Raw genomic sequence first — 135,520 nt, 5'->3', positions numbered from 1 at the left:
TGGCCTGCCTTGCTAGATTGGGGAAGTTCTCCTGGATAATATCTTGCAGAGTGTTTTCCAACTTGGTTCCATTCTCCCCATCATTTTCAGGTACACCAATCAGACGTAGGTTTGGTCTTTTCACATAGTCCCAAATTTCTTGGAGGCTTTGTTCATTTCTTTTTATTCTTTTTTCTCTAAACTTCCCTTCTCACTTCATTTCATTCATTTCATCTTCCATCAGCGATACCCTTTCTTCCAGTTGATCGCATCTGCTACTGAGGCTTCTGCAATCTTCGCGTAGTTCTCGAAACTTGGCTTTCAGCTCCATCAGCTCCTTTAAGCCCTTCTCTCCATTGGTTATTCTAGTTATCCATTCTTCTAATTTTTTTTGAAAGTTTTTAACTTCTTTGCTATTGTTTTGAATTTCCTCCCGTAGCTCAGAGTAGTTTGATCGTCTGAAGCCTTCTTCTCTCAACTCGTCAAAGTCATCCTCCATCCAGCTTTGTTCCGTTGCTGGTGAGGAACTGCGCTCCTTTGGAGGAGGAGAGGTGCTCTGCTTTTTAGAGTTTCCAGTCTTTCTGCTCTGTTTTTTCCCCATCCTTGTGGTTTTATCTACTTTTGGTCTTTGATGATGGTGATGTACAGATGGGTTTTTGGTGTGGATGTCCTTTCTGTTTGTTAGTTTTCCTTCTACCAGACAGGACCCTCAGCTGCAGGTCTGTTGGAGTTTACTAGAGGTCCACTCCAGACCCTGTTTGGCTGGGTGTCAGCAGCGGTGGCTGCAGAACAGCGGATTTTCGTGAGACCACAAATTCAGCTGTCTGATAGTTCCTCTGGAAGTTTTGTTTCAGAGGAGTACCTGGCCGAGTGAGGTGTCAGTCTGTCCCTACTGGGGGGGGGTGCCTCCCAGTTAGGCTGCTCAGGGGTAAGGGACCCACTTTAGGAGGCAGTCTGTCCGTTCTCAGATCTCCAGCTGTGTGCTGGGAGAACCACTACTCTCTTCAAAGCTGTCAGTCAGACAGGGACATTTAAGTCTGTGGAGGTTCCTGCTGAGTTTTTGTTTGTCTGTGCCCTGCCCCCAGAGGTGGAGCCTACAGAGGCAGGCAGGCCTCCTTGAGCTGTGGTGGGCTCCACCCAGTTGGAGCTTCCTGGCTGCTTTGTTTACCTAAGCAAGCCTGGGCAATGGCGGGCGCCCCTCCCCCAGCCTCGCTGCCGCCTAGCAGCTTGATCTCAGACTGCTGTGCTAGCAATCAGCGAGACTCCGTGGGCATAGGACCCTCCGAGCCAGGTGCGGGACACAATCTCCTAGTGTGCCGTTTTCCAGGCCCGCCGGAAAAGCGCAGTATTAGGGCGGGACTGACCCAATATTCCAGGTGCCGTCTGTTACCCCTTTCTCTGACCAGGAAAGGGAACTCCCTGACCCCTTGCGCTTCCCGAGTGAGGCAATGCCTCGCCCTGCTTCAGCTCGCGCACAGTGCGCCGCACCAACTGTGCTGCACCCACTGTTTGGCACTCCCTAGTGAGATGAAACCGGTACCTCAAGCAGAAATGCAGAAATCCCCCGTCTTCTGTGTCGCTCGGGCTGGGAGCTGGAGACCGGAGCTGTTCCTATTCGGCCATCTTGGCTCCACCCCCGGAGCTTGGTTCTTTCTGCAGCAGCCGCGGCCTGGGATGTCTTTCAAAATGTAGCTCACTTTGCTCTGATGAAGCTAGGTTGCTTCAAACCTAAGCCTCTCTTACATCTAATTTTTCCTAAATTTCCAAGAACAATCAGATTGAGCCTGACATATAGAATTTGGCAAAGGAGGTAATTCATGAACCAACTCAATCACTACTCAGCTTAAAACCTAAGGACCCGTTTTCCAGTATAATGTTTCTAGCAATCATTTAATGCTGCTGTCTAGAGGATAGACTCACATTGCTGTTATTATGGGCCAGAATACAGATTTAGTGTTATCTAGGGGAAGATTGTAGAAAAATAAAGTGAGGACTGGGGTGAGTAGGAAATCAGAAGTAATTATCTTTTATTATTACTAGGATATCATTTAATTCATGTCTGTTGTGGAGAGTTCAATGGGTACAATCAAAAAGCTCCCTTGGAAGACATAGCTGACAAAAGTTTGTGACACTAAGATTCCTATGTCCTGGGGGTGGGGAGATCTGCTCCTCTGTAGAGGCATCCCAACCAGCCCAATGGAAATGTATAGCAGGGCTGGCACAGTGGCTCACACCTATAATCCCCGCATTTGGGGAGGCCAAGTTGGGAGGATCACTTGAGCCCAGGAGTTCGAGACCAGCCTGGACAACATAGTGAGACCCCATCTCTACAAACAAAATTTAAAAAAATTAGCTGGGTATGGTGGTGCACGCTGGTGGTCCCAGCTACTTGGAAGGCTGAGGTAGGAGAATCGCTTGAGCCTTGGAGGTCAAGGCTGCAGTGAACTGTGATCATGTTACTGTACTCCAGCCTGGGCAACTGAGTGAGACCCTGTCAAAAAAAAATAAGTATACTGGTAATGCCTCCATTCATGAAGGCCACTTCTTTCCTTTATGCCCATCTGATTTATTTAAAATCTCCAGTATCATTTTCATTTCCCCTTTAACCTTGATTTTTCTGAATTGATTGTTAGACTCCACCTGGAAACATAATTCGCATTCGCCTATGAGCCATGCACACAGCCCCTCATAACAATCATCCCTCACAATTCCATTTCCTGTGCTTTTTCTGTTTCTCTATTTCTTCAGAAAGAGCAGAACACAAGGTCTTGCTGCAGCTGTTGGTACGTGACAAGCCTGTCTCTCAGGAAGTCAGAAACACAACATAACCTTGGCCATGTGCTTAACTCCAAAACCCTGCACTTCCTCAACTTTTATTCTTCTGACTTTTAAGAACATTGAACCATTAAAAAGTATCCTCTCATACAACAAATATTTATGGTACTTCTATTTTGTTCCAGACATTGTGCTTATCTCCAGGGATCCAGTGGTAAGCAAAATAGACATTGTCCTTATCCCTGGGAAGTTATTGAGGGAAAGAGTGGTGAACCATTACTAAAAAATAAAACCACATACTTAAATAGGCACTGTTTTAAGTACTTAACATGCATTAATATTTTATTTCCCCAACAATCCTAAATGTTATTATTTATATACCCATTTTATTGATGAGGAAAATGAAGCTCAGAGGGGTCAAATAACTTGCCCAAGATTATCTATCTAAATATTAATGGAGCTAGTACTCAAACCCAGACTGTCAGGGTCCAAATTTTGTGCTATCTGTCTTTTTTGGTTTCAATAATTTTGTTTGTTTGTTTGTTTGTTTGTTGAGACAAGGTCTTGCTCTGTTGCCCAGGCTGAAGTGTGTGGCATGATTATAGCTCACTGTAACCTCAAATTCCTGGGCTCAAGGGATCCTCCCACCTCAGCCTCTTGAGCAGCTGGGGCTGCAGGTGTGCACCATCATGCCTGGCTAATTTTTTCTTTTTTCTAAAGATGGGGTCTTGCTATGTTGCCCAGGCTGGTCTCAAACTCCTGGCCTCCAGTGATCCTCCCACCTTGGCCTTCCAAAATGCTGGGATTACAGGTGTGAGCCACTGTATCTGACCTTATCAGTCTTTTCCATGTATTATCTCTTTGTGACACCATGAACATATGTATTCCCTTTGTGATGCATCTCTCTTTTGCAGAAACATCTATTTTACCTAGAGTGACAGACCAGAAAGAAGATTGCTGAAAACAGGTTGAGAAACAGGGCAAAGAAAAAAATAATCCATCAAACATCTGGCACTAAGCCAAGAAGCCCAGTCTAGTTTGAGGGGAGCCTGTTGCAGTTCTAGAAATGAGCAGCAGCACTGGATCCCACTAACTAGAGGCAGCCATCAGAACCTCTACCATTTGCAATGGCCTCGCCAAAGAACGTGAGACTGCCCTGCCAGTTACAGTCCTAGATAAGCCTACTATGGCCCCAGAATGGATCTCTGGCTTCATAAAAACCAGATTCTAGATTCTACCTAGTGCAAGAGAGCTCTGATCTCTACCTAAGCCTTCACCTGCAAGGAAACACACCTTCACTGACAGTCTGAGATCAGTAAGAAATATGCCTTCACCCAGAAACTGCTTCCTCTCCTCTCAAAACTCAAATATGACCAGCTCCGTAGTGGGCACTGCCCAACAGCTTCCAGCTGTAGGCATGCTTTGAAGTGTCCCTGAAAGGTCTCTTCCAATGCAGGAGCCCCACTCTTTGTGTAGGGCTTTCCCTGATGATATACCCAGGTCACTCTGCAGAATACACCAGATGTAAGTTAAGCAACTAAGAAAGAAAGAAATAGAAAAAAGTGAATGAGACCCCTAAACTCTTTAGCACCTGCCTGCTAAGGCTTAAGCAGGCCTTAGAGCCCCAACCATGTTCCTATAAGAGAAATGAACAGAGACAATAAAGTCAGAGCAGTATCACCAAGTATCACCTTGCCTTCAACCTTCTCTGCAGAATCCTGGATGGGTAAACTGAATTGTATTTCAGAAGGTCGTGCTTTGGCCGGTCTAATTTGACTTGAGTAACTTAATCAAAAGCCATTTCAGTGACCTCCTATTTCCACTGCCCCTAGGCTCATACTCTCTCTTAGCTCCTTGCGATCTCACCAGTGGTGAGAAGAGAAAAGGAAAGATAAACCTGTGGGGAAACGTAATAAAGAAAAGGGGAATCTTTCTCCCTAAGGTCTTCAGTGTCAGCCTAAAGTTACCTCCCCTGAAGTCTTCCAAGAGCCATGAGGAAGAGGAAGGCTCCCAGGGGACAGAAGGCTCCCAACCCATCTCACTGCATTGAGGAAGGGAAGCATTCCAAAGGGGCCAGCTCCAGCAAGAACACACACGGAGGATTCTAAAAGATATTTGGATTACAATATTCTTCGCAGCATATTCCCAACAGCCAAGAGGTGGAAACAACCCAGTGCCTATAAACAAATGAGTGGATAATGAAAACGTGGTGTATACATACAAGGGAATATTATTCTTCCATAAAAACAAATGACAGTTTAATATATACTGCAAAATGGATGGACCTTTAAAACACATTTAGTGAACTAAGCCAAACACAGGAGAACAAATATTGTATGATTCCACTTATATGAGTTACCTAGAATAGGCACATTTATAGAAACAGAAAGTAAAATAGAGGTTACCAGGAGCTAGGGAGAGGGTTATTGTTTAATGGCTACAGAATTTTTGTTGGAGGTGATGAAAAAGTTTTGAGTATAGATAATGGTGTTGATTACATAACATTGTGAATATATTTAATGCCAATGAATTGTACAATTATGAATGATTAAAATGATAAACATTATGTTTTGTATATTTTGCTATAATTTTTTGAGACAGAGTCTCACTCTGTCACCCAGGTGGGAGTGCAGTGGCACAGTCTCAGCTCACTGCAGCCTCCACCTCCCAGTTTCAGGTGATCCTCCCACCTCAGCCTCCCGAGTAGCTGGAACTACAGGTGCATGCCACCACAGTCAGCTAATTTTGTGTATTTTTTGTAGAGACAGGATTTTGCCATGTTGCCCAGGCTGATCTCGAACTCCTGGGCTCAGTCTCCCAAACTGCTGGGATTACAGGTGTGAGCCACCACACCTGGCCTATAATTTTTTAAAAGGCCGAAAAAGAACACTCACAGAGAATACCAAGATTCAGCCTCATAAGGAAGATTCGGGAAGGAAAAGAGCCCCCAAAGCCTTGAAAAATGAACAGGAGTGATGATTTTCTTCTTATTTTCTCTTTTATTCAATTTTTGTGAAAATAGCCATAAAGTTAGGAATAAAAAACTAAAAAAGAAAAATTTTCACCATGAATTGAGTAACATGCTTGTTATTCAAAGAGTTATTGGATGAATGCATGGTCTCCTCTCACCACTCAATAAAATTTTCAGAATTCCAGAACGAGTTTAGGATTCTACAATAACTAACTACCCACTACAGCCAAAGGGCTTGAGCATTTAGCTTCAAGCTCCCTAAGTCTGTCTTGATCTAGACATCCCACTTGAAAGTCTACTCTGTGTCTATCTGCTCCTTCTTACTAACAGGACAGGAGTGACCAAACTGTTGCTCAGATTCAATAGGGAAACCCCATCATTATGTCCCACCATGTCTACAAGAGACGTCATGGAACAAACCCTATAGACGTCACTCACAAACTCAGAGAGCCCAGAAAGTGCTGCAGAACTTTGCTTTATTCTTTGGAATAGCTAACCCTTATTGAGTTCTTATAGTGTTCAGGTGCTGTTCATATATGTTAATTCATTTAGTCCTCCTTGAGTCTACAAGGTCAGATTAAATGGGGGGAAATGTCTTCTTAAATCGTAAGTGCAGTGATTTAAACAGGGTATCAGTGGCTTTACGCATCCATGGCTTTACTAGAAAATTTTGTTTTAGAGAGCCGTATCCAGTTCCTTTTGCTACATTTTAAGAAGTCTCTGCCTTTACTGAGAAAGGCATATCAGTAAAGATGAGCCCACCTCCTAGCTGAAAGAACAGACAGGCTAAACACCTGCTTCATTTGATCCTATTATGCCCACTTCCACATCCTCTGTCTCTGTGAGGGAAGAGTTCAAAGGAATTCAAGGCAAAACATCCACCCTGATTTATTTATGAAAGATGGTCTATCTCTACACAGCCTACATTGGAGGGAGAATTATTATTTTTTCCTTTTCCTGAGGGACATCATTAGCATGGGGATAATTAATGAAAGGCAGCAGCTGGAGTTGGGTAAATTACTAATGGTTTCAATCATCCAGAGAGCAGACAGCCCTGGGTGCAGTTGTCCTTGGTGACAGCGTAGAAGTGCTCTGGGGAAACAGGGATGGTGGGCAGGGAAGAAAGGCCATGTGTATGTTGCTCTGCCTTCTGGAGTCTGCACACATAGGTTTGGCTGGTCTCATCCAAATGGGCTGGGTTTTCATGCAGAAGTGTTCGTGGATTAACACTGGGGGTGAGTCCCTCTTGTAGATGGTGGATACGATCAGATTCTCCCTACAGAATGGCCATGTGGGAATTAGGACTGGTTCCAGAGACCTGCTGGAAAGTTAAGGGTAGGGGGTGGTCTCTTACAGCAACCACAGAAATTAGAAACCAGGGGGCAAAATTGAGAACTGCACTAGATCAATGAGGAAGAGTAGCTGGAAGATGTATCCAAAATGGGTTATCAGAACCAAAGGGATGGAAACCAATATCAGGAGCTAAGATACACAAACAAAAGGGATCCAGACAACCTGGGGAAATGAAAGTGAGGAGTATTGTGTGGGAACAGGCGAGAGAAGAGAGGACCAGGACAAATTCCCGGGGAAGAGGAATTCAATGCCACAGTAGGAATCTTTCTCCCTCCATAGATTCACCTTTATGAGTCCCTCCTAAACAGAGCCTTCTTGTTACATAACACCATAAGCTCCTTGAAGGTGGCAGTCTTTACTGTTTTCTTCTCTGCTGTATCCCTGGAGCCTACCACAGTGCCTGACACAGAAAAGGTGCCTTAAAATGCCTGTTGAATAACAAATAAAGGGGTGAATGAATGAATGAGTGAATGAATGAATGAATATATCTATCTTGCTATACTGGATACTGGTCAAAGGAAATAAATTTGACAAGCCACTTTTTACTTATTTATTTATTTTGGATACAGAGTACAACTCTGTCACCCAGGCTAGAATGCAGTGGCACAACCTCAACTCACTCCAGTCTCAAGCTCCTCAGGCTCAGGTGATCCTCTCATTCAGCCTCCTGGGTAGCTGGGACTACAGGCACATGACACCATGCCTCACTAATTTTTGTATTTTTTGTAGAGGTGAGGTTTCACCATGCTGCCCGGGCTGGTCTCAAACTCCTGGGCTCAAGCGATCTGCCCACCTGGGCATCCCAAAGTGTTGGGATTACAGGCACGAGCCACTGCATCTGGCCTAGCAATTTTTTCAGTAAAACCACATTAATTGTTACTTGAAGTAACAAATAATTTACTGAAAAACTCGTTGGAGAACAGGAAGAGAGGTTTCCAATATACATCACACAGCAAATCACTTAATAAATGCTCATTAGATATTTATGTTTTTCCCCAAATTCCTTCTCCAGATGTCTTCTCTTCTTCAACCGTTCCCCAGTGCAGAACACAGGATTTTATTACTGCTTATGTAAAAAAATCCACTGCTCTTATAATCACAACGTGATTTAAATAGCAAGAGGTACCATTCCCACCTCCCATCTCAGAGCTCGTGGTACCCTCTCTCTCTTTGAGAGCATATGCTAGCCTTTGAGATCTCCAGCCAGGGACAGGTATTAACAAAATGTGATAAATCTGGTCCCAGTATCTCCCTACAGAGCCCTGATAGCTCAGCTTCTCTGCAGTCACCGAAAAAGAGGCTGTGGAGAACCCACCCCCCGGAAGTCTGAGTAAGTGAGTGGTCTGCGCCTTTCAGGAGTATTTCCTTTTTACACCAGAACTATGAGAAAAGGGAGTCTGGGAAAATGATTGTAGAGACTTATCCAATAGACTGTAGATTATTTACTGAGTAAAAACAAATCTATTAATTATAGAACAGTCTCAAGATTTTTTCCCCCAGGACTCAGAGGACAAACACCAAGATGAAAAGGAGAAAAGAAAAGATGCAATTCACATAAACATGGATATGAGAGAGCCTACACTTATGTAAAAGGAATCCCAGAAAGAAACTGAGCACACAGCAGAGAAACAGTCAGCAAAGAAATGAGAGAAATCCCTTTCACTTACCCAAAGCAAATCTTGAATATTTCCATTGAAAGGGCTCAACAAGATTCAGACAAGATACAGAGACAGACCTATACCAAGATACCCCGAGTGACATATATGAAGCTCAAATATAGGAAAAAACACTTACTCGGAGACTGAAAGAAATAAGATACCTGGGGAAAAAAGGCAACTACAGTGAAAGATTTCCCTTACCACAATACCAGAAAACAATGGACTAATCGCATGGGAAGGAGTTTCGATACCTCTGTTATTTAAACAAACAACAAAAAAAAGTTTCTTGCAAGAGCAAAGTAAACCCAATCTCAAGAATGCAAAGATTCAGAAACATAGTACCCAAGTACCCATCCTCAAAAGGTTACTTAAAGAAAGACTGCAATTAATTAAAATTAAGAATTCAAGAATCGAGATGATTTTATAAAAGAATCAATGATGAACAATAAAACTTAGAATTAGGGAAAGAAAATTGTTGCTACGTGGTTGCAAAGCTTAAGGCAAATGTTAACAAATCACTCCTAAAGTGAAGTATATAAAAATTTAAATATTAAAAATCTAGATATGAAATATCAGATTATTTTAAAAGAGGCTAGAAAGCAGAAGGAAGTCTCAACTCAAAGAAAGACTCCTACTACACATCCAAATAAAGATGCCATGAGGCCGGGCGCAGGGGCTCATACCTGTAATTCCAGCACTTTGGGAGGCCAAGGTGGGTAAGGTGGATGGATCACAAGGTCAGGAGATCGAGACCATCCTGGCCAACAGGATGAAACCCCGTATCCACTAAAATACAAAAAAATTAGCCAGGCGTGGTGGCGTGTGCCTGTAGTCCCAGCTACTCAGGAGGCTGAGGCAGGGTAATTGCTTGAACCCAGGAGGCGGAGGTTGCAGTGAGCCCAGGTTGCGCCACTGCACTCCAGCCTGGGCAACACAATGAGACTCCGTCTCAAAAAAGATAAAATAAAATTATATAAATATGCATCCCAAAATGAGAAATCTAGACCCCCACAGTCGTTGTTGGAGGAGATTCACATAAGGAAGCCCCACAACCCAGTGTCAGAATCTGATTTGGGTCTGGTATTGGAGTAATAGGTTACAATGGCTAGTATCACTTATCCTAATACACATCAGAAGCGATACTTCAGGGCCAGGTGTAGTGTCTCACACCACTAATCCCAGCACTTTGGGAGGCCAAGGGAGGAGGATTTCTTGAGGCCAGGAGTTCAAAACCAGCCTGGGCAACATAGCGAGACCAAATCTCTACCAAAAAATGAAAACAAAAATTAGCCAGGTATGGTGATGTGCACCTGTAGTTCTAGCTAATCTGGAGGCTAAGGCAGGAGGATCACTTGAGTCCAGGAGTTCGAGATTGCAGTAAGCTATAATAACCCCACTACACTAAAGAATTGCTACTTCAAAGCAAATTTGTAACTTTAAAAATATGTATTAACACTCCAAACTATTGGGAATAAATTAATTTTCAAGAAACTAGAAAGTAAAGCCTAAGAAAATAGAAAGAAACAAAGATAATACCAGAAATCAGTAAGTTAGAAAACAAAGCAACTGTAGAGGATTAATAACACAAAAAAAGACCAATAAATATACAAATCCCCCCCCAAAAAGAGAAAGAGTATTTAAGCAATGTTAGAAATGAAAGTGGGACAAAATTATACTTACAGAATAGATTTGAATCCAATGCCAATGAATTTCATAACTTAAATGAAAAAGACAATTTTCCAGAAAAATACAGAACCTTTAAGATGGACTCAAGAGAACAGAATAAACCAATAGCTATCTATGTGAGTGGTTTGGTTTGTTGGTTTTGTATCTCTGAGAGTAGTTTTTATGCACAGCAAAGATTAATCAAGTGCTATCTTGAGTTTTAAAGTTATCCTTCAATTTATAAATTCAAAAACTTAGCTCTTCCTTATTCTATTCTTAGACCTTTTTTTAACATCCTTCCTAACTAGATTTAAATTAAGTCCAATTGAAGTGTGCAAATCTCTCATGTCTCATCTATCCCCAGTCATAGTTCTAAGGTCATTTAAAAAATCATTAAAGAAATTGACTCAGTAATCAAAGTCTTCCGCCCACAAAAGAATTTAACCAAACAGTCGCAGATAATCTCTCTTTACAAACTGTTTCAAAAGACAAGGAAAGGGAAGGGGAAAACAAAGTTCCTAATTCATTTTTTGAAGCTATTACAGTCTAACACTGAAACTAAGCAATGACAGTATAAGAAAAGAAAATTACAAATCAATTTTTCTTAGGAGCATAGATTTAAAAGTTCTAGTATATATACCAACAAATAGACGCCAATAATGTGTTATAAAATTCGTCGTAACTAAGTGGAGTTTATCCCATGCATGGAAAAACGTCATTATAAAATCTATCAGTAAAAAGTACCACTATCAAGCAGACAATGTGAATGACCAGGCAGCACATATAGCCTGTCTACAACATCATTTAAGGGGGCGGGGAAACTCATGATGGGGACAAGAGCAAGAGCAAGTGTGTGACTTTCCACTGCCTCTTGCATGCTGAGCAATGCCCAGGATATAGGATTAGATGTTAACCTCTGAGAAAGGAACCTGGCCCTTGGGTTAAGGGATGTATGAGCCACTCACCCCATGGGATCAGCAGCTATGACTGTAAGACAGGGCAGAACCTTGGACTCCAGCTCTGATCTTCTACCCCAACACTCACCAAGATTGATCACTCCAGTATTGACAAAATGGAAAGGCAAAGTTACTTTTAACAAGCCATTGAAAATTAAGTGCTGCTATCATTAGTGCAGAACATGTTAGCACCATTAACTGAAAATCTGGACCCCCAGACAAAATTTTTGGAAAAAAAAAGCCTCTTCATACAGAGTCCACAGATTCCGCATTACCAATTTCCTATAGCCACTTGTCCACATCCCTTAGTCTTATCAAACAAGAAAGGAGGCATGACAAAGTAAAGGTAGGGGTGACGGGAACAAGCTAAAAAGGTTTAGAGTCAAGTTTATATTCTTTTCTTTGAACTCCAGATTCCTCCAGCATCTCTTGCTTTTGGGGAAACACACCAGGCTAAAAGGCAAAGCAGTTCTGGCCAGATGTGGTGGCTCACACCTATAATCTCAGTGCTTTGGAAGGCAGAGGCAGGAGGATCGCCTGAGCCCAGGAGGTCAAGACCTAGCCTGGGCAATAAAGCAGGACCCCATCTCTCCAAAAATTAATTTTAAAAAATCAGCCAGGTGTGGTGGCATGCACCTATAGTCCTAGCTACTTGGGAGGCTGAGGTGGGAGGTTTCTTAAGCCCAGGAATTTGAGTCTGCGGTGAGCCAGGATAGCACCACTGCACTCCAGCCTAGGCAACAGAGTGAGACCTTGTCTCTAAAAAAAATAATAATAATAATGAGAAAAGGCAGTTGTGTGTGTTAGCCCTGACGGTCCTGCCTGTTCACTAAAGCAATTGCCTGATCTGATTTATTTAGGAATGATACAGATAGGAATAGTTAAGGGGCTCAAGAATATTCTAACTGAAATGATTTCTGGAAAAGTAGCAGACTGTGAAACTATTAAATAACTACTTGCACTTATTAAAGATTAAAACATATACCATTCTGCCTGGGTGATGTGGGTTGTGCCTGTAATCTCAGCACTTTGGGAGGCCAAGGTGGGCAGATTGCTTGAGCCCAGGAGTTTGAGACCAGCCTGGACAATATGGCGAAGCTCCATCTCTACTAAAAATACAAAAGTTAGCCAAGCATGGTGGTGCATGCTTGTGGTCCCCGCTACTTAGAAGCCTGAGGTGGGAGGATCACTTGAGCCTCGGAGATCGAAGCTGCAGTGAGCCGTAATTGTGCCACTGCACTTCAGCCTGGGTGACAGAGTGAGACCCTGTCTCAAAAAAAAACAAAAGAAACAAACAAAAATACCACATTCTAATCACATATAGGCTTGTGTAGGGGAATTCAAATGGAAGCGCAGCCCCAAAAAATACACCTTGGCCCCCAGTGAGCAATCTTTATTAAAGAAAGATGTGCTTTCTGGGAAATTCAAAGCCCAGTCTGTTGATTGCCTAAGTGACATGGAGAAAAAGGACAAATCTTTGGATTCAAAGGGATTGAAGCTAAAATTATTATTTAGGATTGTATGATGTAAGCAAATTCCATAATTCTCTTGCCCTCTGTTTTCTACTCTGAAAAATAGTAATAATATCTATCTTGCATGATTAGGCATGCTAATAATAATAATCACACTGCAAATGGTAACTGGGTAGCATTTTCTATCAGAAAACTCCCTGTGAATCCGTGGAGGGGCTTTATTTTTCAATTCTGCTATTATGCAAGTGCCTCTTGAGTTTGGATTAGGAAGCTGTTAACATTTGTTTCTCTCCTGATGCTGCTACTTAGATGTTACTTAGTCTAGTTTAAACCCTTGGAAATGTGACCTCAAATAAGCACTCAGAAATATTTAAAGGCTACTTAACTTTACATTTAATATGTTTTAATTTCTTGAGATGAATTCTCACCTCCTCCAATTTTTATTTGTTCCCCTCAAAACTATTTTCTGAAATGACTCTTTCTCCTGGAATAGAGAATTTTTCCAAGAGCGTGAATTTACTTGTGGGAATGAATGGGTCTCATAACCTTACAGCCTTTAGACAAATAACAACCCTAAACAGCCCATATCTTTAAATCAATGTATATTTTCTAATAAGGGAGTTGTCAAAACAAAATTTCTAATTTTTCAAATTGCTTTTAATGTGACTAAAACATGAAACAGTTTATATTTTATCGGTCTCACTGTTTAAAGTAAAGGGTCTGGCTAAAGGTTTTAATAAACAAAATCATATCACCTCAACTCCAACCATCTCAATCTCATTCATCTCTCTCTCTTTCTCTCTCTCTCTCTCACACACACACACACACACAAACACACACACATACACACCCCACATCGCTGCAATCAAAGAAAAATAGAGTATACTAAAACTGGCTTGGCAAACTCCTAATTAACGATCAAAACTCCTTGGAGCTAAGGTGCCATTCTCCCAATAGGCTGCTATTTTTAAAATATTTCTCTTTGAAAACAACAGCATGATTAATCTCACCATTTCCACTTAAATTACTTATATGAAAACAACAGTGCACTATGCGCAATTATTAAAAACACTTTATTATGTATAATTTGTACATGCTTCAATTTGTGTCACTTAGGGTGATTTATTTTCCAGGTTGTAATGACATCTACCAAGATTAGCTAGATCTAATTTTCATTCTGCCATGCCACATACAAAAATACAATTTTCAAACAAAGCTTCCCTTCTTTACACAAAGGTACACAAGAGTTTGTCAGACAAATAAAATAAGAATACTTCACACACATATCAACACCATACAAGGCATTATTCTTCACACAGTAACATCCAATATGTTCTTTTATTTTTGAAACAGCCGGAAAAGAGCCCTTTCCCTTCAGAGGAAAATAAAAACTTTATCTGTTGCTTAAGCCAAACTCCAGGGATGAAGGTGTGGTCCTCTGGGGAAAGTAGAGGGATGGGGATGTATGGAGGAGCATGGACGCCCCTTCATAAGCACTTCAGGAGGAAGGAATTGCAGGAGGTTCCTCGGGGACAGTCACACAGCTTCCCGATCCTTGCCCCTTTCCTCACTGCACACTGCTCACCGGCATCACACTGCAAACAACAAAATGTGTGGTCATCGAGTATGAACAAACCCAGGCTCCCAACAGGCAAGTCTCACAGTCAAAGCAATTTCTGTCTCTTGAAAGGGGCAATTGGACCCCATCACCATCACAGGAGGTCTACGTACAGTCAGGTCTGAAACAGGGAGCCTTGTGCTTATGACTTCAGTGAGAGTACATTTTTAAAAGAAACTTACATTATTAGTTCTATCCTAGTTTCTTCCACCTCTAGGTGGCGAGGGTTGGGGGGCGTGGGAAGGGGAGCATCACATTTCCTAGCTCCTTTTCTTGCCCAGTCAGAAGGGAAAAAAATCAGACCTTTTTCCTGAGCAACAAACAATAGACTTACACTTTCTTAAAACCCCTGTTCCTGCTTTCCCATTTCCTCACCCGGGAAGGAAGAAGGAGCCCACAGTATCCTGCAAGCCCATTACCTAAGTTATTTAGCCACATCCTACGGAGAAGATTGTGTGTACAATTCAAGGCGGTATACTTTCTCTTGGAAAAACACGGGAAGGGAGTGACCACAAATCTTACCATGGGGACTTGGCCATACTTCTTCTCATAGATGGGAATACGTTTACTCTTGAGCTTCTTCAAGACTTCCTGCAGCGCTTCGATCTGCAACACACGGCTCCGGAGCCTGAAGTTGCCGCCTTGGCTGCGAGCCCAGCCCAGATGCGCACTTCCAGCCCTAGTTATAAGGAGCCCCGCACCCACACGCACTCTGCGGTGAGACTCCGCGGACACGGGGAATGGTCGAGGGGTGGAACCTTAGCGGGCGCTGTCCCAGGTACTGACAGCGGGTCTCTGAGCCGCTGGGGCTCCTGTTGCTCGGAGGGGCCGGGATGAGGGATTCGCTCAACAGACTGCCAGAAGCCCGTGGGCTCGAGACGCTCTTCGGTTGGCAGTGGGTGCCTGGGAGTTGCGCTCAGCTCCCCGAGCCCTGACTCTGGGAATAGGAGTGGGGGTGGGGGGAGGAGGGAGGCGTGCAAGGGAAGGGACAGCGCGACAGCTCAAGGGGGTCGGGAGCGAGGGGAATACCGACCAGCTCCTTCTCGTGGGAGGCATCATCCACGGCAGAGTAGATGTCCAGGGCTCGGGGCTGGAGCTCGGCGTCCTCCTGGGCACGGGTACCCAACAGAGGTAGCATCAGCAGCAGGGCGGCGCCCAGGAGGGGCAGCAGCCTCATGCGGGAGCTCTCCATGGTGCTGAAACTCGTCGTTGCTGGGGCACCCCGCGCTCCCACCTTTTATAGTGAGCCCGAGCCCCCGTGCAGGAAAGAGGGAGGAGGCGAAGAAGGAAGGGGGTGTGGAGGAGGGCCCGGGTCAACCGTCTGTAGGCAGCGCTCCGCCGGCGCTTGACGTCAATGCCCGCCGGGCTCCAGGAGCCTGGGAACGAGGCTCTGCGCACAGATGGGCTAGAGCGCAGAGAACAGGACCCTGCGCCCCCAAATGCTGTCAGTCTCACGGCAAGGGATGCTCCCCGAGGGGCCTGAGCTGAAGCCGAGGGGCTAGAGGTGAGGGACGGGAAGCGGGAGGGGCCTAGGAAATGGAAAATGCCTTCGAGTCAATGCACAGGCAGGAGAGTCGTTTCCTATCACCTAGCAGCGGTGGCAGCCGCACCATCCACCTCGCCAGCCCTGCCTTGCCTCGCACCCCAACTCCAAGTGTGGCGGTGAGAAGGGGGTGTTGCCTCCAGACAGCCACGCTTGCTGAGCACCTTACTCTGTGGGGTAGGGGAAACACAGTATACAAAAGAAAGAGAAATAGTGGCCCTCCCCGTGATGGGTTCTATGATGGAATCTGTGTGACAATAGTTAAAAGAAGAGAGGGAAAACAGACAAACCCGGATTCAGTAGTGGTGCGGGAAGCGCAGACAGCCAGGCTCTGGTTCCCATCCTGGCTACACCACGTACAAGTTGTATGACTTTGAGCAAAATGAAGAACCTCCCGAAGCCTCAGCTTTCTCTTTTGTAGATCTAGGATTAAAAAGACGCACCTCACAAAGTCATCAGTAGGATGAAATGAGAGATTAAGTATGTCAAACTCCTGGTTCTTAGCTAAGCTTCCCTGTCCCTCCTTTTTGAACTTGGAGGCTGCCCAGGCAAATTTAACCATCCCCAGAACCTCCCGCCACCCACCACCGACCCCTGGTATCCAAGAAGCCTGTCTAGAAAGAGAGTAAAAGAGTGAAAAGAAAGGCAGCTCCATGATTATGAAAATATCTCCAGAGATCAGAAGTCAAAGGTGAACCAGCTCCCCAACAACTTGTGAGAACATTGTGGCTTTTTTAAAAGTTGAGGTCCTTACAGCCTGAATGCACATGGAAATTCCTGTAGGAAAAGCAATGCTTTCCCACGTAGACCTGCTTGCTCACCTGGCTTCCTTCACCACACCATCTTTCCCTCAACTGTTCCTAAATTCATCCACTCTTCTCCATCCCCATTACTATAACCCAGTCCTAGACAGCTGCCCCAGTCAACTTAATGTCTACCACTTAATCCCCACACTATCTTCTCTTGCCTTCCTCTACTCCATAGTTCACCACCAACCAGAGTATTTTTCCCCTTAAAATACACTAATGACTCCTAATCTTACTAAGCACTGAATCTAAATTCCTCATCCTGACTTACAAAGCATTATATGATCTTCATTCCTCTCCACCTCATGTTGTACCACTCTGCCCCAGAATCCTCCACTCCAGCCTCACATTGGCCTTCTTTCTGGTCCTCTAGCAGGCCAGTCACATTTATACTTTGATGTCTTTACACTTACCCCACCTTGAAAGTTCTTCTTGTATTTCCAAATGGCTCACTACTTCTGTCATTTAAATCTCAGTGTAAATGTCTATGACTACTCAATCCAAACCATCTGTCAATTCTTTTCTCCCACAGATAAATTGCTTAGCAGATTATGTGGGTCATTAAGATAGTTAATACACAATATATGCCTGGTTACTTCAACTATCAAGTATTTAATTGGTACTCAAATACACACTGGGAAGCAATTCAAGAAGTGATATCTCTTCTAATGAATAGCACACATATTAACAGCATCAAAATATTCTGCTGTGGGGTAAACCCAACTTGAAAATGTATCTAACACCTCCCTCAGCTCTGCTTTCCACATATACCTTTAGATTCTGCACAAGAAAACTTCAGTGGCAGCACGTTTTACTGTTAAAACCTTACAGAGACATATTGACACTCACTGCAAAAACCATCTCCAGTGATGTTTAAACTATTCTAAGCTTCAGAAGAAAAATAATCTCAAATAAGATTTTAGCCTATTCTTCCTGAAGGATGTAGATATTGTCAATGCAATACTTTCTCTCCAATTTTGTTCTACCCAAACACAAGTAATCACTTTCCCTTTGTGCTACTTCTATTGGAAAAAAAAAAAATCCAAAGTTTAAATCTTGCTGAACTTGAGTTGGTGCTATCATTTTCTTATAAGGAGGGCACATTTAGTTAAGGGGTTAGGGAAAGGACTCTTGGAAAATCCTGTGAAACAAGCCAGGGACATCTTTGTCACTTACATACCACACGCCTTTTTCATCTTGAACAGAATGACTTTATAAACTGTCTTTAGCTAGCATGGTATAGTAAAGTCTAGGCTATCTTCTTCCCAAAGACAACTTACGTAAGTTAAAACTCAAAAAGAAACAAAAGCATGAGACATTCCACAGTCTTCATTTTATGCCCTGTTAGGAGAATTCTTATATTCTTACTACTTTGTAATGACCCCATTAGGGGAAAAAGCCTATCTTTGATGCCCCAAGCAATTAAAATCATAATGGAATTTAACTACTACTTCTCACCCCAGATATAGAAAAGGGAGGCAGGTCACCTCATGAAAGAGAAGCAATAGCCAGGATGTGTCTTTGGAGATTTAATGTGGACAAATCTCTCTTAACCATCTTTTCTGAGATAGAGTAGGCCTCCAGTCCTGCTCTTTGAAATAGCTCAAGTAAAGAAATCTCATAAGCAGACAGCCAAGAAACTAGTGCCAGCAAGATCTACTTACAACATACTGCTATCTGAGAACATTTTAAAAACCTCTTCTTACTTATGCCTAACTCTTGGAGTCCTGAACTTTTCACTATAAAAACAACCCATCAATTGATTTGTGACTTGGCAAGAAAACGATGTCTGTATTGTTCTTGGAAAAAAGAAAATACACACACACACACACACACACACACACACACCCCTTAAAACATATGTGTTCAATATTACTAAATTAGAACTCTAGAGCCCTAAGATGTTAGGTAATGAGAAGGTCATGGCAGAATTTGACACCACAATGATGCTTTTTCCCAAGCTTTAGTATTTCTCTCTCCCTTCCTTTCTCCTTCAGTTGTGAATAATTTCTGTTCCTATGTAATTCAGAATAACACTGGCCCCTTAGGTTGTCATATTTCTCAAATATCAGACTACTTTGTTATCCATTAACGCTCATCTCCCATCCCTCACCCCAACCAAGTCTTGTTCAACAGTAAAACATCCTCAATTTCAGCGAGGTGCAGTGGCTTATACCTGTAATCCTAACACTTTGGAAGGCCGAGGCAAGAAGATTATTTGAGCTCAAAAGTTCAAGACCAGTCTGGTCTGGCTGGGCACAATGGCTCATGCCTGTAATCCCAGCACTTTGGGAGGCCAAGGCAGGTGGATCACCTGAGGTCAGGAGTTTGAGATCAGCCTGGCCAACATGGCAAAACCCCATCTGTACTAAAAATACACAAATTAGCCAGGCATGGTGGCATGCACCTGTAATCCCACCTACTTGGGAGGCTGAGGCAGGAGAATTACTTGAACCGAGCGGGTCAGAGGTTGCAGTGAGCTGAGATCACACCGCTACACTCCAGCCTAGGTGACAAAGCAAGGCTCTGTCTCAAAAAAAAAAAAAAAAAAAGTGTGGTCAACATGGTGAAACCACATCTCTACGAAAGAAAAAAAAGAAAAGAAAAAAAAAACTTAGTCAGAAGTGGTGGCACATGCCTGTAGTCCCAGCTACTCATGAGGCTGAGGTAGGAGGATTAATTGGGCTCAAGAAGCTGAGGTTGCAATGAGCCATGATCACACCACCACTGCACTCCAGCTTGGGTGACACAGTGAGCCCTCGTGAAAAAATAAAATAAAAATTTAAAATTTAAATTTAAATTTTTGTAAGTCCTCAGTTTTATTGACTTCCTAAACATTTGTATTTAAGACTGTTTCTCCTTATCTGTGTTAGTTGCACTTTCCTCCAAGTTAAACATCACTCTGTTCTCTTTGGTACACATATGCAATCTCTTGGGTGACATTTTTTTCATTTCTACATTGTTTACTCTCTGCTCTTCCTCCCTTCAGAAAAGAGATTAATTCCCATTGACATTTATGTTCTGTTTACTTCCAAGCCAGAGCCTTCCAAAGGAACTGCTATTCACTGTGTTCTAACTAAACATCTTTATCACTATCTGAAAGAAAATAATCTGTAAGTAAAGGACACTTGGAGTCGGTACTAAATTGGGAGGTGGTGGAGATGTAGTAGCAGAGAACATGTGCTTTACAGACTGCTTCTGAAGCAGCAAAGCAGGGGAAATTAAACAAAGCTTTTCAGTCAATTTTTTAAGCTTCCAGTTGAAAAGCTTTCCATTTCAAGACTTAATTTTAAAATCTGGGTGCCCCATATTCTCACAGCTCTGCTAAGTATTTTGAGGACAGCTGAGATAATCCAGACAGCTCTTGCCTTGAGGATCTTTGGGTCTGGTCATTTGTGCCCACATCCACAAACTCCTAAAATACAATGACTTAGTGAGATGAGGGTCCTACTAGAGAAAGAGGAGCCCAGAGAAGTCAGATATTCATTGCCACAAGAGGGAATCTTCATGAAAAAGTGGCGTCCTTTGAATGAGCTTCTCAGTCCTAGGGGATGGGTAGAATTCCAACAATAACAAACATCCCACTCTGGGACCTTGGGGGCGGGCAGGCAGCAAAGTCAAGTCATCAAGGCAGGAGATCTGGGGATCACTGAGTGCTCTGGGTTGCTGGAGAGCAGGGTGCATGGGAATGTGAGAGACGGGGAAGCATTAACAGGGAACAAGCCTGAAAAGGAACTTTGGAGCATGAAAAGAAAATCCAGAGTGGCAATAGATAGTTCCAAATTTGGATCCAATAAACAGGTGGTAGAAGCACAGGTGAACCCAAAAGATTTCATTTTTCAAAAACTAATACTAAAAACAAGCTTTTAACCTAAAAGCCTAGCCTGAGAAAAGTGGTCCTTTTCAGATATAGGGAGATAGCACTGACCAAGAGATAGATTGTTTCCTAGGACAAGGAAACATTTATCTGGATCCGAGCACAGCACACCTTGTTGGAGTGTGGCAGGGGTGGCATGCCTAACCCACACTTTGCATGCCACCGCTAACCCCATCTTCTCCTCTAACTTTTCCAGATCCAGATCTCCTAAGCTTACAGAAAGTGTAAAACTAGCACTAAAGCAGCTGATTAGAATACCCAAGAAATTAACTATATGACTTAATAGGGAGAAATTTTGAATCATTCAGTGATTGTTCATTGTCTATAGGTTCAAGTCAACTTCTCAGCATGGTGTTGAAGCTTCTTTTAATATGGTTCTGGCCATATTTCTAATCTCATTTTTCTCTACTCCCAACCAGTTCCATCAGATATATTTTACTTTGTAGGTACATTATCCTTATTTCTTAATTTTGCACTGAATTTACTAGGTTATGCTGCTATAACAAACAACTCCCAAATCTTGGTGACTTAAAAAATATACAGTTATATTTCTCACTCGTGTCCCATGTGCATCAAGAATTGATGGAGTGTTCTATTCATCGTCACTCAGGGATCCAGACTGACAGACCATCCACCATCTCTAAAGTGGCTAATTTTGTTCCAAATGGAAAAAAGAGTTTGTTCTATTCATTGTCACTCAGGGACCCAGACTGACAGATCATCCACCATCTCTAAAGTGGCTAATTTTGTTCCAAATGGAAAAAAGAGTTCTGGATAGTCTTTCATGAACAACTAAAAGCTTTGGCTCATAAGTGATACTTCACTTTTCCTTCCAACTCATTAGCCTGAAGTAATCATACAGCTCCACCAAAGTCAAAAGGACTAAGAATTACAGTGTTACCAAGTACCCAGAATGCAAACATTATGGAACAGCACTAATGACTACACATGCGTCTGCCTTTGTTCATGCCCTTTCCTGGTCCTCGAATGTCTTTACCACACCTTGAACGTCCAAAAAACTCATGCTTCCTATCGGCAGAATTTATTTCCTTGTGGATCTATGATTAAAGGCCCCCACCTCTTGAGAACTGTTGGCTGCAGGCCACCCTCAGGTTTTTAAGAGGCAACTCACAGTTTTTAGAGGCCACCCTTTGTTCTTTACCACGTGAGTTCCCTTAACATGGCCACTTCATTAAGGACAAAAGGTGAGTCTTTAAAGTGCAGTCTGCTAAGATGGAGCTTTATGTAAATTAGTTCAACCATTATGGAAGACAGTGTGGCAATTCCTCAAGGATCTAGAACCATAAATGCCATTTGACCCAGCAATTCCATTACTGGGTATATACCCAAAGTATTATTCTACTATAAAGACACATGCACATGTGTGTTTATTGCAGCAGTATTCACAATAGCAAAGACTTGGAACCAACCCAAATGCCCATCAATGATAGACTGGATAAAGAAAATGTGGCATATATACACCATGGAATACTACACAGCCATAAAAAAGGATGAGTTCGGGCCAGGCGCAGTGGCTCACACCTGTAATCCCAGCACTTTGGGAGGCTGAGGTGGGCAGATCACCTGAGGTCAGGAGTTCGAGACCAGCCTGGCCAATATGGTGAAACCCTGTCTCTACTAAAATACCAAAATTAGCTGGGCATAGTAGTGGGTGCCTGCAATCCCAGCTACTCAGAAGACTGAAACAGGAGAATCACTTGAACCCAGGAGGCGGAAGTTGCGGTGAGCCGAGATCGCGCCATCGCACTCCAGCCTGAGCAACAAGAGCAAAACTCCATCACAAAAAAAAAAAAGGGGGATGAGTTTATGTCCTTTGCGGGGACATGGATGAAGCTGGAAACCATCATTCTCAGCAAACTAACACAGGAATAGAAAACCAAATACCGCATGTTCTCACTCATAAGTGGGAGTTGAAAAATGAGAACACATGGACACAGGGAGGGGAACATCACATCAGGGCCTGTTGGGGGATGGGCAACTAGGGGAAGGATAGCATTAGGAGAAATACCTAATGTAGATGATGGGTTGATGGGTACAGCAAACCACCATGGCATATGTATACCTACGAAGCAAACCTGCACATTCTGCATATGTGTCCCAGAACTTAAAGTATAATTAAAAAAAAAAAGATGGAGCTTTAAATAATGTCATGTAGTTGCAGAAGTAACAGTCAATCACTTTTGCTATATTGTATTGGTTAGAAGCAATTCACAGATCCCATCCATACTCAAGGAAAGGGGATCACCCAAAGGGGTGAATACAAGAGGCAGAGATCACTGGCGTCACCTTAGTTTTTGTCTGCCACATATATACACTGTGAAACCATCACTACAATAAAGATAAAAGTCTCAATCACCTTCAGAAGTTTCCTTCTGCCCCTTGGCAATCCGTCCTTCCTCCATCCTGTCCCCAGGCAACCACTGACTCATTTTCCTATCATCACAGGTTAGTTTGCATTCTCTAGAATTTTGTATAATTGAAGTCATACGATATGTACTCTTTTTGTCTGGCTTCTTTCACTCAGCATAATTATTGTGCGACTCAAACATGTTGTTGTGTGTATCAATAACTCATTTCTTTCCATAGCTAAGCAGCATTCCATCGTGTGAATATATCACGGTTGTTTATCCATTCATCTGTTGATGGACATTGGCGTTGTTTCCGTTTTTGATATAACAAACAAAGCTGCTATGAACATTTATGTGCAAGTTTTTTTTATGAACGTATGTATTCACTTCTCTTGAGTAAGTGCTTAGGAGTGAAATGGCTAGTTCTTTTGGTAGATGTATGTGTAATTTTTTTAACAAACTGCCAAAGTCATTGTATCATTTTATATTTCCACCAGTAGGCTAGGGTAGTTCTACGTCTTTGCCAGCACTGATACGATTGGTCTATTATTTTACCTAATCAAGTGAGAGTGAAATGATACGTCTTTGTGGTTTTATTTTGCAATTCTCTGATGACTAATGATGTTGAACATCTTTTCCTATGTTTATTGGCCATTAATATATCTTCTTTTGTGAACCATCTGTTCAAAAAAAAACTCATACTTTGAGACACATTCTATCTGAAGTCTTCCTCATCATGGCTCCATCACACCACGAGATCTGCCTTGTCTTTGTTTCTATAGATCTTTATACACATATGTATTAATATGTCTAATGTCTTCCATCATACGATCATATATCTATCTCACTTGCTAGACAAGGAGATCTTGGAGGGCAGGGAATGTATCTAATCACTCTTATATTCCCAGTATTTATTATAGTGCCTGATAACCAGATGTATAGGGGAAAGTTAATTGCTATGAAATGAAAGACAACCTGTAGACACTAACTAGATGACCATTCAGTAAAGTACATAATCTGTGATTCACCAAGCACTTTAGAAGCGCTGCCAATTTACTGTCTAGAAACACCATTATCATCCTCATATCAGGAAAAAAAATGTGCCAGAGAGGAATAAATTTTTCAACAGCTAGTCAGTTTCAGAAGCAGGATATCTGAAGTATAGACTATGGCCTCTCTCAACAGTTCCTCTGACAACTAAGTGCATTTCAATTGCAAGATGGAACAATTTTTCTAAGCGCAAAACTTGCTGTGTCACTGGAAGCGGTATAGTCTCCACACTCTTGCCACAGACTTCTACTGCAATGCTTTCCCCTCACACTCTATGGTTCAGTACGAAGGGGAAGAAACTTGGGCAGGATCATATCCTAAAGAATCCTGGGGAGTTTAAATCTTGTCCCTGATCACCGATTTCCAGTGTGTTTTTGATGGCCTAGATTATGGACTTGGAAAAAATTATTCCTATGCTGGACAGGAGTTTGTCTTTAAAGGCATCTAAGGTCACTTTTTAAACCAAAATTCTGAGACTCTTCTATGCTTCCTTCAGAATTCATCTAAGTGAGGTCTATTTCTTTTGACATAAATTACAACCTCAGGAAAAACAGAATACCATCTGGCATGATCCAGAGAGGCAGGGCCTGGGGGCAAAAGTATATTTTATGGGAGGAAGGATCATCAACCAGTCTCTCCTTTATTTTTTAGGGGATTTCTGGCCCTGACGTTTATCTACTGTGTGTCAGGAGAAGTTTAATCTGATTCTGGTTTTAACAATAGATTCATCATGTTGGCTTGGCTTACCAACTAAGTCAGGGTCTGACTTCTCCTGCAAGCTTCTCTGCAAGCTAGATGTATTACCATTCAGATCTCAACACTTCCCATGAAGCTGCTTCTCTAAAGCCAGCCTGGTGAGGCCTCTGAGGTAGATGGGCTAGCAATCACTCCTTAAGCTCCTCCAACATTTGCAGAAAGCCCACAGGGACTGTGCTTATTACTCAGGAAGGTGAGATTAGAGTGGGACTTTGAGAAGACTGAAGCCCATAGGATGGCAGGCTTGCCCAGGGCTATGTATCAGGTTTCGTCTTCCATTAATTGACTGCTGCAAGACAGTTGTTTGAAAACACAATTTAACTTTATGAACAGGATTATTCATAAAGTTATAAAGACAAGGGAGGTGCTTATACTTCTATACAGAGAAAACTTAGAGAACTTAGGGAAGGCAATGTAACCAATCAGAAGAAGGGTGCTAGGGGGCATGTCTTGAAGCTGCATTGGTCACAGAGGGTTCATTGGTTGTGGGGGATCTTAGGGAAGTGACAATGGAGATTATGGGGCTGGTAAAAACCCTCAACTTCCCTTACTGTTTCACATTCCCTTAATTTTTCACTCTTCTCTAGGAAAGATAGCTCTTCAACCATAGCCTTGTCTCTTAGACAAGACTTGGGCTTTCTATACACATCCATTTGTGGATGTAAGCTGTTCCTTCTCTTTTCTGTACATCATAACACTGCATGGCTACCACTTCCTCTGACCATGTACAATTTACACTGTGTCACTGTTCACAAATATGTAGCGTCCCTTCTTGGAGGAGGATTATACTTTGGGGCCCTGTTGAACTGATATGTGACCATGTGACTAGCACTGGCCCATGAAATACAAGTAGATATATGATGTAACCTTTCCATGGGGAAGCTGTAAAAACCAATGCATACTTTGCCCTGCTCTCTTTTTCCTCTTCCAGAATGATTTGCAATGTTCCAGATAGAGGCAGGTCTGTCAGCCTGAGTTCTGGAGGGTTCTGAAGGGAAGAAAATGTTAACCATAGTTACAGCCAACCTTCAATGGACATATAATGTGAGTAAGGAATAAACTTTTGTGGACGTAAGCTACTGAGATTTTTGGTCGTTTGTTACTGCAGCATAATTTAGCCTAATCTGATCAATACAGGTAGATATCTCACAGATAGTATTAGTTATCTACTACTGCATAACAAATTTCTCAAAAACTTAGTGGCTTAAAACAACACACATTTAGTATCTCACCATTACTGTGGGCATGGCTGTGGGCAGAAATTCAGGCATGGCTTAGTGGGGTCCTCTGCTTTAAAATCTGTCATGAGGCTACAATTAAGTTGTTAACCTAGGGTCTCTCACAAGACTACAATCACAAGGTGTTAACTAGAGCTCAGTTATCTCAAAGTTCAATTGGGACCAGTCCGCTTCCATGATAACTCAGTGGTTGTTAGTAAGATTCAGTTCTTCACAGGCTGTTGAACTAAGTTACTTGTTGATCCTTGACCAGAAGCCACTCTCAACTCCTTTTCAAGTGGCCCTCTCCCTTGGAGCAAGCATGTGAGAAGATACTAACAAAATAGGAGTCACAGTCTCTTCCAGACTAATTACAGACTTAACATCCCATCCCTTTTACCATATTCAATTCACTGAGTCCAGCCCACACTTAAGGGCAGGGGGATTACACAAGGGTGTGAATAGGAGGAGGCAGGGATCATGGGGAACCATGTTAGAAACAGTCTACTACAATGACTCTGACAACAAAATAAAACAAATCAACAAGAATCATGTAAGAAACTAAGCTTGAGTGGTAAGGTAAGAAACAGAATTATGGAGTTCTATAACTGGGGCTCTGAAGCCCAGAAAGGCTACATATCTTTCTTAGGATACATAGTTTGAAGTAAAGCCAAAAGTAAAATTCAGATCACTGCCATTTCCACTAGACAGAGATAAATGAAAAAATTAAACAGCAATATGAGACAAATTGCATTCAATTGAAACGGAATCTAGGACATCAATCACTAATTAAATAGTTAAATAAATCATCAATCATAAATGACAATGAGTGAACTAAAAGTGCAGAAAAGGCAAGCTCTTCAGGCTGGGGCAATCGAAAAAGTAGGTTATTATATGAACTAGGCTTCAAAGGGTGGAATTGTTTGAGCAGAGAAGAAAGGAAAGGTGTTCTTGGCAAGGGACTGGCCAAGATGAGGCTTATCCAGGGCTACCTAGGCACCACACAGGAGTGTCAATGTCACTCCTCTTCTCTCTTGAATCTAAATTCATCAGATGACATTCTTGGTCCATGCCTGTATTCCTAGCACTTTGGGATGCTGAGGCAAGAGGATCTCTTGAGCCCAGAAGCTCAAGATCAGCCGTTGTAAAACATGAACAGTTCCATAGCTAAGCCAGTATAAATGGATAAAGTCAAGTCATTCTTATTTCAGCAGCGATCTCCACTGTCCTCTCATTTAAGTGGTCATGAACACACTTCAAGGGGCTTCCAAAGAGTTCCTGGCATGCAGAGATAAGCCCCCTAAATAGTAAATCATCAAACCTTGATGAAAGACTTATTTATCCTCACCTTGAGCAGATATTCTGCTCCCAGTTTTGCAGGTGATAAAACTGATTATTTAAGTAACTGTATGCAGGTCCCCAGGCAAATGGGAAAGAGGTTGAATCCAGATCCTCTGAAAACCTAGTGTTTTTTAATTTACATTGCCCTTCTACTTTGTTACCAGTTTTTATCATTTTTTTAAAGGAGATAGAAAAAGGAGCAAAAGAGAAAATAAAACTTGAATTCTAAAAAAAATCTTTAAATATTGTAAAAGAGATGCTCTAGTGGTTAAGATCCTCCTTCCTTCTTGAAAAACAAAGTTGTTTTCTATGGTAAGCTGGAAATAAATGTCAGGCTGAGTCTCCAAGTGCAGGCGTTGACTTTCCAAATGCGAAACGGGACTGGCCACTTTATGACAAAGATCTTGAACTTTGGACTGAGACCTGTCTTGGTGCTCCAGCAAATATCTTCCCTCTGAGTAGACAGAGGAGGCCCTGGAAGCCTTTTGGCTGATGGAAGAGCAAAGGTCTCACCCTGAGTGAACACAAAACCCACCATGCCTGAGTGATAAGGAAGACCCTGAGGAGCCACAGCTGTGAACATTTATGACGCTTTTTGCCCAGACGCAAATGTCATTTTCTGCCATTTGCACTCTTGACCAGGGTAGCCCTGGATGAAGACATCACTGATGGACATGGCCTTTGCCCAGCACCCTGCAGCGGGGGTTGGTTGGAATGAATATAATTGTAGCTTCGCCTGCAGCGGCCGTCACACACCCACAGAGACCAAGCTCTCCCAATGCTTGCTGATGAAAATTTCTCCTCAGGAGATGAAGAAGACTTCAAAGAAAACTGTCACGTTTGTTTTATATTTTGTTATGCGTCTTACTTCTGAAACAAGGATGCACCTAAAGAGCAAGCGCCTTCGAAATGTCATTACTTGTTTCCTAGGAAGTATAAGCTTTGCCATATGATAGTCTTAATGTCCAAAGCATTTCAAAGGAAAAAGGAAATAATTCTCGGTTCATTCCTCATCTATTCTCTTTCCCCACCCACAATTCTGTAAAAACATGTCTTAACTCTGGAAGCATAGATGTAAAAGTCATAAAGACCCAGTTGCTTGTCAGTCAGGACAGGGTGAATGGGGCCACCTAAGAGATGCTGGGAGCAGAGTAAACAGCCACTTTGCATACAAGATTTCAGGAGCTCGTTTCTCTGACAGAGACCCAAGGCTGGAGTGATATTTATGGGGAAACCCTAAAGCGGAGCTTCCTAACTTGGCTGCAGATTAGAGCCACTTGGGGAGCTTATAAAAAAGAAAAATACTAGTATGAACTCCATCCTCAGGGATACCGATTCAATTGGTGCAGGGCAGTGCCCAGGTAAGGGTAGTTTAAAAGCTCCCCAGATGATGGGAGCAGGAAGTATCTCATACTTTCAATGATCAGTATGGCTCTTTTGGTGCTTATGTACAGAACATCAGCTGGGCATTTGGGTCAGTTAGCTTTGTTCTAGCTTAAGGGTTACAAACTCAGATTTCTACAAGCAAAGTAAGGAATGAAGAGTGCCAGATACCAGGAAATAGAGCGTGGCGGAGCTTCTAGTTTTTCAAAAGGATATGAAGACTTTTTTTATGTGAAAGATTCCCAATTTTTTTTAAAAATTACACAACTAATTTAAACTCTTTGAAGATGTACAATGTGGCCGCCTTCGTTCCCACCTAGAGCTTTTTCTATGCTAAGTCCTCAGATGACCTGGATATCTCTTTCCTGAGGAAAGAAAGAGCACGTCCATCTGCAGAGCTTGACTGCATGACCTGCTAAATGTTGGGCCCCATCAACTGGCAGGGGTCGGAGGAGGTCTCATTCATACATTTTTCAGTCGACATTTAGCAAGACCGTGGTTTCAGGGAAGACACAGGAATGTCCTCATAACCAAGATGGGTGGCCTGGCCCTAAGAAGCTTTACCAGGGCTTCTTAGGAATATGCCACTGGATCAAGGGCTTGGAGGAAACCCAATAAAAATAAATAGGGGGATGATTAAGCCCCTAAAAATCATTGTTGAGGCTTTTTGTTAAAATGACAAGTTAGAGAGTGTGGTGAAGAAACACAGGCACTGAAGCCAGACACTTACCCACTGTATGACGCCGGGCAAACCAAACCATCACAAGCCTCAGATTTCACATCCATAAAATGGGCATAAAAATACCAGCTCCATGAAGTTGCAATGACAGATACAATGACTACCGTACCTGGCACATAGCACGCAACTCACAAATTCCCAGTCACATAAGGCAATCATTTTTTTTCCCTTGGTAATCTAATCACAGCCTCTCCAAACTCTTACAGCTGGAGAGTTCTTCCAGCTATCCAATATAATTCTAATTTCCCTTTATCTGCAACAGCTGACAACTACACTTTCATTCTATGTGTGTGGAACAAAGGTGATAAATGCCTTCTTCAGTCATAGCTCTTTCTTCCTGCTAGTGTCGTACCTAGGCTGTCGTGATTCCTGTTGCCCTCTGAATTCTGCCTGCCTTTCCACACACTTCAAGCATATCACAGTATTACTATATCACCTGCCACTTGGCCCACTGGAATGGGAACGCCACAACTTAGCAGTCTGCATATGGTCACCTGACATAATTATCCTCATAGAATAGACTGTGGGTTGTTCATCTTTCCATCCTCTTTAGATACACAAATGTCACCCAGGAGATGAACTGTCACCCAAAGCACTTTCTCCCAGCCTCTTTATGCAAAACCGCATCTTGCCTCCATCACCCACACCAGTTCCAAGATCACATTTCCCATCTCATCTTGGTGGGCTTTGCATTCCACAAAGTAGCTACAGTCAGGGCTCCCCATCTTTCACAACATCTGTCTACATACAGTTTAATTCCTCAAACGTGCAGAGATTTCTCTCTCCAACCTCCCTCCTAAGGCCCTGGGGAGGAAAAGCCGAACAATACACAGCCTTTTGCCCAAGCTCCCCACAGTATTAAGATAGAGTATCAAGTTTGCTTGAGGGGATGACATCTCACCACGAGTTAGACTGCTCTTTATTAATACTTCTCTGCTCTGTATCTCTTCACCAAGCCATCTCTGGTCCAGAGTCCCGGTGCCAGTGTGGAGTGGGTAAGACTATGAACTGATATAACTGATTATTTCTAAACAAAGAACTTTGATGCCCAAATAGATCCCCTTCAGAACAGGCGTTCTGGGGGCCAGTATACTTAGACTCAAAGGCTCAGGACCCACGCCCCTTTCCTAGGAAGATTCGTCGCAGCTGATCTAATTAGCAAGCAATTATTGTCTTGTGGGTCAGGGCTGCTGATGGAGGGCTGCAAATACTTCTCTGTCCTTTAGCAATGGCAAGGCTGCTGGGTGTGCAGTGGGAGGTCAGTGGCGGGAGGGAGGGATCCAAACAATGACAGGACAGTGTGATATGAGAAGAGGAAAACTCAACTCAGAAGCTCAGCTTCTAGCCTCCTTCAAGTCCCAGTCTCCAACACAGCAGCCACAGGGGCCCTTCTTAGACATACATTGAGCCCTGTGGTTCCCTTGCTTAAATCCCTTCAGTGCTAATTCATAACTCTTTACACAGCCTGCAAGATGGGGGTGATCCGGCCCTTGCCAACCTCTCCACCTTCACTCATTTATGAGCATCTATTAGGCTGTGGGCCTCAGCTCATCTTATTTCATGCTGTTCCCCTTGACCCACACCTACTCCTAGACGATTTCTTCTCATTCTCTTAAGTTTTTTGCTTAATATCACCTCAAAGAGGCCTTCTCCAGCTGCTCAAAAATATTTGCCTTTTGTTATTCTTTATCACAAAACTCCATTTTCTTCAGAGCACTTATTTCTGTCAGTGATTGATGTATTTTGGGGGTTTTTTGTGTGTTTTTTGTTTTTTTTTTTGAGACGGAGTCTTGCTTTGTCAGCCAGGCTGGAGCATAGTGGCACGATCTCAGCTCACTGCAGCCTCTGTCTCCTGGGTTCAAGTGATTCTCCTGCCTCAGCCTCCCGAGTACCTGGGACTACAAGCACATGCCACCACGCCCAACTAATTTTTGTATTTTTAGTAGAGACAGGGGTTTCACCATGTTGGCTAGGCTGGTCTCAAACTTCTGACCTCAAGTGATCCACCCGCCGCAGCCTCCCAAAGTGCTGGGATTACAGGAGTGAGCCACTATGCCCAGCCTGATGTATTTGTTTAATTGTTAAATGTTTGTCTTCCTCCTTAGACTGTAAAGACAACAAGTGCCAGGCACAGGCACAGAGCATCCACGGAGTGAACAGTTCTGAATGAGGGAATGAGCGAGAGGTCAGCCATCTGGGCATGTGCACCCCTGTCCATCTCCTCCCCTGTATGCCAGGACTGTGCTGTCTGCAGCCAACCACCCCTCACCTGGTCACAGCACAGCAGGTGACCGATGCCCCATACACCCTGGCACATCCAGCGTATCTCAGGGTTCCTTTGCAGCTGCACTCCTGGTTTCCCTCCCCTCTCCAGGAAAGCCTTTTGAGAGCTGACTGGAGGGAAGTAGAAGCCCCTTTCTCCCCTCTCTCCACATCCCACACCCCTCATGGGCAGCCTGCCACACACATGCTCATTGAAGGAACACATCTTGGGTTCCGCAGAGGGAGACACAAACCTGCCCAAGAGCATCTCCTATAAGGTACAATCTGGGCTTTGTTCTAAGATCTTAAACTCCCAGCCCCTTACCCCTGAGCCTTTGCCCAGGGGTTCCTGCATAAGCCTGCAGCAAGTCAGCCTTGGGGGCAAACTTTCCACTGGCACTCAGGACATCAAGTGTGACCAGAGCTACTGACAGTGCAGTGAGTGATGGTGGACAGCTGGATGACATCGGACATGACCTAAGCGCTGGACTTTAATGCCGTACAGCAAGGGCTTCATCCTGAGGTCCAGAAAATACTGATTTGATAACTCCAGAATGAAATGACGGAGATCTCTTTTCCTGGGGATCAGACAGATTGAGCTGAAATGGGTGTTGGTAATACCGACTGATTTCATCTCAAGGACTATTTTCCTGAACTAAGCCTGGGTCTTACTGTCAGAGAGCTTATTCCTTTATAAGTGCATCCACTGGGGAAATGCTAGTTCTAAAATATATAGCATTTGAGAAATTTAAAAAAATTCTTTTATAATTTATAGTGAAAAGGTAGGGGAGATAAAAACTTAATTAATTTCTAGGCTAGCATGGAGCAGCTTATTGAACAGTAACCCTGAAGGAAAGATGCATTAGCACCATTGGGGATATTCAATGGATTTTGCCATCAGAACCCCACTGTGTGCGCTACTACATCAGAACACCACTGTGTTACTACTAACAAAGCCCTTACTCTGGCCCAGGCACTGAGCAAAGCACAGACATTTCTCATTTAAGTAATTTTTTTTTAATAGAGACAGGGTCTCCCAGTGTTGCCCACAGGCTGGATTCAAACTCCTGGGCTCAAGGGATCTTCCTGCCTTGGCCTCCCACAGTGCTAGGATTACAGGCATGAGCTACCGCACCCAGCCGACATTTCTATTTAAATCAAGCAGTAGGAATTACTCTCCCATTTTCAGATGAGGACATTAGGGCTCAGAAAAGTTAGGTAGCCACACAACTTCTGAGTGGTAGAGCCTGGGCCTTTGTCACATGGCTCGGCAATGCTTCCTGCGACCATCTCTATGCAAGGAAGCCAGGGTAGGTAACAGCTTGGAAGCCACCATCCACTGCCATCCACTGCCATGCTGCCACCATCTAGATGGCCTCGTCACTAGCCACCCTAGGCAGGTAGTTCTCAAGGCTGCTGCTCCACTCTGAAATAGGACCTGAAGGAGTGGTAAGAAAACCAGAGCAGGAGGACAAAAGCCTCAAAGGCCCCTGTCACCTACTCATACTGCCCCAATCACCCATACCCAGGGCCTCCTGCCACCCAGGACACCTGATGACTTGGCTTTGACACATTAACAGGACTCAGTTTAGTCATCACGTTTTTCCTGAACCTGAAAACACTGTACTTTTAAAAGAAAAAAAGTTTCCATTCAAAGCTCCATAGAGAGAGCCGAATCTAATCAGTGCCTTTTAAATATAACCTAGCATAGGTTTCTTTCCTGAGAGAATAACAATAATAAAAAATGTCTATTTACTGAGTATCTGTTATGTGTCAGAAACTTTACATAGATATTTCTCTTAAATAGCTATATCAGGAATAATGTACACTATATTAATATTTTAATAGCTATTAATTTAATAGTTATTACTAGTTATCTTAATAGTTACAAATATAATAATAAAGTGTTTTATTTATCCATTTTTAATCATTAGCAAAATTAACAATTTCATTCTTTCAGACTTTTATAGCAATTACAGTTCAGAACAGGGCCATGCACTATGAAGATTAATTCATTTAGTTCTCCTAACAAGACTATCTTATGCCATTTTGTGGATGAAGAAACTAAGGCCCAGAGAGGCTAAGTAATTTGCCCAAGGTCACACAGTTTGAAGGTAGCAGAGCTGAGGCTTTGATATGGCTGAGGCTTTGTGTCCACACTCAAATTTAATCTTGAATTGTAATCCCCATGATTCCCATAATTCCTAGGTGTCAAAGGAGAGAACAAGTGGAAGTAATTGACTCATGGGAGCAGTTTCCCCTATGCTGTTCTCATGATAGTGAGTGAGTTCTCTCAAGATCTGATGGTTTCATAAGGGGCTCTTTCCCCTTCACTTGGCACTCCTCCTTCCTGCTGCCTTGTGAACAAGGTGCCTCGTTTCCCCTTCGGCTTCCACAAGAATTTTAAGTTTCCTGAGGCCTCCCCAGCAGTCCTGAATTGTGAGTCAATTAAACCTCTTTCCTTTATAAATTACCCAGTCTCAGGCAGTTCTTTATAGCAGTGTGAAAATGGACTAATACAGCCTTGAACCCTAGCACTCTGATTTCAGAGTCCAAGCCTGGGACCTCTATGCTCTGATACATCAAATGTTTAATGATCCCAGTGGCTGAACTCTTGAGAGAGTAAACAATAAGTGCAAAACAATAATACAATTTTTTTTAAAAAAAAAAAGACAACAACAAAGGGATTAACAGATCAGAGACAAGAGTTGATCCTGTGACAGTCAGAATCATGTATAATTCATAGAAACACCTTTACACACTGTTGAGATCAAAATAAATGGTAAGTATTTAATGTTATACACATTACAGAAATTCTAATTTTTTAAGATTAAGTAAAGACTTAGAAATGCTTGCAGTATTTATAAGCATTTCTAATTGTCATTTGTTGTTACCATTTATAAACCAGCAGGAATGGTTTGTAATGTATTCACCAGATGTTCGTGCAGTCAGGGGTGATCAGCTAAATCCCATACACAGATGAACCTCGAGAAACATATCTAAATACTTTACTAATACATGTGTGCATGGATATGCCTATGTATATGGATACATCTGTGTGTGCATGTCTAACATACAGCAGCCTGCAAGGTTTATGGATGGGAAATAGCAGAGTTGGTAGAATACATAATACATTTCCTGTCACACAGTCACCTGTGTGCTAGAGCCTGGATTTAAAGCAGATCAGCTCCAAAGCCCATGTCCTATCTACTCATCACGCTGCCTTCCTGAAAGAATAGAATGAGAAGGGATTTCAGTTGTGTTTTCATTTAAAAAACTCTAAATTTATGTCTAAAGCTATTTATCAAGAAGGTATAAACAGACCTAACACTCATAAAGTATAATTTATCCGCTATTCTTTCATCTATTCATTTTCTATCCTCCATGAATTTTGTATGCTCAGGGTCTTTCGTAAATCATATTGGTTATCATTAAAAAGGTTATCTATTTAATTGATTGCTTTTTAGTGTGAAATGCTGTGAAATTTGCTATAAGCTTGGGATTTACATTTTGCAGTATTTCTTTCTAGTTTCTTGTAGACTAATTATTCCTTTCTTTCTTTTTCTAAGTGATTTATTTTTAACTAAAATGTGTAGCAACAGAAACCAAGGAGTTTCACAGGAAACATATCTGTGGATATTGATATTAATTTATTGCCTATTGTTAGTCACAGAAAGCATGATCCTTATCACAACAGTGACTGACAGGGTAATTGTGAATAAGACATTGTCTGCAGAATAGGCCAAGGGAGAAAGGAAAGGAGAAGGAAAATGGTTAACCTCATTGTAATTGGGTCACACAGACAGAACAAAATGTCTAAGCTGTGATCCTTCCTCAAAATGTGTTTGTTTGTTGTTGTTTTTTAAGAGATGGGGTCTCACTCTCTCACCCAGGCTGGAGTGCCGTGGTGTGACCATAGCTCACTGCAGCCTCCAACTCCTGGGCTCAAGGAATCTTCGTGCCTCAGTCTCACAAGTAGCTGGGACTACAGGTGCATGCCACCATGCCTAGCTAATTTTTATTTTTAATTTTATTTTTTGTAGAGATGGAGGTCTTGCTATGTTGCCCAGGCTGATCTTGAACTCCTGGGCTCAAGTGATCCTCCCATGTTGGCCTCCCAAAGTGCTGGGATTACAGGCATGACTCACCGTGCCCTGCCTCAAAATGCATTACTTAAAAGCATAGTTGCTTTTCTTTGCCTTTGACTACACTTTTAAGGCAAGTTTCTAAACCCACCCCTTTACCCCAGCTGGCTGGCTAATCCTGAGATCACTAAAGATAACTCCGACTGGGCACGGTGGCCTATGCCTGTAATCGCAGTACTTTGGGGGGCTGAGGCAGGTCGATCTCTTGGGGTCAGAAGGTCGAGATCAGGCTTGCCAACATAGTGAAACCCCATTTCTACTGAAAAAAAATACAAAAAATTAGTCGGGCGTAGTGGCAGGCGCCCATAATCCCAGCTACTAGAGAGGCTGAAGCAGGAGAATCACTTGAACCCGGGAGGCGGAGGTTGCAGTGAGCCAAGATCACGCCACTGCACTCCAGCCTGGGCGACAGAGCAAGACTTTGACAGATAAATAAATAAATAACTCCAAGAATAACAGCTATGACCTTAAAGACGCAGGTTGCTCCTGACGAGAACTGACCTGCCTGGAGTGGGAGATCTGGCCGTCCTGGCCTCCCACCGACTCAAAGAATAAAGGGGCCCATTTGTTGGGAAGGCCTGTGTCTCCCTCTCAAACTACTTCAGAGATAAGGGTTAAGGTTAGGGTCAGGGACAGGGACGAGCCAAAGCAATGCCCTGAATTTTCACAGGCTGAGGCGACTCCCCGCTTGCTGCTTCCCAGGAAGCATGTGGCGTGGCATAGGCCAGACACCGCCGAGCCCTTCACCCGCCACTCAGCAGCTCTAGGCCAGGAGGGCTCTGAATTGCGCCCTTTCTCAGGTGTGGAAAAGGAAGCTCAGGTTGGGACGGCAAAACCAGGCAAGCTGGCTCCGGATCCCGCCACCAGGGGCGCTCTTCTGCCCGCAGGGCACCTCAGCTCCACCACAGGTGTCTTGGGGCGCTGGGTGGAATAATGGAGAGCATTATTCTACCTTGGAAGGCCAAGGACTTGGGAAAAGAAGGGGCGGGGGACTGAGGACCAAGGGAAGGGCTCAAAGTCTGCACCAGGTCCTCTCCCCACTGGGCCTCAGGAAGGTACCTATCAGCTCCCAGACCTGCCTTCAGGCTGCTATCTGGGTCCTCAGAGACCCAAAAAAGAAGCAACGGGACTAAATCTGAATTTCCACATTTTTTTTAGGCGGCTGAAAGCTGAGAAGGGTCTGCTTGGGGGAAATTGTAGAGTTTGTCCCTGGAGATGAACTTGATAAGAGAACAGACCGTCCTCTCTCGGGTGTTGAACTTCCTTCCTTCAAGTCAGGACTTCCTGCTATTGCCCCACCTCTGCCACCAATGAAGTACTCCTTTCTTTTCTCCTTTCTTTCTCCTTCTCTACAATTCTTCACTAATTTGACATTTTGAAATATTCCGCCACTTGTCTAGTCACACCATCAAATACTTCATTGAGCGATTTGATATACAGACAATTAAATAGTTCTTGGCTCAGTAATATGACTTACTATGTCAGACTGAAAAAGAAATACTGTTTCAATGCATCTTGCCCGCACAAATCACCACTCTTTCAACTCTGCAACAAATGTCTATGATTAAAAATTTTTTAAAGTATTTTTTGCTAATAAACTCTAATTTGGGAGCAATAAAAACTATTCATGTTGTTAATATCCCTGTACAATGTTTTTTGTTTGTCTTAATATGTATTGCATTCAGCTAAATATTCATTGTGGGTTCATTTATGAGGTAAGGAGACCTTTAATATCTCCCCCGCCAAAGGTCCCTCTGAGTGATCTCTTAGGGATAATGTGCATCTCTGAAGAATTTTTCCATTAGCCATGGATCATCATCACCCTCAAAATTTACTGTCTGTCTCTACATATGACTCTGTAAGTGGGAGCAACATAAGGTCTTTGGCATTAAGGAGGCCTGGGTTCAATCCCTACCCAGCAATTCTACATGCCCACGTGTGTGTAAGGAGACATGTACCTGGATGAAGATTGCAGCATTGGTTTTAATAGAAAAACATAAGAAACAATCTAAACATCCATCCCTAAGGAAATGAATGGATACGATGGAAGGTTATGCAAGAGTTAAAAGAAGTGACTGAGATAATGACAATAGCCCACACTTACCAAGAGCTCACAATGGAATAAATGGACAAATTCTGCTCAGTGGCTAGTGATTTCAAGTTCACCTTCATGCACCAATGTTGGTGATGCTTGCTAAAGAAAACAAGAGGAATTTGGTGGAAATGAATATAAACAATTCAACATTTGTCTTACAGATGGACGCAGGGCCGTCTTTAATAACAACAGCAAATATCAGTTATTAAGTGTTTCCTGTGTCAGGCACTGTTCTAAGTGTTTTGCATGTTTTTAACTCAATCTGCTCAACAACCTAATAAAGAAGACACGATTAGAGTCCACATTTCACAGATAAAGGAATTAAGGCATAGAGAAAACAGGAAATGTGTCAAATGTGTCGAAAGTCACACAACTAGTAATGGTAGGGCTGGATTCAACCCAGCCAGGCAGTCTGGCTCTAGATCCTGTGATCTTCACCACTTTGTTGTCTGTTTCTCTACATGAATTATCATGGAGAGATGTCAAAATAAAATATGAGCAGAAAAAAAGCAGGATGTAGAATTTCACATATCATTTACAAAAACTTTAAGAGCACACGTATGTTAAAATAATACCATGCATTGGCTACTAATGTATAAATATATTATGCTAAAGTATTTGAAAGTGGACTGGAAGGGGAAAAGAGATGATAAAAAAAACCCATAACTGTCTCTCTAATGTTTTATCTCTTTAAAAAGGGAAGCTAGAAGACAAATATAAATTAACATAGTTAATTCTTGTTGATTGAAATATGGGCGTCTATTCTATTTTTCCTTGGACTTTTCTGAATTTTTTTAATTTCTCAAAAAAAATTAAGCAAAAAAAAAACAAAAGGAAAAATGTCACAAATTCAGCTGCACTGTTTAGTAGCTAGGATCTTGAATCCTCTCTGAGTATCAGGGTCCTGATGTACAAAAGAGAGCTGCTAAGACTATTAATCACCACACCTCCTAGGGCTATTGCAAAGACTGAACAAGGTCATGTATGTAAAGTACTTTGTTTCAGTGCCAAGGATGTGGTAGCTACCATTTTTGAAATCTAACTATTGTAACATAATAGAGACAAAAGTAGCTGAAAGAATGTGAGGACTTTGATTTTATGGGATTGCTTTCTTACAATGTTGCAACATGAGGAGCACTTTAAAAAGAGGAGAAAAAGTGAGGTAAGTGCTGGGCTGGCTTTGTCAGAAAAGAAGAAAGCAAACCTAAAAAAAAATTTTTTTCTTTTCCTGGGAAGTCAGAAAGAGAAGCCAGCCTCAAGCTGACCAGTCATTTGACAAATATGTATATCATCCTTGGAGTGACCATCAACTGTTGTCTTCTTGGCCTCCCAGCATCTAAACCACCTTCATGTGCTTGGGAAATTCACCACTGTGGATGTCTTGATAGAAGGCAGGGCCCCAGTTCCCTCCACAGAAGCCCTAAGGTGAGGTGCTTGTTCTCTGGGCCACATGACCTCTGGGCCACAGACAACTGGAGCCCTCACTCTAGACCAACAGTTGCAAAAAGGCAGAGCAGTTCAGAGTTCACTCTGGCAGTGGCAGCTGCGGCACCCGCTGTGCAAGGGACTGGCCAAACATGCAAGGGTGATGGCAGCAGCATCCTGGGCGGGGTGTCCTGGAGCAGGGCCCTGGCGCCTTTCCTGCAATCTGGCCCCGCTTCATTCCTGCCCGTCTTTCAAGCCAGGTTCTCCCTACTCTTGTTGATTCTAGGAATGAACCCAATACCCGCTGATCGAGTTGGCTTTCATCATTTCCAATCAAGAACTCTGATGGTATAGTATGGTGACTATGGCTACTAACAATATATGGTCTACTTAAAAATTGCCAAAAGAGTATGTTTTAAATGTTCTCAGTGCAAAAAAAAAACTATGTGAGATAATGCATGTGTTAATTAACATAATTAAGGCATTCTACAATGTTTACATATATCCAAGCATCATATTGTACACCATAAAGATATACTATTTTGTCAATTTTTAACATTAATTAATTATTTTGTTTAAAAGAACCCTGCTAGGTATATCCTCGTAAATGTAATATCTTGTGGTCAGTGAATGAGAGCTACTAGTGTAACTGTTAAGGCTTTGGAATGAGAAAGTCTTAGGCTTGAATTTCATCTCTGCTACATATTGCAATGAGACCTTGAACATTTTATTTCTATATGAGCCTTGGGTCCCTTATCTGTAAAACAATACTCACCTTGTAGAATTGCTGTAAGAACTAAATGAAATACTGCATAGAACAATGACAAGCTTGCAGAAAGAGCTCCCTCGGTGTTAGCTATGAAGATAATAAAGAAGACAGTGAAGGAGGAGAAGCAGAAAAAGGGAGGAGGAGAGCGATAGTTCCTGTTCTCAAGAAGCCAGAGGAAAAAGATTTTTAGTATGCCATATGGATTTATGTCAAAAGAGAGGCACTAATAGCGAATGTACCTACTGGAAACAACTAAAATACTGGCCAAAAACATACTTTCAGATGCTGAACAGCAGGCAGTACAGAGCTATGATCCTAGAGAGGAGAAAAACAAGCAGATGAGTCCTCTAACCAGATTCCAGCACAGGGAGGGGAAGCCACACAGAGTACAGAGGTCACTGTGAGCTGCAGATAAAGAGCTCAGAGTGTGGAGGAGAAACATCTGAATTGTATAGGAACCAGGTGGAGAGGGAGCTCTGGAAATCTGCCTAAGGGACCCCTGGGGACTCTGGCTGAATGTGATGGCTATGTAGGGTAAAACTCCATAAAGCCCAGCAAAGAACAATCACTAGGGAAATAACTAACACTAGTAAGAAGAAAAAAAACTGAACAAATACACAAAAAGGCAAATCTGTATGATTCCACTGATATGACATATCTAGAGTAGTCACAGTCATATAAACAGAACTAGAATGGTGGTTGCCAGGAGATAGGGGGAGGAGAAAATGCGGGACTGTTGTTTAATGGGTATAGAGTTTCAGCTTTACAAGATGAAAAATTTCCAGAGATTGGCCACACAGCAAGGTGAATATACTTAACACTATTGAACTGAACACTTTAAAATTATTTAAATGGTAAATTTTATGTTATGCATATTTTGCCATAACTTTGTTTTTAAAAAATAAACAATTAGGAAAGCCTATACAGGATTGGGAAAATGTGAATTTCAACCAACCTTGTGGAAAGAACTTGCTGAAAACCGAGAGTAATCAACAAAGACCCCAGAAAGATACAGAACACATCTCAGAGTCATCTCACAGCAATACCAGGGAGCCAGAAGATTTATGCAACGACCTCCATCTCTCACAGGCTGATTGTTGCCCCCGGAGGCATTACATGCCTGTAATCCCAGAATTTTGGGAGGCCAAGGCAGGCCAGGAGTTCAAGACTAGTCTGGCCAACATGGCAAAACCCCCGTCCCTACTAAAAATACAAAAATTAGCTGGGCATGGTGGTGCATGACTGTAATCCCAGCTACTTGGGAGGCTGAGACACGAGAATCGCTTGAACCTAAGAGGTGGAGGTTACAATGAGCCGAAATCACGCCACTGCACTGCAGCCTAGGTGACAGAGCAAGATTCTGTCTCAAAAAAAAAAAACTCCCCAAAACCTCCAAGCTGCCCTGCATACTGAGCAAAGCTCTCACAGCACAGGAGAAAGCCTCCAAGCAGACTCCAAGCAGAGAGAGGCAGGTAGTTCAGATAAGAAACTGTAAATATAGAGAGAAATGACCTCATCTCTACAAAAGGTATGAAAATTAGCTGGGTCTTGTGACCTGTAGTCACAGCTACTCTGGAGGCTAAGGCAGGAGGACTGTCTGAGCCCAGGAGTTCGAGGCTGCAGTGAACTATGATTGCACCATTGCACTCCAGCCTGAGCAAGACAGCAAGACCCTGTCTTTTTCTCTGTCTCTCTCTCCCCACAAACACACACACACATACACACGCACACATGCACACACACACACAGAATGGTGACTGGGGGTTATCTCAGAGGTGGGCTGCAGGGATGTGGTGCCAGGCATAATCGTTTCCACTACAATAGGCTCCAAACTCAGTGACCATAATGTGTAAAGGGCAGCAAGGAGCTCTAAAACAGGAATCAGCTGAAATTCAGTTCACCAAGCAATGCTCTCCCACGGCTTTATACAGCCAGATGATTCCCCTATTCTTGCTCTGTTATTCATTGCAAACTGAAAGTTTACAAGGAAAAAAGGTGGAAATAGCATTTTCAAATATGTTTCCTCCAAAATCCAAAAAGGCCTACCAAGTGTTATGCCTCGTCTTCTCGGTAGATGCTGAAATGTACAGCAACATTTTCACCTTGCAGGAGGGTGTGTGAACTGAACAGAAACTTCACTGAGGAGACTTCCCTGAGAAGACTTCACTGAGGAGACAGACCCCTCAATTTTCATGGCTTCAAAATTGTCTCATTTAGGTATCATGGGTACTTTCTACTTCCTTCTCATCAGGTCCAATTAATATAGTCATCAAAATTGTAATGTTGTATGGCATGTCAAAATGACCAAGGCTTTTGTGAACTACGTTATGACAGAAGCAGGACTCACGGTGTAATCCTGAGAAAAGACTGTGAAAGTGTACTGTTGTTCCTGCCAGTTAAAAGCAAATGGTTTCTGGTGATACTTGCAAATTGGTAAAGAGAAAAAAAACATTTTCCAGGTCAGTATCTGCATACCAGGTGCCAGGAGCTGTAATAATTTGCTCCAGTATGCATACCATACCTGCAAGAGCAGGTAAAATGGAAGTCAAGTATGAATGACCATCACCCATGGTCATTCTCCAAGATTCTTCTGCCTTCTGCAAGGGCCAAACACAAGTTCAACAGGGATGAGATAAGTATTAGCACCTTGCATCTTTTATGTCTTCAACTGTGTTTCTGCAACTCTTCTGCAGGATTAGCTATTTCCTCCCATTTCAGACTTTATACTTGTCTCCCTAGTTATTGATCTAGGGAGACAACAAGGGGAGATTAAAGTGGATCTTAAAGACAATAGGTATTCTCTTATAAGGAAACTCCCCCAGGTAAGATTACTATAAAGCCTTCAAAGTTGAGAAAGGCTAGGCTACAGAAGGGTAGCCTGCTTCCACCAACAAGGAAAGCTCACAGAAACGTGGGAACTTAAGATTCTAAGCTTCATCTAAGCCTACCAGATATCCCATTCCTTCTCAATCAATGTCCTAACTCTCATAACAGAGACATGGCAAGGCTGTGAACTCAGTTAAATTTTGTCCTCAGCAAGATTGATTCTGCGGCTTTAAGAAATAAGAGATTATTTTAGGAATTTATTATTTAGCCGAAATGATTATGCCTGGCACCACATCCCTGCAGCCCACCTCTGAGTTAACCCCCAGTCACCATTCTGTGTGTGTGTGTGTGTGTGTGTGTGTGTGTGCATATGTGCGTGTGTATGTGTGTGTGTGTTTGTGGAGAGAGAGAGACAGTTCTCTAGTTCTCTATTACTAGAGCTGAGAATTTAAATATCTAAGCTTGCCATTTGCTTTCTCTAAAATACCCAGAAGAATCCACCCCAGGATACTGTCCTTTGTAGTCATCATTACTGACACAATGGTCAGGGGGAGTAGCCACTTTTTCCCCAAAGGCACTTGCTTCACTAGACACTTTATCATAACTAAGTACATGTAAGATAGTTTAGAGATTGAATTTGACATAAAGTGGGTTTGGGCACCAAACTTACTCTGCCACCACCAAGAAAACCCTTTACACTTAGTGGTCTTTCAATGATAAAACTGTGGATAAAAGATGATGAATCTGTGGTATTATAACTATATTGAGGGGAGAATGGAGAGGAGGGGGGTTGATTGTGTAACTAAACTCAAATGTTGATTTTAATAGCAAAAATTAAATAGAAAATTTCTAAGGTTGAAAAGCAAAGAAATTGTAATATAGACATTCATATAGGGATATTGTAATCACCAAAGAACAAAATATAGAAATGGTTAAAAGTAAGTATCTCTGAAAATAGATTTCAAGACAAAAACTATAAAAAGAGACCAAGAAGGTCATTATATAATGATAAAGGGGTTAATTCAGCAAGAGGATATAACAATTGTATACACATATGCACCCAACACTGAAGCACGAAGACATATAAAGCAAGTATTATTAGAGCTAAAAAGAGAGATAGACCTCAATAAAATAATAGCTGGACACTTCATTACCCCGCTTGCAGCATTGGAGGGATCATCCAGATAGAAAATCAACAAAGAAACATCAGACTTAATCTGCACTGTAGACTGAATGAAACTAATGGATATTCAGAATACACGTTCTCCTCCTCAGTACATGGATCACTCTCAAGGACAGACCGTATGTTAGGCCACAAAACAAGTCTTAAAACATTCAAAAAATGGAAATAATATCAAGTATCTTATCTGATCAAAGTGGAATAAAACTAGAAATAAACAACAAGAGGAATTTTGGAAACTATAAAAACACACGGAAATTAAATAATCCTCCCACCTCAGCCTCCCAAGTAGCTGGGACTACAGGCACACACCACCATGCCCAGATAATTTCTTTGATGTTTTGTTGAGACAGGGTCTCACTATGTGGTCCAGGCTTGTCTTGAGCTCCTGAGCTCAAGTGATCCTCCCACCTCAACCTCCCAAAGTGATGGGATTACAGGAGTGAGCCACTGTGCCTGACTTGATGTATCTTAATGAACTAGAAAAGTCAAAAGCAAACCAAACCCAAAATTGGTAGCAGAAATAATACAAATCAGAGCATAAATAAATGAAATTGAAACGGAGAAAACAATACAAAAAAATCAACTAAACAAAAAGTTGGTTTTTTGAAAAGATAAACAAATTTGACAGACCTTTAGCCAGACTAAGAAAAAAGGAGAGAAGACCCAATAAATTAAATCATAGAGGAAACAGTGGACATTACAACCAATACCACGGAAATTCAAAGGATTATTAAAGGCTATTATGAGCAACTACATGCCAACTAATTAGAAAACTTATAAAAAATTGATAAATTCCTGGACACATACAACCTACCAATATTGAACCATGAAGAAATGCACAATCTGAACAGACCAGTAACAAGTAATGAGATCACAGCCATAACAAAAAGTCTCCCAGCAAAGAAAAGCCTGGGACCCAATATTCACTGCTGAATTTTACCAAACATTTAAAGAAGCATGAATCCCAATCCTACTGAAACTATTCCACAAAATGGAGGACTAAGGGATACTTCCAAACCGATTCTACAAGCCCAGTATTATCCTGATACCAAAATTAGCCAAAGACACATCAAAAAAAAAAAAAAAAAAAAAAAAAGAGGCCAGAGGCCAGGCGCCGTGGCTCAAGCCTGTAATCCCAGCACTTTGGGAGGCCGAGGTGGGCGGATCACGAGGTCAGGAGATCGAGACCTTCCTGGCTAACACGATGAAACCCCATCCCTACTAAAAATACAAAAAAAAAAAAAAAAAATTAGCTGGGCGTGGTGGCGGGCGCCTGTAGTCCCAGCTACTCAGGAGGCTGAGGCGGGAGAATGGCATGAACCCAGGAGGCAGAGCTTGCAGTGAGCCGAGATTGCGCCACTGCACTCCAGCCTGGGTGACAGAGCGAGACTCCGTATCAAAAAAAAAAAAAGAAAGAAAGAAAGAAAAAGAAAGAAAGAAAGAAAACTAGCCAGGTGCAATGCTTCATACCTGTAATCTTAGCACTTTGGAAGGCCAAAGTAGGAGGATCACTTGAGGCCAGGAGTTCAAGATCACCCAGGGCAACATAGGGAGATCCTGACCATATTAAAAAAAAAAAAAAAAAACTAAACTACAGGCCAAAATCCCAGATGAATATTGATGCAAAAATCATCAACAAAATACTAGCAAACCAAATTTAACAACACATTAGAAAGATCACTCATCATGACCAAGTAGGATTTATCCTTGGGATGCAAGATGGTTCAACACATGTATATCAATCAAGGTAATACATCATGTCAACAGAATAAACGACAAAAACCATATGATCATTTCAATTGATGCTGAAAAAAGCATTTGATAAAATTAAACATCCCTTCATGATAAAAAAAAATACACTTAAAAAAGTCGGTATAGAAGAAACTTACTCCAACATAATAACAGCCATATATGACAGACTCACAGCTGGTATTATACTGAATGAAGAAAAACTGAAAGCCTTTCCACAAAGACCTAGAATACAATAAGGATGTCCACTTTCACCACTGTTATTCAACATAGTACTGGAAGTCCTAGCTGGAGCAATCAGACAACAGAAAGAGATAAAAGGCATCCAAATTGGGACAGAAGAAGTCAAATTATTCTTGTTTGCAGATGATATAATTTAATATTTAAAAAAACCTAAAATGTCATCAAAAAACAATTTGAACTGATAAACAAATTAAGTAAAGTTGTAGGATATGAAATCAACATACAAAAATTAGTAGCATTTCTATATGCCAACAGTGAACAATCTGGAAAAGAAATTTAAATTAATCCCATTTACAATCATTACAAATAAAATTAAATATCTAGAAATTAACCAAATAAGTGAAAGCTCTCTATAATGAAAACTATAAAACATTGATGAAAGAAAGTAAAGAGGACACCAAAAAATGGAAAAATATTCCATGTTAATAGATTGGAAGAATCAATATTATTAAAATGTCTATACTACCCAAAGCAATCTACAGTTTCAATGCAATCCCTATGAAAATACCAATGACATTTTTCACAGAAATAGAAAAGACAATGCTAAAATTTATTTGGAACCACAAAAGACTCAGAATAACCAAAGCTATCCTGAGCGTAAAGAACAAAACTGTAGGAATCACATTACCTGGCTTCAAATTATACTACAGAGCTTTAGTAACCAAAACAGCATAGTACTGGCATAAAAACAGACATATAGACCAATGGAACCAAATAGACAACCCAGAAACAACACACACATCTACAGAACTCATTTTTGACCAAGGTACCAAGGACCCACAATGGGGAGAAGACAGTCTCTTTAATAAATGATGCTGGCAAAAATGGATATCCATATACAGAAGAATGAAACTAGACCCCTATTTCTTGCCATATATAAAAATCAAATCACAATGGATTAAAGGCTTAGATTTAAGACCTCAAACTATGAAACTACTAAAAGAAAACATTGGAGGAACTCTCCAGGATATTGGACTGGGCAAAGATTTCTTGAGTAATACACCACAAGCACAGGCAACCAAACAAAAATGGACAAATGAGATCACACCAAGTTAAAAGCCTTCTGCCCAGCAAAGAAAACAATCAACAAAGTGAAGAGACAACCCACAGAATGGGAGAAAATATTTGCAAACTGTCCATCTGACAAAGAATAACTAGAATATATAAGGAGCTCAACTCTATAGGAAGAAATCTATTAATCAGATTTTAAAATGGGCAAAAGATCTGAATATACATTTCTCAAATGAAGACAAATGGTAAACAGGTATATGAAAAGGTATTCAATATCATTGATTACCAGAGAAATCCAAATGAAAACTACAATGAGATATCATCTCACACCAGTTAAAATGGCTTTTATCCCAAAGACAGGCAATAACCAACAATGATGAAGATGTGGAGAAGAGGGGACCCTCATACACTGTTGGTGGGAATGTGAATTGGTACAAGCACCGTGGAGGACAGTTTGGAGCTTCCTCAAAAACTAAAAATAGAGCTACCATATGATCTAGAATCCCACTGCTAGGTATATACCCAAAACAAAGGAAATCAATATGTCAAAGCAATATCTTCACTCCCATGTTTATTGCAGCACTATTCACAATAGCAAGATTTGGTAGCAACCTAAGTGTCCATCAACAGATGAATGAATAAAGAAAATGTGGTACACAATGGAGTACTATTCAGCCAGAAAAAGAATGAGATCCTGTGATCTGCAACAACATAGATGGAACTGGAGGTCATTATATTAAGTGAAATAAGTCAGGCACAGAAAGTCAAACTTCACACGTTCTCACCTATTTGTGGGAGCTAAAATGTAAAACAAGTGAACTCATGGAGATAAAGAGTGAAGGATGTTTACCAGAGGCTGGGAAGGGTGGTGGGGCTCAGGGGTACAGGCAGAATGCTTAATGGGTACCAAAAAATAAAATGAATAAGACCTAGTATTTGCTAGCACAATAGGGTGACTATAGTCAAAAATAATTTAATTGTACATTTTAAAATAACTAAAAGAGCATAACTGGATTGTTTGTAGCACAAAGGGTAAATGCTTGAGGTGATGGATACCCCATTTACCCTGATGTGATTACTACACATTGCATGCATGTATCAAAATATCTCATGTAACCCATAAATATATATTCCTACTGCGTACCCACAAAAAAATTAAAAAGTAGGTGTCTCTATGGATAACGGATGATGAGAAAGGTGGATCAAGGGACTGTTTTGAGCCTCTTTATTTATTTTTTAACCATTGGTAGGTATTACTTGATTTTCTTAAAAAATTTTAAATTGTAAGCCAGGCTCAAAACACTCAGGGATGCCGAGGAAAGACATTTAAATTTTATCCCTAAGTGACAGGGAGCTAACAAAAGTATTTAAGCGAAAGAGAACGGCATGACCAAAAATCATTTTTAAGAATGCCAGGAGGGTCTGCAATGTGAAGACAGCATTGGAGGGTGGGGGAGGGGTGGGACACAGGACTGTGGGAGACTGGCTGGGAGATGAGCCTCCCACATGCGTGAGTCTCCTCACTGAATGGCCCAGGATCAATTTCACCACGCAATTTCAGAGTCACCTTTGCTGAAGCTCCAGCAGCGAGAGTATATAAGTGAATCCCTCAGACAGCTGTCAAGCAGTGGGACAGCACACTAACGTGGCTTCCTTGATTCACTATGCCATCAGTCATCATCATTGCCTTGGGGTATGGAGACATAAATAGCCCCAGATTGCACTAAGCCCAATCTGTACGGTTAGCAGGAAAGAAACATCTTCCACTAAGAACCAGAGTCCAGAGTGGAGGCCTGGGGTTTAATGGCCTTGAGATAAAGGTGTGGATAGAATAGGTCTGGAAGGGAGCAACCTTCAAAAGGCCTTCGTTGCTTCCATGCCCCTTCCCTGCTGGCATGCATGGACAAGGGGTGGACAGGGAGATAATCAAGGGCTAGCAAACTCAGTCTTAAAACTGATCCAGCTTGCAAATCACATTTTAAAATATTCCTTCTCAAATTTTATCCCAAAATGTTTATGTAGAAAGTATGGATAAAGAAAGAGAGGAAGGAGGAGGAAAAGAGAAGGAAAAAGAGAAGAATTCACCAACAGACTAACACAATCCTGAAATGTTTGTTTTCTGTGAGTTGATATGTCCCCAATTATGATATGCTTACTAACTTTATGCGTCACCTCTCCAAAAAATATAGATAGGGCCAGGCACGAGGGTGGACACCTGTAGTCCCAGCTACTCAGGAGGCTGAGGTAGGAGAATTGCTTGAGCCAAGGAGTTTGAATCCAACCTGGGCAACATCGCAAGGCGCTGTCTCAAAAAAAGTCGAGAGATATAGATCAAACATATCAAGCATAATACAGGTATGTAGATAGTTTCTATTTTAAGAAAGGTTTTAGAGTTACATTCCAAAAAATGGCTTCTGAGAAACTTTTTAGGAAGTAATTCTTTCTTACAAGAGGAGAAAATTCCTTCCCCAATTTATTGGGATTACAGAATATTTTTTAATCCTCCCACTGCTTTTGGGATGTATTGCCGAAAGCAGAGACATCAGTATTAGTAATGATTCATTTAGCTAAAGTAATAGAAAACACAACTAAAATGGCTTAAACATTAAAGATATGTATTATTTTGCCCAGTGTAAAGTCCAGAGATGCAGCTTCAAGGCAGTGGCTCCATGGCTCAATGGCAGGATCAAGGAGGTAGATCCCTCATCCTGCTCGGCCTCCTCAGTGTTGGCTTCATCCAGATCCCAGAGTCACATCTCCACATGACCAGATCCAGGAGAAGAAAGAGATCAAATTTTCTAGCTTTTCCTTGGGGCAAAGAAATGTCTCCTACAACCACCGCTCAACAGACATCCCTTCGTGCCAATCCCTGGGAAAGAGAATGGGAAGTTTTTCACCAGTCAGGCCCATCGGAGCTGTGGGTTAACTGGCTTCCCAAGGCACGTGGATATATTTGTAGGTATGAATAACAAAAGAAAAAACAACTGGAGTTCTGCAGGAGAGAAACAGGAACAGATGCTGGGCAGACACCTAACAGACACCCGCTCTATGATAACACTAAATCCAAAGAATGGCTATGAGTCCAGGAAATCAAATTATATCCACTGATACTTTTGATCAAAATATGTAGAGAAAATATTTAGTTCTCAATTTGTGAAGGTGAAGGCAAGAAAATGCCAATCGTAAAGACATGAGACACACACAAAAAGGTATTTCCAGTAAACTTACAGAAATTTGGGGAGAGTGCCTGGCCTCTGAGAACTCACCATCATGCTCCATGACATTTACAGAGTTCTCAAAAATCCTCCAAGAGCACAGGAGGAGTAGGGAGTGTAGCAATGCAGAGCTGATGCTTATTTAAATTAATAACTTAATAAAAATCATAATGAAGAGCACATATATATGCTAAGTACTTTACATACAGTAACACAATAAATACTGATATAAAAAGCCAGACACGGTGGTTCACATCTGTAATCCCAGCATTTTGTGAGGATTGCTTTAGTCTAGGAGCTCAAGACCAGCCTGGGCAACATAGTGAGACCCCAACTCTACAAAGAATTTTAAAACTTAGCCAGGTTTGCTGGTGCACACATAGTCCTAGCTACTCAGGAGGCTGAAGCAGGTGGATCACTTGAACCCAGGAGTTTGAAGTTACAGTGATTGTGACTGGGCAACAGAGTGAGACCCAGCCTCTAAAGAAAACAAATTAGAAACAGTGAGAGGTTGTTACAGATGAGGAAATGAGGCTCAAATGGGTCATTACTTCCTAGCTTCATAATCCTAGTAATGGTGAGGGCAATGCATAAACTCAAGTTTATTTTATCCTAAAGCTTATGCTCTTATGCTCTTCATCACTCATCTCTAATACCTAGTTTCTAGAAAAATGAAAGAATTAAACTAACCTAATTAAAGCATGTTCCACACCAAAAGTTCTCAAGGATTCCAATGTAGTGTTGTTAGATGCTTTCTCTATCTTGAATTAACTTTGCTGAATACCCTCTCTAACCTGAGGGATCACTGAGGTCATCTGGCCTAGACCAGTACTGGAATTGCCTACTGCAGCCTCTAGAGCACAATCCACAGCCTGGCAGCACTGGCATCACTGAAAGCTCATGGGAAATGCAGAATCTCAGGCCCTACTCCAAACCTACTAATTAGAATTTGCTTTCTTTTTTTTTTTTTTTGAGACAATGTCTTGCTCTGTCTCCCAGGCTGGAGTGCAGTGGCACAATCTTGGCTCAGTGCAACCTCCGCCTCCCAGTTTCGAGCAACTCTCCTGCCTTAGCCTCCCAAGTAGCTGGGATTACAGGTGCACACCACCACACCCAGCTAATTTTTGTATTTTTAGTAGAGATGGGGTTTCACCATGTTGGCCAGGCTGGTCTCAAACTCCTGACTTTATGATCGGCCCGCCCCAGCCTCCCAAAGTGCTGGGATTACAGGCGTGAACCACCGCGCCTGGCCTGAATTTGCATTTGCATCAGATCCTTACGGGATTCAAGCATTCAAGTTTGAAGTACTTTTCTACAGCATACCTGACATCTGGGCTCCTCTTTACTCTTTCTTGAGATAGCCTGGTCCATAACCATGCAGTCCGCAGTACTACTAAATTCTTTTTTTTTTTTTTTTTTTAAACGGAGTCTCGCTCTGTCCCCCAGGCTGGAGTGCCGTGGCGCGATCTCGGCTCGCTGCAAGCTCTGCCTCCAGGGTTCACACCATTCTCCTGCCTCAGCCTCCCGAGTAGCTGGGACTACAGGTGCCCGTCACCACGCCTGGCTAATTTTTTGTATTTATAGTAGAGACGGGGTTTCACCGTGTTAGCCAGGATGGTCTCAATCTCCTAACCTCGTGACCCGCCCGCCTCGGCCTCCCAGAGTGCTGGGATTACAGGCGTGAGTCACTGCACCTGGCCAGTATTACTAACTTCTTATGAAAACTTCCCTGAACACCACAGCTTCTCTTCATTCTGCCATCTTAACTTACAAATAACAGAGCTTCAGAGATTAGAAATGCCTAATTTCATCTCCCCATGTCCTTTCCTTCTAGGCTAAACACCCGCTTCCTTCAGTATCTTCACCATCACGTTGTTCATGTCCTCTAGATCACTGATACCCAATCTAAGATATGTATTAGAATCACCTGAAAACATCCAGGGGTAGTTCCCAGGAGTCTCTATATTTTCTACACTCCCCTAGTACAGCCACGGGGCATTACTCAGGCTTCAGAACCACTGCCCCTCACGCCCTCTAGCTGGTTAATATTCTTCCAAGAATATGACCCACAGAGCTGAAGGCAATGATGAGCTCAAAGAATAGAGATTATTATGGCCCATGATCAGGATACATTTTTTTAATTAGTACAGTCTAAAATGTGGATAGCTAAGCTGGGTGTGGTGGCACACACCTGTCAGCTATTCAGGAGGCTGAGGCCCAAAAGTTCAAGTCCATCCTGGGCAACATAGTGAGATTCCATTTTGAAATTTTTTTTAAAAGGCCTGGTGCAGTGTCTCATGCTTATAATCCCAGCACTTTGGGAGGCCAAGGCAGGCAGATCACCTGAAGTCAGGACTTAGAGACCAGCCTAGCCAACATGGTGAAACGCTGCCTCTACTGAAAATATAAAAATTAGCCCGGTGCTGTGGCATGTGCCTGTAATCTCAGCTCTTTGAGAGGCTGAGGCATGAGAATTGCTTGAACCCGGGAGGTGGAGGTTGCAGAGAGCTGAGATCGTGCCACTGCACTCCAGCCTAGGCGACAGAGTGAGACTCTATTTAAAAAAAAAATGAAAGGAGAGAGAGACGAAAGAAAGAAAGAAAAGAAGAAAGACAAGAAAGAAAGACAGAAAGAAAGAAAAAGAAAGAAAGAAAAGAAGAAGAAAGAAAGAAAAAGAAAGAGAAGGAAGGAAGGATGGAAGGAAGGAGAAGAAAGAAGGAGAAAGAAAGAGAAAGAAAGAAAGAAAGAAAAGAAAAAGAAAGAAAAGAAAAAAGAAAGAAAGAAAGAAAAAGAAAGAAAAGAAAGAAAAAGAAAGAAAGAAAGAAAAAGAAAGAAGGAAGGAAGGAAGGAAGGAAGGAAGGAAGGGAGGGAGGGAGGGGAGGAGAGGGGAAAAGAAAGGAAGGGAAGAGAAAGAAAGAGAAAAAGAAATAGCTATCATGAGGCATGTCATCACAGCATTAACCCATGTCAAGCTTGTTGACAAACAAAACTCCAGGATCATTTTATTTTTCCATATGAACTATTGCAAAGCCAGATGTCCCCAGTTCTGTGTGTAAGCTCTTTATTTTCCTAAGTTTAGAGATAGGATTCTGTATTTATTACTCTTAAATTTCATCTTGTTGTTCTGAGCCCTTGATTTAACCTGTCAAGAGTTTTGAATCTTTATTCCATCCTTTATTGGGAGGCTGTGAGTGGACTGGGGAAAGCGCGGCTCTGGAGTCAGACATACTTGGGTAAAATCAGATCTGTTTGAGACAGATGGCCCAAGGGGTTATGCAGAAGATGGTAATTGAAGAGACAGGCTCAAGGCCAGATGAGAAATGTTCATGCAGTACATTTGTTGGATGAATTCATGAAATAATGGCTGATGGCCGATAACCAGAGAAACTGGTTAGGGGGCTCTACACTGATCCAAGAGAGAATAAAGCCCTACCCTGAGGCTAGTTCAGTGATAACAGAGGAGGACTTAGCTTTTGGTGAGGCAGAATCAACGAGATTTATTGAGCAATTGGATGTCAGGGTAAGAGAGAGGGAGGAATCACAATGACACTCACGTTTCTGGACTGAGCAAGTAAGAGGATGCAGTTGCCGGGAGCAGGACTAAATGCACACCACACCCGCCCATCCCGGGGGCTTCCTAAAAGCTCTGGGGAAATAATTGCTCTCTTCATCACTTGTGTGTTTGTTTAACTGAAATGAGACTGATATCTTTATGGACCCAATTTAATTGTGACACAAATATATTTGATCAAAAAATAATCTCTAGATGAACCTTGATGACATTATACTCAGTGAAATAAGCCAGACACAAAAGAACAAACACTGTATGACTCCACTCTTATGAGGTAGAATAGGCAAATCCACAGAGATAGAGAGTACGATAGTGGTTACCAGGGCCTGAGAGAAGGAAAGAATGGGAAGTGACTTTTTAATAGGTACAGAGTTCCGGTTTGGGATGAGGAAAAAGTTCTGGAGATGGGTGGCGGTGATAGTGGCACAACAATGTGAATGTATTAATACTTAATGCCACTGAGTTGTACATTTAAAAATGGTTATGAGGGTAAATTTTATGTTATATGTATTTTACCACAATAAAAAACAAAAAGATGGCAGGGCCCGGTGGCTCACGCCTGTAATCCCAGCACTTTGGGAGGCCGAGGCAGGTGGATCACGAGGTCAGGAGATTGAGAACCTCCTGGCTAACACAGTGAAACCCCGTCTCTACTAAAAAATACAAAAAAATTAGCCAGGTGTGGTGGTGGGCACCTGTAGTCCCAGCTACTCGGGAGGCTGAGGCAGGAGAATGGCATGAACCCAGGAGGCGGAGGTTGCAGTGAGCCGAGATCGTGCCACTGCACTCCAGCCTGGGTGACAGAGGAAGACTCCATCTCAAAAAAAAAAAGATAATAATCTCAAGTTATCAATCATCCATGTTGGTGATGAATATTTACTATTTTATTTTATTTTATTTTATTTTTCAGACAGGGGTCTCACTCTGTCACCCAGGCTGGAGTGCAGTGGCATAATCTCAGCTCACTGCAACCTCCTTCTCCCAGGCTCAAGTGATCTTCCCACCCCAGCCTCCCAAGTAGCTGGGACTACAGGCAAGCACCACCACACCTGGCTAATTTTTGTATCTTTAGTAAGGACAGGGCTTCACCATGTTGGCCAGGTTGGTCTTGAACTCCTGAGCTCAAGCCATCCATCCACCTTGGCCTCCCAAAGTGCTAGGATTACAGGTGTGAGCCACTGCACCTGGCCTAATATTCCCTTTTTTAAAAGTCTAGTCATGGTCGGTTGGAAATGAATGGACAAGAATCCTCAGAGACTGAAACCCTCTGTTTAATCCACTAAGAAGTTACAACAAAGCCACCAGAGCAGAAAGAAATGACTCTGGAGATGATGCTTTGGAAGCAAAATGCCAGCTACTGTGATGGCCCATTATATAAAATGCTTCTGTCTTTGCTTGTTTGTTTTTGCTCTGATCTCATTTCTTTCCATCACCAGGGATCTCTTTAGAAATGTTTAGCTATCGGTACCCACTTCCAGCAGTCTGCCTGAAACGAGGTAGGTCAAGAAACCAAAATAAGGCCAACTTTTATCTGTGCTGTGAGCTCTATCTGGAAAAGCTATACACAATGTAAAATTTAAGATTTTAAATTCATGAAAGTGTATTGAAATGAACAGGTGCCCATTTTGAAATCTACTGATCTAGCCTTCCCCTGTGAAGTGATTCTCAGCTTTGACTGCACATCAGAGTCACTTGAGAGCGTTTTAAAAACTGCAGATACCTGGGTCCTAACCTGAACAGGTCTGTTTAGTTCACCTGGCATGCAGCCAGGGCCTCAGGATTTTTTTCTTTTTTTTTTTTTTTTTTTTGAGACAGATTTCTTGCTCTGTCGCCAGGCTGGAGTGCAGTGACATGATCTTGGCTCACTGCAACCTCCGCCTCCTGGGTTCAAGCGATTCTCATGCCTCAGCCTCCCGAGTAGCTGGGATTACAGGCATGCGCCACCACACCCGGCTGATTTTTGTATTTTTAGTAGAAACGGGGTTTCACCATGTTGGCCAGGATGGTCTCAATCTCCTGACTTCATGATCCGTCCCCCTCAGCCTCCCAAAGTGCTGGGATTACAGGCGTGAGCCACCGCGCCCAGTCAGGATTTTTCTTACTCAAAGTTTCTCAAGTGATTCTAATGTGCAGCCTGGGCTGTGAATCACTGATCTAAAAGAACGCTTACTTACTGAGAAGTTAATACAAACTCACCCTTCCCTGAAAATGGGGGAGAGAAATGTACAATTACCTAGCAAATATGCAAGAATAAAATCACCAAAGCAGAAATTTATCTTAGGATCCTAACATTTTGGAGCTAGGAAGGGATTTACAGATCATTGAGAGTGGTGGTTCTCAGAGAATGATCCCCAGACCAGCAGCATCAGTGTCAGCTGAAAACTTGTTAGCAATGCACATTCTGGGCTGGGCGCAGTCGCTTCTAGCACTGTGGGAGGCTGAGGTAAGCGGATCACTTGACCTCAGGAGTTCTAGACCAGCCTGGGCAACAATTCGTTTATCATTCATAAGACCATCACTGTGGCCTTAAGGCTATATACAAAGCCACTTAAGACTACCTAAGAAGTCACTACCTTCTGTCTCCTGGTATGGTTGTCTTTAAACTATCCCCAGTGGTAGACTTTCAGATTTTTAGCCAGATTTCCAATTAAAAGTAACCTAACATCTTGCTCAGTGACATATTTCAGTGATCAAAACATTGCAATAAATTGAGTTGCCCTTGTGACAATTTAAACCCTTGATCCAGAAGCCCCACATGGTGGCCCATGCCTGTAAGCTACTCAGGAGGCTGGGTGGGAGGATCCCTGGAGCCCAGGAGTTCAAGACTGCAGTGAGCTATGACCATGTCACTGCATTCCAGCCTGGGTGACAGAGCAAGCCCCTGTCTCTATCAATCATTAACTAATTACATTTAAAAAATAAACATTCAATCCATCCTCACTGGGGATGGTGGTGAGAAGCCACAACCCTCCTCCTTTGAATGCTCTGTGTATTTGAGGACCAAAATTCTCAGTTTACTCTTCTGTCTATACTATCGTTCTTTCACCAAGTTTGAAAACATAGAGTGACTTACTGTAACCTCTGGCTTGCAGAAGAACATGTTGCCAGGTAGGGTTGGTTGCTACAAGCATTGAAGCATGACTTTGCTAAATAAATCAATAAATAAGATTGTTGGAAGGATACAGATGCCTCTGACTCACAGATTCTCAGTAATCAGGGTTGTGCCAGGGACCCTGGAGCAGAGGTGAGTGAACGAACAGTTTCTTCAGGTCTACTTGAACTCAGGATCGTTCGTCTTCCATCTTTGTCTCTCTGCTCATGAGTCAAAGCACTTGGGAGAGGCCACGCCTCAACACGTGTCCAGTCCTTGGTGTCCAGGGCTCTTTGCTTGCCACGCTGGCCAAGACTGCGCAGAACAGGAAAGGGGTAGTTCCCAAAGGAGAATGAAAGTACAGTTACCAAAAGAAGACAGAGGGGTACCAAGAGGCTGAAGATAACCCTCAAGTCACTGACCAGATACTGCACCAGGCCAGGAGCCACGTCTTCTTATCTTTGTGTACCATCCCGAAGCCCGACACGTAGTGAGCCCTCGGTAAATGTATGCTCATTTGAACAAAACAAGCTGTGACCAACTGGAGAATGGGTCTTCCTGGTAAATGATTGCCACCATGAGTCCCACCGAGCCCTGAGGTACATGCTTTCCTGTGGAATAAAAAAGGCTCTCGGCCAGGCGCGGTGGCTCACGCCTGTAATCCCAGCACTTTGGGAGGCCGAGGCGGGCGGATCACGAGGTCAGGAGACCGAGACCACGGTGAAACCCTGTGTGAAACCCCAATTCTAATAAAAATACGAAAAAAAAAAAAATTAGCTGGGCAAGGTGGCGGGCGCCTGTAGTCCCAGCTACGCGGGAGGCTGAGGCAGGAGAATGGCGTGAACCCCGGGGGGCGGAGCCTGCAGTGAGCCGAGATCGCGCCACTGCACTCCAGCCTGGGTGAAAGAGCGAGACTCCGTCTCAAAAAAAAAAAAAAAGGCTCTCAGCATACTCTATCTACCCTTCCCTCCAGTTCTCACCCCTCGGCCCACCTTCCCTAGCACCATCCACTAGCAGAGAAAGAGGGAATCTGGAGAGGTGGAGAAAAGACTTAGGCATGTAGAAGGAGGGAAGGAAAACAATCGCTAGGCCAGGAAGGCTGATTTTAATTCCCTCCCATCCTCCTCAGGTTCATACAGTGCATTAGTAGCTGAACTAAAGAGAAACTGGTCCACACCCTGCCCAGTGTTCTCTCCATGACCGTGACCTCCCATGCATTAATGCTCAGTCTTCACAACTCATTGCTAATGTGACATGGTCACTTAGACACAGCTTTTTTTTTTTTGAGACAGGGTCTCGTTCTGTTGCCCAGACTGGAGTGCAGCGGCACGATCACAGTTCACTGCAGCCTTGGCCTCCTGGGCTCAAGTGATCCTCCCACCTCAGCCTTCTGAGTAGCTGGGACTACAGGCACACACTAGCATGCCTAGCTAATTTTTTATTTTTATTTTTTTGTAGAGACAGGGTTTCACCATGTTGCCCAGGTTGGTCTCAAACTCCTGGGCTCGCGCGATCTGCCTGCCTCGGCCTTCCAAAGTGCTGGGATTACAGGCATGAACCACTATGCCCCAGCCTAGACACAACTTTTAACAATGAAAGAAAACATTGGTTTATGCTAAACAGTTTAATTCTATGGGAAGCTATTTCTGTATCTAAAAACACCACGGTAACCATTACATCCAGCAATACCGTAATGTACACTTATGGAGCAAAACTTACCAACAAGTCTTAAAGGTCTGTGTATACTTTAACCTGTACACTTTTATCCAACAACATCATTGCTAAAAATGTATCCTAATAATCACAGATATGTAAAGAAACTAAACAGATGTTCACTGCACCATTATCTGTAATGTGGGAAACCAGAAAAAACCCATGTACAGCAATAGGGGAGTAGTTAAATCAAAGGGAGGATTCATGCCCTGTATTATCGTGCAACATCAGAATTATTGCAGAATATCAGGCTGGGTGCGGTGACTCACGGCTTTAATTCCAGCACTTTGGGAGGACAAAGTGGGTGGATCACCTGAGGTCAGGAGTTTGAGACCAGCCTGGCCAACATGGTGAAACCCCGTCTGTACTAAAAATACAAAAATTAGCTGGGCGTGGTGACATGCGCCTGTAGTCCTAGCTACTCAGGAAGCTGAGGCAGGAGAATCGCTTGAACCCGGGAGGCAGAGGTTGCAGTGAGCCGAGATCACGCCACTGCACTCCAGCCTGGGTAACAGAGTGAGATTCTATCTCAAAAAAGAAAAAAATTTTGCAGAATATTAAATTTCATGTAAACAGGTCAATATATTTACAATACATTAAGTGAAATGCAAATTACAGAATAACATGTAGCACAGCATTTTTGCAAAAAAAAAATCCTTAAAGATAGAAAAAGACTAGTACACGAAAAATATTAATAGCAGCAGTTATCTCTAGGTAGTGAGATTATGAAGCTTTTTTTTTTTCACTTTATTTTCTTCACTTTGTCTTCCTAAATTTTCCACTAGTAACACTGTTAGATTTTTAAATTACAAATAACTTTAAGACAAAAATTATTTCTAATTATCCTGTAGATAAAGGAATGTCATTAACAGTGCTGTGGCTGAAAAATGTTGAACACATTTTCTACAGAAATGTTTAAAATTAGTCTGAGTATTCTAAAATTCTACCTGTTTTTCTTCTGAGTTCACTTCTTACAATCAACACTTACTGAATTACACTTAAAAAAATTGTCTTTCTCGATTGAGCACAATGGTTCATGCCTGTAATTCCAGCACTTTTGGAGGCTGAGGCAGGCGGGTCACTTGAGTCCAGGAGTTTGAAGCCAGCCTGGGCAACATGGCAAAAACCCATCTCTACTAACACAAAAATTACAAAATACAAAAATCAGCCGGACGTGATGGCATGTGCCTGTAGTCCCAGCTACTCCGGAGGCTGAGGTGAGAGGATCACTTGAGCACAGGGGGTAGAGGCTGCAGCGAGCCAAGATTACGCCACTGCACTCCAGCCTGCGCACTGGAGCGAGACCCTGTCGCAAAAAAAAAAAAAAAAAATTTTTTTCTCCTCCAGCTTACTTCTAACATCTGGTTCTGGGTATATTTTCCTTGCGATAACTTCTCTGTGAAATCATCACCTTCTAAGACCTTTCTCCCTCAAAGATGCTTCTCTTGCTTACCCTAAAAAGTAGCACAAACATGTGACTTGGTTTGTGAAAGACAAAGCTGCCAGACATATCGAACCACCAATCTCAGAAAACTAACAGCTGGGAAACAAAATCATCCCCACCCTATGGTAAACTCTCCTCTAGGGTCAATTAAATGACTTTCTAGAATGCTAATGCACACATATTATGTGACTGGTATCATACTGAAATCTATATTAAAAGTCACGAAGCAGGTATCTGGAGCGAAGGCTTCTAAGAATTCTCAAAAGCTGATATGCAGCCAAAGTATTCAGTCATGATGATGTTACAGGCAGTGAGCACACATCCCAGTTCAAACTGGGATGAGTCGGTCCCAGTTCAGACCTGTTTCCCAGTGTAGTTATTACTAAGACCCCCTTTTGCTCACTCTCAAAAGCCCCAATCTGGATGATAAATTACACAGTCAACTTGATGGAATGTACATTTGCCTAGAAAGGTAAAAGGGGCATAGAAATTTCATTCATCCCTAAGAACAACTTAGTCCTCAGGATCCTGATTCCAGATAAGAGAATTTGAAGCACATAAAATAAAAGCACTATTTATTTATTTACTTATCTATTATTTATTTAGTAGAGACAGGGTCTTGCTACGTTGCCCAGGCTGTTCTCCAACTGCTGGGCTCAAGCAATCTTCCTGCCTCAGCCTCCTAAAGTGCTGGGATTACAGGTGTTAAGCCAGGGTGCCCCGCTGAAACAAACTATTTGTAAGTGTTTAGTGGAAAGGCACAAAACTTTGTCAAAAATGATTAAAATCTATGTCATCATTAAATATTAATTGTACTTAATTGTAACATTTTAAGAGAAATGTTATGAATGACACTAGGCTATGATAATCTAGTTCATGCCATTTTTCCATATATGAAACTTCAGCACCAATCATTAAGAGATCACTAAGAAAAAAAAAAATCGCTAAGACTCTTAGTGGAGATTTGATCTTCCATAAAACCAACCTCAACGCATTTTAGAACTAATGTGCCCTCTCAAAAATAATCTTATTAATGAAATCATTCCAAAACCTGCTTTGATTTATCCCTGTGAAGGAAACATATGGCCTCTCTCCGGAGAGACATGCACATAAGCATGTTGGCAAATGATGAAGTGTCACTCAAACACTCAATAGTGCCTTCTGCTGGTGCAGGAGTGCTTTTTCTTTTTTTTTTTTTTTTAAACAAATTCGATTTGAAAATACATTTCTTATAAACTGAAAAATAGAAGTAATCTTGTCTTTTTCATTCTTTAAGTACCAACAGAGGCAAATTTAGAGACTATCTTGTTGTGTATTTCTTCAAATTCCAAGTAGCTCATATTATCCTTGCTGGAATTCATATTTATGATAGTCAAAATGTTTAAAAAGTATTACCTATTTTGGTAAGACAATTATAAATGTTTATTGTTGGATAAAATATACAAAATAGAGCAAGGCGTAGTGGTGCACGCTTGTAGTCCCAGCTACTTGGGTGGCTGAAGCAGGAGGATTGCTTGAACCTAGGAGTTGGAGTCCAGCCTGGGCAACATAGCAAGACCCTGCCTCTAGAAAAATAAAAAAAAAAATCCAATTCACTTAAATGTGGTTTTATTGATGGCCAGTTTCTTCCCAGAAAGGCAAAAGCAGTCCTAAAATATCCATGAATCCCTGACTTGTTAATGGTTCCTACCAAAGGAATACTACCTAGTCTTTATATAGAAAATCATTTTCTTTTGACATAGATGCGCATTTTCATTAAAATTTTAATATTACTATTTTAATATGATTAATGTGTTTCTTTTGAAAACGTAACCTACCACTGAATTTGATCATCTATCTGTATTCTCCCCACAAAAACTAAATTGACTTCCTGATACACATTGAACATCACACACAAATGTTTAAAATATTAAATATCACACACAAATGTTTGAAATATTGACTTTATTAGGAAAACATCTGATAGTTCTATTCAGTCATATAATCAATCACCTAATTTTAAAACTATGTGGCCAGAGGACATCAATTACAATATGGATTTTTCACTCATTCCACAAATATTTGAGCACCTAGAAGTGCCAGGCATTGGAGGTACAGGGTAAACGGGAGGATCCTTGCTCTCATGGAGCTTACATTCTAGCAGGAGGACAATATTAACGTTTATAGTAAAATGATGAGTTTATGACAAAGGAAGTAGATAGTGTTTAATAAGAGCATAGAGTTGGGAAGCTAATCCAGCACAGGGAGGTCACAGAGATATCCCTAAGGAAGTGGAGTTTAAACTGAGAGAAGCAAGTGCTTAAACTGAAGGATGTGTTGAAGAAGGGAGAGTAGAACAATTTGGGCATAGGGAACCTTATAGTCCCTAAGGTGGGGAGGTTCAAAGAACTGAAAGAGAGCTAGAATAGCTGGAGCCATTCTCCTGTGTAAAGAGGAGTCAAAGAGATAAGATTAAAGATGTGAAGATTCAGATCTTGGTGGCATTCAGGGATTGGCACTTCTACAAGAAATCACTGAAGGGAGTAACGTGACATTACTTTTCACTTCAGGATGGCCATTCTAACTCCAGGGGGTAGACTGGACTAGGTAAGACTGGAGGCAGGTAGACCTCTTCTAAGGCCTGTGATAGGGAAAGACAAAAATAAGTGGGGAAATTCAGGGGATAGTGAAAATCAGTAGGACTTAATGGGCAAGCCAGAGGTTCCTCCACAATAACCAGTACAGATATCCAGTAGACCTACTGGATATGCAGGCCTGCAGCTCAGGCGAGAGCTGGCGTAAGAACTGTCAAGGCAGTAATCATCTGCATTTAGATGGCAAGTGAAGCCATGACAGGCTGAAATGGCCCAGCAACAATATATCAAACCATGAGAAACACATACATTTAAGAATAAGGAGATGTGGTCAGGTGCGGTCAGGTGGCTCACGCCTGTAATCCCAGCACTTTGGGAGGCCGAGGCGGTGGATCACTTGAGGTCAGGAGTTCGAGACCAGCCTGGGCAACATAGTGAAATCCCATCTCTGCTAAAAATACAGAACTTAGCTGGGTGTAGTGGCGCATGCCTATAGTCCCAGCTGCTTGGGAGGCTCAGGCACAAGAATCGCTTGAACCCGGGAGGTGGAAGCTGCAGTGAGCCGAGATCATGCCAGTGCACTGCAGCCTGGGCAACAGAGAAACACCTTGTCTCAAAAAAAATAAAAATAAAAATAAAAAAATAAGGAGATGTCATGGGCTCGGGGGAGGGGGAAATGGGCAGCACTATTGTTTGAATGGTATAGTTTCAGTTTGGGACTGAGAACAAATTCTGGAAATGAACGGTGGTGATGGCTGCACAGCAGTGTGAGGGCATTTTATGCCACTGAAGTAACAGATGCCTTTCAAAAATAAGCCCGCTAAAATATCACCAAGCATAACCAGCAAAACAATCATTTCAGTGAAAATACAACTTCATATTAATTATCTCAATAATACAGATTACAGAACTGAGTTTACAGATTACAGAACTTTTCATACTTTGTGGGTCACAAAGGATAACTGTAAATTACTGTCTCCGCTTTATGGGGGGTAAAACTGAGCCACAGAGAAATTTCTCTAAGAAAATTTAAAAGGAATTGATGTTCATTAAATAAATATCCTCACTGATTTTTTTAAGATAGAAAAGTACAATGCACAGTGTTAAAAAATTACTGTAATAGCCTCATGTTCGAGAAGTCTAAAATTTTAAGGCTACTACATGTGTTAATTTTTGGTATATGTCCAACAGAAAACATCCTTTATTCCAGTTACATCCTGAAAATACCAAAGTCAGTCTTCTCTATTGGTGCGTTGAGGGCTGCACTAAAACTGAGACCCAAGACCAGTCTGGTGTCTGCTGGATCAATGATCCCATCATCCCACACCCTGACAAAAGAACAAAAAAAGAGTTATGAATTTACCACCAAACTACCATTTATACACTCTCCGTGTGCAGAAATGCCAAGGAAGTTTTCCTTCAGGTAACACATGGATCTACTGATTAGCATCCATGTACCATAATCTCACAACAGAAACTATGTTCAAGACAGAGGGGGAAAAGGCGGAAACAAATGATATGACTTTCATCCCAGGCCACCACAGAATGTCATGTCAGGCTTAAGGCTTAAGGAACTACTTTTACAAGAGATCTCAAAGTAACCCCTAATTTGACAATACGTTTACTTATTTCAGGAAAAATTTTCCTATTCCTTTTCTTCCCACACAAATATGTAAGCCAAGTTGGTGTATTCTGTCATTAATATGCAGAACCACATATACCCAGGTAATAACCTCAAACTTTACTGGAAAATGTATATTCCCCAACCCCCATCCAAACTCTTAAGAAACTATGAAAATTACTGAATAGGATTCAGTACATTTTATTTATTATTATTATTATTTTTGAGATGGAATCTCGCTCTGTCACCCAGGCTGGAGTGCAGTGTAGTGGCATGATCTCAGTTCACTGCAACCTCCGCCCTCTGGGTTCAAGCAATTCTCCTGCCTCAGCCTCCCTAGCAGCTGGTATTACAGGAGTGCACTACCACACCTGGCTAATTTTTATATTTGTATAAGAGACGGGGTTTCACCATGTTGGCCAGGCTGGTTTCGAACTCCTGACCTCAGGTGATCCGCCCACCTCAGCCTCCCAAAGTGCTGCGATTACAGGCGTGAGCCACCACACTCGGCCGGCTTCAGTACATTTTATTAATAAAATAGATACCTTCAAATGTAGGTCTTTATTTTTTGCTACAATAGGAAAAACAATAACTTTAAACTGCTTGCAGAAGAAACTTTTAAGTAGAAATTTTAGTTTCCTTTTCATCGACAACCTCAAATGTATAAGGAAAAATGACTGAGAAATATTACTTTTTAAAGGTTATTAGTAGGTGGCAGTTTGCTTTTTTTATACAAACTCCCTTCGGTATCTGAACCTAGCATCAATTATTAAAGCATTCTTACATTGACAGACATGAATCAAATGTTTGCTCATAAAACATTCATAATAGGGACCCTAAAGTATCAACACCCAGTAAAAAGAAGGCCACTCTTGTCATCTGCAACCAGGTGAATTGATTACACTCCCTCTGAAGCCTGCAGCACAGCAAGCATGGTGATGAAGGGGCTGCTTAATAATGTTCATTAAAAAGACTGCCCCAGGTAAGAGGCACTAATGAAATGCCTGATAAAAGTTTGATTATAAAAACAACTGAGCAGAAGCAAATTGGCATGCTACATATGTAACCTATTAGGATTAAGGAAAACATTGTAGGTTCCAGTAACTGCTAATGACAAGCTCTGTCTCTGAAAAGACAGATCTAGCCATGTTCAAACCTAAGCAGGCCAGGGAATTTTACTGTGAAGCTGAGATTTACTAAACCCGAGGAAGGTACCATAAACTGGCTTGGAAATCCTTTCAACTTTGAAAGAAAGCTGCTGTCTCCATGCCACCAGCTGTTTCAACAGAAGGGTTAAACATCTACAGATCTGGCCAGGTGTGGTGGCTCATGCCTGTAATCCCAGTACTTTGGGAAGCCGAGGCGGGTGGATCACCTGAGGTTGGGAGTTTGAGACCAGCCTGACCAACACGGAGAAACCCCATCTCTATTAAAAATACAAAATTAGCCAGGCGTGGTGGCACATGCCTGTAATCCCAGCTACTCGGGAGGCTGAGGCAGGAGAATCCCTTGAACCCAGGAGGCGGAGGTTGCAGTGAGCCGAGATCATGCCATTGCACTCCAGCCTGGGCAACAAGAAGCTCTGTCTCAAAAAAATCTACAGATCCACAGAAAACTTTACTGTCTGTTAAAATTTATTTCCAAAGATAAGTCTCTCTGGGCCATTTACTCTTCTGCCTTGAATATAATCCATTAAAAAATAATAATAATGTTAGTATGAAAATAATAAAGGATGCAATCTTTCTCAAGAGATGACTTATCTTAGCCAGGGCTGAAAAACAAGCTAACGACTCACACAAAATACACAATTTTTCAAACTTTAATATTTCAGCTGTCCCTGTGTATTTCAGTCAAAATCTTATGTGCAAAAAAAAAAAAACTATAGAAAAGCTTAACAATATATATTTTATATTTCATCTCAAACCTCTTATACGGCTTTCTATTGCTTCTTTGCATTTACTGGCTACTATATGTCGGTTTACATGATGATAAAATCAGGAACATGTTTAGCTCTCAAAGACTATAAAATATTTTGTTCTTAATTAAATGAATCAAACCACCACAATAAAATATACCTGTAAATTTGTTTGTAAAAATATATATTTAGCAAAAAACCTTTAAAAATTCCCAAATGCTGGCCAGCCACGATTACAGGTGGCTCACTCCTGTAATCCTAGCACTTTGGAAGGCCAAGGCAGGATCACTTGAGCTCAGGCATTCAAGACCAGCCTGGCCAATATGGTGAAACCCCATCTCTACAAAAAGTACAAAAGAATTAGCCAGGCGTGGTGGCACATGCCTGTAGTCCCAGCTTTGGAGGCCGACGCAAGAGGATCACTTGAGTCCGGGAGGTAGAGATTGCAGTGAGCTGAGATCACGTCATTGCACTCCAACCTGGGCAACAGAGTGAGACTCTGTCTTTAAAGAAAACAAAAACAAAAACACATACACACACCCAAATGGTATTATTTATCTCCTCAAACTAATTATGTTCTTGAAAATCAGTATGTTTTGTCTTTGTATCCACCAAGGAACCATTCAAATGATTGTAATGGACTGTAACTTTTGCTTTTTTTTTTTTTTTTTGAGATAGGTCCTTGTTCTGTCACCCAGGCTGGAGCACAGTGGCATGATCTCGGATCACTGCAGCCTTGACCTCCCAGGTTCAACTGATCTGCTTGCCTCAGCCTCCTGAGTAGCTGGGACTACAGGTGCACACCATCACGCCTGGCTAATTTTTGTATCTTTTTTGTAGAGACCGGGTCTCGCCATGTTGCCCCACTGGTTTCAAACTCCTGGGCTCAAGCAATCTGCCCGCCCTGGCCTCTCAAAGTGCTGGGATTATAAGTGTGAGCCACTGTGCCTGGCCTGATTTTCTTTTCTCTCCCCTCTCCTCTCCAGTTTGCCTTCGCCAGCATAAATTACAACATAAGTTAATTTTACAAGATGCAGAAAGAGTTACTTTCTTTTTTCCATCTGCCCAAGGGATGAAAGGAAGACATGAAGCTTAGATTAGTCTTCAGAATGCAGAACACTAAAGTTGTTGAAGAAAGATGTGAAAGCAGGCACCAGCGGGTCTTCGGCTGGGACAGGCGTGATAATTTATTACCTCATTAAGTGGTGTAAGAAACAAACAGAGCCAACAGCGGCAATGGTCTGTGAGGTAATTATTTGGCGCTGACACACAGACCCTGGCGGTGACTAATCACCTTCCAAACCTACAAGCATACTTGTCAACAAATGCCAGTAAGTGTTAAACCAATCTCATGCTTAAAATGGGGTAAAAACAAAATGATCAAGGAGAGGGGTTTTTAAGCAAAAATTAGAACTGCTGATGTAACATAGCCAAGCTTATAACCTATTCTCAGCTCCTAGCATGGCCCACACCTTGGGCTGCAGGACTCCTCTAGGCCCCAGACACTTCAACTAGGGGCAAGACAAGGGAAGCGGGAATCAGACCAGTGGTGGTGAGTCCACAGCGCAGGGATGCTGGGAGGAGGGGTGGCATTTCAGCAGTAGCCATTCACATTGTAAAGAAACAACAGTATAAAATTAAGTGTGTCCAAATGTTATTTTCCAGTTCCTATGAACCATCTCGAATACATAGAGTTCTGTAAAACTGCTCCCCTGACTGCCATCCGCACCCATCAGAGAGTTAGTGATGTTCTGGCCCCCACCTTGCGCTGGAATAGTAAGGGTTTCCCTCCTCTTCAAACTTCTTAATGATAGGCTCTTTTAAAGCCGCTTCATCAGCACTGGAGAACTAAAGGAAAAGAGGCCATGAGTAAGTCAGCTTCAGTGAGAACAGCTTCAGTGAACATCTCAATTCAAAAGAAACAACAGATTTCAGGAATAATAATGTTACATCTAACATGTGCATGGTGATGTATAAATTACAAGTGATCATTAACATACATGCTCTCGCCTAAGACATGAGTATCAAGTTAGTGCCCCATCCCATCTCTCCTAACAGAGACAATATCCTGAGGCTATTTCACGTAAGGTGAAAACCCAGGGTACTGTGTATCACAGCAGGGTACAATAATAGATGGGAATTATACAACCCAACAAAAGGGCTGCATTACACTTAGCAGTCGCCAGTTAAGAATGTGGAAAAGTATGAGATTCTCATTTAAAATAGCCAAAATTTAAAACTTAAGCTTAAATGTTTACGCTCAAAGGGGTAAAATACCAACCAAATCTTGAATAACCTTTTCAGTCAAGTTCCCAGAGAACTGAGAGATATTTTCCCCCAATTAAGAATTTCACAGCCTTCCCATCAGTATTACAAGGATCAAGTGATAATTAATTCAGATGTAAAAATCTTCAGAACTTAATTTGAAACCCTGAAAAATACTTTCAACTCAAAAAGCAACTCAACACCAGAAACAAAGACTTATTTCAAATACTCTACCTTCTTTTATGTAAATATGCTAATACCTTAATATCATTGTCTAGGTCACGAATTCTGAGGGAGAACCATTAACACACTGTGCTTTCCTTTCCTATATAAAAATAAACGAATTCATGTATCTGTATATTGAAGTAATCAAAGAACTACTTAATAAGAGATCACCATGCTAGGCTTCACAGAATTTCAGACGTCTTTGAAGTATCAGGTAGAATTTCATATCCTACCTCCCCCCCCCCACAGCCCCACACCCCAACCACTCGCATGAAAGCAAAGCTATCCATTTCCTTTGATACTAGTAGATACTAAAGTGAATGTGAAACCTCAGTGTAAGCCTCCAGAGTTCCCAGTGCTCGGAAAAGACAACTAGGGATGTGAGGCATGGGTGGATGCATTCAGGGAGGCAGTACCTTACTCCACAATCTAGGTGGAAGACTTGATGATTCCTGTACAGAGCAGACAGGGCTCCCTCCATTCCATCCCTTCCCATAATGAGATAACAGTGCACCTAAGCAACTTCAGGAACACACATCCATCATCTTCATACTTGGTGCTTACGCAGGAGTTAAAAGTTGTAACTAATAAAAATTAATGCAAAATTTCAAAACAATCTCCAACAGAGACACAAACAAAAGAATTCATTTTAAAAGCAGCCGCTTGCTGATCTGCCTTTCATCAAGTTTCCACTGCCCTTTCCATTTTTCTTCATTTATACACAGGATAATGCTATTCAATTCTCAATAGATGACGGAGCCCTCCCACTCAGGGTATCCTTAACAACAATCTAAAAGTAAAATACAAAGAACAAAATTCTGCTGCTTTTGGTCATAAAATCAAAGTAGTACATCAGACTTATTTAAACCTCACTAAGTACAAATGACTAAGAATCAAACATCTTTATGCCTCAGATACTTAATGTCAGTTTCTAAAGTGTTTTCTTGGCTGGGCACAGTGGCACACACCTGTAACCCCAGCACTTTGGGAGGTTGGCAGATCACTTGAGGTCAGGAGTTTGAGAGCAGCCTGGCCAACATAGTGATACCCTGTCTCTACTAAAAATACAAAAATTAAGCTGGGTGCGGTGGCTCACGCCTGTAATCCCAGCACTTTGGGAAGCTGAGGCGGGTGGATAACAAGGTCAGGAGATGGAGACCATCCTGGCTGACACAGTGAAACCCCGTCACTACCAAAAATACAAAAAAATTAGCCGGGTGTGGTGGCAGGCGCCTGTAGTCCCAGCTACTCGGGAGGCTGAGGCAGGAGAATGGTGTGAACCCAGGAGGCGGAGCTTGCAGTGAGCCAAGATCGCACCACTGCACTCCAGCCTGGGCGACAAAGTGAGACTGTCTCAAAATAAATAAATAAATAAATAAATAAATAAATAAAAATATAAAAATTAGCCTGGTGTAGTGGCAAACACCTGTAATCCCAGCTTCTCAGGAAGCTGTGGCATGAGAATCACTTGAACCCAGGAGGTGGAGGCTGCAGTGAACCAAGATTGCGGCACTGCACTCCAGCCTGGGTGACAGAGCGAGACTCTGTCTCAAAAATTTAAAAAATAAATAAAAATAAAATAAAAAATGTTTTCTTGGAAATTCTGAAACAATTTTAAATGGCCACAAAGAAAGTACCCCAGATGAAATGGCTTTAAAAAGATAAAGGACAGAAATCATGTGATTTGCTGGAACAACTTCCAGGGCAGCACAGTCTAAATATGGCCAGGCAGAGTGTGCCGGGTCCCCAGCCATGAACACCAAGGGCTTCCAGGCACGCTGCTCCTTGGCTCTAGGGTGTTTATGGTGAGAGGCAAAACCAGAGAGAAACAAGAGAAAACAACACTCACCTGCTTTCCTTCCCGGGCTCTTTGGTCCTTGGCTATCGTGGCCAACACATTGGCTGCCTGCTCTCCTCCCATCACTGAGATACGAGCATTTGGCCAAATGTAGAGAAATCTTGGGCTGGGGGAAAAAAAGAAATAATAAACAAATTAAGTCAATATACAACCTAGATTTTCAGAGGCCCATGTTTGCCTTTTAAATTAGTGGTTCCTAATTCTGGCTGCACATTACAATCATCTGTGGAGCTTTCACAAATATACAAATGCCTGGAACCTACCCCAGACTAGACTCCAGAGGAGGGGCCTGAGCACGGACAGGACTTCTAAGTTCTCCATGTAATTCTGGGTATAAAAGTGTTCATAATATCCTCTCATGATCTACAGTCATGTCCTGTTTTCCATTCCTGATAGTGGTTATATGTGCTGTCTCTCTTTATTTTTTAGTTTAAGCATAGGATTATCAAGTTTGTTAAACTTTCAAACCAACCAACTTTGGGCTATACTGATTCTTCTATCTGATGTCTGCTCTTCATTATGTCCTTTCTATTTGTCATGCGTTTAATGTGCTGTTCTTTGAACTTCTCACAGATGAAGGCTTAGCTCACTGGCTTGCAGTCTTGCTTCTTTTCCCATATATGCCTTTAAGTCTACATACCTTTCTCAGAGCCAGACTTTAGCTGCACTGCACAAATCTTAATGTGTGGCATTTTCATTATCAGCCATTTCAAGTATTTCTTGACTCCCATTGTAGATTTCTTCCAATTAACACCTTTGGCATTAAATTTCATTTCACCCCTCCAGATGATACAAATTAAGGTATAATTGATTGAGATCTGGGAATGGCATTCTTTATTTCAAATAAACCTGAAATAAACTGACCATGTATTTTATACTTGAAGCATGTTTCTTTGTTTCAGAGAAACTCATGACACCCTACCTATACGCTCTGCCACACATCCCATAGTTTCCAGCTCCATACGAGCCCCCAATGATGAGGGTTATCTTAGGCACTTGGGCACAGGCCACAGCAGCCACCATCTTGGCACCATCCTTGGCAATTCCTTCAGCTTCATACTCTCTACCAACCATAAATCCTGAGAGAAAGATCAGAAAGAGAGCCTCTGGGTGATGGGATTAATATGCGGAATGCAATTCCACCAAAAGGACATCTTGTTTTACTAAACTCATTTTACTAAACGCCTCTCGCCTTAAGAAAATGTTTATATGTGAAACATGCCGTTAAAAAGTTTGCTTTAAAAGGATAAAATAAAATTTTCTCTAATCGCTTTCTAAATTTTCTTAAAGCAGTTCATCTGGATGCACACAGAAACCTTCAAACAATATGAGGATGCAATCTATCTTCAAGAGATGATCTCGGCTGGGTGCAGTGACTCACCCCCATAATACCAACAATTTGGGAAGCCTAAGTGGGAGGATGACTTGAGGCCAGGCGTTTGAGACCAGCCTGGACAACAAAGCGAGACCCTACCTCTATTTAAAAATAAATACATAAAAATTTTTTAAAAGAGATGATGTCAAAGAAGCAGCTTGATGCTGAAAAGAATGTGACATGGCTAGCTAAGGACAAAGTGCTGTGATGAGCCCAACTATGAGGGCTTCAGCCTTCACTGACCTGGTTTTAAAACAGACTGTTCTTTCTAAACTGATGCTTTAAAACTTTGATGACATAAAGATGAATGTTTCATAGAGATGCTAACAGTCCCTGCCAATGACTCAATAGCAAGGTTAAAAAAACACTATTTTTCCATTTCAATACAGGATCCTTCTATTTCTTCAAGCCCCTAGCTCTGTGGAGGCTGCTCTGCAACTTCACTGCCTTCCAGAACTTGGGTTCCTCTTTCTCTGCCTTATAACACTGAGTCGGGCTTTGCTTGTCTCCTTACCCTGCCAGTCTCCAGCGAAGGCATTTCTTCCATCTGTGGACCTGCAGACTCACCTGCCTCATTGACTGCCACTATCCCTGGTTTGCCAAACTCCAGTATCTGGTCATCCAATTCAACCCAACCAGTTCCCCCAGAGCATGTGCCTCCTGCAGTCACCACAGGAATGGCAGCACAGCCCTTTACTTGGCACCACCTGCTTCCTGCAGCTACCCTACTCAGCCAGACCCTCAGAAAAGCTCAGAAACTCCTCAATCTCCTCAGCCTTGACTCCACTGTAACATTCCCACCATACCTACTTCAAATATCAGCTATCTTCAAGTTCTTACCCCACCCAACCCAACCCATCACCCCTCTATTCTCTGGAGGGGATCCTGCCTTCAAAAAGAAGAGTGAGGCATCTCACTTTGCTTTCTCAAATCCTTCTCCTTCCCATCTTAAGAAAACTGCATAATCATGCTCCCTGTCTTCCTTTACTCTTGAAGAAAAAGGAAAAAATCAGAAGTACTCGAAGACTGTCACTGAACCTTCTTCTCTTCTCTCGGGGGGTTCTTATCTATTCCCACAGCTTTAAAATTACCTCCATATTCTGATGATGTCTACATGTGCATCTCTACCTAAAACACCTCTCCTGTACTGAGACTTATTCACCTGCTACTATATGCCTCCAGGTGAATATCCCACAGGAACCTCAAATGCAATGCTGAAAAACTAAACTCAACCCAACAGGGCCAAAACAAAATAAAAATGTAGATATCTTCAAACCACAGAGTTTTAACTGCCTGGTGGTTAACAATCCAGGAATCATTATTAAAAACAAGAACTCTGGTATAGTTAGGCTTCAGAATCCTTTCTATCTGCCCTTTTACATAAGTTGCCACGCAGGACCCTCTTAGGCTGCCATTTGGATATAACTTCTCTCAACACTCATCTAACCAAATATCATGAACCTAAGTAGCTCACAGGATGAAGATGCTTTAGCACCAGTACTATTTCAAGCCCTGTTGACTGCCAAGAGCCTGACTCCCCCTTCTCATAGAGGCTTGCATGATCCCAACAACTACTAAGAGCCTCTCCTTCCTTTGAAGCTGAGGTAGCCTGGGATGGGGGAGGCTGTTTTCTGCTAACCAACATATCTGAGTGCCCTGTATATCTCAGACACTCTGCAACATATAATGAAGGATACCAGAGAATCGGAGAATTCACTCTTGAACCGTAACAGACCTTAAAAATCAATTTATCTATCATGTTAAGATCATCTCTGGAGAAAAGTCCAGAGAGGTGACATATCTCACTTTGGTCATACCATTCTTTGGGGCCAAAACTCGAATCCCCAGACTTTGGTTCAGGGTATACACATACATTTTAAAATGATGTTACTTCAAGTAGAATTAACTGTACAATAAAAGGGAAGACCGTAGCACGTGCCTGAAATCTGGAGGAGGAAAAGGGTCCTAGGAAAAGCATAATGCTCTCTGCAGTGATCAGATCATGCTCCTGCTGCTTTCTGGGTGTGTGGCTGTGCACACACAGGAGTAAAGGGTGGCCATGTGAATGCTGATCACGTACATAACTCAGAAATAGCTTCATTTAGAAAATATGGATAATCAGCCAGGTGTGGTGGCTTGTGGCTCATGTCCGTAATCCCAGCACTTTGGGAGAACAAGGCGGGCAGACTGCTTGAGCTCAGGAGTTTGAGACCAGTCTGGGCAACATGGTCTGGGTGAAACTACGTCTCTACAAAAATACAAAAATTAACCAGGCATGGTGGCACATGCCTGTAGGCCCAGCTACTTGGGGGAAAGAAAATATGGATAATCTCCTCAGAGGGCCACGGCTCACTGCAACCCCCCCGGTTCACCATTCTTCTGCCTCACCCGATACTGGGACTACAGGCCCTCCACCATTTTTAGTAGAGACGGGGTTTCACCGTGGTCTCGATCTCCTGACCTCATGATCCGCCTGCCTCGGCCTCCCAAAGTGCTGGGATTACAAGGGTAAGCCACCGCGCCCAGCCGAAAAGTGCTAACTCTTAAAGGGCCTCCAGAAAGAGCACGTCCAGTAGAACTTCCTGCTCTGATGAAGTGGTCTACATGTGTGCTGTCCAATACATGAGCCACACTGATGGTACAGCTCTGGAATCAATACAACCAAACTGATTAAGCTATTTTCTTACCAGTAATGTTTTGAAGGAACAGCAGAGGAATATTTCTTTGGCAGCATAACTGGACAAAGTGAGCACCCTATAAGCAAATAACATAAAAATCTTTTTAAAAGGGAATTAACTCTATTATCATCATGCATTCTATAAACACCACCACTTCAGCCAAAGACAAGAAAGAATACTCCCCTTTAAAATTTTTTCTCTTCTTCTTCTTCTTCTTATTATTATTATTTTTTTAAAGAAACATGGTCTCACTCTGTTGCCCAGGCTGGAGTACAGTGGCACAATTATAGTTCACTGCAGCCTCAAACTCCTGGGCTCAAGCAATCCCCCTGTCTCAGCCTCCCAAGTAGCTGGAACTACAGGTGTGTGCTACCACTCCTGGCTAAGAATATCCTTTGTTTGGCTAGTCTTACCTTATAGTAAGAGTAATAGTAATAGTACAGTGCTACTCCTCTATCAATAGGATATGTAACTGTAGGTTTGTACTATACTGGTTTTGCACAATCACCTGTATAATCACTGGCACATGACTCTAAGACTATTGTTGGCGGCAAAGATGAAGTCAATCACTAACATTGTAAACAGCAAGTGAAACTTAAGTAACAGAAAAGAAAGAACTGATGCCAATGAGAATTGCTGAACTCTGCTATATGACAATTCTCTAGCTCTCCGCTTTAGAAAAGCCAGAATATAAACCCTCCTGGGATATGAAGATGACATTTCCATTTTGATGATCATCTGAAATTCTTTAATGCATTAAGATTATAGTAAATATATCATCCTTGCCACCATTCCCCAGATAAATGGAATTTTAGATTAGATGAGTGATAGAAATCTTCTAACCTTGAGTTTAGGAAATTATTTAATGATACAAAAATACAACTATTTCTTCCCTAAAGATTGTATGAGTTAGGAAACTCTTATAAACCATTTCCTTTATGTTTTAGTCTATCTGAATTTCTCTTTACCTCTACTGGAAATGCCTTGTCAGGTACAAAATTGCAAAGTAATTGCTCGACTTCAATATGACTACATTTACAAGAATGAGAAAATCACATAGACCTTTGGGGCTTATTTCAACAAATGAAACATCAGGCTGAGGCCAAACATAACTCCTCTGGGGTTTATTTGTGCCAAGCTGACAAATAAAGCCAGGCAGAGTTTGTTTGGACTCAGTCTGACATTTCCTCTATTGAAATAAGTATATTATATATTCATTAAAAGTCATTATTTCAGGAATATCTAATATTTTGAGAAATACTGTCTATATACTATTAAATGAAAACACGCAGAACCTCTCTATATATAGCATATCAATTTTTTAAAAAAGGAAACTATTAAGAAAAAATAATAAAATGTTACTAAAAGCTATTTCTGGTATAATTATAAGTGATTTTTTATTTTTGTTACTTTTAATTTCTTGTTCTCATTTTATAATCGAGTTGAAGGAGTAATAATAAATAGCAGAATACAGAAACCAATTTTACTGATAAAAAATTTCACCAAAGACAAATTCTTCCTCAATCAGGGTATGAAAGAACTCAACTGCCTATTATCTGCATCAATAAAGAGACCTTTTACCCTGTTATTTCAAGAGAAAAAGCAATACTAAACATATTTTTTCTTAAGGAAACATTTTACTTCCTGAAGCAGTTTGGTGAATTAAAATTTTTTTAAAAGACATTTTTATCAAATAAGTATATGAATTACATTTATCCAAGTTTAGGTAAATCTGAGACGATACATGAAATCAAATAATAACTAAGCCAAAAGATATTCAAGAACTCCCTCTTTTTTCTGATGTCTTGGAGGACTGAATTAAATAATAATAATAATAAATAAAAAGAACTTCCTTTTTTAAAGCCACAGGTCCAGTAACAAAGACCCACTATTCTCATTTCCAAAAAGTAAAAATACAATAAAGTTAAAGCAATAATGGGATAGAAGAGAATAAACAGATCATGTCTCAGAACCACCTGAATCTTTTTTTTTTTTTTTTTTTTTTTTTTTAATTATACTTTAGGTTTTAGCAGCCACCTGAATCTTTGAACCATGAGACCTCTGAGTCCCACCAGGACATGAAGCACTTTCAGGACAAGTATTCTCTATCATCTGAGAATATGTACATGTCCTCTATAGCAATTATAACCCAAGTATCTTAGGAGAATTTTCCTAAAATGAGCACATTTTTAATAGTGCTCCAGATGGTTCATCAGCACGTTAATGTAAACCACCATAAAAACTGTTTCAAATACTAACGTTCATGCACATATACACACACGCATGCACACACACACACATGCCCGCGCACACAGCGTTCTGGTTGCTGAGGCATCTAGTTAAGCATTTTTATACTTTTATGCAATAAATTTTAACTCATTATTTGACCTTCAACATTACGTTAAATTAAAACAGAAAATCTTGAAATATTTTTAACAGTACTTGCCTTTTTTGCAGATTCAGAAAAGAGAACTCCGTTGTTTCCAACGATACCTACTGGGTACCCAAATATTCGAGCAAATCCTCAAAAGAAAATTCAAAGAAGATTTATGTTTTGTGCTTTTCCAAGGGCTTCTAATTCACAAGCAAGAGGTATATTTACACATTCTTTAATATCAGATCCAAGTTTAAAATGCAAAGAGATTTTGTCTATGGTATAAAACAGCTCATGTCACAATCTTCTTGTTCCTAAGGTCCTAGACTCTGGTTTCTTTTGCTTCTAGAAAGGGTCATGATACATGTTGAGTTATCCATTTGTCTTGATTGATTTGGTTAAATAATTGGCTTACTGTATTATCCATTTATTCATTTATCTCAGTGTCTAGTATGTGCCAGACACTAGGGATACTATAAAAATATTTTTAATATCAAAATAATTATTGAAGAAAAATTAACAGATAACAGAGAGTATCAACATACTAATAAGCCAGAAAACTGAATTTTTTTTTTGAGACAAGGTCTCACTCTGTTGCCTAGGCTGGAACACAGTAGCACAGTCATGGCTCACTGCAGCCTCAAATTCTCACGCTTCAAGTGATCCTCCCTCTTACCTCAGCCTCCTGAGTAGCTAACACTACAGACACTCACCTCCACACCCAGCTAGTTTTTGTATTTTTTGTAGAGATGGGGTTTCGCTATGTTGCCAGGCTGGTCTCGAACTCCTGGGCTCAAGTGATCCTCCCACCTTGGCCTCCCAGAGTACTGGGATTATAGGCATGAGCCACCACGCCCAGCCTGAATCTTTAAAGATTTGCTTTTTTTTTTTTTTTTTTTCTTCTTTACTCTGGCTTTGTCTGGATTTACGACTTTTTAAAAATCATCATGTTCTTATTTATCTATTTATGAGACAGGGTATTTTTCTGTCGCCCAGGCTGGAATGCAATGGTGAGATCATGGCTCACTGCAGCCTCAACCTCCCGGGCTCAAGTGATCCTCCCACCTTGGCCTCCCAAGCAGCTGGGACTATAGGCCCCAGTAGTCACTACACCTGGCTAATTTATCATGTTTATTTAATGTGATACAATGAAACCCTGATTTGATGGCCACCTACATGTCTTTCAGTCCTAAAATCCCAGCCAAAAACTTATGCAGTACATCCTAAATGGCACTGCCACTTACAGAAGTAATTCAGAAAGGGGTAAACTTCCAAAAAGTCCAGCAATCCATTCTTAGTCCTGCTTCACTGCACAAAGACATGGGAATTTAACCCATCACTCACCGGAAAGATGTTACCCCTCCAAATGTGCAAACCTGTTAACTACTTAGATTCAACCCACACTAGGCCCCGCTTAGGGATCTCCAGGAACAGACAGGATGCGCTGAGTAGGGAACATGTCCCACACTACTAGGGACACACATAAAGGGAGGGTCTTCACCAACTGCCTGATCCAAACCTGAGTTACAAACGGGAAAGCACGGTGTCCAAGAAATGACTATAGGCTACACATGGTAAGTGCTGAGGCAGGAGGAAACCCTGAGGAACTTTCAGAGACATTTGAGACCCAGAAAAATCTGTTCTCCCCTCTCACCTCCTCACCCTTTATGCCTCCCACATTCTCATTCCTCCCACCCTTCTTATCTACCACCCCCACCCCCACCCCCCACCACCAGCCTCTCAATTCCCTTCTTCTCCTTCTCATTCCCCTTCTCTGTCCCTAAATGTATTTGAACTCCAGTACAGTCAAGAGATGGAAGAAACCAGGTTGTGTATTCTAGGGGACAAGAGTGACAGGGCTTTTAGCAAGTAGGAGGCAAATCCATAAAAGCAGGTAACAAAGACAGCCCATCCATCTTTAGAGAAAGCAGAAACGGCTTTGACTTGTTTGAAACTGCTACACAATGACTGTTACATTCTGAACAATTTGGTGACAAATCCTGTCTATATATCAAACAAAAAGCTTTTAATCACTTAAACACCTAAGTACAAAAACATAAATTCTACTCCCAGTGTGAACCCTCCTTTTGTTCACAAATCAAACTAGGACAAAGTACTGTGATTTATCCTTAAGCCTCAATGTATATTTGCAATTTGGATTTCTGTAGCTAGTTTTTTTCCTACTCTGGTATTACCTTTGACTAACTACTATATTTTCAAGTTTTTTATGAACAAGTAAAATTCACAAAATTTGTTCTTCCATTTGTCCCAAATAGATTATTATGGGTCTAGCATCTATCTCAAAAACTTTTCTTCAAAGGCCTACAAACGAAACAGTTTAGATTAAAAAAATTAACTTTTATAAACATCCTTATTTTGTTTTTCCTGACGGGATATACTGAATTCTCAATCTAGTGTCTGCATGAATCAGCTAAGACCTACACAGAAGCTGTGAGAAGGTTTAACTCACTCTATATCCTTCTGGGAAGGTAAACACAATAGAAAACTTCCTTGTTGAATTGGACACCAAAGAACAAAGGAAACAGTGCTGAAATTTGCAAAATAATTATTGTTATCCAGAAAAACAAAAAGAACTACAAGTATTTTCTACTAATTTTACTATAAGAACCTTTTTATACAACTAATGTCACAAAGTCACAGATAGGGACCCACACCACAGCATCTAGCTATTACCATTTACAACTATTTGGATTCATGAAGCCATTAAGCTACAAATTGTCTTTATAAAGCAGTTCCTTTTGAAAACTGGCTCACACATTCGTAGTGCTCTCAACAACAAAGCCCATGTCAAGTGTATCAAAGTCTTGAAACAAGAGATTCCTGATTTTCAAAGCAGCAGAAAGTGTTCGTATTTTCAATTCTTCACCTTTATACCTGTAACTAATGTGTCTCCATAAAAGGCTTTGAACTCAGTGAATCTGCTTCCATCCACGATTCTGGCAATGACCTAAGAGGAAAAACAACAATGGCCTTGAGAAATTATATTATAAAATAATTTTTGTATTAAAGTTACTTATAGGAAAACAATTCACAGTGAAGTTGTCACTTTCACAAAATTTTACACTACACAGAAAATCTCACTAGAATTTCATTTGACATGCCTGCTTAATGCCCTGAAGTCATTCTGGGTTCTGATTTTATACTTCACTATACAAGCAACAGCACCATGCTGTAGGCAAGAAAAGCAGGAAAGGCTCCACAGGCTGGTTGCTAGACTTAGAGCTTCAAGGACTGTTCGAGTGCACTGGCAGAGGTTCAGGGATGCAATCAGAAAGCTGGGTAGAGACAGGGCTCAGAGTCAAAAGACACAGGCTCCAATCTAAGATATCAGGTATGACTGGTGTGCCCTGGAGTAAGTCACTTCACCCCTCTGAGTCTCAGTTCTCACTTCTGGAATGATGGAACAGAAGAGCTGTGAAGATATGATCTACTTGTAAGGAAGTAGGAACCTACAAAAATCAGGCTGAGATGAAAAGCCAGCTCTGACTCCCAGCTCTCCCACTGAGAAACTAGAAAATTTTCTAAGCTTCGGTTTCCTCATCTGTTTAAAAAAAAAAAAAAAATGTAAAAAGTGCTAATTCTTCCTTTCAGCAAGAAATAATAAATTAGAAAAAAAATAAAAGGATAAACAGCACTATCAGTTAACAGGGTAGAAAAAAGAAAAATAAAACGTAAAAAATAAAAATAAAGTGCTAACTAAAGCATACTGCCAGGCTCTCATTAAAGTGTAGCTATCACTATTATTAAGCCCTTAATAAAGACTCACTAATTCTGAATCTGGTATATTTGAAGGATCATCAACATATGTATAAACGAGTGGAAATTACTAAATAGTTTATCCTTGCGGCTTATCATTATATATCAGGACTACTGTAAGGAGTTCTAAACATGAAGCAAATTTTCAATTTCAGAAACTATTTTAGATGATACATACTCTTTTTCTACATAGTTTGCACTTCCCTTTTGCTGTTTGCCACATCAATCAAAATCTTGTTTTGGCTGAAAACTGAGTGAATGCTTCCCAACATCTTTCTCTCCATCAAGTAAAAGTTTACTCTGAATTATTTTTTACTTCTTTTCCTAAAAAATCCAATAATGTAATGGGAATGTAATGGTTATCTGTTTTGGGCGCTATATACCTCTAAAAATTGTACCTTTAACAAGCAATCAACACGTAACAACTATCATTCTTCCACACAGAGATACGGCTGCTCAAAGGGCACAGCAATCTAGGACCATTTAGTGAAAAACTATGTTGCATTTGCATTACAATTAACACCACCAGGCCACATAAAATACATTCACTTATCTTCACAAAAAATCCATAACGTTGAGAAAGCGAAAACAGCCTTGTTGCTGACATGGAGAAGGTTTGAGTAGTCTGGATAGAAAATCAAGCCAGCCACAACATTCCCTTTAATCCAGAGCAAGGTCTTAACTCTCTTCAATTCCCTGAAGGCTTGGATAGGTGAAGTCGCAGAAGAAAAATCTGAAGCTAGCAGAGACTGGTTCATGAGGTTTAAAAAAAAAAAAAGCCATTTGTACCACGAAAGTATAAGGTGAGGCAGCAAGTGCTGATGTATTATAGAAGCTACAGCAAGTTATCCAGAAGATCTAGCTAAGATCATTGATGAAGGTGGCTACATTAAACAACAGATTTTCAGATGAAACAGGCTTCTGGTGGAAGAAGATGCCACCTAGGAATTTCATAGCTGGAGAGGTCAGTGCACATCGTCTGAGGACAGGCTTACTCTCTCGTTAAAGGCTAACGCAGCTGGTGACTTTCAGTTGCAGAATTATCCTAAATCTACTCTGCCTGTGCTCTATAAGTGGAACAGCAAACCCTAGATGACAGCATATGTATTTGTGGCATGGTTTAATGAATTTTTAAGGCCACTATTGAGACGTACTACTCAGAAAAAAAGATTTATTTCAAAATATTACTGCTCACTGACAATATATCTGGTCACTCAAGACTCTGATAGAGATGCACAAAGAGATGAGTGTTCTTTTCATGCCTGCTGTTATAACATCCACTCTGTAGCCCATGGAGCAAGGAGTCATTTTTACTTTTAAGTCTTATTATTTAAGAAATACATTTCCTGGGCCGGGCGTGGTGGCTCACACCTGTATTCTCAGCACTTTGGGAGGCCAAGACGGGTGGATCACCTGAGTTCAGGAGTTCAAGACCAGCCTGACCAATATGGTAAAACCCTGTCTCTACTAAAAATACAAAAATTAGCTGGGAATGGTGGCATGCACCTGTAATCCCAGCTACTTGGGAGGCTGAGGCAGGAGAATTGCTTGAACCTGGGAGACAGATGTTGCAGTGAGCCAAGATTGCGCCACTGCACTCCAGCCTGGGCAACAGAGCGAGACTCCGTCTCAAAAAAAAAAGAAACACATTTCCTCAGGCTATAGTCGCCATAGATAGTGATTCCTCTCACAGATCTGGGCAAAGTAAATCATAAACTTTTGGAAAGGATTCACCATTCTAGATGCCATTGAGAATATTCACGATTCATGCGCGCAGGTCAAAATATCAACATTAAGCATATTTAATTAAATTAAAGATACTGGAAGCAGTTGATTCCAACCCTCATGGGTAACTTTGAGGGGTTCAAAATTTCAATGGATGAAGTCACTTCAGATGTGGTGGAATTAGTAAGATAACTAGAGTTAGAAGTGGAGTCTGAAGATGTAACTGAACTGCTGCAATTTCATGTTCAAACTTGAACAGATGAGGAGCTGCTTCTTATGAATGAGCAAAAAAAGTTTCTTGAGATAGAACGTACTCCTGGTGAAGACGCTACAAACACTGTGAAATGACAACTACGGATATAGAGTATTACATAAATTTAGTTAATAAAGCAGTAGTCAGGTTTGAGGGGACTGACTCATTTTGAAAGTTTTACCCTGGGCCAGGCACAGTGGCTCACGCCTGTAATCCCAGCACTCTGGGAGGCCGAGGCGGGCAGATCATGAAGTCAGGAGATCGAGACTATCCTGGCTAATACGGTGAAATCCCGTCTCTACTAAAAATACAAACAATTAGCCAGGCGCGGTGGCGGGCGCCTATAGTCCCAGCTACTCAGGAGGCAGGAGAATGGCATGAACCCGGGAGGTGGAGCTTGCAGTGAGCCGAGATTGCGCCACTGCACTCCAGCCTGGGTGACAGAGGGAGACTCTGTCTGAAAAAAAACAAAGAAAGTTCTACCCTGGATCAAATGCTAGCAAACAGTATTGCATACTACAGAGAAATATTTCATAAAAACAAGAGTCAGTCAGGGTGGCAGACTTCACTGTTGTCTTATTTTAAGAAATTGCCACAGCCACCCCAACCTTCGGCAACCTCCACCCTGATTAGCTGGCTGTCATTAGCATCAAGGCAAGACCCTCCACCAGCAAAAGATGATTCACTGAAGGTTCAGATGATTGTTAGCGTTTTTAAAAGCAATAAGGTATTTTTAAATTAACATATGTACTTTTTAAAGGCAAGGTGCTCCTGCACACTTAACAGACTACAATATAGTATAAACATAACTTTTATATGCTCTGGAAAACCAAAAAGTTCATGTGACTCACTTTATTGTGATATTAACTCTATTGCAGTGATCTGGAACTGAACCCACAATGTATCTGAGGTGTGCCTGTGCTTTAAAATGTATTTCACACACAAATGACATAAATTCTAACAATTGTTGACTCTATGAGGTTCATATACAGGTGATCATTGTATTATTCTTTGAACATCTCAGCATATTTGAAAATTTCTTAGGAAGAAGGAGGGAAATGTTAAAATTTCCTAGACTTATACATAGAATAACGTATCTTTAAGCTGACCTTAAAAGCTATAACTTTAATACTTTTTTTTTTTTAAAGAATGCATTAATTGGCCAGGTGTGGTGGCTCACACCTGTAATCCCAGCACTTTGGAAGGCTGAGGTGGGCGGATCACCTAAGGTCGCGAGTTCGAGAAAAGCCTGGCCAACATGGGGAAACCCCATCTCTACTAAAAATACAAAAATTAGCCAGGTATGGTGGCAGGTGCCTGTAATCCCAGCTACTTAGGAGGCTGAGGCAGGAAAATCGCTTGAACCTGGGAGGCGGAGGTTGTAGTGAGCCGAGATTGTGCCACTGCACTACAGCCTGGGTAACAGAGCGAAACTCTGTCTCAAAAAAAAAAAAAAAGAATATTAATTAACTGTTGAATGGAGGATTAAAGGAAGCAGACAGATAATATGATACTATCCCTATTTCTAGAAGCAGAAAGCAATGTTCAGAGAGGTTAAATCCCAGGACTACTGACTGGGAGAATGAGAACTGGAATCCAGGTTTCCCAACTCAGATTCCAATGCTGTCCCACAGCTCCATACACTATTAAGACTTCCATATAAGGAGCTGGGCGTGGTGGCTCACGCCTGTAACTCCAGCACTTTGGGAGGCTGAGGCGGGAGGAGTGCTTCAGCTCAGGAGTTCAAGACCAGCCTGGGAAACATGGCGAGACCCCGTCTCTAAACAAAAAAGCAAAACAAAACAAAACAACAACAACAACAAAAAAAGACTTCCATATAAGGCTTATTTGCCAATATAGAAAAATGTAACAAATTATATTCACAATAATGACCATGGATCAGCAAAAGGTAGAAGTCCAGGTTACTATTTAAGAAGACACAAGTCAGCTGGGCGTGGTGGCTCACACCCGTAATCCCAGCACTTTGGAGGCTGAAGCGGGCGGATCATGAGGTCAGGAGATAGAGACCATCCTGGCTAACATGGTGAAACCCCATCTCTACTAAAAATTCAAAAAAATTAGCCGGGTGTGGTGGCGGGCACCTGTAGTCCCAGCTACTCGGGAGGCTGAGGCAGGAGAATGGCGTGAACCGGGAAGGTGGAGCTTGCAGTGAGCCGAGATCATGCCACTGCACTCCAGCCTGGGCAACAGAGCAAGACTCCGTCTCAAAAAAAAAAAAAAAAAAAAAAAAAAAAAAGATACAAGTCTATCTTTTTAAAAGGATTTCCATTAAAATGAAATGAAAACAACATGAAGGCATGTGTTTGTATCTGTTTGTTTGCTTGTTTGCTTCTGTATCCCCGGCACCTGAAACAACCCCTGAATAGAACAAATACTCAATAAATACTGTGGATAAATGAAAAAGTGGCTACACGAAAAAGGGTGAATTCTCAGCCAACCAGAGAACTTGGATACCTGGAACTCATTTTTCTCTTTTATTTATTTATTTATTTTTATTTTTATTTATTTATTTATTTATTTGAGACAGAGTCTCACTCTGTCACCCAGGCTGGAGTGCAGTGGTGCAATCTCGGCTCACTGTAACCTTTGCTCCCAGGTTCAAGCGATTCTCTTGTTTCGGCCTCCCGAGTAGCTGGGATTACAGGCATGTGCCACCATGCCCGGCTAATTTTTGTATGTTTAGTAGAGATGGGGTTTCACTATGTTAGCCAGCTGATCTCCAACTGCTGGACTCAAGGGATCTGCCTGCCTCCACCTCCCAAAGTGCTGGGATTACAGGCATGAACCACTGCGCCTTGCCCAACACATTTTTCAAGTATGTCAGAATTTAAGTGCCATTTTTTTCTGTGCTTATAATTAAAAGTCAAACTAAAAACCTAATTTAAAAATTTACAATTAACTAAGTCATGTTTGCTAAAGTGACGTATCACTTGAAGCTCAATAAAATCCAGGATTTAAGACCCACTAGCAGTGCTGGGGTATTGCCTAAATAAATCCATACAACAGAACGTTACACCCATCAATGCATTCAGAAAATCGTTACTGATTACTTACCATGTTGCCAAGTACTATTATAGGAATTAAGATCTAGCCGTAGAAAATATTTCATGAAGAATTTCTAAAGACATAGGGAAATGTTTATAATTTAAACTAGAAAAAGTAAAATAAAAAAATATACGTATGCACTAACTCAACTACATAAAAATGTGCGTATATACACATTAAGCTAAAACATCCAAATATTAGCCACCTTCTTTAGAGGGTGGAATTATATGCAATTTAATTTTTTTCTTTTCTGTATTTTCTATATTTTTCACAACTAATATATAATATTTTATAGTCAAGGGGGAAATATAATTTGAAATATTAAAACTTCCAGCACAGAATTTGATATTAAGATAATTTCCTAATTTAAAAACTACTCTGCCAGCTATGGGTACTGAACAAAATAGAAGACTATATGCTCTAAACCCTAAAAGTTATCCATCTAAATTACAGAACACTATGTCGACAATGTGTAACCATAGCAACATTTTCAACTGTAATCAGGTCTAATCATTGCAAATGTCATATTGATCTAAAAGGGTATGTTTTTTCTTCCAACAACTTACTGACATTTCATCCATTTCCCAAAGTAAGAACAATGAAAAGAAATAGCTGACAATTGTTAAGCTGCCTTACATCATTCATAATGTGCACAGGACATGGAGTCTTACTTATGACCAAATCACACTTTTTGCGCAATGAAAACTTTCCAATCATTGAGGTCCCCCACTCCCCTCTTTTAGTATTTACTCTGTACCAATGATATCTACAGTATGGAAAGGTATCGTTGCCACATATGTCACTGCTTACTGAGATCCACATCTATTTCTAGGCATGAACATATCTTAACAAACTTTAGCTTTGAAAATAGATACACATACAAAGAGACTCACAGCTGGTCAAAAAGCTCACAGTTCCACTTTCACATACCTCTCGGACATCAAAGTTCCTCTTAAGGTTAGCACCAACTATTCCATACAATTCATCAGCAGGAAATAAAGGCTCTTCAGAAGGTTCAATGGTGACCTGCAGAAATATAGATTATGTTAACCTCTTTAAAGACATGATTTCAAGGCGTAGTGAGTCAAAATGCATTTCAGGAAAATAAAAGATATAAGAACATATCGTACTCACATTCAATTTCTTCTGATAATTTAGATTCCTCACAACCTTCCTAGTTAAGTGAAGGGCATGATGATCATCCAAAGCATAGTGGTCACTTACTCCAGACTTTCTACAGAGTAAGCAAACTAAACTCGTCAGAACAGGGAAAAGGAAAACAATTAAATATTTCAAGTCCCAAGTATCTTCTCTCATCTAAAGATGACAGCACTTTTACTTCTAAAACATTTAAAAAATTTGTCATCTTTAATAAATGTCATCTTAAGTAGTCCTTTTAAGAACCCTGGCAAAACTGTATTCCCTTTGTTTTACAAACAGGAAAAGCTGAAGTACACATAAGTTAAGTACCTTCACCTAAGACCACAAGTAGCTGCATAAGAACCCATGCCTTATATTTTCTAACCTTAACCTTCCTTTGCTAGACCAAGGGGCCTTGCTGACAAAGGCTATTCTATTAAGTACTCATCCCCTGTACCTTAAGCAGAATTGCATGTGATGAAGGCCAACCACAGATGGCACGCTTTCATGATATAGTTGGTTACAGCATAAACTGTATACATAACTGAGCTCCTAATGGAGATGCCAACTTTGGCCTCTCATTTCTGAGAGAACTCTGAGCCACCTCCCTACAAAGTTACACTGACAGTAAGCCATCACAGGCAACAAATGAAAAAGCTTGAATACATTGGCCCTTCGATTATGCGTAAAAATTGGAACTGGTAAAACGGTTCTGAGGCAGGGGCCATGGACGTTCCTGTTCAATTTCAAGTGCAGTGAATGAAGTACGGGCTTGCTCTGGTTATTAGTCCGTCCCAATTAGATGGCCTGTTATTTCAGATGTAGATAAACTATGACTTTCTAATAAAGTATTTAAAAATCTGTAAAGTCAGGCAAAAATACATACCTGAAAAAAATAGGATTTGTTCATTTTATGAGTAAGGACTAAGCTGCCGCAATCTAAATTTTTATGGCTTGCCTGGGAAAACACCAAGCTCCTTGGGAGACATACCTTAGAGCTAGGCTCTCGGTGATTTCATGACACTCTACTTTAGGACTGGGAGTTCATAAGTAAAAGCAGAGACCATGTTTACTCCTTTTCATAGCCCACAGATGCCTCGCAAATGGTAGATCTTTTTCAGTTTCTTTAATTTAATACATTTTATCATGTTATGACTGACCATATCTTTTAAATGCTTCACACATAATACCAGTTATAAATGCTGACTTCTAACTACACTGTCCGAAGTCAATAGAAGCAGAAGGAACAGCTTCTAAATCAGTAAATATTTAAAATAAAATGTTTTTATGAAAACTGTCTAGTATTTACCAAAACAGCAGGAAAGGAAAACCTTTAATGAGACACTGTATATATAAGTCTTTGTGTCAAATTAGCTCTTAAGGATGACTTAAGAAAGGTATAAAGATGCATTTGAGAGAACACAGAGCCACTTGTGACTAATAAATTTCATGGTACTTTCCAAAAAAAAAAATTCATCACCCCCAATCATTTCCTCACAATTTTAAAGAGGTTATTATGAATATTATGAATAACAGTAATAGAGTTATTACTGTTATATGTAGTAGATGCTGTATTATGAGGCAGGCACTATTCACAATTTTCACTTTATCTATGAGGAAATGAGACTCAGGGAGGGTTAGCAGTTTGTCTAAGTCCCAAGGATAATAGGGGAGGCAAACAGAAGTTAAATTCCAGAATCTACACCCTTAACCTAATATATTGCCTACAGCTTTACTTTTTTTAAAATAGTCAAACTGCTTAAAAATTTAGTCCAGGCGCATAGCTCACTCCTATAATCCCAGCACTTTGGAAGGGCAAGGCAGGAGGACTGCTTGAGGCAAGGAGTTTTAAACCAACCTGAGCAATACAGTGAGACACCTGTTTCTACAAAAAATAAATATATATATATATATATAAAAATGAAAAAAAACCCCTCCTCGATTGTTTCCCAATTCCTCCTAAAAAAAAAAAAAAAAAAGTCTAAAACCTTTATTGAGTAACTATGACGACAAACAAGAAAATAATCATAATGGCAATCAACATTTATAGCTAACTTATCAAAGGCAGGTACAGTTTCATTCTAAAGCGGTCCACATGTATTGTATCTCATTGACTTCTGACAACATTCTAGGAGGTAGAGGGTCTTCTTACCCCTGCACTCTAACCTAACATGGTCAGGCCAACGATGTGACGAAGCCAGCTCACACCTAACTCACAAGAGCCAACTACGTGCACCTATGTTTGATACCACATAGAGGCATCATGTTGGCAGCTTGAAATCAGCCATGGTGGGATCACTCATAACACAGAAACTGGCAAATGCCACAAATCGGGGCTTTTTTTTCCTCCCCAGAGAACCAGTTACTAAACATTTACCTGCACACCCCGGGGTAGACCCACCTCCTCTATGCTCTCCCTCTTCTCCTTTGTAAGCCTTATCACGTATCAGCCACATTTACATAATTTTGTGCAATTACTTGCGATTGCCCACCTCCCTGACTAGAAGATAAGGTCCTTGAGGTCAAAGATAGTATCTACCCTCTTATCTCAGGCACCCAGAACAGTGCCTGCTACATAACAGGTGCCCAATGAATGTTTGTCAAATAAATAAGAAACCTGTCTCTCCAGTCTTTCTTGGCTGATGCTCTAGCTTGGAAATGCAACTCTACAGTTCAAAGAATTGAACATTAAACCAGCAGTTCAAGAACAAATAAACTGTGGTGTGGTCTGGCAAGTTTAGCACCAGAAACAAATACGTGAAACTTCTTTTAAACAAACAAAATGACACTCAATCCTGGAAAGAAACAACCATTTCTGTTTCACCTGCAATGAAGATCAGCACCTCCAAGATCCTCAGCGGATACTTCTTCCCCAGTTGCCGCTTTAACCTACAACAAGGATAAAAATCATCAGTGAAACCAGTCCATCAGAGATATAAAAATGCTTCCCCAACATGCACATCTCCTCACCTGACTATACCTACACTTTTTCTTACACAGAACTAAAGAACACGGTGCTTTCTCATTCATGCACCTAGGAAACCTGGGGACTATTATCTCTACAGGTGAAAAATCTAAGCCCAGAGTCACTAAGAACTTGCTTACAGTCCATAGCAAGCAATGGAGTCTAATTCGAGCCCACACGTTTCCAGCTTGAAAGACCTGAAAGGCCATCCTCTTTCCCTACGTCATGCTGCCCTGACACACATGGTCCAGCCTTTGTGTCTGTGTGTGTGTTCCTCCCACTGCCTGGGATCTCTTCTTCTCACCTACCTGACGAATTCCCCCTTACCCTTCAAGTCCCACCTCAAGTTACCTCCTCTACACAGCTTTCCTGACCCACCCAGGCCTTCTCCATGGTATTAATAGAGGACTGCCTGCCTATCCACGGTCCAAGGGCATTCACTTACACCTCCAACACGGCATGTGTCAGAATGTAGTTCAGTAATGTGAATGTATGTCTATCATCTCCTCTACGCTGTGAATTACTTGATGGCAGGAAATGTGATTTATTCATCTTTGAATACTCAATAACATGCTGAAAAATTCCATTTACTATCACAAACTGCACAGGAAAGAGAGGTAGGAAAAAAATCTCCAAGATTACCTAAACCTAAGATCTAGCAGAATGTGGCCAAAAAGAAACAAACCCCAGTAATAAATTAAGAATAACTTAATTATAGCCAGAGAAATTCTACCAGGAAAAAGAAAGAAAAATAATTTAAGGCTAAAAGCCAATCCAACCCCTAAGGAATTATTTATTGATTCCTACTTCTTTGAAGAAAAAGAAACAAATTAATCAACTCAAATAAGAAAGGCTTTTATTAGAATAATGAACATTAATCTAAAATACAGCACAGAGAGGTTGGAGGTAAAGAAAAAGTCTTTCTTGAGGGGAGCCCTGAAACAAAAAGAAAAAAGAAAAGAAAATACAGCATAGAAACAACTTATTACTCTCTGCATCAAAAGCTTTGTCTTAAATAAAATATCTTTCTGCAAAGAGAGTTAGTTAAAATTTTCACCTCCAATTATTCCACCCCCAGAACTAAATTCTTGGTTCTTTTCCTTCCAAAACATTTAGTGTAAAATAACATTCAGTCCAGACAATAACAAATTATAAAAGTTGTCTGGATATTTAAAGTTGCAAAAAGGAATAAACAACAGATAAATTATATTTATGTTCAGGGATCTGACTAATATCAACCAAAAAAAATAAGAATTTGTCATCAGTTAATATTTATTGAACACTCACAATGTTTGATAGTGTGATAGGTGCAAAGATTATAGAAGTCAAAGAGAAAATTAAAACAGCTCATTTGACTAAATGATAAGTTCAAAAGATAAAAGACAGGAGAACAAAAAGCTCCTTCAAAAACTTGTCTTATTGTTTTTTTCAACCACTCTAAGCTACTAAAAGCCACAGCAACTACACCCCACACTACATGCAAATCCTTCAAAGCCCATTCTCAACATTCAGTCAAACGTGCGTCAGAATTTAGAATTCTCTAAAGGATGAGGCTGCTGCTACTGCCTTTTTCTGCCTGTGAACGTGGTCTTTCAAAGGTGGATTGCTGGATGGGGTCCAGTTCTCCAACAGAACTTCAGGCTTCCCTGGCTGCCAAGTGGCTTCTTTATAATGTACAAGTTAACTGAATGGACATTGTAACTACTGACCCTTAGACAAAATCTTCTCTCTAAAACCCTTCGCGTTATTCCGCTATTATGATCTGCCTGTATTTCCAAAAAAATGTTTTCAAATTGTAGTCACATCTTTACTCATTGTCTAGTCAAAAAATAAACAAGAATGGCCCATGAAAGTCTGTACCTTTTACTATACAAAGGTAAATTTTGAGTGCATTTTCCTCTCATTAACAAATGGCAGCTATCACATACAAGAGATAAAATAATAATAGTAATAACAATAATAATAGCTGTAGGCTTTTAAAATAACGCCTTAAGACTTTTACATTTGAAATGGCAGCCCTTCAGGCCACCTGATCTTCAGTAAAAGTTATTAAAAATTAACACCGTCTTTTGGGAAATATACTTATTTTACGTCAAAACATAAGCTCTATGTAACACATTCTTTCTAATGAATTTGTATTAGTATTCCATAACCAAAGATGATTCTTGCACAAATTCTTGAAGCAACAAACTTTTTGGAATAGAATTCAGATACCATAAAATTCACTAATTTAAAGCATACAATTCAGTGGCTTTTAGTACATTCACAAAGTGTGCAACCATCACCACTACCCAATTCCAGAAAATTTCATCACTCCCAGAAGAAACCCCATCCTCATTAGCGGTCACTCCCATTCCACCCTCCTCCTAGTCCCTGGCAACCACTAATCTAGTTTCTGCCTCTATGAATTTGCCTATTCTCAATATTTCATAGAAGTAAAATCATATATTTGTCCTTTTCTGTTTCTTCTTTTTTTTTTTTGAGAAGGAGTCTCGCTCTGTTGCCCAGGCTGGAGTGCTGTAGCACAATCTCAACTCACTGCAACCTCCACCTCCCGGTAAAGCAATTCCCCTGCCTCAGCCTCCAGAGTAACTGGGATTACAGGTGCGCACCACCATGCCTGGCTAATTTCTGTATTTTCAGGAGACACGGGGTTTCACTATGTTGGCCAGGCTGGTCTAGAGTTCCTGACCTCAAGTGATCCACCCACCTTGGCCTCCCAAAGCGCTGGGATTACAGGCATGAGCCACCGTACCCAGCCTCAGGCTCAAAAATATCAAAGGTCTTTCTTCCACCCTGTATCCTCTCCTCTACATTTTAAGCAGTATTTTTGTATCTTTTCTAGAACTTCTTTATGCATATACAAGCATACAAATGTATATTTCCCTCCATTTTACACAAAAGTTAATACACTGTAGGAACCTTGCTGCTTTCTCTTTAACAGCTTATTAACTTGTTACTGACCTTGAGTCAAACAATTGTATAGCTGAGGTAAAAGAAAAAATAAGTAAAAGTTTTCTTCTGCCAAGACCATTCAATGGGGAAAGGAGAGTCCTTTCAACTAATGATGCTGGAACAACTGCATATCCACATACAGAGCAATGCTGGAGCCCTTCCTTATCACACACCCAAAAACTAACTCAAAATGGATCACAGACCCAAATGCAAGGGCTAAAATTATAAAACTCTCAGAAGAAAACAGAGGAGTAAATCTTCATGACCTTGGGTTAGGCAAAGGCTTCTTGGATAAGACACCAAAAGCACAAGAAACCAAAGGAAAAAATGCATAAACTGGATGTGATCAAAATTTAAAACTTTTGTGCTTCAAAGGAAGACATCACTAAGAAAGTAAAAAAGACAACCCACAGAATGAGCAAAAATATTTGCAAATCTAATAAGGGACTTGTATTCAGAACATATATAGAATTCTTACAACTAAATAAAAAGACAAATAGCCCAATTTAAGAATGAGCAAAGAATCTGAATAGACATGTCTCCAAGGAAGACATACAAATGGCCAATAGGCACATGAAAAGATGTCTTGGCCAGGCGCAGTGGCTCATGACTGTAATCCCAGCACTTTGGGAGGCTGAGGCAGGCATACCACCTGAGGTCAGGAGTTCAAGACCAGCCTGGCCAACATGGTGAAACCCTGTATCTACTGAAAATACAAAAGTTAGCTGGGAGTGGTGGCGTGCACCTGTAATCCCAGCTACTTGGGAGGCTGAGGCAGGAGAATCACTTGAACCTGGGAGGTGGAGGTTGCAGTGAGCCAAGATCACACCACTGCACTCCAGCCTGGGCAACAGTGTGAGACTCTGTCTCAATAAAAAAAAAAATTAAAAAAAAAATGCCTCAACATCACTAGTCACGAGGGAAATGCAAATCAAAACCAAAATGAGGTACTACCTCACACCCACAAAGATGGCTGTCATCAGACAAACACACAATTACAAGTGTTGACAAGAATGGAACAATGAGAACCCTCAAATGCTGCTGGTAGAAATGTAAAACATGTATTGGATAGACTGGAAGTTTTTCAAAATGTTAAACACAGCTACCATATGATCTGGCAATTCTACTCATAGGTACATATCCAATAGAAATAAAAACATTTCCATGCAAAAACCTATACATTCAAAGCACCGTTATTCATAATACCCAAAAGCAGAAGCAACCTAAATGCCCATCAACTGATGAATGGATAGATAGAATACAGCATTTCCATGCAGTGGAATATTATTCAGCCATAAAAAGGAATGAAGTGACTCCTCAGAAAGTAAACATAGAATTCCATATGATCCAACAATTTCACTTCCAGGTATATACCCAAAAGAAATGAAAGCAGGAACTTGAATAGAGATTTGTACACCCATGTTCATAGCAGCATTATTCATAATAGCCTGAGAGTGGACGCAACCCAAATATCGATTGATGGATGAATGAATAAACAAAATACAGTGTATACATACAATGGAACATTATTCAGCCTTAACAACGAAGGGCACTCTGACATCTGCTACAATACAGAAGAACCACGAAGACGTTTTGCTAAGTGAAATACATCAATCACAAACGGACAGATATACGGTTCCACTTACATGTGAGGTACCTAGAATAGTCAAATTCATAAGGACAGAAAGTAGAATGGTGGTGCCGAGGTGGCAGAGGTGACGGAAATAGGGAGAATTCCAGTTGGGGAGGATGAAAATGTTCTCGAGATAGATAGTAGTGATGGTTGCAGAACAATATGAACATACTAAACGTCACCAAGCTGTACTGAAAAATGGTTACAACAGCAAGTTTTATGTTATGCATATTTTATCACAATATTTTTTAAAACATTAAAAAAATAGTTTAAATGGTGTATTTTATGTTACACATATTTAATTTCCATCAACCAACGTTCTTATTTCTTACCAAGGGGGGTCCTGCCAAGAAAATGGTACCCTGCTTGCGTACGATGATGTTTTCATCAGCCATGGCAGGCACATAGGCTCCTCCTGCGGTGCAGGAGCCCATGACCACTGCGATCTGGAATCCAAGCACACGACAAACACATGAGATGCAGCTCATGCAGTGACTTCTATAGTGTTTGATCCAGAATCCCACAAACACTGCAGTGACCAGCGGACATTACTGGTTGGTCCCTGAACATCATTTTAAAAACAAAGTCCTCTAAATGTTTGAAATAGTTTTCTGACTTCTTGTATCAAAACATTTTGAAGGGCTTATGTCTCACTTTTACAAAACTTATGGACAATCTCCCTGTCAGAGAGAAGACTGGCCTGATAGACTACTGGCCTGAAAAACTAATGGAGAGAAGAAACCCACAATATACCTATAATTTTGCAAAACTGTATTAAAAGGATAACTTTTATCCCTAATAATAATAAGTCCCTAAACAATTGCCACTTACCTCACAGGAATACTAAAATAACTCTTCGAATGGATGTTATTAATATTTTGTGTTACACTGGATGTAATACTTTCTAAATATAAAACTAATGTTAAGATTGCAGTTTAAAACCTTCCTCAAAAGAAAAGTCGATTGTATTGAAGCTGGGTGATGTGTACATAGGGTTCACAGTACTATCTTCTCTAGTTTCGTGTGTTTAAAATTTTCCATAATAAAAAGCTTTAAAAAAATCTTGCTCAGAAATTAGTATGGTACAAAGAATAATAAATATAGCTTTGGCTGATGACTCCTAAATAGGATTGAATGATATCACCAAAGAAAAATAAAGTATATAATGAATATTTTTAAAATTATCATATGAAAGCAATTTTTGCTACTAATTCCAATATTCCATCAGTTTTCCTTACAGGCATGCAAACAGCATGTCCTGAAAAACAGCATGCCATACTGGTATAATCAAAAGATGAAAGGTAACATGAGTTAGCATTTTTCCATCTAAATGGCCAACACAAAAAGCATTCTTCCTCATCTAAAGCTTTCATGTATGTTTTTGAAAGTGGCTTCAACATTTATTTGTCAACATATTACAGAAGTGATTATCACTTACAGTTTTGCTTATCAATCACCCAGAAGTTTGTGTTACAGATATCTATAGCTACAAAAACTTGCCTATGAGCACAGGGAAACACTCACATAGCATTGTTACAATAGCAAAAATATGTAAATAACCAACATGTCCATCAATATATTTTGAACAGATAAACTTTTAAATGAGTACATTCTTTTCAAATCTGTGGCAAAAATAAAATGTAATGTTAATGCTTAATAGACCCAGGTAGTGAGCACACCAGCATTCAGTTCTATTATTCTGTATACTTTCTGCATGTTTGAAATATTTTATGGGCTTTCTTTTTCAAGTTTCTGTGGGAAGCAAAGGACACAATTTTACCTTAGCAGCCTGTTCTCTGTACCAGAACACCGAGTTCAGCTCAAACTATTTCAGCATCCAAAAAGAAATACAGTCAAGGAACTTACAGAAGAGTCACAGTGATGTCAAATCGAAAAGGGAACAGTTTTCAAAAATAATACCTAAAGAACTAAGCAGGCATGGCAGAGTCCCATGAAAACAACCAGAGAGCAAAAGGAGGAGAAAGAAAGCAACTGTCAGCAAGAATTCAAAGACCAAGATGAGGGAGGCAGGTCGGGGAGGAAACAGAGGAAGAGGAATTATTGTGTTGAGATGTAGTTAGACAGGCTGGGCACAGTGGCTCATGCCTGTAATCCCAGCACTTTGGGAGGTCGGGGTGGGTGGATCACTTGAGGCCAGGAGTTCAAGACCAGCCTGGCCAACATGGTGAAAACCAGTATTTACTAAAAATACAAAAATTAACTGGGTGTGGTGGTGCATGCCTGTAAACCCAGCTACTCAGGAGGCTGAAGCAGGAGAATCACTTAACCTGGGAGGCGGAGGTTGCACTGAGCCGAGATCACGCCACTGCACTCCAGCCGGGGAGACAGATCAAGACTCCGTCTCAAAAAAAAAAAAAAAAAAGAAAGCAAGCAGGGGGTGGGTGTGGTGGCTCATGCCTGTAATCGCAACACTTTGGGAGGCTGAGGTGGGCGGATCACCTGAGATCGGGAGTTCGAGACCAAAACTGACCAACATGGAGAAACCCCGTCTCTACTAAAAATACAAAATTAGCCAGGCATGGTGGTGCATGCCTGTAATTGCAGCTACTCGGGAGGCTGAGGCAGAATGGCTTGAACCCAGGAGGCAGAGGTTGCGGTGAGCCGAGATCACACCATTGCACTCCAGCCTGGGCAACAAGAGCAAAACTCTGTCTCAAAAAAAAAAAAAGAAAGAAAAAGAAAAAGAAAGGAAGAAAGAAATGTAGTAAGACAAAGGTGAGAGAAACGAAACTAAATGCCATCATACCATCTACTACAGACTGAATGTTTGCGTCTCCTCGGAACTTATCTGTTGAAGCCCTGTTCCCCAGTGTGATGGTATGTGGAGGCAGAGGCCTTTGGGGAGTAATTTGGTGAGGTGAAGTCATGAGGTAGGGCCCCCCCTCCCCATAGGATTAGTGCCCTTATAAGGAAGAGACAGGAGATCTCTTTGGTCACCATGTGAGAACATAGTCAGGAACAGGGCCCTGACCAAGACCCAGGCCATGCTCGTACACTTATCTCTGGGGACTTCCAGCCTCCAGAGTTGTGAGAAATAAATGTCTGTTTTTTAAGACACCCAGTAGTCTATGATAATTTGGTATAGCAGCTGGAAATGACTAAGACACCATTTGAGTAGGGGAAGAAGGATGGAAGAGAGATCTAGAAAAGTCTCACAAGGGAATAGCTGACAAATTATTAGCATATCTACTTCCGGGAATTTTACCATATGGCTAAGGGCACTTCCGACACGTTTCTCCACAGTTCCTCAACAACCAAGGAAACCAGCAATCCACCTCTCTGACACTAGCTACACAAGCTCAGAAAAGGACAGGAGATTCTGGTAACCAGTCTTTTAAAATGGTCCCCCCAAACCCATGACTTGGTATTCACATTCTGTGCAGTTCCTTCCTCTTGAATATGTGGTGGCTCCAGTGACTCGCTTGTAATAAAGAGAATATGGCAAGTGATGGATTGTCACCTCTGTGGTGAGGCCATGAGAAACTGTCTACCATCCTGCTGGCCCTCTTGCTCTTGCTGGCCCTCTTTCTTGTCTTCTCACTCTCAGGCTTTGATGAAGCCACGTGACATGCTGTGAGATGCTCTAGGAAGACGCTGTATGGCAAGCAACTGAGGAAGGCCTCTGGCCAGCAGCTCGTAAGAAACTGAGGCCTGCAAAGTGCTGGACCCTGCCAACAGCCATGGGAGTGAGCCAGGAAGTGGGTCCTTCCTGGTCAAGCTCCGAGATGACTGCAGCCACATGAGAGACCCAGAGCTACACTGCGCCCAGACTCCCAACCCACAGAAACTGTGAGATAATCAATGTGTCTTGTTTTACACCACACAAGTTTTGGGACAATTTGTTCTGCTACAATAGGACAATTAATACAGAGATCAAAAAACATCTATCTTAAGTGACTACAATTGAAGTGCATCTGAAGACTTGAGACAGACTTTGTTTGGAAGTACTTTTCTATTGTTGTTCTTCAAAGAACCTATCTAACCTGTTCAACTATTCCAGAGATGGCAGACAATATGTAGAACTTTTTCTTTCTTTTTTCATGAACAGTTTATGAAACATACTGCAGAAATATGTACAACTTTCTGTGCCATCCCAGAGAGCGAAGGAAAACCAGGAGCAAGACATGGAAACCATGTTAGCCAGGATGGTCTCGATCTCCTGACCTCGTGATCCGCCCGCCTCGGCCTCCCAAAGTGCTGGGATTACAGGCATGAGCCACCGTGTCCACCTTGAAATGCATTTTTAAAACAAACCAACCAGGGTAGCACACACCTGTAATCCCAGCTACTCGGGAGGCTGAGGCAAGAAGACTGCTTGAAGCCAGGAGTTCCAGACCAGGAAACCATCATGTTAAGTGAAAGAAGCCAGTCACGAAAGACTACTTCTTATATATGATTCCCTTTACATGAAATGTCCAGAACAAGCAAATCTATAGACAGAAAGTAGCATAGTGGTGGCCTAGGGCTGCAGGGGACTGGGTAGAAATGGGGAGTGACTGCTATTGGGGGAATGAAAATATTCTAAAATTGATTCATTCAACTCTGTGAATATCCTAAAAGCCATTGAATTGCACACATCAAATGGGTAAGTTACATGATATTTGAATTATATCTCAACAAAGCTGTTGTAAAAAAAAATTTTTTAATAAGAGTCAAAAAAATAAGTACAAAGGAGTCAAAATTCTCAAACAAGTATCTAACAGGCAAAATCTTGTTTTTAATTTACGGGGGTACATAGTAGGTCTATATATTTATGGGGTACCTGAGTTTTGTTTTTTGTTTTTTTTTTTTAGTAGAGATGGCATTTTGCCATGTTGCATTCATCTGTGGTACAACAAAAACGTTACATCAGCCTACACTGGACAAAGCTCACTGGACAAGTGATCTGAAACCCTAGAAAGAAAATTCTGTGGCATTCTCCACTAAAAGGACACTGAAAGGATATAAGATGCATGACCAGAAACTTGGCCCAGGCTGGTCCTGAACTCCTGTGCTCAAGCGATCCTCCCACCTTGACCTCCCAAAGTGCTGGGATTACAGGCATGAGGCACCACACCCAGCCAGAGATGTTTTGATACAGGCATGCAATGTGAGATAAGCACATCATGAAGAATGGGTATCTATCCCCTCAAGCATTTATCCATTGAGTTGTAAACAATCCAGTTACACACTTTTAAGTTACTTTGAATGTGCAGTTATTATCATTGACTACAGTCATCCAGTTGTGGTATCGGATAGTAGGTCTTACTCATTCTTTCTTTTTTTTTGTACCCATTAACCATCCTCACATTCCCCCAACCTCTACTCCCATTCCCAGCCTCTGGTAATCAACAGGCAAAATCTTAATATTGCTAAAAGCAAATTCTGATGACAGAAATAAAAATTAAATTAAAAACAGAGATAAAAGAGCTCACTAATTAATGATTAGTCACTGTCACGCAATGTCATACAATCTCTTCTTTTTGTTTTGAGACTCTGTTGCCCAGGCTGGAGTGCAGTGGCACAAACACAGCTCACTGCAGCCTTGACTTCCTGGGCTCAAGAGATCCTCCCACCTCAGCCTTCTGAGTAGCTGGAACTACAGGTGCACCACCATGCCCAACTAATAATCCTTGTCATTTAGTTCTGAGTCATTCACTTACTCACAAAAGGTGACAAAGTGAATGGAACAAGAGTTCTGCCACTGTGTCTGCTTTCTTTTTTTTTTTATTTTTTTTGAGATGAGGCCTCCCAATATTGCCTAGGTAGCACTCCTGGGCTCAAGCAATCCTCCTACCTCTCAGCATCCTAAGAAGCTGGGAGTACAGGCATGAGCCACCATGCCCAGCTGTATCTGCTTCTTCCTGTATCTGCTTCTTCCTGTATCTGCTTCTTCCTCTCACAAAGCACAGGGATCCCAGGGCCAAACAATATTAACTTGCCATGTCCCAAAGTATTCACTGGTGGTACCACAAAGACATTACATGAGGACACTGAAAAGACATAAGATGCATGACCAGAAACTTTTCTGACCAGACTCAGAGGCAGAGATTTGGCTTGTGATGTGGCACAACACAGGCATTGTACCAGGACAGACATCATAGGGACCTGCATCTGCATCGGGACAGAGCTGAACTCCAAAGAACTCCACCGAGAGGCTACCGTCCACCCAGTCACCAGTGAGGTGGGCCTGCTCTGTGACAGGAACAAACAGAGAGATCACTCTTGCAAGGTGAAGTGATTCTAATACTCGAATCAAGAGTAAGAACGTGCAAGAAGGATGAGGATGAGACATACCTGACAGTAACAATTCTTGTCATCCCCTCCACAGAAGGCACAGGCAACATTTCTGAGCAAAAGTAAATGAGATGCTACAAAACAGAGGTAATCATCCAGAAAAGCTTTAGATTGAATTTCATTACCCTCCAGGTCTCGCCTAAACAAATAGCGACTGGGTCTCCTTGCACCAAAAGCAAATTACATATTGTAGGTCAGCAGCCTGCCCCATGGAAAGGGTCTCTGACAGAGAGCTAAGAGGTTTTTTATCTAATTCTGAAAAGCTAGGTGAACTCTAGACCTCAGTTCCTCCCTGCAAAATTGTAGAATACTATCCAATTCATAGAAATGCTGTGATAAATGTAATATAACTTGGAGGGAGAAAAAAGTTCCAATTGCTTGATAGAAAAGCCATTAAAAATATAATAATTTTTTTTATCTGTCACCTTACTTCTTTTTCAATTCAAAGTAGAAGGCAGATACTACTGCCCACATCCCATTTTTCCTGCCCCTACCTGAAGAGCCACCACTAAAAAATAAAAGCCGCAAAACATACATCTCAATTCAATAGCTGTCAAGAATTTAAGAACATTATCAACTATACTGACTGATCAATACCACTGATTTGATAGTAGTCATGCTTACCTATGCCAACTGGATAGACTGAAATGCACAAAGAATACAAAAAGTCAATCTTACCCAGTATGTTCTGTTTCTTCCTCAATCTTTTTGTCAGAGAGCCTCAAAGAAATCAAACAGTGATTGTGTTTCTCCTAGGCTCTATCCATCTCCAACACAGGTTGAAATTCTTTTTTTTTTTTTTTTTTGAGACAGAGTCTCGCTCTGTCACCCAGGCTAGAATGCAGTGGTGTGATCTCGGCTCACTGCGACCTCCACCTCCCGGGTTCAAGCAATTCTACTGCCTCAGCCTCCCGGGCAGCTGGGACTACAGGCACGCACCACCACGCCCAGATAATTTTTTGTATTTTTAGTAGATACGGGGTTTCACCATGTTAGCCAGGATGGTCTAGATCTCCTGACCTCGTGATCCACCCACCTCGGCCTCTGGGATTACAGGTGTGAGCCACCGCGCCTGCCTTGAAATGCATTTTTAAAACAAGCCAAGCAGGGTAGCACACACCTGTAATCCCAGCTACTCAGGAGGCTGAGGCAGGAGGATTGCTTGAACCCAGGAGTTCAAGACCAGCCTGGGCAACATAATGAGACCTGTCTCGAAAAATAAATAAATAAAACAACGAGAGGCCACATTAGCTCACACCTGTAATCCCAGCACTTTGGGAGGCCAAGGCAGAAAGATCCCCTGGGCCCAGAAGTGTGAGACCAGCCTGGGCAACACAGTGAGATTCCATCTCTACAAAAATAAAAATAAAAATAAAAATTAGCCAGGCATGGTGGTATGCACCTGAAGTCCCAACCACTTGGGAGGCTGAGGCAGGAGGATCACTTGAACCTGAGAGGTCAAGGCTGCAGTGAGCTGTGATTGTGCTACTGCATTCAAGCCTGGGCAACAGAATGAGACCCTGTATTTAAAAGAAAGAAAAAGGATGCAGTACCTATCCTAACTAAGCTCCTCAAAACAATTACCAAGGTCAAAACAGTGAAAACCAACAAGATACATTTCAAAAATAATAAGCTAAGGCAAGCGGGGAGGAAGAGGGAGGTAAGGTAGGGGGGAGAAAGGGAAACCTGAGAATAATTTTAAATATGTCTCCAAAAAGAAGTGAAAATAGGCAGAATACAACACAAAGGAAAAGAGAAAGGCCTGAGGAAGTGCAACTAAGTGTGGTTAGATGAATGATGCCTATTTCAGAAGAAATAAACTGTTCATTCAAACAAAAACACATTGTTGCTTATACTAAAACAAGAAAGAGAACCAATGCACCAGAGCAAAGATCAATCTACAGCAAACTAGACTATCACTAAATTATAAAAATGAAAAGTAATATGAGACCTAAAGAAAACACACATGAAGATCCCACTTCTGAGGCGGATTCTAAGTCTCACACTTAAAAAGCCAGACATGGAAACCACAATCGGTGTCTTAGACTGTTTGCTGCTGCTATAACAGAATACCCAAGACTGAGTAATTTATATAGAAAAGAAATTTGGCCTGGCATAGTGGCTCATGCTTATAATCCCAACGCTTTGGGAAGCTGAGGTGGGAAGATCGCTTAAGCCAGGAGTTCAAGACCAGCCTGAGCAACAAGACTTCACCTCTACAAAAAAAAAAAAAAAAAAGAAAGAAAGAAAATTTAAAAACGAAATTTACTTTTCACAGTTCTGGAAGCTGGGAAATCCAAGAACATGGCACTGGCATCTGACAGTCATCCCATGGTAGAACAGCAGAAGGTGGGAGGGCAAGAGAGGGCAAGAGCGTGTGAGACAGAGAGGAAAAGAAGGCCAAACTCCCACAGTGATAGCATTAATCCATCCATGAGGGCAGAGCTCTCATGACCTAATCACCTCCCAAAGGTGCCACCATTTAACGTCACCACAATGGCAACCATGTTTCCAACACATAAACTTTTGGGGGACACATTTAAACTGCACCACTGGGAAAATAAAAGAAGCACATTGCAAAGATCATCATGTCATCAGGCCTCAGATAGGGAGAAGGCCCAGAGAAGGCATTCTGATGACATGAGACTCAAAGAAGGACCACCAGACACCCACACATCAACTCTTTAAACTCCAGAAACAATTAAGGGGTCTTAAAACCTGCCATGAAGGAAAGATGAAACAGAGAGAACATAAAGGTAAGCTCCTAGTTTAACTATCTTTTCTCCTTGAGAGCAAAAGAATATGTTGAAACCTGGAAGGTCTATAGTAATCTGTCCACATTTTTATAGCAGCAAAGATACAGAAAACGATAGAAGTATGATTGCCAATAGACATACTCTTTGAAATAAGTAGGTAAATGAATTTACAATGGGCAAGGCTAGTAACACTAAATAAATACCAACCTTGGAGAGAAAAACAACAACTAAATTTGAGTAAGGAAGCTGGTGCTTACTATCGAAATGAATACATAACATAATTGAAGTTAGAAGTGATTAATTTATATAATAAATATAAGGAATTGTTTTATCAGTCTGTCTAAACCAAAGTCTTAAATAAACAACAAAACAAACATTAAAATTAGGAAATAGAATCATTCAGTATCTATCATATTATAACTTTAATAGTTATTAGGAGATTTATCTTTTAATAAATATTAAGTAAGTACCATCTCAGGGAAATGTGTGAGGATACAAAAATTCATCTAAATTGTCCCTAATCTCAAGTAGCTAACAGACTAGTAGAGGAAATTAGTCCAGATATATCTAGATCAAAGGGATAAATGCCATTAGTAAGGTACAGTACAAGAACTATGGGAGCCAGGAGGAAGAAAAGATTACTTCTAGTAAAGGATTCCGGGATTTCCTTCAAAGGGTTGCATGTGAGATGTGTCTTGGAAGATGGGTTGGAGACTCAGACCCAGGAGGATGAGGGGGAAGAGGACCAGCATGGGCCTGAGCAGATGGTCAAAAAAGCCCATGGTATATATGGAGACCAGTGACTGCATCAGGTTGACTGCAGTTCAGGGCCCAGGAGCAATGAGGCTAGAAAGTTAGGTTGAAATCCAATCACATGGGGGCTTAAGTATAGGGCTAAGAAGTATGAGCATTGTTTTGTAGCAAATAGTAACAGGGGGGCCACATAAAGAATAACCTTGCAGCATGTGTCCACTGTATGGGAAAGGACACCAGGCAAGCGAGGCTAGAGCCACAGTCTAGTGGTAACAGAGGCCTGAGCTACCTCTGGGGGTGACAGTAGGAAGAGAGTGGAGAGGACCGACCCAAAGGTAAAACCAACAGGACTCATCAGTGTATTCGGCAAAGGCTTAGGATGTGTTGGCTTTGTGCCTGGCATCAGAGCAACTGCCGGGGATACAAAAATGACAAAGATGTATATTTTTGATCTAAAAGGATTAAGTAAGGGACAATGCAGAGAAAAGAGCCAAGGATTTCATCAAGTCCTAGAGAAAGAGCAAGGTAGTGCTAGCAGTAGATGGGAACTCAGGTGAAGGAACAAATGAGTAGGGGAAGTTAATGTGTTCAATGTGTAGTTTGAACCTAAATCTGAAAAGACAGGGGAAAAAGTGTTTTTCCTACCATCTGACACAGTCACTCAATACCTCTGACACCAGATATGCGGGGGTATTTCTCCACACACCAAGCAGTTCTCCAGCAGACACCAGCTGTCCTCTAATCCAATTCAGTTCTTACACTGTCTACCTAGAGACAGCACCAGATCCCACAGACTGAGGGCTCAGTCCCACAAGATGGCCCTCACTTCAGATGCCAATCCACAAGGAGCAGGTTGTCACCTATATTTCTGATTGACTGTAAATCGGGGCTGCCACTACCCATCCTTGGGTTTCATTAATTTACAAGAGTGGCCCACAGAACTCAGGGAAACACTTTACTTACGTTTACTGGTTAGGAAGGGTATGATAAAGGATACAGATGAACAGCCAGATGCAAAGATACATAAGGTGAGTCTGCAAAGGTCCTGAGTGCTGGAGCTTCTGTCCCCACGGAGTGGGAATGCACCACCTTCCTGGCACTTGGATGGGTTTGCCAGCTCAGATGCTCTCTGAACACCATAGTTTAGGGATTTTTATGGAGGCTTCATCACAGAGGCATGGTCAATTATTAACTCAATCCCCAGCCCCTCTCCCTCCCTGGAGGACAGGGCTGGGACTGAAAGCTCCAAGTTTATGGTCATGGCTTGGTCTTTCTGGTGACCAGCACCATCCAGGAGCCCACTAAGAGTCGCCTCATCAGAATAAAAGATGGTCCTATCACCCAGGAAATTCCAAGGGATTTTGGAGCTCTGTGACAAGAATTGGGGTCAAAGACCAAATCACAGAACAAAAGATTCTTCTAGTACCCCTATCTACAAGGGTATTAGGAACTCTGAGGAACTGGGGCAGACACCAAATATTGGAACAAAAGAGCCTCCTAGTGCCCCTACTGCTCAGAAACTTATAAGGATTTTAGGAGCTGTGTTCCTGGAACGGGGAACAGAGATCAATGTGTATATTTCTTATTATTTCACGCTAAGGTACCAGCAGGAAATCGACTGAGAAAGCAGAACCCCTGAGGTTCAGAAGTAGAGCTGTAGAGGGGGTCAAGACTAGAGAAAGATCAGGGAGATGACAGGTAATGAGATCTGGCTAAATCGTTAAAATAAATAAATAAATATGGGCACCCCAGTGGCATGAAGCATAAGGAGAATTTCAGGAAAAGGAAAAAAATGATGATACCAAGAGGCTGTGCAGAGTGGGAATCTGGTCTCTAGGCTGGTGAAACTCTCGTAGGGCATGGAGGTTTGAAGGAGTGAGCAGTTAGAAATGAAGACACTGTGCCAATCCTTAAGAATGTTGGCTGGGTGCAGTGGCTCACGCCTATAATCCTAGCACTCTGGGAGGTCGAGGTGGGTGGGTCATCTTAGGTCAGGAGATCAAGGCCAGCCTGGCCAACATAGTGAAACCTCATCTCTACTAAAAAAACAAAAAAGTTAGTCAGGCGTGGTGGTGCATGCCTGTAGTCCCTGCTACTAGGGAGGCTGAGGCAGGAGAATTGCATGAACCCAGGAGGTGGAGGTTGCAGTGAGCCGAGATTGTGCCACTGCACTCCAACCTGGACGACACAGTGAGACTCCATCTCAAAGGGGGAAAAAAAAATGTAGCCACCCAGGTAGGGAGAAAAGCTTCAAAAACAGCAGAAGGTAGAAAAGGTCTTTATCTTTTGGCATCATTTTGGTGTTCTTTTTTTGTTTCCTTTAAAGAAAAGGTATCAACGTGATTTTGGGGTGTGAGAAGAAAAATAAGCAGATAAAAAAATTGTTTTTTCATTTTTAAAAGGTGGGGTCTGGGCTGGACACAGTGGCTCATACCTGTAATCTCAGCACTTTGGGAGACCAATGCGGGCAGATCACTTGACCTCAGGAGTTCGAGACCAGCCTGGGCAACATAGTAAAACCCCATCTCTACTAAAAATACAAAAATTAGCTGGGCATGATGGCATGTGCCTATAGTCCCAGCTACTCAGGAGGGTGAGGAAAGAGAATCCCTTGAGCCTGGGAGGCGGAGGTTGCAGTGAGCCAATATTGCACGCCACTGCACTCCAGCCTGGGAACAGAGCAGGACTCCATCTCAAACAAACAAACAAACAAACAAAAAAAAACAGAGAGAGAGATGGGGTCTCACTATGCTGGCCATGTTAGGTCTTAAACTCCTGGCCTCAAGCAATCTACCACCTCAGCCTCCCAAAGTGCTAGGATTAGAGGTGTGAACCACCGTGCCTTGCCCAAGAAAATTAATTAGAGTAAGAGAAAGGGGATAAATGATGAAGCAAAAAAAGAGAGGTTAGTATTAAAATCATAAATGACAGGTTTAGATTTTGAAAAAAGGAGAAACATAGCCTGACATCTTCAGTGCAGATATCAGGTTTAGGCTCATATATTCAGGAAAGGCTCAGAAAAGATACTATGGAAACTTAAAAACACGGTTCATAAAAATATGAGAAGGCAAACCTTAACCCTAAACCTCCTTTCCTATTTAAGGGAAATAGAAAAAAATAAAGGCTAAGAGAAGTAGCTCAAAGAAATACTGATATGTGTGTGTGTGTGTGTATATTATATATGTTATACATAACATGAACCATATATATATATAATATGAACTATATAATATGAATTAGATATATAATATGAACCTCTTGGAATTTAAAAAGAAATTTGTTATCATATATTGAGTCTCCATAGTATCTTTTCTGACCCTTTCCTGAATATATGAGCCCTAAACCTGAAATCTGCACTGAAGATGTCAGGCTATGTGTGAGCACTTTTCTTCATACTGAAAACACTAGTACTTACTCCATCTTCCTTCTTTGATATATTATATATTATAAATATATGTATATTTTCTTGAGACAGTGTCTCATTCTGTCACTCAGGCTGGAGTGCAGCGGTACAATCATGGCTCACTGAAGCCTCAACCTCCTGGGCTAAGTAATCCTTCTGCCTCAGCCTCCCAAACAGCTAGGACCACAGGTGTGTGCCCAGGCTGGTCTCACCTGGGCTCAGGCAATCCTCCTGCCTTGGCCTCTCAAAGTACTGAGATTACAGGCATGAGCCACCATGCCCAGCCCTAATATTTTTTAAAAAACAAAAACAAAATAAGTAAAAGGAAGATAGACATTCAGTCAAATGACCTTCAGACATTTTGAGTTTTTTATCATAAGCAGGTATTGCTTATTCCAAGAAGTATGTACACTTTTGATTTTTAAAAGATCTGATTTTAAAACACTTTAAACTTCAAAATTCCGCAGGAATAGAGACTCCACCTGGCAGCAGAAAGACGCAGCAAAGAACATGTTAGATGACAGGGGGCTATAGTGCTTAAATAGTAGCCTCCCCCAACAAAAGATAAAAAGATATAGCCATATCCTAACCCCCAGAATCTGTAAAGGTGGTCTCATTTGGGAAAGGAATCTTTGCAGATATAATTAAGAATCTTGTGGATTACCTGGGTGGTCCCTAAATCCAATGTCAAGTGCTCTTATAAGACAGAGAAGGAGAAGACGCAGATACCCAGAGAAGGTCATGTGAAGATGGAGGCAGACATGGGAGGGAGGTAGCCATAAGCCAGGGGAATACCTGGAGCCACCAGGAGCTGGAAGAGGCTAGGAAAGGAACAGAATGTCCCCTGGAAGCACAGCCCCGCTGCTGCCTTGACTGCAGAGTTATGGCTTCCAGAACTTCACAGAATAAATTTCTGTTAGCCAAGCATTGTGGCTCACGCCTATAATCCCAGCTACTCGCAAGGCAAAGGTGGGAGGATCATCTGAGGCCAAGAGTTCAAGACCAGCCGGAGCAACATACCAAGACATTCATCTCTAAATAAATACATAAATTTCTGTTGTTTTAAGCCACTCAATTTGTGATAATTTGTTACAACAGCCCTAGGAAACTAATAAAAGGTAAGCTATAAAAATTATAACACCAGGCCCAGCATGTTGGCTCAGGCCTGTAATCCCAGCACATTGGGAGGCTAAGGCAGAAGGATTGCTTGAGGCCAAGAGTTTGAGACCAGCCTGGCCAACACGCAAGATCCTGTTTCTCTAAAAGAAAAAATTATAATACCAGATTAAATGGAGACCACAATATGAATTTCATATAGATAATGCAACGGCCATCTGTGCAAAAGTAAGCAAAGCCAAAGTTTCTATTTAGATAAATAAAGCATATAGATAGGCAAGGTCACTGTGTAACAGTAAAATATCCATAAACAATTACAACCAACTATGTTGATAGAAAATCAAAAAGATATATAATAATTGCAAGTATAGATTAATCAGAATATTAATAAAAATATTACAAACTTAAGAAATCCAATAAAGAAATGAAAACACAATAGTGGCATCTGTATTATAAATATTCCAACCATGCAAAAAAAATTACAGAATAACAAACATCCATTAGCCTAATACCTAGTCTTAATAAATCTTGACATTAAGCAAAATTTACTTCAGATCTTTTTTTTAAGGAATAAAGTATTTGGCCGGGCGCGGTGGCTCACGCCTGTTATCCCAGCACTTTGGGAGGCCAAGGCGGGCGGATCACGAGGTCAGGAGATCGAGACCATCCTGGCTAACGCGGTGAAACCCTGTCTCTGCTAAAAATTCAAAAAATTAGCCGGGCATGGTGGTGGGCACCTGTAGTCCCAGCTACCCAGCCTCAGGAGGCTGAGGCAGGAGAACGCGTGAACCCAGGAGGCAAAGCTTGCAGTGAGCCAAGGTTGTGCCACTGCACTCCTGCCTGGGCAACAGAGCAAGACTCCATCTCAAAAAAAAAAAAAAGGAATAAAGTATTTGAGATATAGGTGAAGCGCCTATCTACCTCCTACCTCATCCCTGTCTCCTCCTTCTTGCCTCAGAGGCAACCACTATTCTAAAGCTGAGTGTATCACTCCCATGTGCATGTTTATACACAAATAATATACAGTAGGATTTGATGTATTTAACCTTTACATACATAGTAATTAGCCATATATTGATTCTACTATTTTTTTTACTCAATCTACTTTTTGAGACTTATGTTGACAGATGCAATTTTAGTTCATTCCTTTTAACAGATAAAAACTGTATTATTAATCTCCCATTAATGGACAGTTAGGTTATTCTCTAACTTTTGCTCTAACAAACAATGCTACAATGAACTTTTCTTTTTCTTGAGACAGGGTCTTATTCTGTTTCTCAGGCTGGAGTGCAGTGGTGCAACCACAGCTCGCTGTAGCCTCAAACTCCCAGGCTCAAGTGATCCTCCTACCTCAGCCTCCTGCAAGCTGGAACCACAGGCATGTGCCACACCACACTTGGCTAATTTTGTATTTTTTTGTAGAGACGGGGTCTCCCTATGTTGCCCAGGCTGGTCTCTCACTCCTGGACTCAAGTGATCCTCTCACTTCAGCCTCCCAAAGTGCTGGGATTTCAGGCACAAGTCATGGTGCCTGGCCATGAACTATTCTTCTAAGTATCTCTTCATACATATATTAGATTTTCCCTAGGGTATAGCCCTAGAAAAGAAATTACTGGAGCCCTTTCTTTTTAAACCCTGTTTTCCTTTTAAAAACCTGTTCTTTGTTTGAGATGGAGTCTTGCTTTGTCGCCTGGCTGGAGTACAGTGGCACGATCTCAGCTCACTGCAACCTCTGCCTCCCAAGTTCAAGCAATTCTCCTGCCTCAGTCTCCCAAGTTGCTGGGACTACAGGCACGTGCCAACGACACCCAGCTAATTTTTTGTATTTTTAATAGAGACAGGGTTTCACCGTGTTAGCCAGGATAGTCTCGATCTCCTGACCTTGTGATCTGCCCACCTCGGCCTCCCAAAGTGCTGGGATTCCAGGTGTGAGCCACCGCGCCTGGCCTAAAACCTGTTTTAATAATCTTATTACAATATAGGAGTATTCCTATAGTTAATAAAAAGCTCTAATTGGAGACAACCTTTAGATACTCTCTGTGGAAAAAGATTAGATTTTGTGTTAAATTCTGTTTTACTTTCAAGCCATCCCAGAGTACCTAATTCGTAAAGATATTTGGAGTAAAAAGCACCACTGTACACTTCATTCATGAAAAATTACCTGTGCAATATTTTTAGAAGACATAATTGCCTGATTATAGAATGTACGGCCAAAGTGGTCTCGATCTGCAAACACATCTGCTTGTCGAGGTAAGTATGCTCCTCCCGAATCAACTGAAGACAAGGAAAATGAGAAACGTAAGCATCTCTATGAACAAAATGTGCTACACAGAGGGAAACTTGTATCAATGACAGCATCAGTTCTTAATCACATTCACAAAAAACTTGCCCTGTCTTTCTAAACTATTATAAAGCCTCGTTCTCCAAACCCCCAATGCAGCCAAAAGGATTCACTGCCCCAAACCCATTAGGCTTTCCTACCTCTGTGCAAAATTCTCCTCAAAATGTTTAGAACATTCTCTCCTTTGAGGACCAGCTAAAGCCCCAGAAACATCATAAATTCTTAAAGAGTTAAGGTGGAAAAGTATCTTTCTTTCTTCTAAACCAATAGAAAAGCCATCTACAGAATTCATATAATTTATACATATTGCCTTCTGATACTGTTTTTATTGCAGATTGGAGTGGTGGGTACACAGGTCAGCTGCGTTCAAAGCAGAGCTCATGACTTCACAGATGCGTGATTACAGGTGTGTTTCCTAGCCATCCTATGCCCCGGTTTCCTTACCCACGAAATGAAGATAACAAAAGGAGCCATATCATATATTAGGATGACTTGAAAAATGTATAGAAAGCACTTAGTTCAGAATCTGCAACCATTAAGTCTTTTGTTGGTTGCACATTATATGCTGTGTCCAATTCATTATGAGCTCGCTGAAGACAGAGACAACAAAATCCTCCTCACTGTATCCCCTATAATGACCGGCACAGCACCTGCAAGCAGCTGGGCCTCATTTGCTATTTTCTCTATGTGCAGAGCAGTTCGTATCGTGAGTTAATCAGGTAAATTCAACTTCACAGAAAAAAAGAAAACAAAAAATACCTCTACATCAGTACCATTCAAATACCTGCATACATGAACAACATATGTTGGAATTTTACCAGACTAACCCAGTATTAGGAAAGGCCCATTTTTTTTTTTTTTTTTTTTTTTTTTTGAGACACAGTCTCTCTCTGTCACCCGGGCTGGAGTACAGTGGCGCGATTTCGGCTCACTGCAAGCTCCGCCTCCCAGGTTCACACACCATTCTCCTGCCTCAGCCTCCCAAGTAGCTGGGACTACAGGCACCTGCCACCATGCCCAGCTAATTTTTTGTATTTTTTTTTTAGTAGAGACGAGGTTTCACCATGTTAGCCAGGATGGTCTCCATCTCCTGACCTCATGATCCACCCTCCTCAGCCTCCCAAAGTGCTGAGATTACAGGTGTGAGCCTCTGCGCCCAGAGGAAAGGCCCATTTTAAACTGCTTTGCTTTCAGGTTCTTTGATTTAAATGTGTTTTAATTTCAAATATAAGTTTACTTTCATTGGAAATTAACTTTACTTTAAATTACATCTGCTCAAATTATATAATACTTGCACATTTAACGCAGTACCTGGCACTCAAGAGATCTATAAATATTTGCTACTATTTTTTTCATAGTATGATCCATAAAGTTAAAAGAAAAACAGGATCTAGAGAACAAAAAAACCACACAACATGTAGAGAAAAAAAACTGGCATGCATCAAAATGTATGAGTATTATGCACTAGTACTATGAACAGTTCTTGTTTTACTTTCCCCCAGAGTTTTCAGCAAAGAACCTGTGTTTCCTTTATAATTATGGGAGAAATCAACGGGTTTTTAAAATACCCATCCCAAATGTAATACATACAGCCTTCCAAACTATCTTGCATTTTACCAGCTAATAATAGTTTATTTTACCACTCTTGTGACTTACCCAAGTAGATGCAGGGGAGCCTGTTTTGCATGGCAATTTCTTGTGCCCGTAATTGTTTTTTCACAGTCACTGGGTAGTAGGTACCTCCTTTGACGGTGGCATCATTGGCAATAATCATGCATTCTACTCTGAAAGGCAGAAATTTCATTGGAGAGAGAATTTAAGAGATTTCTTCAAAACTAATTACACTTATTACAAGACACCCCAATACAACCTTCAACTTCTAGTACATATCACTATTAACATCCATTAGCAGACAGCAGTCTTAGGATATAAATGCAAGCTTTAATCACAGTTCACATATTAATTTATATAATACAAAACAATTACTTTTAACAAGTTTATAAACTCATACTTGGTTTTTGAAGAGTCATCAGTCCTAGATTAGTAATAAAAAACTAACAACCTAAGCCATGTTTCATAATGGTTCTTTGAATGAAAGGGTCCTAACAAGATGAAAATAACAATGAAAAAATAATCCAAGTCTCAAGGGAAAGGAATTCTCTCATAATAAACTTCAAAGTCTCCTTTTAGGAGGCTATTTTGCAAAAATGAAAACTGACCTTTAGTACTAAGATTTATTTTTTGTATTCTCGTTCTTCAACATTACAGCCCCATGGTTTTCTATTAAACTAAAAGTAGTCTAAAATATAACGTTCATCTTACGTAAAGTCAGAATGAATGCAAACTTTAATATACTAAAAACACATGAAAGGTATCCTGAGTCATCAACAGTGCCCTTTCTCACCAAAACCAGTTTATTGGGTGTGAGTCACAAAGAGCAGGGCGGCCGACAACCACAGCTGGTTGGGGAAACTGCACAGCACTGGCCGGAAACCTTAAGGTCAGAGGTACCCTTGACATCTGAGATGACAACAGTGTGCTCTTTACAAAATTCCATTTTCTTTATGTTTCTGATGTTTGTGTTACCTCACTTTATGCTGCCTACAACTCTAAGAGTGAGTCATTAAATCCCTGCTGAAAACAGAGAACGGCAACTGGACACCCAGCACAGGGTAGTGTTGGGCTTCTCGTACTAGGATATGTGGCCAGCAGGGCTCACCACAAGACAAACAGGACTCTTCTTTGAGCATCAGTTTTATTCCCTGGGTCATATAAAACCTTTTTCTGCACTGCAATGAACATTTTATAGAGTAGAATGCAAACTTTTAATGATTTAACATTAAGCGAACTAGACTTCAAAGGAAATGTAGGCTTCTCATAGGTTGCTGGGCCATAACCTCACACTCCAGAGTGTGTGCTCATACTTCCTACCACTGGGGGTGCTACGCTAGAAAGTTTAAGAAGCTCTGGTACTGGAAAGAGGCCGGGCTGTGAAGTCAGACGAAGTTAGACTGAAATTCTGGCTCTGCCAACTTGTTAGTTATGTGACCACGGACAAGGGACATAGCCATATCTGCTTGTCTATTAAAGGTCACAGACTTGTTACAGAACGAGAAATCAAATTGGCCCACAAAAATACTAGATTGCATATCTATTGGTTTTGCCTGCCCAGCATCTATTATTTTGGCAACAAAACTAAACCTTCTCTCAGAAACTGCCTCTTATCTTTAATCCAGGTGGGTCAAGTAGGACTGACCCCAGAGCCTGCCTTAAACAGGGGCACAGGGACCAGGTCTTTCTACCCAGAGTTCCCACTGAGGCTCGGCAATGGGACAGGCTCTAAGCCTAAGCGGATCTTGCCTTCCACGGCAGCTGCTAAACTTATAGAATATAAATCAGGAACTGCCTATAACCATCGCTGCCTCTGCATTTAGAGAGGCTGCCTAGAAACAAAGCCGACACACAGCAAGTCAGGGCCAGGAGGAGAAAACAGCCTGGGACCCAGTAATACCTAAGATCATCTGAGCTCCCAGATCCAGCCATGCCCAGACTCACCAGGTAAGAGAATCAATATATTCTCTTTTTTGCTTAATTTGAGCAAACCCAGCTCATCTGTCATTTGTCAGAGAAAGAGTAGTGATGATACAAACCATTCAACAACAATTTTTATGTAAGAAAGGTCAATTTGAACTATGATGAAGGCCAGGGCAGTGGCTCATGCTTGTAATCCCAGCACTTTGGGAGGCCAAGGCAGGAAGATCATTTGATGCCAGTAGTTTGAGGCTACATGTAATAAGCTATGATCATGCCACAGCACTCCAGCCTGGGCAAGAGAGTAAGACCCCAACTCAAAAAAAAAAATTATAATGATGTGCTAGCCTATATTCAACATCATTTGAGCCCAGAAGTTCGAGATTAGCCTAGGCAACAGAGCGAGACACCATCTCTAAAAAGAACAAAAAAGGAAAAAAGAAAGAATTTATAATTAAGTGCTACTTTATACCTATTAAATGACTGAATTTTTTTCAGCCATAATATCCAATACTAGAGCATCTCTAGTGAAAAGATAAGACTGGTTTCCTTCCTTGCCCTTGTCTCCATGGAAAGAAATCTTTTTTTTTTTTCTTTTTGAGACGAAGTCTTGCTCTGTCACCAGGCTGGAGTGCAGTGGCTCCATCTCAGCTCACTGCAACCTCTGCCTCCCAGGTTTAAGCGATTCTCCTGCCTCAGCCTCCCGAGTAGCTGGGACTACAGGCGTGTGCCACCACGCCAGCTTATTTTATTTTTAGTAGAGACAGGGTTTCACCACATTGGCCAGCCTGATCTCAAACTCCCGACCTCAGGTGATCCACCTGCCTTGGCCTCCCAAAGTGCTGGGATTACAGGCCTGAGCCACCACACCCAGCCAGTCCTACATAACATAAATAGCATATAAATCACATGCTAATATGCAAAGTGAGTGCTGGATGCCTGTGCCTCATCAAAGTCTTCTTCTTAACCCACATTATGAAGCACAAGTAGAATACTCACCCTGATACTCTTCCAATGCCTGTAATAATGCCACCTCCTGGCACCTCCTCATTGTCATATAACTGGTAACCTGCCAACTGGGATAATTCCAGAAATGGAGACCTAAAGGGAAGAAAGGATGTTGTTTGAATTAATGTCATTAAAAACTACACATTTAAACAGTTACACATGGAAAAGGAAAAGATTTTTCCTCAATGGGACAATATTTCAAATACACATGTTGTATATAAAATCTGTTTTTAAAAATCTAAAATGGGTGGAGCCCAGGAGTTCAAGACCAGCCTGAGCAACACGGGGAAACCCCATCTTTACAAAAAAAAACAAAAATTTTTAACACAGCCGGGCATGATGGCACACGCCTGTGGTCTCAGCTACTTGGGAGGCTGAGGTGGAAGAATCACTTGAGCCCATGAGCCCAGAGGTCAAGGCTGCAGAGAGCTGTGACTGTGCTACTGCACTCCAGCCTCGGCAATGGAATGAGACCTTGTCTCAAAAAACAAATAAATGGCCAGGCACGGTGGCTCATGCCTGTTATCTCAGCACTTCGGGAGGCTGAGACAGGTAGATCACATGAGGTCAGGAGTTTGAGACCAGCCTGGATAACACGGTGAAACCCCATCTCTACTAAAAATACAAAAAAAAAAAAAAAAAAAAAAAGCCAGGCGTGGTGGCACGTGCCTGTAAACCCAGCTACTTGGGAGGCTGAGGCAGGAGAATCACCTGAATCCGGAAGGCAGAGGTTTCAGTCAGCTGAGATCGTGCCACTGCACTCCAGCCTGGGCAACAGGGCAAGACTCCATCTCAAAAAATAAATAATTATTAATAAAAATAAAAATCCTTTCCAAGTGCCAGGCTCTCTTCTAAGGGCTTTAGAAACACTCACTTATAGCCTGGTGTGGTGGCTCACGCCTGTGATCCCAGCACTTTGGGAGGCCAAGGTGGGCAGATCACGAGGTCAAGAGATTGAGGCCATCCTGGCCAACATGGTGAAACCCTGTCTCTACTAAAAATACAAAAATTAGCTGGGCATGGTGGTGTGCACCTGTAATCCAGCTACTCGGGAGGCTGAGGCAGGAGAATCACTTGAACCCAGGATGCAGAGGTTAAGTGAACAGAGATCACGCCACTGCACTCCAGCCTGGTGACAGTGAGACTCTGTCTCAAAAAAAAAAAAAAAGAAACACTCACTCATGTCCTCCTTAGAATCACCTTCTGAGATGGATCCTATTGTGACCCTCGTTTACTGATGAGGAAACTGAAACACAGAGATCAAGTCACTTGTCTAAGGATACACAGTAAGTAAGGGGCAGAGCCAGGAGCTTCAAAAGCAATCTTGCCCCAGGGACAAGGCTCTTAACCTACTAGTCTGCCTCTCACTTACTTACATGGTCAAGATACATTAGGAGGGAAAAAAGAGAGCTGGTTACAAAACAGAAAATTTAGTATGATTTCATTTTTGTTTTTAAAAAATGTAGGTGTCTGATATATATGCATACAAATGGCCTAGAAGGATAATATACTAGGTGTTATCAGTGCTGTCTCCAGGTTGGATGTGTGTGCACGTGTCAGGAGAAAAAATACTTTGGGAGTTTTCACTTCCCCCTCTCTCCCCCTTACACTCCATATCCAATCCTTCAGGAAATCCTGTTGGGTTGGCTCTGTCTTCACAATACATCCAGAACCCTGCACTCCTACCACCACCACTACTACCACCCTATGCTGAGTCCCCATCACGTCTCCCTCAAATCCCTACAATCGCCCTCTAACTGGTCACAGGGCTTCCACCCTTGCTGCTCCGTCTACTCACAATACAGCAGCCAGAATCACTCTTTTAAGCTATGTCAGATCATAATCATCTCCTGTTCAAAACCCTACAATAGCTCCCCATTTCTCCCATGGTGAAAACCAAAACCTTTACGATAACCCACAAGGCCATACAGGATCTGACCCATCTCCTACCCTTCTCCCCTCACTCCCTCTACCACAACCACCCTAGCCTCCTGGCTGCCCCTTGAGCATAACAGCATTATCTGGCACACTCCCACCTCAGGGCCTTTGCACTGGCCATTCCCTCTGCCTGAAACACTCTTTCCCCAGAGAGTTACAAGGCCCTCTCTCTCTCCTCCTCCAAATCTTTGCTCAGACGTCACCTTCTCAATGAGGCCTACCTTGGCACCACCTCTTAAAACTGCAACTTGCCCCATATCTTCCTCTCCTTTACCCTGGGCTACCTTTTCTTTCTCTCATGACATTTGTCACTTACTAACACACTACAGAAGTTACAATCTTTTTTTTTTTTTTTTTGTGACAGAGTCTCGCTCTGTCACCCAGGCTGGAGTGCAGTGGCGCAATCTCGTCTCACTGCAACCTCTGCCTCCGGGGTTCAAGTGACTCTCCTGCCTCAGTCTCCCGAGTAGCTGGGACTACAAGCGCATGCTACCACACCCAACTAATTTTTTGTATTTTTAGTAGAGACGGGGTTTCACCGTGTTAGCCAGGATGGTCTTGATCTCCTGACTTCATGATCTGCCCACCTCGGCCTCCCAAAGTGCTGGAATTACAGGAGTGAGCCACCACACCCAGCCAGAAGTTACAGTCTTTACTGTTGTTTTCTGTCTCCCTTTGCTATGATGTAAACTCCAGTGGGGCAAAGATCTGTGTCTGTTTTGGTCACTGATATATCACTAGTACCTGACACATAGTAGGCTCTCAATAAACATGTCAACACACAGTGCTTGACACATAGTAGGCTCTCAATAAACACATGTTCCTGAATCTTACGATGAGAACTAGAATTCAAAATAACTGATTTACAAGACTGTCTAATAAAGTACCATGGAACAGAGAACACTCTGAGTCAGCACTTGGCTATGTACGCACCCTGGGTCTATGAGATTGTCAATTCTTTCTCTGGGCAATAGTTTTCCTCTTGATATGTGAAGTGCTCGGGCTTTCTCACCACCTCCTATGATAGAAACATGATTAGATTAGATTAGATTGACACGATAAAAAGGTCTCAATGCCAGAAAAACATAATACTCAATCCAAAATATAGCACTTTTTAAAAGTTCAACATATCCTCTGAGAAAAGGCTAATAATCATTCACTCAACTTACAAGTTGCCAATTTTCTGAAGTAAATGTAAAAGCTGGTATTAAAAAAAATCAATCTATCCCTGATTTTAGAGTATATCCTAGAGTCCATGTTCTGAATTCACTAGTAGTTACGTAAATTACAGAGTATTTTCTCTGCAGCTCACATATTGCAAATATTGCCTCATCTCCACCACATTTATTAAATACATGCTACGATAGATCTGGAAAATTCCTATCTTCATTTGTACAGGTAAAAATGTAATTTTAGAAATTACTTCCATGATAAGTGCAGTAAATTTACCTAAAGATGACATTAGTGATCCGTAACTTTTTAGGCTTGCAACTGGGTGAGTTGAACACTTTAGCAATTTAAAAGTCCCCTTCCTTGACTCAGAGATTGTCTTCAGCGCTTCTCAACATTGCTCACATCATGGCAGACAAAGAAAATTATAACTGAAGAGCCCACTGGAGTATTCTTGGGAATATCTATAACCCACTCTGGGCAAACCAAGGTAATGGAGCAAGAACAGAAGTATCAAATTGTACCTTTAATAATTAAAACATTAGTTTATTTTTATTGGTGCCCAAGAATTTCATCTTAATATAGTCTTTGTCTAATGAAATGTTCAGCTATTTCAGAAAGCTATTTATTTAGGCAAGAAAATAATCTCAAACAATCTTCCAAGTAGGACCTTTTTTTTTTTTTTTTTGAGACAAGATCTTACTCTGTCACCCAGACTGGAGTGCAGTGGTGCCAACATGGCTCACTACAGCCTTGAACTCCTAAATTCAAGTGATCCTCTCACCTCAGGCTTCCCAGCAGCTGGGACTACAGGCATGTGCCACCACTCCAGCTAAATTTTTGTGATGAGGTCTCACTATGTTGCCCAGGCTGGTTTCAAACACCTGGCTTCATTCAATTCTCCTGCCTTGACCTCCCAAAGTGACAGGTGGGTCATGCCTGTAATCCCAGCACTTTGGGAGGCTGAGGTGGGCGGATCACTTGAGGCCAGGAGTTTGAGAGCAGCCTGGACAACATGGTGAAACCCCATCTCTACTAAAAATACGAAAAATTAGCTGGGTGTGGTGGTGCGTGCCTGTCGTCCCAGCTATTCAGGAGGCTGAGGCAGGAGAATCGCTTGAACCCGGGGGGCCACGGTTGTAGTGAACCGAGATTGTGCCACTACACTCCAGCCTGAGCGACAGAGCAAGACTCTGTCTCAGTAAAAAAAAAAAAAAAAAAAAAAAAGACTTAAGACAACATCACTCTTTAGCAATTCTGCCTAGAGTGGGGCCTTATAATTTGGAGCAGCTGGTGAATTCTGGTTTTATTAGGAAGAACCAGAAAGAGGGTTATCCTTGATGCAGGCTCACAGAGCACATAATTAAGCTCCCCTGACATTTAATTCTTGGCAAAGCTGTGATGGCCAAGTTTGTCCTTTCCCCCTTCTCCCTACCTCCTTCCCCAGGGAGTCCAGCTCAGTCCTCTACCCTCCTGTGGCCACCAGCCTTCACCACAGTCCCTCAGCACCCACCATCCCCAGCAGGCACCCGATGCCACAGAACTCCTCACCCCTCCATTGAGTCAAACCCACCTTTTTTATTTTTTTTTGAGACGGAGTTTCGCTCTGTTACCCAGGCTGGAGTGCAATGGCACCATCTTGGCTCACTGCAACCTCCGCCTCTCAGGTTCAAACAATTCTCCTGCCTCAGCCTCCCGAGTCGCTGGGATCACAAGCATGCGACACCACACCCGGCTAATTTTGTATTTTTAGTAGAGACAGAGTTTCACCATGTTGGTCATGCTGGTCTTGAACTCCTGACTTCATGTGATCCGCCCGCCTCGGCCTCCCAAAGTGCTGGGATTACAGGCGTGAGCCACTGCGCCTGGCCCCAAACCCACCATCTTAATGTCTAAGGGGGACAGTGAGTTCACCAAATCAAACTCTCAAAATGGGCATAATGATTGAGTTATCACCCCTAACAAAACACATTTTCATTTCAGCAAGAGTTTGAATTCTTTTTCTGGAGACGACACCTTGATCTAAAATGGCTTCAAAAGTATGAATTCCATAGCTGGGTACAGGGGCACAGGTATAGTCTCAGCTACTTGGGAGGCTGAGGCAAGAAGATCGCTTGAGCTCCCGACTTCGAGTCCAGCCCAAGCAACAGAGTGAGGAGACCCTGTCTCTAAATAAACAAGTAAATAAGCAATTCTAGACCATACTTTCCAAATCCAGTCTTCTTCACTATTTTTATACTCCTGAGATCCAGTATTTAAACTACTCTACTCTAAATGTACAATTTTACATTAAAAGTATTATATACTATTTTAAGTATTATATACTTGTTGATAAAAGTTATCTGAAACAGTCTATCAAATATGAAGAATGCTTTCCATCTGAGATTCAGCACTTAGGGAGGAAATATTAAAGGCCTACTAAGAAATCGCTCACACCTGTAATCCCAGCACTTTGGGAGGCCAAGATGAGAGGATTGCTTGAGCCAGGGGTTCGAGTCCAGCCTGGCAACAGAGCAAGAACCCGTCTCTTAAAAAAAAAATTAATAAAAATTAAAAATAAATTGTTTATTCATAAAATTTATGAATTTGAATCTTTACTTTTCCCTCCAAAAGTGGTAGTACTCTATGAAGAGAAAAACTGGCCAAGTAATAGGAAAAATAAAATTAAATGCCTGCATACCAACAAAGGCATAGTCTTAAGAGTCAAAAGCTCAGCCACGAGTAGTGGCTCACACCTATAACTGCAGCACTTTGGGAGGCCAAGGGAGATGGATCACTTGACATCAGTAGCTCAAGACCAGCCTGGCCAACGTGGTGAAACTTTGTCTCTATTTTAAAAATACAAAAATTAGACAGGCATGGAGGCAGGCACCTGTAATCCCAACTACTTGGGAGGCTGAGGCAGGAGAATGGCTTGAACCCAGAAGGTGGAGGTTGCAGTGAGCCGAGATGGCGCCACTGCACTCCAGCCTAGGCAACAGAGCAAGACTCCATCTCAAAAAAAAAAAGAAAAAATGTCAAAAGCTTAATTCCAGTAGTTTTTCCTAAAACCAATAACTATTTTAGGACATCTTAAGTAAAGGCATAAGCTGTGGAATAAACGCTGTGTTTACCTAGTTTTATACGCTCCACTTGTTCATGGAGCTGATTTACTAGTGCTTTCATCTGCTTGTAGTTCTCCTAAAACAGAAATAGAGGAGACAGGGGAGAGAAATATTAGAAAGCAATTCCTTTTTACCAAAATAAAGGTCAAAAAAAAAAAAGTGGTCTGTGCCAACTCTGTGTGGCCGCCACACTGGGCCACCCCTATCTGTGGCAGCCACACTGGGCCACTGGATCCTATGGAAAAGATTCACCCCTGCCTGTCTTGTTCAAGCTCTTCTTCACCACCCCACTTGTCCATCTCTCCATATCTTATTCCTCTGTAAGCCTAATCATGTTTGATCTCATCTTCAACTCTACTTCTGGCCACTCCTACGCAATGTAACATCTTTCTTCCTTAAACACCCTCTGAACTTAAATTGATCTCTATTTGTTTTCCTATTTTAAGGAATAGAAGCTTTTTGAAGGTTAGAATACCATCTTATTTTTCCTGTCCCATCAGTCACTATCTGAGATTCCAAACAATGCTTGCTTACTGACAAAGTACACTTAAAAACAAATCCCAGAGGGAAAAAAAGGATGCTATTTTTATTTTTAATTTTGTATTTTTATTTTTTGAGACAGAGTCTCCCTTTGTTGCCCGCTGGAGTGCAATGGTGCAATCTCGGCTCACTGCAACCTCCGCCTCCTGAGATCAAGTGATTCTCCTGCCTCAGCCTCCTAAGTAGCTGGGACTACAGGTGCGTGCCACCACGCCCAGCTAATTATTGTATTTTTAACAGAGACCGGGTTTCGCCATGTTGGCCAGGTTGATCTCAAACTCCTTACCTCAAGTGATTTGCCCACCTCGGCCTCCCAAAGTGCTGGGATTACAGGCATGAGCCACCGCACCTGGCCAAGGATCCTATTTTATGTTTTAAAAAGAACAGGCTGGGTGTGGTGGCTCATGTCTGTTACCCCAGAGCTTTGGAAGGTGGAGGCAGGAGCATCGCTTAAGTCCGGGAGTTTGAGACCAGCCTGAGTAACATAGGGAGACTTCCATCTCTATAAAAAGAATAAAAATTTAAAAATTATCTGGGCATGGTGGTGTGTCCCAGCGACTTGACCAGCTAAGGTGGAAGGATCTCTTGAGCCCAGGAGTTTGAAGCTGCAGTGAACTAGGATCATGCCATTGTACTCCAGCCTGGGCGACAGAGCAAGACTATTTCAAATAAATAAATAAATTAGTAAAAAGAACAAAACTCGGCCAGCCGTGGTGGCTCACGCCTGTAATCTCAGCACTTTGGGAGGCCGAGGCAGGCAGATCACCTATGGTTGGGAGTTCAAGACCAGCCTGACCAACATGGAGAAAACTCATCTCTACTAAAAATACAAAATTAGCCAGGCATGGTGGTGCATGCCTGTAATCCCAGCTACTCGGGAGGCTGAGGCAGAAGAATCCCTTGAACCCGGGAGGCGCAGGTTGCGGTGAGCCAAGATTGCGTCATTGCACTCCAGCCTGGGCAACAAGAGCAAAACTCCATCTCAAAAAAAAAAAAACAGAACAAAACTCTATGCTGGCATATATACACAAATTAAGTAATATACAAGGAAATACTGACAGTGAGAAGTAGAAAAGAGGTAGAGGGACTAACTTTTCACCCTTCTGTATTTTAAAATTTTGTTTGGTCAGCATATTACTTTAGAACAATACTTAACTAGCTAATTATCTTTGAAATTCAGACGTTGGCCCACTAATACATTTTGCTCCCCATGTGATTAGCATCTCTAGTTATTTAGTTCCTTCTATTTGACAGAACACTAAGCAACTTCCTAACTGTTCAAACTTAGATGAATATTCAGTCTACAGTATATCTCCATTATTTCCTATTTTCTACAGCTCCAAGAGCTCTGGGGGTCATGATTTCTGCTACATTTTCTTGCTCTGCAAAATCCAGAAAATAAAAAACAAGGAAGCAGCATGGTATTAGGGAAAGAACCAGTTGGAGCTAATACATATATACAGAACTTGTCACCCTACAACAGCAGAAAAAAGTATGTAACTTTTCTCAAGTGCACAGGGAACATTCTCCAAGATAGACTACATGTCAGGCCACAAAACAAATCTTAATAAATTTTAAAAGACTGAAATCATACAAAGTATCCTTTTTTTTTTTTTTTTGAGACAGAGTCTGGCCCTGTCGCCCAGGCTGAAGTGCAGTAGCACAGTCTCAGCTCACTGCAACCTCCACCTCCTGGGTTCAAGCGACTCTCCTGCCTCACACTCCCAAGTAGCTGGGATTACAGGCATGTGCCACCAAGCCCAGCTAATTTTTTTATTTTTAGTGGAGACAGGGTTTCACCATGTTGGCCAGGCTGGTCTAGAACTCCTGACCTCAGGTGATCCACCAGCCTCGGCCTCCCAAAGCACTAGGATTACAGGCGTGAGCCACCGCGCCTGGCCCAAAATTATCCTTTCAATCACAATGGGATGAAACTAGAAATCAATGGGAGAAGGATGACTGGAAAATTCACAAATATATGGAAATTAAACAACGTACTTTTAAACAACCAGTGGGTCAAAGAAGAAAAGCACTGACCCACTGAAGCTGACATTTGCCTCTACAGACTGGGCAATATCTGTGCCAGGCTCAGCCCATCAGACTTAAATCACAGAAGAGCCAGTACTGGCTACAGTTCACCTCCCAGGCAATCCTTTGTCAACCAACCTAGCCTCCTTAGGATGAGGCTCACTAACCAAGAGGCAGTGTAGTTTAGTGGCAAAACCAAGTTCAACTTTTAGTTTCCCTATTTACTGATACTGCATTTGGCAAATCTTGATCTCTCAGGACGCCAGGTTTGTGTGTGTGTGTGTGTGTGTGTGTGTGTGTGATCACCTGCAAAACAACATTCTACAACCTAGTAATTTTCTTGTGAAGCTGAGCAACCACAGAGGTTAGTGCCTGACAGTCATAATGAATTGGAGCTGAGCCACTGACAAGTTCCCACCCCATCTTTTCAACCATAGAACCCACCTAGGTAGAGCTGGGTGAGTGAGAAGCATTATAGAGCAACAGTTAAGACCCTGGACTCAAGTGTTATGAGCCAGACCACCTGGCTTCAAATTCAGGCTCTGTGTTATCTCAGACAAATTACTTGGACCCTATATACCACAGTTTTCCCATCTATAAAACAGAAATAACAATTGTACCTACTGCACAGGATCATTATGATAAATACATGAGTAAAACCATATAAAGCCTTTAGAAAAATGGTGGGTACACTATAAAATTCCTGCCATTATTATTAATTATTATAGTTGCTTTTATTTGTAATCAGGAAACACAGCTAAGCTGGATCATTCATCCTATTCTCCCCCACCCTCATGGACTTGCTTTGTCTAATGTGAGCACACATTAATTTCATCACGTGCCAGCAAGAATTTTAAATCCAATTTGTGTTCAGCCTCTTGCTCCTGTGCCTTCAGCCATGAGAAGGGCATGTTTAATTCAGGGCTGCTCTTCAGCCTCAGTCCAGGAATGCGAAGACACATGGAGCAGACCTGAACCTACCCTGCAGTGGAACAGTCACAGCAGCAGCTAACCAAAGGCCACCAACACGAGTGAGAGATTAAGAAACAAAACAAAATCAAGTGAGACACTAATATTTGCTGTTGTGAGTTACTGAGATTTTTTGATTGTTTGTTACACAAAGCGCAACCTAGCAAAAGGTGATTCATACAAAACCCATCACCAAAGCCTTCTTTGTATTAATGGCAGTTCCACCTACCTGAATATTCTGCCCAGTTGGAAACTCCAAAGTCATCCATTTTCCCCTTCCACTGTTATTAACTCTATAATCTTTGCTCCTCAGGGGTATCTATGCCCCCCTCCTACATACAACTCTTAACTTTGACTCCTTCATCTCAAGACTCAAGTCTCCACTGTCACCTAGGTCTAGTCTTTTTCCCTACATCAATCCATCCTCCACATTGCCACCACACTGATGATTCTACCATATCCAGAGGATCATGCCACTTATCTACTTAAATATTTTAACGGACAACCTGAAAAATGAAATCTAAATGTGGCTTTTGCATGGAAGATCCTCGGCTATCTGGCCCCATAATCAATCAATCCCATCACCAGACACTATTCAATGAATTCCATGCCCTAGACATGGAATTCAAGTCCTCACACCAGATATACACTTTCATAACTCAGTACCTATGTTCTTGTAACTCTCTTGGTTTATAGAGTCTTACCTTCCATGCTGCACCCTGAACTTGGCCAGCTCTTACCCAAGATTCATCTCACCCATTACTTCCTATCTGTAGCTTTCTGTAACCACCTTCTCAAGCTTTAGACAACCCTTCTCGCACTGTACCACAGTTACCTGCTTTCTTGTCCATCTTCCCTACAAAATTATTAGTTCCATTCCTATGCATCTATACCAAATATCTAAAATAGTGCCTAGCCCACAATAACCACTTAATAATTATGAATTAAACATTCTGTCCTGACAAACAATTGTGTGTTTTTTTGCACTATTTAGATGTTTCTGTATAGGCTTAGAAATCGTGGGAACACAATGAAATTTTCCAGCTCTGATATTTCACAAGTTTTGAGTTTTTTGGCCTTATGATGCCTCCTAATTCCAAGAAAAGCCACTCAAAGATACTGTGGGATATTTTCTATTAACATAACCAACTTTTTTTTTTCCTGAGACAGAGTTCGCTTTTGTTGCCCAGGCTGGAGTGCAATGGCACGATTTCAGCTCACTGCAACCTCCGCCTCCCGAGTTCAAGTAATTCCCCTGCCTCAGCCTCCCAGGTAGCTGGGATTACAGGCGCGCGCCACCACGCCTGGCTAATTTTTGTATTTTTAGTAGAGATGGGGTTTCACCACGTTGGCCAGGCTGGTCTCGAACTACTGACCTCAGGTAATCCACCCGCCAGGGCCTCCCAAAGCGCTGGGATTACAGGCGTGAGCCACCGGGCTCGGCCATCATAACCAACTTTTAAACTCAAATTTCCTAAGCACAGCGCCCCTCGTTGGGCTGCTCTAGGCCAGTGGTTCCCAAAGCTGGCTGCCAAAAGTCCCCTAATGAGTTCACTAACAATGTAAACACCGCGACTCCACCTGACACCCATAAGGTCCAGAGTAGGGCTCAGGCAGCTATTCGGCGAGCTCCCCAGGTGGCAATTCTAAACCAGGCTTTAAGAACCACTGATTTCAAAGACACAAAGTACAGTGCCAGCTCCAAAAGTGAACTAAACTTTCTTTTATCTGTTAGGCTTTTCTTCTTCAAACTTCACGTGCGTCACAGAATCAACTGGGGCTCCGGACAAGAGAGCAGCAGTTGTTGAAGCGTGCCCCTCCTCCACTTGCTTCCTAGCCTGGCACCGGCGGCCAGGCCACCGGGGCGCTCAGCCTACCTGGTAGAGGGCAGAGCCCACGTCCGGCTGGGTACCCAGCGAGGCCACCGAGTCCCCGTGATAGGCGCGCAGTCCGGCGGGAGAGGCGCGGGCACACGGCCGCAGGGCTAACCTCAGAGCGGCCCACATGGCGGCGGGCACCGAGCGAGAGAGCGGCCCACGCTGGCCCGGAGCCGGTGCTTTCCCCCGCAGCTTCCCTGCTGGGGCGGCAGCTGGGCTCAGGGCCTTGCAGCCCCAGAGAAGGCTTCTCTGATTCTCGGGCCTGTCCACACACGTGCCTAAGCGCGCCGCCCGCGATTGGTCAAGCCGCGCCACGCCCCCTGACCCAGCCAATAAGGGACAGAACCTCAGCCCCGCGAGGTCGCGTCTAGTCCCTACCGCAGGAGAGCGGGTCTTCCCGGGCGGAGCTACCCTCACGTGGCCAGCTGGGTTCCCCCGCAGTGGTGCGGCACTGAGAGAGCTGTGGTTGGGCTTGGATTGGTGTTGTGTTGACAGTGATAGATAATATCACGATAGTGACTGTACCTGAGGCAGGAGAATAAGGTCTGGAAGCAGGGAACCTAAGGCTGTCTCACGCTTCCTGGAGCTAAACTGAAAGGAAAACCCTAACTTTCCATGCCTAAGTAACAAAAGGACCAAAGGCTACTCCCTTTGCAAACCCCCCACCTTTTCCACAGGGCAGATAGGAAATTGGCTGTCCCCCGACAAATCAGACTTACTGCCGGTGGAGTCTTGCTTTGCCAAGTTTGAACCTTAACTCCAGCCTCTGAATGGTTGCTGTCCACAGCCAATCAGACCGATTGGGGGTCCAGTCTTCGTTTGCATAGAAGTATAACTTTGTAACTTCACCCTAGCCTCTGATTGCTTGCTTTTTGCAACCAATCGGGTTTGAGGTGAGCATAAAATGACCAATAGGAAACTTCTAGTGGGTATTTGGACCCAAGAAGATTCTATATCCGGGCCCTTGAGCTCTGCTCGGTTTGCTCCCACATTGTGGAGTGTACTTTCTTTTTCAGTAAATCCCTGCTTTCGTTCTTTCGTTGCCTTGCTCTTTCTTTGCTTTGCTGGGCGTTTTGTCCAATTCTTTGTTCAAAATGCCAAGAACCTGGATAACTTGCAGTCACAACCCCCAGTGACACACCGACAACATGGGTGAATCGCAACTAACATGTGCTTGCGAACAGCACAAGCCTGTTGTCCTTTCACTGGAGACCTTAAACATTCTTCTGATTATTTTCGATATGTAGTTATTTTTCTTTATTTTTTACTTTATTTCATTTTTTGAGACAGGGCCTCACTCTGTCACCCAGGCTGCAATGAAGTGGCACGATCACAGCCCGCTGAATCTTTGACCTCCCACCTCAGCCTTTCGAGTAGCTGAGACTACAGGTTCGTGCCACCAAGCCCGGCTAATTTTTTATTTTTGTAGGGGTTTCACCATGTTGGCCATGCTGGTCTTGAACTCCTGGACTCAAGCGATCTGCCCACCACAGCCTCCCAAAGTGTTGGGATTACAGGCATGAGCCACCACGCCGGGCACTATGTAGTGACAGATTGTGGACATCAGCACTGTGGTCTTAAATAAAGGACTCCAAATATACCCATAAAAATTAAAACATTCTATACAAAATGCCTTGAACTTAAGGTTTTTCGTTCACATATTTATTGAGCACTTACTACTTCTACTCCATCGGTTGCTTAGTGGGGCAGAGTAAAGGGGGAGGATGGAGTAGAGAAAGGATGCGTCTACACCTGGAGGTAAACTTAGTTTCAGACTTCAAGGTCCTTATAAGAAAATAATACAAATGGCCACATGATTTCTTGTTGGACTGTGTAGGACAGACATTAAAGGAACAGAATGCAATTGGGAAAGGGTTGCAGCTGAGCCTTGCAGAAGCATTGGGAGTGGACTGAGCCATGAACACGGCCAGGCTTTGTGCAAATGGAGGAAAGCATGAGCTAAACTGCAAAGGTATGATTTACACTGTGCTTGCCTTCCATGGTCAACAGAAAAAAAGACCAGTAAAAACTGACTTTTCATGTGTATCAGGGTAGCAGAAGAGAGTGTTTGATATTTTAATTGCCACACTTTATTTTTCTTTAAATAGTTCTTCAATGATGCAAAGTACTTAAAATCACCACCCGAAGACAGAAAAGACACAATAGGATATGATTCCTTGCTTTCTTTAAAAGTCATACCTGTTTCGGCCGGGTACAGTGGCTCACGCCTGTAATCCTAGCACTTTGGGAGGCCGAGGCAGGTGGACTATCTGAGGTCAGGAGTTTGAGACCAGCCTGGCCAACATGGTGGAACCTCATCTCTACTAAGAATACAAAAATTAGCCAGGCATAGTGGCACATGCCTGTAATCCCAGCTACCTGGGAGGATGAGGCAGGAGAATCGCTGGAAGCCGAGAGGCAGAGGCTGCAGTGAGCCAACATGGCACCACTGCACTCCAGCCTGGGTGACAGCAAGACTCTGTCTCAAAAAAAAAAAAAAAAAAAAAAAAGTCATACATGTTTCTTATTTCTTGTAACTTTTGTTACAAGAAGCTCTTTGGAAATGTGTAATGTTCCCAGAACAGCTAAGTAGAAAAACGCAAAAGGTGAAGTGCAAATGCACAGAAGGCCAAAAGCAAAGTCACCTAGCATCTATTAGTGTCCAGTGTCTCTCTACCCCACTATTGAGATTACAAGGAACATAATCTTTGCCATCTCTGATTTTTTAAAATAATGTTTTATTGAGGCCAGGAACGTGAAACTAGCCTAGGCAACATAGTGAACCCATGTCTCTGAAAAATAAAAATAGCCATGCACAGTGGCATGTGCCTGTAGTCCTAGCTACTTGGAGGGTGAGATGGGAGAATCACTGAGTCCAGGAGTTTGAGGCTGCAGTGGGCCATGATCTTGCCAAGCACTTCAGCCTGAGTGACAGAGCTCGACCCTGTCTCTAAAAAAAACAATAAAAATAAAGTAAAATAATGTTTTTATTTAATTCATTTATTTATTTATTTTTCTGAGATGGAGTCTCACTCTGTCGCCCAGGCTGGAGTGCAGTGGCATGATCTCGGCTCACTGCAAGCTCTGCCTCCCGGGTTCATGCCATTCTCCTGCCTCAGCCTCCCGAGTAGCTGGGACAATAGGTGCCTGCCACCACACCTGGCTAATTTTTCATATTTTTAGTAGAAACAGGTTTTCACCATGTTAGCCAGGATGGTCTCGATCTCCTAACCTTGTGATCTGCCTGCCTCAGCCTCCCAAAGTGCTGAGATTACAGGCGTGAGCCACCGCGCCTGGCCAAAATAATGTTTTATATAATAAAAATAATTAATTGAAAAATGTAACCGCCAGGGCTGATCTCTGCAGCCTGGTGCGCTGCCTTTCATCTCACCCTCAGTTCCTTCCCATGCATTGCTCATTCCCATTGGCTGCCATCTTCCACATGCTCTCATTCCTTTATGCGCACCGTTCCCTCTGCCCAGGGCATCTTTCCACCATCAGACTTGTCCGTTCCATCTTCTCCACCTGGTGAGCCCATACACATCCTTTAGGACTTGGCTCAGGAATCTCCTCCTCCAGAAGCCCTCCCTGACCCCACCTCATTACCTCTTTCTCCCTTAAACAGGCCTCTATTGTGGCTCAGGTCAGCACTTGTTGTTAGGGCTCATTTAGTTTCTCCAACCTGGGGTCTTGTCACTGTCATCATTTATGGCCTATGCCAGGCATATTACAGATGCTAAATTTGTTGAATGAATACATAAAAAATAACTGCTCTGGAATCAGAGCAAGGAGACATTCCAGGACACCTAAGGGAGGGTTATTTAAAGGCCAGGCAAGAAGCTGGGAGGTCAGTATGAGCAGTTAGACCTGGCAGGCTCTCCTTTGCTATCAAGTCTCTTCTGTAGAAACTTAATGACCTTACCTGGGATATCACATGGTATTACTTTGGTTGTACTCTGTTGGATTCAAGGGGAGGGGACATAGACCCCACCACTCAATGGGAGGAGTGTCAAGGCCACTGGTAGAAAAGATGAGAGACATTGTGTGACTATCTTTGGAAAACATGACTGACACGCCAGGCACATGCACTCATGTTTATACACTTATCCCGATCCAACCTTATATTTGTTTTCCTTGGCATAACAATCCATTTCCGTATTCCCCAACTCTGCCAATACACACTGGCAAGAAACTATCTCTTTCTGGGCCATGTTCAGTACTTTTTGGTTTGCACTGGAATAACTAACTTCTGTTAAGATCCAGAGGCAAGGAGACAGGGTAGGATCAGTCCCTCACGAGAACTGGCATCAGCTCATAAGGCAAGTGCCTCAGATGAAGTGACTGAGTGACTTTTACACAGGGAAAGGCTGATCGGGAATGGGGAGTGGATATAAGGGTAGGTTGCCTCCACTCTGAGAAAGGCTCAAGGGGATTTGGGCATTTGAGAGTCTGGGTCTTGACCACATCTGCCCAAATGTGTCCATCCTATTTCTCAGCTTTCCATTCCTTCCTGTGTAGTGTCCTTATATCATACTGTACCTTTCATTGACCCTTCAACTCCCTTCTTGTCAAATCCTGGCTTGATTCTCAGCTAAACTGCCCTGCATCTACGGAAGATAATAGACTCCAAGCTGTGATAAAGGCTTTTTTTACTTTTCACTATTATAAGAATCTACTCAAGGTAAATAAAATTACGTGTGCATACAAAAACTTGAACAAAAATATTTATAACAGCTTTATTTGTAATACACAAAATCTCTAAACAACCCAAATGTCCATTAACAGATGAATGAATAAGCAAATTATGGTAAATCCATATGACACAATACTGCCTGCAATAAAAACGATGTAGGGCATGGTAGCTCACACCAACAATCCCAGCTACTTGGGAGGCTGAGGCCCTTCAGCCCAGGAGTTCAAGACCAGCCTGGGCAACATAGCAAGGCCCCACTCTTAAAAAATTAGCCTGGTATAGTGGTGTGTACCTGTAGTTCCAGCTACTTCGGAGGCTAAGGTGGGAGGATCACTTGAGCCTAGGAAGTCAAGGCTGCAGTGAGCTATGATTGCACCACTGCACTCCAGCCTGGGCAACAGAACGAGGCCCCAACTCTTAAAAAACAAAAACAAAAACAAAAAAAGTTAGATTTTATGTAAAGCACAGTCTCTAAAGGTTATCCAAGACCACTTTATGCTTAATGATTAACTAGAAAGACTCAGAACTCAGAAAAGCTATGTTCAGTTATGGCTTATTACAGTGAAAGGATACAGTTTTAAATCAGCATAAAATTAGCATAAACTGTCATGGCTGAAGGCCCCAGGTATACGAAAACACTCTTAAAAGGCAGGACATTTATTTCAAGGGCTTATAGGTTAAGGAACTGGTCAAGTGTCAGTTCCTTCTTTGGAATGTGTACAACCCAAATCTGCTGAATTAACCCTTTATTGCACAGTTACATACTGTATGATCCCATTTTAATGAAATGAAAAGTTGTGGGCCCAGCATGGTGGCTCATGCCTATAATCCCAGCACTTTGGGAGGCCAAGGCAGGGGCGGGGGATCGCCTGAGCCCAGGAGTTGGAGACTAACCTGGGCAACATAGCGAAACCCAGTCTCTACAAAAACTTTTTTCAAAAAAACAGCTGGGCGTGGTGGCATGCACCTGTGGTCCCAGCTGCTTGGCAGGCTGAGGTGGGAGGATTGCTTGAACATGGGAGGTCAAGGCTGCCATGAGCTGTGCACCCCAGCCTGGGTGACAAAAAAAAAAAAACAGTTGTAGTGCAGAACAGATAAGTGGTTGTCAAGGGTTAGAGCTGGAGGAGGGAATGACTATAAGTGACAGCATGAGAGTGATTTTCGGGGTGATGGAACAGCTCTGTACCCTGACTATGGTGATGTTACATAAACCTATACATGGGATAAAATTTCATGGAATTGTATATACACATGCACTGCCTGTAAGCATGATATATAGTCAGCTTTCTCTATCCCCAGGTCTCACGTCGGCAAATTCAACCAACCACAGATGGAAAATGTTGGGTGGGAAGAGACAATAAAAAAATAACAATACAGGCCAGGCGCAGTGGCTCACACCTGTAATCTCTACAGAGATTTGGGAGGCCAAGGTGGGCGGATCACTTGAGCTTAGGAGTTTGAGACCAGCCTGGGCAACATGGCAAAAAAACCCATCTCTATTAAAAATACAAAAATTAGCTGGGAGTGGTGGCGCCTGTAATTCTAGCTACTTGGGGGCTGAGGCAGGAGGATCACCTAAGCCATGGGAGGTCGAGGCCATAGTGAACTACGATCGCACCACCGTACTGCAGCCTGGGCAATAGTTGAGACCCTGTCTTAAAAAAAAAAAAAAAAATGCAACAATGCAATAAAAAATACAAATTTAAAATGCAGTATAATGACTGTTTTCATAGCATTCACATTTGTATTAGTTATTAGAAATAATCCAGAGAAAATTTAAAGCACATGGGAGAATATGCATAAGACATATGCTCATACCATTTTATATAAAGGACTTGAGCATCCTGGGGTTTTGGTGGAGGAGGGGAGTTGTGGAACCAATCCTTGAGGATATTGAGAATTGGCTGTGATTTGAATAAAATCTTTAGTTAATAGTATTGCACACATGTCAATTTCCTGGTTTTCATCATTGTACTAGGGTTATATAAGATGTTGTTGGGGAAATATAATTTAAAACAAAAATTCCTGCCACGACAAAAAACCTCTCCATTAAAGTAGAAGAGAAGAAAAACAATTTTAGTATTTGAAAACCTATCAAACCAGAATGTGATGTGCATTACAGGCAATCTGCTAAAGAGATTGCAAAGACAGAACCTAACCCTCACCCCTGGAAGGCAGAGGTTGCAGTAAGCCAAGATTGCGCTACTGTACTCCAGCTTGGGTGACGGGGTGAGACTCTATCTCAAAAAATAAAAAACACTCACCCCTTTATATAACCAGGCAAATGCAACCCATGTCATACATATTTTCAAGATAAACAACTAGTCCTCAAGTAAGATGACTTCACAGCACCACCTGTCACCTGCAAATCGGAGTAGCCACCTGTGTTTGTTAATTGTCTTTATCCGAAGGAAAATTAAATTTCTTATGTCTTTATGGTAGGTTTGTAACTTAACAGGTGCCAGCTGAAGTTAGGTTCCTACCCTTCCATAGGACTAGGAAATAGGAATGCTATTTCCTTCAATGATTTCATTTCAAAGAGAAGGCTTCCAGGTCCTTAAGGATAAGATTATGGGGTTGGGAAAGAAAAAAACTGACAAGAGATTTACTTATCTTTTTTTTTTTAAACTAACACCTTTCTTATGGGTTATTAAGCTTATTAAAAAAAGATGTAGGCCAGGCGTGGTGGCTCACGCCTGTAATCCCAGGACTTTGGGAGGCCGAGGCAGGCGGATCATGAGCTCAGGAGATTGAGACCATCCTGGCCAACATGGTGAAACCCTGCCTCTACTAAAAATACAAAAATTAGCTGGGCATGGTGGCCCGTGCCTGTAATCTCAGCTACTTGGGAGGCTGAGACAGGAGAATAGCCTGAACCAGGGAGCCGGACGTTGCAGTGAGCCGAGATTGCGCCATTGCACTCTAGGCTGGCGAAAGAGCGAGCCTCAAAAAAGAAGCTGTTAAATACATCTTCAAAGGGCAGAGAAGGAATTCACAATTACAAGTTTCCTAAAGTAAACGCTCTGAAGACAGATTGGGGGATTCTTTCTTTTCTAGGAAAATTCAATTTTTAATTGTTTTTAGATTTTTATTTACACTTATATAATCATGGGGGAAAACTGAAGGATACAAGGGGAACTTTTTGTATTATTTTTACAACTTCTATGTGAGTCTAAAATTATTTCAAATAAGCTATGTGCAGTGGCTTGTGCCTATTGTCCCAGCTACTTGGGAGGCCAAAGTGAGAGGATCACTTGAGCCCAAGGGTTTGAGGCCAGCCTGGGCAAATAGTGAGACTCCATCTCCAAACAAAAAAAAAAAAAAAAGA

The 135,520-nt window shown here is 41.8% G+C and overlaps 2 protein-coding genes across 6 annotated transcripts; both read right to left on the bottom strand.

The window, feature by feature from the left end:
• Positions 1–13,886: 13,886 nt before the first annotated feature.
• CARTPT (CART prepropeptide) lies at positions 13,887–16,223 on the bottom strand. Its single transcript, XM_032144736.2, has 3 exons — positions 15,481–16,223; positions 14,970–15,053; positions 13,887–14,424 (listed from the first exon to the last, which is right to left on the bottom strand). The coding sequence occupies exons 1-3, from the start codon at positions 15,637–15,639 to the stop codon at positions 14,317–14,319; spliced, it is 351 nt and encodes a 116-aa protein (XP_032000627.1). The 5' UTR covers positions 15,640–16,223; the 3' UTR covers positions 13,887–14,316.
• Positions 15,960–127,752, bottom strand: MCCC2 (methylcrotonyl-CoA carboxylase subunit 2). 5 transcript variants are annotated; one of them, XR_009211778.1, is made up of 19 exons: positions 127,500–127,752; positions 122,095–122,161; positions 118,745–118,829; positions 115,865–115,966; positions 112,991–113,118; positions 111,155–111,267; positions 95,001–95,114; positions 89,940–90,004; positions 87,110–87,209; positions 86,906–87,001; positions 80,050–80,122; positions 77,227–77,303; positions 74,790–74,856; positions 71,650–71,806; positions 70,719–70,833; positions 68,142–68,227; positions 16,281–16,413; positions 16,091–16,160; positions 15,960–15,976 (listed from the first exon to the last, which is right to left on the bottom strand). XR_009211778.1 is itself a non-coding variant. In XM_058433984.1 (17 exons), exons 1-17 carry the CDS (start codon positions 127,626–127,628, stop codon positions 16,338–16,340), a joined length of 1,650 nt encoding a protein of 549 aa, XP_058289967.1. In that variant the 5' UTR covers positions 127,629–127,752; the 3' UTR covers positions 16,216–16,337. The 5 variants fall into 5 exon arrangements, 3 of the variants coding, with proteins under 3 accessions (XP_058289967.1, XP_032000665.1, XP_032000666.1); XM_058433984.1 differs by lacking the exons at positions 15,960–15,976; positions 16,091–16,160 and having other exon boundaries at positions 16,216–16,413; XM_032144774.2 differs by lacking the exons at positions 15,960–15,976; positions 16,091–16,160; positions 16,281–16,413 and adding an exon at positions 62,198–64,171.
• Positions 127,753–135,520: the final 7,768 nt, after the last annotated feature.

Source organism: Hylobates moloch, unplaced genomic scaffold (assembly GCF_009828535.3).
Source record: "Hylobates moloch isolate HMO894 unplaced genomic scaffold, HMol_V3 SCAFFOLD_23, whole genome shotgun sequence".
NCBI classification, from domain to species: domain Eukaryota; kingdom Metazoa; phylum Chordata; class Mammalia; order Primates; family Hylobatidae; genus Hylobates; species Hylobates moloch.
This window is presented reverse-complemented; position numbering and strand designations above follow the sequence as displayed.

What these genes read in the sequence shown, in the direction of transcription:
- CARTPT (XM_032144736.2), bottom strand. Translation starts at nt 15,639, where the DNA reads ATGGAGAGCTCCCGCATGAGGCTGCTGCCCCTCCTGGGCGCCGCCCTG. An exon ending in CCTCCCACGAGAAGGAGCTG is followed by an intron (nt 15,054 to 15,480) that starts GTCGGTATTCCC and finishes CGTGTGTTGCAG; the next exon opens with ATCGAAGCGCTGCAGGAAGT. An exon ending in AGTATGGCCAAGTCCCCATG is followed by an intron (nt 14,425 to 14,969) that starts GTAAGATTTGTG and finishes TGTTGTTTGCAG; the next exon opens with TGTGATGCCGGTGAGCAGTG.
- MCCC2 (XM_032144774.2), bottom strand. Translation starts at nt 127,628, where the DNA reads ATGTGGGCCGCTCTGAGGTTAGCCCTGCGGCCGTGTGCCCGCGCCTCT. An exon ending in AGTGGAGCGTATAAAACTAG is followed by an intron (nt 118,830 to 122,094) that starts GTAAACACAGCG and finishes TTTCTATCATAG; the next exon opens with GAGGTGGTGAGAAAGCCCGA. An exon ending in GACAATCTCATAGACCCAGG is followed by an intron (nt 115,967 to 118,744) that starts GTGCGTACATAG and finishes TCTTCCCTTTAG; the next exon opens with GTCTCCATTTCTGGAATTAT.